At 45.8% G+C, this 132671-nt stretch overlaps 2 protein-coding genes and 1 pseudogene across 2 annotated transcripts in view; 1 reads left to right on the forward strand and 2 right to left on the reverse strand.

The window, feature by feature from the left end:
- The window catches only part of LOC142471451 (uncharacterized), a 39796-nt gene extending 34155 nt beyond the window's left edge, over window positions 1-5641 (reverse strand). Inside the window, exons 1-2 of the mRNA XM_075578253.1 lie at window positions 5299-5641; window positions 4485-4601 (exon numbers count right to left, since the gene is read on the reverse strand). Coding sequence (XP_075434368.1) covers window positions 4485-4601; window positions 5299-5397 — 216 coding nt within the window. The 5' untranslated portion in view covers window positions 5398-5641. The remainder of the gene's footprint in view (window positions 1-4484; window positions 4602-5298) is intronic.
- Window positions 5642-46383: 40742 nt separating this feature from the next.
- Window positions 46384-66044, reverse strand: LOC142471203 (uncharacterized; annotated as a pseudogene).
- Window positions 66045-66230: 186 nt separating this feature from the next.
- Window positions 66231-116676, forward strand: LOC142471207 (uncharacterized). Its single transcript, XM_075578004.1, is given in 9 exon segments — window positions 66231-66345; window positions 75262-75368; window positions 76224-76340; window positions 88205-88264; window positions 88771-88918; window positions 95048-95155; window positions 115090-116074; window positions 116076-116402; window positions 116404-116676. Coding segments are annotated over 9 exon segments (2109 nt in total). The 5' UTR covers window positions 66231-66326; the 3' UTR covers window positions 116642-116676.
- Window positions 116677-132671: the final 15995 nt, after the last annotated feature.

Below are 132671 nucleotides of genomic sequence, written 5' to 3' on the forward strand. Positions count from 1 at the left end.
GGCAGACCGACGGACCAAGCAAATGGTCTCTAGACACTCACAAACAAGATTTTCGATTATATAGATATAGATTACCATATATTATTTAGTCACATCTCACATTTTACCCACCATCAGAGCCATCACCACCACACAAAATTTGCACAATTTAGTGGTTATTATAGGTCATCTGTGCTGTCTAGGATATTTGGTGTTTTGTTGCGATTCTGGGGGACTACGATTCAGGTAATCACCTTAACAGGCGCTGTTTATTCATTTATATCTATATATTTATAGATGCATACCCCACATTAACGTACGCAATGGGACCGGAGCATTTATGTAAAGCGAAAATGTACTTAAAGTGAAGCACTACCTTTTCCCTACTTATCGATGCATGTACTGTACTGCAATCATCATATATGTGAATAACTGATGTAAATAACGCATTTGTAACAGGCTTTATAGTCTCCCCACTTGCGCACAGGTTCGGTACAGGTAAGGAGCTGGTATTGCTGTTCAGGACGTGCTGACAGGCGCATGCGCGAGCTGCTGTTTTCCTATTGGGCGATATGTCCTTACACGTGAGTGTACTTAAAGTGAGTGTCCTTAAAGCGGGGTATGCCTGAATATATCTATATTTCTGTCTCAGGATTACTGAGGCTTAATAAATTGAGACAGGCAGATGATTCCTTATTTCATACAAAATGGAGTCTTTGAACTTTTGATGTTTTTATTGTAGGAACATGAACAGAAATGAGACAATGGAGTATCTCAGTTCTGGATTTCCACAGACGGCTCAAATCACAAGGCTTGACAAAGCACCTAATCCATACGAAACATGTTAGAGAACTTGCAAGCACCACGTTTTTGGATTTTAATCAATAAACATTGTTCTTGGTCATCACGGCCAGCGTTACCTTTTTTTGTCTGTGCACCGTCTTTTTCCAGTTTGGATCCTTCCCCCTCCTTCCTAAAGCAGATTAACATTCCTAGAAGACTATTCGTTAAGTCTGGTCCAGTAATGAGAACATAGTTTAAAGAGACTCCTTGGAATTGAACAGTTGAATCAAATACAACCCGGATTTGACCAGGTTTATGGGGGTGGTAAACGCCAAATAATGGTGGTACCAGCATTCTTCACCTTCCTTCAGTGGAGGCGTGGGTTCTGCTAACCACTGTCGAATATCTTCTGCCTGAAGTCCATAAAGTGACGCTTGTCTCTGGCTTCCTTTCCAAGTTGTAACGCAGTGAAGCAAGTCTAGAGAGGGCCTTTTCCCTGTTGTTCGGGAGAAATCCTCTGTGTGAACGATATGTAAGCAGGTCACCAAATTGTTTGATTCGTCTATAAAGAGGTCTTTATCCATCATCCTCAGTAAATCTGTCTTCCATTGATGGAGCTGGTTTATCATTGTCTTTTGTTGTCTGCAATGCTGTACATCCTAGATCATTTCCACACTTCTCTCATGTAAAGATATCTCTGTAACTTTCAGTGAAATGCCTTTGTTTCTCCTTGTTGCCAAGCCCTACTTTTATGTCGAAGTGGTAAGGCCTTGGTTTGAAGAGAGATGCACGTCCATTATCCAATGTTTGTTTATAGGGCATCGACGTTGTCAGGTCTGTGCACTTTGGCAATGCATACATCACACACAATCACCCATCCCAGGTCAAGACTTTGGGAATACGGGGTGTTATGGGATCCATTGCACTATTTGCGGACTTTGTATACCCTCTAGATGTACCTGACAAGCAGTAGTAAGACCTGGGTCTCTTGGTCTAACTGTGGGACGCGATCAGCTATTCTTCTGAGGTGAGGGTGATGACGTGCCATGTCTGGTGTGGGAATTTCGCTATTATCTGGCATCTGACTACACTCGTATAGAGTAGGGAGTGGTATCTTTATTCTACCATCTATGGCACACGTGATGTAGCCATTTGCTCTACTACCTGTTGTCTCCATCAGTCTTGCGCATGTTCTGATTGTGTAGGGGGGAAGCATTGTCTCATATATTGTACAAGTCAAAGAACTCTGACCTAACTAAAGATAAGTTGCTTTGATCATCAATGATTATGAACACTCTTACAGCCCTTTCAGGTTGTCACTCGGGGGGTACTACAAGACATATTTTAGAGCAGGATCTCGCATCACCTCCTTCTCCACAAACCTTGGTGCACTTGGATGTGACTGATGGTGGTGTTATTTTCTCTTCTCCCTCTCCGCCATACTTTGAAACAGGGTTGGGGGCCTTGAGTCAGTTAGGTTTAATTGTCTCTGGATATAAAGCTGCTACATGTCACTGTCACACTCTGTATATTTGATAGCGTCTTTACAGTCTCTGAAGAGGTGACTTGTGGAAGCGCAGCATTTGAAGCAAACTCCAAGTTCCTTGAATAGGCTCCTGGGTTCCTCTATGGCGGTGATGTACCGGGTACCCAGAAATTACCCAGGGGGCTGTGACCCGGTGTCCGGTAATTTCCGTTCTACTCTGCTCCCTCGGTCCTCATTTTGGAGAACGGCAGGAGCAGACCAGCAGAAGAGACTTACCTGTAGCCAGAGGTGGAGGGTGATGAGGACCGCTGCGAAGGATAAGGAACTGGCTGACCAATATTAATGCTCCTGCTCCGGTAATGTTCCCCGGCTCCCATCGGCACTGGCTGTGATAGAATGTGTTCCGCTGCTCCCACTAGTTCAACAATGATGTTCTCTGCTGCCACCGCCACCAGGATGTCTGCCGTTGCTCCCACAATGTTACCGTGGTTCTCCTCAAACTCTTCTGCCGGCTGCAGGTAATTCAAAGCTGTCTGGCCCGGGTACTTGGTACCCGGCCTTGCAAATTTTCTATTTCTCCACCGGATACCCGGCAATTTTCAGGAAAAACTACTCTGATGGCGTCACGTGTGTCATATGGACTGAGATAGGTGCTCTAGTATTTTTGTATCTTGTGACTGGTCTTTCATTTCTTTAAATAGCTTGTACTAGATACGGTGGGTGTACCTAGGGCTGAAGATGTGGGCTGTTGTAGTTGGGTATGTTGCTCTGTCCATCATATTGGTTCACAACATTGAACCGTAAGGTGGAGAAGGGTTTATTGGATGCCTTTGGTGTGTGTGTTGGGTATGCGTTATGTGCAATAGTCCTTGCTGAGGGGAACCCTGCAGTCGTCTCTTACGTGCAGTGGATGTAATGTGACGGTGTGTAAGTATGAGAAAGGGTGTTCTCTGTGTTAACGTACCTGGATTGCATCCGTAAACATGTGTGTGGTTCACTGAGATAGATGTAGCTTATGCTTGAAGATGCTGCTCCTCTAATTCACGTGAGTCTCCATAGCTTTGGCATCTGAAATACCCTCCTCATCGGGTAGAGATGGTGGACTGGCATTCAAACTGGCATGACTTATTAAATAGTCTCTGGCGTGCTGGATCTTCTGAAGCTATTGGATTTCTCCAGTGCTCCCCGCCATCTTGTCTTCCGGCTTCTTCAAAGATCTCACCTTGGGCTTCAGCAGCGACTGCTTCCTTTTCTACATGTAAAACTCTAAGTTTGCTTCCAAATTGGTTTTCCAACGTGCAGAGGCAGCGGTGGATGCAGCCATGTCCCTTTGCTCCTCGTCTTCAATATGGGCTCTCTCAAATTTCATGGCTCTTTTCGACAGTAATTGGCCCTTGCCCGTGTTGTCTTGTTTAAAGACCTCTTTGAATGTCTGGATGCGCCGGAGCTCTGTGAGGTCCTTTCTCTGACTTTTAGCTTCCGTGATTGCACTCTACATGCGGCCGGCGCATTCCAGATCGATTGTTTTTTGTAGGTCTCGCCTCTTGCAGGCTTTCCACAATTATTGGTTCTCGTCAAGTAGGTGATATATGTTTCTGACAGTATTTGGTAACGTGGCTGGTCAGTCCTTAATTTCATCTCCGACAAAAGCCAATCAATGGGACTATACGCACACTAGCAAAATCCTCTATTGTGTCCAAACTCATGGTTGATCAACTTTATCTGTTCTCTCCTTCTACATAGTCATGTCCCTTTATTATCTTGTGCTCTCCCTATGCGCTAAGTTGTCTTGTCTGTACCAGGCTCTGTCATTGAATAACTGCATCTGTCCCTGGACATCGGTTCTCAAAGTAACACACATACACGCTATGACACTATGACATTATACAGATGCAGCGGCCGTTATTCGAACAAATTAAGGAGCCGTTTTCGTGTGCGCTGCTGTACTCCACGCGGCATTAACGTGGCCATTCGCCCCCCAGGCACACACGCTTATCGCAGTTGCTTTGTTTGTGCATGGATTCTGTTTCTTTTTGTGCAATGAAATGTAATATGTACAGTACTGGGCTACTGTGTCAATTTCAGTGTTTAACACTGTTTAACACTAAAATGCAATTTTCTGCACTCGCGTCCTAAGGCAGTTAAAGAAATCCCGCGCCATGACATGGGTATTCCGAGGTATACAACGCCTGATGTGTTCGAATAACGGCCGCTGCATCTGTACAGCAGCTCTCACCTCTCCAGACAGCAGGTAGATGATCTCCTGGGTGTGATTCAAGATCCTCTCAGTCATCTTCTCATTATTAATTGTATTATTCATCAGAGAGTCAGTCAGATGCTCCAATAATGGGCTCTGGGACAAAAGATAACATGGGAGTTGTCAGAAGTACAGATATACGGAATAAAGGCATTTTCTGTCTGTGTCACTGTGCATTTTGAAGTACAGAGAAGAAAGACTGTGGGGCATATCTATCTGTGTCTCTTTGCAGTGGGAGGGACAGATATTTATTTATTATTTATTTATAAAATATTTTACCAGGAAGTAATACATTGAGAGTTACCTCTCGTTTTCAAGTATGTCCTGGGCACAGAGATATGAGGGAGTCATCAGCTCCTTGTACTTGTTCATCAGTGAGTTACTTAGGAACTCCAAGAATGAGCTCTGGTCCTTGTGGGAGTGTTTCTTCACTTGGTGACCTCTGCAGTTAGGAATAGTGACTGTACTTGTCCTATCACATCAATAATAGGAGAGAGACCAACCTGAAATACTATGAGGAAAGTGACCATATTTCAGGAATCCTCAAACAAGACACCATCCTGCACTAAAATGTAATCTGTGCTACTTTATTTAAAAGATAATACTGTTGTGGTGATTTTAACAAGATGCTGTTCACAGTTATTGCGGATATGTTTGTGCTTTTCAACAAACATGGGGATTCTGTGTGAGGTACAGATGTAATCTCAAAGAAACACACAGATGCACTGCAGGGCCCTTATATACAGAAGGAGATACGAGGGGTGCCATTATGACCTTCTGTAGACGCCCTCACCTCTCCAGTCAGCAGGTAGATGATGTCCATGGTGTGATTCAAGATTCCCTGAGCTATCTGCTTCTTGTCCATCATCATCGAGTTAGTCAGATGCTCCATGGAGGGCTCTGGAAGCAAACAGAATGGGTAAGATCTACAGATCTCAAGCAATAAGGGCTTTTTCTGTCTGTGTCACTGTGAGGTACAGAAGAGAAAGACTATGGGTCCTCTCGATCTGTGACACTTTACAGTTGGAGATACAGATGTGAGGAATGTGATCTGCTTCTTGTCATTGTTCATCACCAACAAGTTATTCAGATACTCTAACAATGCTTCTGGATCCTGTGGAAGCGTTTCAGCACATGGTGGTGACCTCTGCAGTTAGTGATATGACTTTACTTGTCCTTACAGCAATATCAAGAAGTGAGAGGTAGGCAGAGACAGAGACCAGCTTGGGAGACTATGGAGAAAGCTAGAAGCCTCAAACAGGACAGGATCATGCACTAGCACAGGGAAGCGCAAACTTTTCTCCCTGCACCCCCCTCTCCATTCACCTCTAGCACCAAATGACGCCACGGGACATGTGATGTCACGTTGCCATGTTAACGCGACCCCGCGGCTTCATTTGATGCCGGGTTGTCATGGCGACGTGTCGCTGGAAGGTAGTATAAGTGAAGTTACAGCGGCCTCACGCAATCCCAGGCATTTCATTTAAATGCCTTCGGGGAAGAGCTGGGCCTCTGTAACCCCCCACACCCCAGAAATGATTGTGCACCCCTGCACCAACTTGTAATATGTGCTACATTATATAGGAATAATGAGAGATGGGAGAGATGTGATAAAAACCAGTAGAGCCGACAAAGCGTGTCTGCGAGTGTGTGCGTCAGAGCCCAGCACATCAAGGCGGGGGGGGGAGTGGGGACATGGTGTGATGGGAGGAAAAGGGGGTGAGGAAAGGGTGGGTGTGGGTAAAGGGGGGGTTAGGAGAGAGGGGGGCAGTCTGTGAGGGGGGGGCAGCGTGTGTGAGGGGAGGCAGCGTGTGTGAGGGGGGCAGCGTGTGTGAGGGGGGGCAGCGTGTGAGGGGGGGGGGCAGCGTGTGAGGGGGGGCAGCGTGTGAGGGGGGGCAGCGTGTGGGGGGGCAGCGTGTTAGGGTGGGCAGCGTGTGGGGGGGGCAGCGTGTGAGGAGGGCAGCGTGTGAGGAGGGCAGCGTGTGAGGGGAGGGCAGTCTGTGTGGGGGGAGGGCAGTCTGTGTGGGGGGAGGGCAGTCTGTGTGGGGGGAGGGCAGTCTGTGTGAGGGGGCAGTCTGCGTGAGGGGGGGCAGTCTGCATGAGGGGGGGCAGTCTGCGTGAGGGGGGGCAGTCTGCGTGAGGGGAGGGCAGTCTGCGTGAGGGGGGGGCAGTCTGTGTGAGGGGGGGGCAGTCTGTATGAGGGGGGGCAGTCTGCGTGAGGGGGGGCAGTCTGTGTGAGGGGGGCAGTCTGTGTGAGGGCCAACATCCATTACAATCAGATATCACAACTCTGTATATAATATTTTCTGTTTCTGTATTTGTTATAAACCTTTAAAATCTTGTAACATGTCCCCTGTGTATTGGTGCAATAACAGGTCTCATACCCCCTTCCATGTATGTTACACACACAGCTTCCCCCCTTCTCTGCCCCTCACCCAGTAAGAATATTTAGCAGCAGCCTTTCCCATGTGAGGTGGGTGCATGAAGCCCCCATGTAATAGTCAGGTCTCTGCACACAGTGTAACAGGAGATTAATGTAATCAGAGCCTCTGTGTAACTATATTACATACACATAAGAAACACATCACCTCCTACCTGGGGGCAGCTGCAGCATGTGGGGGAGGGACTCTGTGCTCTGATTGGCTAAAGTCTGGGTGATGTCATTCGCCCCCAAGGGATCATGGGATTTGTGGTCCTGCTGCTTTCAGAATTACAAAATAGGATCAGAAGCAGGACTACAATTCCCAGAAGCCCCTGCTGAGAAGGAAAGGAATCAAAAGCCAGATAGCAGGCAATTCACACAGAGGCTCAGGGTGTCAGCATTCATTGGCTGCTGTGTGCCATGTGATCTCTTTCCTTGTCCCATTGGCTTCTGTGAGGTATATTCCTGAAGCAAACTGCTTCCTATTCAGTGCTCTAACTGCTAAAACAGATTTGGGGAGCGCAGATATCACCGTATGTGGAAAGAATAAACAATATATAGTCTAGTAGTTTCTTAAATAGGAGACATCTTGGGTATAAACAGAAATGGGGACTCACACTTTCCCAGTGAATATACAGCAGTGGACGACCAAATGGTTTGTCAGCTCAAGTGGGCTCAGCGCGTTTTCCCTCAATGCAAACCAGAAAAATCTCACTCTTAGTGCAACATTGTATGTTCAATACATGTTGTATTATAACGAATAATAGCGCACTTACATTTCAATAATGTGGCGTGTACACATACTGTAGAAAGTAAAGGTGGTCCGATTCCTCTAGGCTTCCTGACTGCGTCGCGTCACTTCCGGCGGTCATCCGCGTCTCTTCCGGTCACGGACGATCACGATTTTGGTGCCGCGGGTGCAGGACGGTCACAGGAGCTTGCGTGGCCTACTCAGTCTTGACGTTATGCGTTTCGCTTCAAAAAAGCCGCAGGAGTCGTATTCTTTCCACATACGGTGATATCTGCGCTCCCCAAATCTGTCTTTGGAGATCTACCTAAGGAGAATTGGACCGTCTCTTTAAAGGGTTGAGCTGCGATTTTATATCACCTATATCATTATAAAAAAACACATTTGCATGGTTATTAATTTAAATGAGCACATTCATTTTATTATTTAATACAATTTATTTAATTCACATTATAATTGCCTCATTAAGGAGCGCCAAAGTACCACTTTCTTGCACTAGCTCTAACTGCTGAGGCAGGAGGACCACATCTCCCAGAATCCTTTGAGTGATCAGCCAATCAGAGCAGAGGTTTATCCTCCCCCCTCCCCATGGCAGGAGGGGATATTTAGTTACTGTGTAACAGGGTTGCCGCCTTCTACTGAAGGCCAACCTGGAGGAAAAATAAATAAATCCCTTTGTGTGGCGTGGAGGTGCGGCAGCGTCTCCCCGCATCCTGTTGCAATTCCTCCTCCAAATGCAGCCGCATTGCCATGGTAATATGACGCCGCGCAGCGTCATGACGTCACGTAGCGTCTGGTTACCATGGCTACGCAGCATCATTTGACGTCGCGCAGCCATATTCACTGCTGTTTGAGGGGGAAATTGCAGGAGAATGCCGGAGACGCCGCCGCTCCCCGTCGCCACTCGGAGATTAACGACGGCAACCCATAGCCCGGAGGTAAGTGCCCGGAGTCTCCGGGTCAAAACCGGAGAGGTGGTAACCCTGTGTGTAACACTAACATAACAATAATAGATCAAATCTGTGATGCAGGGGTGCGCAAACTTGGGGGGGCCATGGCGCTTACAGAGACCCCGTGCTCTGCCACACAACATTTAAAGTAAATGACAAATAAATAAGTCCCTTACATTGTCAGTGGGAGAGTTAAACAATTTTTACCATCATGCACCACGCAAGCGCTAAGTTCTGCTCTATTTAGGGAGGTTATGAGAAGGAGGAGTATAATCATGGGACTATTGGCATATTTGGCAGTCCACCAATTGAAGGAAGAGTCCGGAATGACGCAACCTGCAGAGGAGGATATATGACTCTCCGCAGAGATCAACGAAGTACGGAGAGCCTGAGGGTTACTCCAACCAAATATGAGGTTGCGAGAGTTTTTATGAAACCTAAATCCCATTATCACTAAAGTAAGGAGATACAGCTCTGAGAATGAACCTACGCATTTTTTTTAGTTCTAACCGAGTTTGGTTTTTCTTAAGGGAATGAGCTACAGCTCTGGGAATGAACCAAAGCGTCTTTTCATTCAACTTTGGGACTTAGAAGAAATATGGTGAAAAATATTTTGTTTCATAAATGTGTAATAGCCCAGACGGTTTTGAAGTCTAAGTCAGATTTGCATTGTGTGAGCGATTTGGCTAATGGGAATAAAAGTATAGAGTCCCATTCTACCCCTCATAGCCAAAAGACTTTGACAGGATAAAACTGTAAAGTATATGTGACGGTGAAGTAACCAGGCCATCAATAAAGGTATTATGCCCGGCTGGTTATCTCTGAGTCCTATCTCAGGTTTTAGAGTGCCAGCTCTTCAACCTGTGTATTGTACCTGCAATGAATGTAACTGTATGGCAATAAAGAATTGATGTGCCTTTTGCCTTTCCAGGAGTTAACCAGTGGAGATTTTCAGGCTACGAGTTTCAGGGTGGACTTTGCAGGTGAAAGTGTTGTTAGATTGTATCTAGCTAGTCAGGGTCCAGAGTTGCTGGCCACCCCAAAAATGTATCCAGGAGTCGAGTCAGATTCCTGGGTACTTATAGACACAGACCTCCGGACAAAGTCCTCCCTGGAAAGCAGTTACGCGGCACACCGCCATGATGCCCTGCTTCAGCACAGACCAGAAAGGTAAAAGGGGGCATAGGGATACGCGTATCCCGGGTATAGTATAGGGTCCTTGGTTTAGGGGGAGTCCCCCCCAGTATATTCCCAAACACCTGAACCCGGTATAGGGTTCTGTACAAAAGAAGCAACTCTGAAACTTAACCTAAACGTTATTTGAAGCAACTTTTTAGTAAACTTCTTATAGGAAGGTTTAGGAGGTCTGAAAATGAATGTGCGCATCTTTTCAGTAGATCCTAGAGGATGAGGGACTTTGAAGAATTTTATTAACATGGTATATAAAGGTATATATGTTTTATGCACTGTATATTGTGACGGGGAGGAAAGGGTTAATACCTGATTTGCCATGCATTATTGTTGTTGCCCTGTCCCCGCCATTTTTATTCCCCATTTGCAGGCCATTCCCTGTCTGCGAGGGTAAAAGACAAGATGCATTGCTTGCCATACCCTCTAACCAACACATGATAGCAGATCTTAAATGTAAGGCAGGATGTATTTTTTTGTAAGTCCACGCAGGAATTACTTGGACCTCCAGCTGTGATATGGGTGAATGAGCTTCGGTATTTTTATGACCAAGCCTGAAAGGGTTGTAATTATTTTTATGATGGAGCCTCAAAAGGCTCCCACAGATTTAGAGTCCCCCTGTCTAAAAAAGTGTCAAATATGACAAGACCCAGAGGCCCATAATGTATACAATACTGGCATACTGATGCACAGCAGATGTCAGGCTATTGACACCTTTAAGACAGAGACCAGACACAGTGGCCCCAAGAAATGGGTATAGCCTAGGTATGCTAAGTGGCATGGGCGTCAACCTGACCCATGCGCCATGCCCACCGGACAGCCCTTTTGACCGGTCTTATGAATTGTAGGTCACTTGGCTATTCGTGGGTTTTTTTGTTCCCACGAGGGGATTTGATCCACATGTTAAAGATAGCTTTGGCCAGTCTATAACTGTGGCTCCCCAGGTATTTCCCAGTGTGATTCCTAAATTTTAATCCATGATGTAAAGATGCAAGACTTTGTTCCAGTACAGCAACAACCAGTCCAGGAGTGAAGGGGTTAACAACCATATAACCACAGGACTTTTAAAACCAACGCTGCATTTCTTGCACTGGCAAGCAAAGGACCATTTATTTCATTCCAAGGACAATTTATTTAGTTCCTGATCCCAGTGAGTGTGGTTTTAAGTGTATTCTGCAGATGTCGTGTGTTTGTCTATTAAGGAAATAAATCACAATTTATTTTGCAACTTGTTCTGTTCAGTCAAGTACCCAGAAATATAAATGTGTTGATAAAAGTTGATGTCATCGTGACAAGCTTTTAAAAAACTGGTGGCAGCGGTGGGATATGACATATATGAGCTAGGGAATTTCCATGTCCCTGGTTCCGAGAGACCAGGTGGCCACATGGCTTGGTGCCACTGAGCCTGCTTAGGTCCCGAACTTGAAAGTCTCAGAGATGCCAAGGTGTTAGGGCGGGCGGAGTACCGGAGTTACACTTGAGTACCCACATCCTGGCATGAATAAGGGCTATATGGCGACCATTTTCCCGGCCCCAGACTCTGAGGAGGCTGGCCCAGCGGGTGGGTTCAATATGCTCAGTGGAAGAGGTGCCAAGTTGGCGCATGCCCCTTTGCAGAATAGAAATCTGTGCCCGCCAACTTTCAGATGGGATGGTAGAAATATTTCCATGCTCTGATTGGTTGAGGTATTCTGTGAATGGGACTGAAATCCTATATGAAACCTAGCAGCCAATCAGGTCAGGAGATTCTAAGAGCCAAGACAGCAGCGGTAAATTCAAAGATGCTCTGTGTAAAATGTCAGTGAGACGGCTTCAGAAATTTCAAGGCAAGAATTTTTCTAAGTCCCACTTTTCGGGGCCAAGTTCTCAGAATACTTCGTAGCGGTTGCGACTGGAACTGCATGCCGTAAAAAGTACCAGGACGTTTGGTACTCGCTCCCGGTCAAGGGATTTCAGCAACTCCAGAGTGGAAACAGCGGTGGTGTCAGGAACTACATGCCGATTTTGGTTCCGGGACTTTTCGGGCTTAGTCCCGGTCATCTGAAAGACTTTGTAAAGACTTTGTTTTCTGTGCTATTGCAACTAGGAGAGGTTAGTTTTGTAGCCCAGACCCCCAGTAAGTGTGTTATTGTAATTCACTCTGTGTACGTCTGTTTCAATGGAATAAATGACAATTTGTTTTACTTCTTGTTTTTTCTCAGTGATATGATCCCGGTATAAAGGTGTAAATACCTGGTCTCCCGTGACAGTATATTTTAATAAACGGGCATGTTTAAAATGTATTATACTTATGCACTGTAAAATAAGATAGGACTTTCAAAGCTGGTATTCTGAGTGATCCAGACGACTACCAAACTGTGGTGCCACTGTGTCTAATCGGGGGCCGGACTTGAAAGCCACAGATGCTGCCAGAGTTGTGAAGAACATTTGGGCAGGATGGCTAGGTGAAGTTCCCACGTTCTGGGATCAATACAAGCAGTTACTGCTAGTATTCTACTTCCCAGACCTGGAGGCACCTAACCTAGCGGGTCGCTTCTGCATGACAAGTGGCTAAGGTGGCAAACTCACGCATGCCTTGTTTCATTAAGAAGATCTGCTTGCCCGGCTTCAGAAGGCTGACAGGCATCTGATTGTCTGGTTGTAAAGTTCCCACGCTGGGATTGGACTCCAAATAGTATTAGAAACCCTGCAGCCAATCTGGTGTTGAGATTCTCTAAGGTTTGAGTGCCAAGACAGCAGCGGCAAATTTGAAATCACCAAAAGATGTTCTTGGAGAAATAGACACGAGCCGGCTTCAGAAATTTCAAGGCAAGAAATTTTTAAAGTCCCACTTTTCGGGGGCCAAGTTCTGAGAAGAGAACGTAGTGGTCAGGGCTGTAACTTCAAGTCACAAATAGTATCAGGACGTTTGGTGCTGCTGTATCTCCTGGTCAAGAGATTTCAGTTTCTCCGGAGCGGATACAGCAGGAACTTCATGCTGATTTGAGTTCCAGGACTTTTCTGGTTAAGTCCCGGTCAACTTCAAACTGTGTTTTATGGACTGTAGAAGTTAGGAAAGTCTAGTTTTCCCCCCCAGACCTCCAGTAAGTGTGCCTTTCTCTTGTATTTTGTAATCCACTGTGTGTACGTCTGTTTCAATGTAATAAATCACAATTTGTTTTACCATTTGGTTTTGCTCAGTGATATGATCCCGGTATAAAGTTGTAAATACCTGGTCTCCCGTTACAGGCTTATTTGCTGGTGTTAGTGGTGGGATCATTGAGCCCTATGTTTTAAAATCCGGCAGGGTCTTCTAACATAGAGAGAAACTTGTAGATTACAAGCTCTCAAAATCAGTGGTAACGTACACATGTTTTAGAAAGCAAAGAAAGCACAGGTTCTCATTTGTCACTTAGTTTAGTGCCACCAGGCGAACATCGTCAAGCGGTCAGGTCAGTACTGGTCATGGGACAAAGCCAGGATTATTGCCCGGGTTGAGAGCTATGGCTTATCTACAGCTGGTCGGTCAAAGACATTGCTTGAGGAGGACTTGGAGAATCATGAAGCCAGTATTGCTTCACCGGAGGGGGACATACCCTCAGCTGCAATTTCAGTGGCCACTAGTCCACCCGGGTGCAGGAGGTCATTCCAGCACTGGTGGAGGTGGAAGGACATGGGGAGGGAGTGGGCATCAACATGGATATTGTTGGGGGGCCATGTGGTGGTGAAAGGGTTAACCAGGCCAATAATAAAGGTATTATGCCTGACTGGTTAACCCTAAACCTTGTTGGGACTGAAGGGGTTAAATTGTATGGTCACCATAATGCCATGTTTTCCCCTACACTATCTTTATTGTCCCTTTTTTGCAGCCCAGAAGTTAGCTGCCGTATTATGAATGAATGGAGAATGTGCAAACTGTATTTGCACCAAATTGGGAGCTTCTAGCGCTGTGCCAAGCGCTAATTGCATAAGTGTGCCTGCGAGTAAGTGGCTGCATTGAAGATGGGTATCATTTTCTAGACCACAGACGTTGAAACCGCAAAGTCAATTGAATAAGTGGTCCGTGGTCTAGCTGAAGTACCTGAGAGCTACAGTACAATGTATCCAGCTGTCTTGTTATCCACTTAATGTGAATTGGTGAAGTGCGTCTGCGGTTACCGATCAAAGCCAGCACGGATACATTGTATGCCGGATTGTAACCCGGAACGATTACAGGTCAAACCACAACCCACATCACATAGCCCATTCAATTAAGTGGATAACTTGCGCTAGGAAAGTGCTTGCACTCTAATTTTTGGAGTGCAGCTAGTGAATAACGTACCATGAACATACATATAAGTTTTATATTTGTTGCACCTGCAGAACTTTTGTATATAAATAAACTGTATGCCAATGGTGTTTTAAATGCAAAGGCAGGAACCCTTTTTTGCCGGTCCGGCAATGAATCCATTAACATGCCCATATGTTATGGATGAATGATCTGAGGGATTTTTCATCTCCGTACTTCAAAGGGCACCCTGCTAAATTGGTGCCCCAGTGTCTAGAGAAGTTCGGGGTTGAAAAGCCTCAGAGACCCGAGGTGTTAAGGTGGCCGGGATATTTGTTAGTACCAGATACCGGTGTGAAGTATGGGCACTTCACATTTGGTAGCCAAACCCCAGACTTACTGTCGCCAGGTAAGAAGTTGGGCCCGGTATGCTAAGTAGCTCAGGTGTGAGGTTAATGCATGCTCTTAGCAGACCGGGAAGCAACGTTTGCCCGTTATATGAACTCCGGGCAAATCTGGGATAAGTGGGAAAAGTTTTCCCACGGGAGGATTGGCTGGGTATGTTAGAGATAGGACCCTTAACTCTATAAAAATGTCTGCAGCTCAGTCCTAGTTAGATTCATCTGAGATTCACCAAGATCTGTCCAAGTTACAGCATCAGCGGTTCCGGAGTGTGAGGTATTAACTGCATCGTAACCAAGGATCGCACCTTCTTCCAGAATTAATTTGAGCTCAGGATTCCCGAACGAATCCTGTAAGGACTTAAAGAAAAGATTTCCTCCGGCGGAGATAAAGGGATGGCAACATGCACCCCTAGCAAGGATTGTCGCACAGCTCAAATAGTGCACCCACTTGCATGCATGCAGGAGTGCCCAGAGACTTTGTTTTCAAGTCATTCGTTCGGTGGACATTTTATTTCGTTTCCCCATCCCAGTAAGTGTTTATTAAGTGTAATTGTGAAGAATTGTGTGTTTGTCTTAAAAGGAAATAAATTACAATTATTTAGGAAAGGGTTAATACCTGATTTGCCATGCATTATTGTTGTTGCCCTGTCCCCGCCATTTTTATTCCCCATTTGCAGGCCATTCCCTGTCTGCGAGGGTAAAAGACAAGATGCATTGCTTGCCATACCCTCTAACCAACACATGATAGCAGATCTTAAATGTAAGGCAGGATGTATTTTTTTGTAAGTCCACGCAGGAATTACTTGGACCTCCAGCTGTGATATGGGTGAATGAGCTTCGGTATTTTTATGACCAAGCCTGAAAGGGTTGTAATTATTTTTATGATGGAGCCTCAAAAGGCTCCCACAGATTTAGAGTCCCCCTGTCTAAAAAAGTGTCAAATATGACAAGACCCAGAGGCCCATAATGTATACAATACTGGCATACTGATGCACAGCAGATGTCAGGCTATTGACACCTTTAAGACAGAGACCAGACACAGTGGCCCCAAGAAATGGGTATAGCCTAGGTATGCTAAGTGGCATGGGCGTCAACCTGACCCATGCGCCATGCCCACCGGACAGCCCTTTTGACCGGTCTTATGAATTGTGGGTCACTTGGCTATTCGTGGGTTTTTTTGTTCCCACGAGGGGATTTGATCCACATGTTAAAGATAGCTTTGGCCAGTCTATAACTGTGGCTCCCCAGGTATTTCCCAGTGTGATTCCTAAATTTTAATCCATGATGTAAAGATGCAAGACTTTGTTCCAGTACAGCAACAACCAGTCCAGGAGTGAAGGGGTTAACAACCATATAACCACAGGACTTTTAAAACCAACGCTGCATTTCTTGCACTGGCAAGCAAAGGACCATTTATTTCATTCCAAGGACAATTTATTTAGTTCCTGATCCCAGTGAGTGTGGTTTTAAGTGTATTCTGCAGATGTCGTGTGTTTGTCTATTAAGGAAATAAATCACAATTTATTTTGCAACTTGTTCTGTTCAGTCAAGTACCCAGAAATATAAATGTGTTGATAAAAGTTGATGTCATCGTGACAAGCTTTTAAAAAACTGGTGGCAGCGGTGGGATATGACATATATGAGCTAGGGAATTTCCATGTCCCTGGTTCCGAGAGACCAGGTGGCCACATGGCTTGGTGCCACTGAGCCTGCTTAGGTCCCGAACTTGAAAGTCTCAGAGATGCCAAGGTGTTAGGGCGGGCGGAGTACCGGAGTTACACTTGAGTACCCACATCCTGGCATGAATAAGGGCTATCTGGCGACCATTTGCCCGGCCCCAGACTCTGAGGAGGCTGGCCCAGCGGGTGGGTTCAATATGCTCAGTGGAAGAGGTGCCAAGTTGGCGCATGCCCCTTTGCAGAATAGAAATCTGTGCCCGCCAACTTTCAGATGGGATGGTAGAAATATTTCCATGCTCTGATTGGTTGAGGTATTCTGTGAATGGGACTGAAATCCTATATGAAACCTAGCAGCCAATCAGGTCAGGAGATTCTAAGAGCCAAGACAGCAGCGGTAAATTCAAAGATGCTCTGTGTAAAATGTCAGTGAGACGGCTTCAGAAATTTCAAGGCAAGAATTTTTCTAAGTCCCACTTTTCGGGGCCAAGTTCTCAGAATACTTCGTAGCGGTTGCGACTGGAACTGCATGCCGTAAAAAGTACCAGGACGTTTGGTACTCGCTCCCGGTCAAGGGATTTCAGCAACTCCAGAGTGGAAACAGCGGTGGTGTCAGGAACTACATGCCGATTTTGGTTCCGGGACTTTTCGGGCTTAGTCCCGGTCATCTGAAAGACTTTGTAAAGACTTTGTTTTCTGTGCTATTGCAACTAGGAGAGGTTAGTTTTGTAGCCCAGACCCCCAGTAAGTGTGTTATTGTAATTCACTCTGTGTACGTCTGTTTCAATGGAATAAATGACAATTTGTTTTACTTCTTGTTTTTTCTCAGTGATATGATCCCGGTATAAAGGTGTAAATACCTGGTCTCCCGTGACAGTATATTTTAATAAACGGGCATGTTTAAAATGTATTATACTTATGCACTGTAAAATAAGATAGGACTTTCAAAGCTGGTATTCTGAGTGATCCAGACGACTACCAAACTGTGGTGCCACTGTGTCTAATCGGGGGCCGGACTTGAAAGCCACAGATGCTGCCAGAGTTGTGAAGAACATTTGGGCAGGATGGCTAGGTGAAGTTCCCACGTTCTGGGATCAATACAAGCAGTTACTGCTAGTATTCTACTTCCCAGACCTGGAGGCACCTAACCTAGCGGGTCGCTTCTGCATGACAAGTGGCTAAGGTGGCAAACTCACGCATGCCTTGTTTCATTAAGAAGATCCGCTTGCCCGGCTTCAGAAGGCTGACAGGCATCTGATTGTCTGGTTGTAAAGTTCCCACGCTGGGATTGGACTCCAAAATAGTATTAGAAACCCTGCAGCCAATCTGGTGTTGAGATTCTCTAAGGTTTGAGTGCCAAGACAGCAGCGGCAAATTTGAAATCACCAAAAGATGTTCTTGGAGAAATAGACACGAGCCGGCTTCAGAAATTTCAAGGCAAGAAATTTTTAAAGTCCCACTTTTCGGGGGCCAAGTTCTGAGAAGAGAACGTAGTGGTCAGGGCTGTAACTTCAAGTCACAAATAGTATCAGGACGTTTGGTGCTGCTGTATCTCCTGGTCAAGAGATTTCAGTTTCTCCGGAGCGGATACAGCAGGAACTTCATGCTGATTTGAGTTCCAGGACTTTTCTGGTTAAGTCCCGGTCAACTTCAAACTGTGTTTTATGGACTGTAGAAGTTAGGAAAGTCTAGTTTTCCCCCCCAGACCTCCAGTAAGTGTGCCTTTCTCTTGTATTTTGTAATCCACTGTGTGTACGTCTGTTTCAATGTAATAAATCACAATTTGTTTTACCATTTGGTTTTGCTCAGTGATATGATCCCGGTATAAAGTTGTAAATACCTGGTCTCCCGTTACAGGCTTATTTGCTGGTGTTAGTGGTGGGATCATTGAGCCCTATGTTTTAAAATCCGGCAGGGTCTTCTAACATAGAGAGAAACTTGTAGATTACAAGCTCTCAAAATCAGTGGTAACGTACACATGTTTTAGAAAGCAAAGAAAGCACAGGTTCTCATTTGTCACTTAGTTTAGTGCCACCAGGCGAACATCGTCAAGCGGTCAGGTCAGTACTGGTCATGGGACAAAGCCAGGATTATTGCCCGGGTTGAGAGCTATGGCTTATCTACAGCTGGTCGGTCAAAGACATTGCTTGAGGAGGACTTGGAGAATCATGAAGCCAGTATTGCTTCACCGGAGGGGGACATACCCTCAGCTGCAATTTCAGTGGCCACTAGTCCACCCGGGTGCAGGAGGTCATTCCAGCACTGGTGGAGGTGGAAGGACATGGGGAGGGAGTGGGCATCAACATGGATATTGTTGGGGGGCCATGTGGTGGTGAAAGGGTTAACCAGGCCAATAATAAAGGTATTATGCCTGACTGGTTAACCCTAAACCTTGTTGGGACTGAAGGGGTTAAATTGTATGGTCACCATAATGCCATGTTTTCCCCTACACTATCTTTATTGTCCCTTTTTTGCAGCCCAGAAGTTAGCTGCCGTATTATGAATGAATGGAGAATGTGCAAACTGTATTTGCACCAAATTGGGAGCTTCTAGCGCTGTGCCAAGCGCTAATTGCATAAGTGTGCCTGCGAGTAAGTGGCTGCATTGAAGATGGGTATCATTTTCTAGACCACAGACGTTGAAACCGCAAAGTCAATTGAATAAGTGGTCCGTGGTCTAGCTGAAGTACCTGAGAGCTACAATGTATCCAGCTGTCTTGTTATCCACTTAATGTGAATTGGTGAAGTGCGTCTGCGGTTACCGATCAAAGCCAGCACGGATACATTGTATGCCGGATTGTAACCCGGAACGATTACAGGTCAAACCACAACCCACATCACATAGCCCATTCAATTAAGTGGATAACTTGCGCTAGGAAAGTGCTTGCACTCTAATTTTTGGAGTGCAGCTAGTGAATAACGTACCATGAACATACATATAAGTTTTATATTTGTTGCACCTGCAGAACTTTTGTATATAAATAAACTGTATGCCAATGGTGTTTTAAATGCAAAGGCAGGAACCCTTTTTTGCCGGTCCGGCAATGAATCCATTAACATGCCCATATGTTATGGATGAATGATCTGAGGGATTTTTCATCTCCGTACTTCAAAGGGCACCCTGCTAAATTGGTGCCCCAGTGTCTAGAGAAGTTCGGGGTTGAAAAGCCTCAGAGACCCGAGGTGTTAAGGTGGCCGGGATATTTGTTAGTACCAGATACCGGTGTGAAGTATGGGCACTTCACATTTGGTAGCCAAACCCCAGACTTACTGTCGCCAGGTAAGAAGTTGGGCCCGGTATGCTAAGTAGCTCAGGTGTGAGGTTAATGCATGCTCTTAGCAGACCGGGAAGCAACGTTTGCCCGTTATATGAACTCCGGGCAAATCTGGGATAAGTGGGAAAAGTTTTCCCACGGGAGGATTGGCTGGGTATGTTAGAGATAGGACCCTTAACTCTATAAAAATGTCTGCAGCTCAGTCCTAGTTAGATTCATCTGAGATTCACCAAGATCTGTCCAAGTTACAGCATCAGCGGTTCCGGAGTGTGAGGTATTAACTGCATCGTAACCAAGGATCGCACCTTCTTCCAGAATTAATTTGAGCTCAGGATTCCCGAACGAATCCTGTAAGGACTTAAAGAAAAGATTTCCTCCGGCGGAGATAAAGGGATGGCAACATGCACCCCTAGCAAGGATTGTCGCACAGCTCAAATAGTGCACCCACTTGCATGCATGCAGGAGTGCCCAGAGACTTTGTTTTCAAGTCATTCGTTCGGTGGACATTTTATTTCGTTTCCCCATCCCAGTAAGTGTTTATTAAGTGTAATTGTGAAGAATTGTGTGTTTGTCTTAAAAGGAAATAAATTACAATTATTTAGGAAAGGGTTAATACCTGATTTGCCATGCATTATTGTTGTTGCCCTGTCCCCGCCATTTTTATTCCCCATTTGCAGGCCATTCCCTGTCTGCGAGGGTAAAAGACAAGATGCATTGCTTGCCATACCCTCTAACCAACACATGATAGCAGATCTTAAATGTAAGGCAGGATGTATTTTTTTGTAAGTCCACGCAGGAATTACTTGGACCTCCAGCTGTGATATGGGTGAATGAGCTTCGGTATTTTTATGACCAAGCCTGAAAGGGTTGTAATTATTTTTATGATGGAGCCTCAAAAGGCTCCCACAGATTTAGAGTCCCCCTGTCTAAAAAAGTGTCAAATATGACAAGACCCAGAGGCCCATAATGTATACAATACTGGCATACTGATGCACAGCAGATGTCAGGCTATTGACACCTTTAAGACAGAGACCAGACACAGTGGCCCCAAGAAATGGGTATAGCCTAGGTATGCTAAGTGGCATGGGCGTCAACCTGACCCATGCGCCATGCCCACCGGACAGCCCTTTTGACCGGTCTTATGAATTGTGGGTCACTTGGCTATTCGTGGGTTTTTTTGTTCCCACGAGGGGATTTGATCCACATGTTAAAGATAGCTTTGGCCAGTCTATAACTGTGGCTCCCCAGGTATTTCCCAGTGTGATTCCTAAATTTTAATCCATGATGTAAAGATGCAAGACTTTGTTCCAGTACAGCAACAACCAGTCCAGGAGTGAAGGGGTTAACAACCATATAACCACAGGACTTTTAAAACCAACGCTGCATTTCTTGCACTGGCAAGCAAAGGACCATTTATTTCATTCCAAGGACAATTTATTTAGTTCCTGATCCCAGTGAGTGTGGTTTTAAGTGTATTCTGCAGATGTCGTGTGTTTGTCTATTAAGGAAATAAATCACAATTTATTTTGCAACTTGTTCTGTTCAGTCAAGTACCCAGAAATATAAATGTGTTGATAAAAGTTGATGTCATCGTGACAAGCTTTTAAAAAACTGGTGGCAGCGGTGGGATATGACATATATGAGCTAGGGAATTTCCATGTCCCTGGTTCCGAGAGACCAGGTGGCCACATGGCTTGGTGCCACTGAGCCTGCTTAGGTCCCGAACTTGAAAGTCTCAGAGATGCCAAGGTGTTAGGGCGGGCGGAGTACCGGAGTTACACTTGAGTACCCACATCCTGGCATGAATAAGGGCTATCTGGCGACCATTTGCCCGGCCCCAGACTCTGAGGAGGCTGGCCCAGCGGGTGGGTTCAATATGCTCAGTGGAAGAGGTGCCAAGTTGGCGCATGCCCCTTTGCAGAATAGAAATCTGTGCCCGCCAACTTTCAGATGGGATGGTAGAAATATTTCCATGCTCTGATTGGTTGAGGTATTCTGTGAATGGGACTGAAATCCTATATGAAACCTAGCAGCCAATCAGGTCAGGAGATTCTAAGAGCCAAGACAGCAGCGGTAAATTCAAAGATGCTCTGTGTAAAATGTCAGTGAGACGGCTTCAGAAATTTCAAGGCAAGAATTTTTCTAAGTCCCACTTTTCGGGGCCAAGTTCTCAGAATACTTCGTAGCGGTTGCGACTGGAACTGCATGCCGTAAAAAGTACCAGGACGTTTGGTACTCGCTCCCGGTCAAGGGATTTCAGCAACTCCAGAGTGGAAACAGCGGTGGTGTCAGGAACTACATGCCGATTTTGGTTCCGGGACTTTTCGGGCTTAGTCCCGGTCATCTGAAAGACTTTGTAAAGACTTTGTTTTCTGTGCTATTGCAACTAGGAGAGGTTAGTTTTGTAGCCCAGACCCCCAGTAAGTGTGTTATTGTAATTCACTCTGTGTACGTCTGTTTCAATGGAATAAATGACAATTTGTTTTACTTCTTGTTTTTTCTCAGTGATATGATCCCGGTATAAAGGTGTAAATACCTGGTCTCCCGTGACAGTATATTTTAATAAACGGGCATGTTTAAAATGTATTATACTTATGCACTGTAAAATAAGATAGGACTTTCAAAGCTGGTATTCTGAGTGATCCAGACGACTACCAAACTGTGGTGCCACTGTGTCTAATCGGGGGCCGGACTTGAAAGCCACAGATGCTGCCAGAGTTGTGAAGAACATTTGGGCAGGATGGCTAGGTGAAGTTCCCACGTTCTGGGATCAATACAAGCAGTTACTGCTAGTATTCTACTTCCCAGACCTGGAGGCACCTAACCTAGCGGGTCGCTTCTGCATGACAAGTGGCTAAGGTGGCAAACTCACGCATGCCTTGTTTCATTAAGAAGATCCGCTTGCCCGGCTTCAGAAGGCTGACAGGCATCTGATTGTCTGGTTGTAAAGTTCCCACGCTGGGATTGGACTCCAAAATAGTATTAGAAACCCTGCAGCCAATCTGGTGTTGAGATTCTCTAAGGTTTGAGTGCCAAGACAGCAGCGGCAAATTTGAAATCACCAAAAGATGTTCTTGGAGAAATAGACACGAGCCGGCTTCAGAAATTTCAAGGCAAGAAATTTTTAAAGTCCCACTTTTCGGGGGCCAAGTTCTGAGAAGAGAACGTAGTGGTCAGGGCTGTAACTTCAAGTCACAAATAGTATCAGGACGTTTGGTGCTGCTGTATCTCCTGGTCAAGAGATTTCAGTTTCTCCGGAGCGGATACAGCAGGAACTTCATGCTGATTTGAGTTCCAGGACTTTTCTGGTTAAGTCCCGGTCAACTTCAAACTGTGTTTTATGGACTGTAGAAGTTAGGAAAGTCTAGTTTTCCCCCCCAGACCTCCAGTAAGTGTGCCTTTCTCTTGTATTTTGTAATCCACTGTGTGTACGTCTGTTTCAATGTAATAAATCACAATTTGTTTTACCATTTGGTTTTGCTCAGTGATATGATCCCGGTATAAAGTTGTAAATACCTGGTCTCCCGTTACAGGCTTATTTGCTGGTGTTAGTGGTGGGATCATTGAGCCCTATGTTTTAAAATCCGGCAGGGTCTTCTAACATAGAGAGAAACTTGTAGATTACAAGCTCTCAAAATCAGTGGTAACGTACACATGTTTTAGAAAGCAAAGAAAGCACAGGTTCTCATTTGTCACTTAGTTTAGTGCCACCAGGCGAACATCGTCAAGCGGTCAGGTCAGTACTGGTCATGGGACAAAGCCAGGATTATTGCCCGGGTTGAGAGCTATGGCTTATCTACAGCTGGTCGGTCAAAGACATTGCTTGAGGAGGACTTGGAGAATCATGAAGCCAGTATTGCTTCACCGGAGGGGGACATACCCTCAGCTGCAATTTCAGTGGCCACTAGTCCACCCGGGTGCAGGAGGTCATTCCAGCACTGGTGGAGGTGGAAGGACATGGGGAGGGAGTGGGCATCAACATAGATATTGTTGGGGGGCCATGTGGTGGTGAAAGGGTTAACCAGGCCAATAATAAAGGTATTATGCCTGACTGGTTAACCCTAAACCTTGTTGGGACTGAAGGGGTTAAATTGTATGGTCACCATAATGCCATGTTTTCCCCTACACTATCTTTATTGTCCCTTTTTTGCAGCCCAGAAGTTAGCTGCCGTATTATGAATGAATGGAGAATGTGCAAACTGTATTTGCACCAAATTGGGAGCTTCTAGCGCTGTGCCAAGCGCTAATTGCATAAGTGTGCCTGCGAGTAAGTGGCTGCATTGAAGATGGGTATCATTTTCTAGACCACAGACGTTGAAACCGCAAAGTCAATTGAATAAGTGGTCCGTGGTCTAGCTGAAGTACCTGAGAGCTACAATGTATCCAGCTGTCTTGTTATCCACTTAATGTGAATTGGTGAAGTGCGTCTGCGGTTACCGATCAAAGCCAGCACGGATACATTGTATGCCGGATTGTAACCCGGAACGATTACAGGTCAAACCACAACCCACATCACATAGCCCATTCAATTAAGTGGATAACTTGCGCTAGGAAAGTGCTTGCACTCTAATTTTTGGAGTGCAGCTAGTGAATAACGTACCATGAACATACATATAAGTTTTATATTTGTTGCACCTGCAGAACTTTTGTATATAAATAAACTGTATGCCAATGGTGTTTTAAATGCAAAGGCAGGAACCCTTTTTTGCCGGTCCGGCAATGAATCCATTAACATGCCCATATGTTATGGATGAATGATCTGAGGGATTTTTCATCTCCGTACTTCAAAGGGCACCCTGCTAAATTGGTGCCCCAGTGTCTAGAGAAGTTCGGGGTTGAAAAGCCTCAGAGACCCGAGGTGTTAAGGTGGCCGGGATATTTGTTAGTACCAGATACCGGTGTGAAGTATGGGCACTTCACATTTGGTAGCCAAACCCCAGACTTACTGTCGCCAGGTAAGAAGTTGGGCCCGGTATGCTAAGTAGCTCAGGTGTGAGGTTAATGCATGCTCTTTGCAGACCGGGAAGCAACGTTTGCCCGTTATATGAACTCCGGGCAAATCTGGGATAGGTGGGAAAAGTTTTCCCACGGGAGGATTGGCTGGGTATGTTAGAGATAGGACCCTTAACTCTATAAAAATGTCTGCAGCTCAGTCCTAGTTAGATTCATCTGAGATTCACCAAGATCTGTCCAAGTTACAGCATCAGCGGTTCCGGAGTGTGAGGTATTAACTGCATCGTAACCAAGGATCGCACCTTCTTCCAGAATTCATTTGAGCTCAGGATTCCCGAACGAATCCTGTAAGGACTTAAAGAAAAGATTTCCTCCGGCGGAGATAAAGGGATGGCAACATGCACCCCTAGCAAGGATTGTCGCACAGCTCAAATAGTGCACCCACTTGCATGCATGCAGGAGTGCCCAGAGACTTTGTTTTCAAGTCATTCGTTCGGTGGACATTTTATTTCGTTTCCCCATCCCAGTAAGTGTTTATTAAGTGTAATTGTGAAGAATTGTGTGTTTGTCTTAAAAGGAAATAAATTACAATTTATTTTGCCCGCCTTGTTGTGCTCAATCCAGAATCCCGGTAGCAGAGATTGCTAAACTATACGTTTCAGGGTGTGTTTTGCGGAGAAAGTCTTATCAGATTGTGCCTAGGTAGTCGGGGTCCATATATGCTGGATACCCCAAAAATGTACCCAGGAATCAGGTCGGAATCCCGGATACATTTTGGCACAATGCTCCAGTCAAAATATTGCCTTGAAAACGCTTGCGCGACTAACCGTTAGGATTCCCTGCTTCAGCACAGACCAGAAAGGTAAATAGGGCATAGGGGTGCAAGGTATGCCCAGAACGGTAAATGGATCCAAAGTAGAAGAAGGGATGCCCAGTTAATGCCCTGGTCACCCAGAGGGTATCTATTGGAGAAAAAGAACCCAGTCTTATAGCACTCATTCACAACAAAGTGTATAGTGATAAATTTAAAATACTTTATTAATAACTATGAATAAAAAATAGGGTGTTAAAACGTAATTAAATACTGTATAGAACAGCACGTGACTGTATCCTTTAGTGACCCACCCTAGTATAGGTGGGTGGATATGGTATGATCTCTGATTGGTACTAGAGATCAGATGCTATGAATTATAGCCTCCTAAAATATAGGAACGGAGCCAAAGAGAGCCCACCGGATTGACTATCTCTAATAGAGTGTATCTAGACGTATAGTGCACTCTAAAAAGATACACTCATAGTGAAATGGCTGCAAGTACTGCAATTCCTCCCTGCACACGCGGGAAGTTTGTTTATTCAAACAGTACAGCCTCTGGATATTGATCCGCGTCAATGCATTTAGGCTTCCCCCGATGTGCATGTTCTTTCATCTAGGGACCGCGCTATACATTACTATTGCGGGACCCTCCATGCTCATAGGAGTCACTGCACAACTCACCTGATAGACAGGCAGATCCTCGAACACATCGGCACTGATATAATCAGGATCAGTGCTGATGTAGGGGACACTGCAATCATCAGCTAGACCGGCTCCCCACTTCACACTCTGTGCACACGATTGCTCTAACTCCTAGTGAGGGGGGGTGGGGTGATTCTGGGGCTCTGACCTCACTTTATTATTAATCCCCTGTGTACCCCACCTCAGTACTAGCCGTTGGTGCAGGCAAGTACCTGTATTTAAATTTTGCTGAGTAGCTTCTCAGCTGTCTATGTGCCTACATTAACCCATACAGTCAGCGCTACTATTACAATACCCACGCTACACTGTGGAGGTTGCTCATACACTAGCCTCCACCTATTGTGCTCTATCTGACCCTGTTATGATAAGGGTGATTACTCCTGAGTGCAAAGTAGTTTTGTGTGGCAGCTTAGCATATATTGTGCTTAGACTGTTAGGGGTACTGCACAAACATTAGAGTACAGCAGATATCACCATCACCCCACTTTCAGTATTAGGGGTGTTTTGGTGATTTTCTATAGCTGCCTTAAGCTCATTAACAACACACTATCGATCTCAGTTCTTGCCTAATAGTCTGCACCTAAGAGAACAAGCAATTTTTATCCCCAATAGAGATTTAGTTCTTATAGTGCTGGTGAATCTACACAGAAACCAGTGCAATCTCCAATTAAGGGGGGGGGGGATATCTATAGGTCTAACCAAGCGCAGTACATGCCATTTCACTATGAGTGTATCTTTTTAGAGTGCACTATACGTCTAGATACACTCTATTAGAGATAGTCAATCCGGTGGGCTCTCTTTGGCTCCGTTCCTATATTTTAGGAGGCTATAATTCATAGCATCTGATCTCTAGTACCAATCAGGGATCATACCATATCCACCCACCTATACTAGGGTGGGTCACTAAAGGATACAGTCACGTGCTGTTCTATACAGTATTTAATTACGTTTTAACACCCTATTTTTTATTCATAGTTATTAATAAAGTATTTTAAATTTATCACTATACACTTTGTTGTGAATGAGTGCTATAAGACTGGGTTCTTTTTCTCCAATAGATACTATCACGTCTCCATCCAGTCAGCACCTCACAGGTTAATTTACAGCAGTGCGGGTTTTCTTTACGTGTAGCGCCTGGTCACCCAGAACCTGATGTAGAGGTTCTGGGGGTGCTCCAGCTATATATAAGGCTGTGAGGACTTTAAAAGTCTAAGTCAGGTTTGCAGTGTGTGGGGGATATGGCTAGTGGGAATAAAAGTACATATTCCAATTCTATCCCTCATAACCAAAAGGCGTAGACAGTATAACACTGTAAAGCATATTTTATTAAATATGTATGTTTAAAGTGTATAATGCGTATGCACGGTGGCTATCAATCTGAGAATGTTCAGTCCGCGCTCTTGCCTCCTAAGAATGTGGAAAGTTAATTCCTCTCTGTCCTCTTGCAGCTCCTGGTGTTCGAGGCGTCTTCCCCCACCTTAAAGATGGATCCCAGCGGAGAACTCCGTCGACAGAGCCAGCAACCAAGTAAAGAAAGAACACGGGAGCGCACCAAGGTAAGAGTAGTATATTGTTAGGCAAAGAATAAAAAGTAGTCACTTACATATGATAAAACTTTAATAAATCCCGATTGAAACGATGTGCGCTCCTGTGCTCTTTCTTTTTCCATGTGGCTACCAAGCCTGGTGCCATCAAGTCTGCTCGGTTCCTAGACATGAAAGCCTCAGAGGTTGCCAAGGTGTGAAAGCCATTTGGGTACCGGAGTTAGGCTCAAGTACTCACGTCCTGGGATGAATGGAAGCCATCAGACCAGCATTTGCCCCAGACCAGACTGTGAGGAACCTAAGGCCTCGGACATGGTCAAAAAGACCGTGCTGAGGCGCACTGAGCCGCGCTGAGGGGAAACATTATCCCTATCAGCGCGGCTTTAGACGGCACTTCCGCACGTTCCGCAGGCAGTGTGGAGGCGTGTGGAAATGCAGGAGACAGGCAAGTTTAAATTTTGCCGCTCATGCAAGCGCAGGGCCAGTCACGTGACTGCCAGAAGCCAATGGCAGTCTGTGATGTCGGCACTGTGATGTGGCGCGCTAGCCCCACCTCCCGATCCGCCTCCAGGCCCGCCTCCCGAAAGCATACCACCCGGCACACAAGCACGCTCGCTGACGCTCATGCAGTGACAAGAAAAATCTCCTGCTTGAGCAGGAGAGCATGAGTGTCAGCGCTGCCCAGCGCTGCTCCCTGCACCATGTCCCAGGCCTAACTCAGTGGGTGAATTCTTCCTGACAAGTGGCAGAGGAGCCAGGTTGGCGCATGCCCCTGTCAGAATCTGAATCCACGCTTGCCTGGCTTAGATAGACTGGCAGTGCTCTGATAGGCTGGTAGGATTCTTCCCACGCTCGGATTGGCTGTATTATTTCATGAATGAACTCTGAAATACTATAAGAAACCCTCAGCCAATCCGGACGACAGATTCTAAGTGCAAGAACAGCAGCTGTACATTTGAAACGATGAAGAAAGTCTCGGAGAAATTGCAGCTTTGAGGCTTCAGAAATGTCAAGGCAAAATATTTTCTGTGTCCCACTTTTCAGGGCCATGTTCTAAAATAGAACGTAGCGGTCGCAGCTGGGATTGCAAGCCGAAAACAGTTCCAGGACATTTGGTACTAACTCCCGGTCAAGGGATTTCGTAACCTCCGGATTTAAGACAGCCGTGGCGTCAGGAACTTCATGCCGATTTTAGTTCCAGGACATTTTGGGCCAGGTCCCGGTCAACTTAAAGACTTTGTTTTCTGTTCTATTTTACCTAGGAATGTCTAGTTTTGTAGCCCAGACCCCCAGTAAGTGTGTTTTCTTCTGTATTTTGGAATCCACTGTGTATACGTCTGTTTCAATGGAATAAATGACAATTTGTTTTACTCTCTTGTTTTGCTCAGTGAATGATCCTGGTAAAAAGGTGTAATTCAGGGGGAGGGAAGGGAGCAGGATCGTCAGGAACACCCAGAAAGAAACATATAAATACAGATCATGGTGTGGTATGAAAATACATACGAGTCAGAAATCCGGAAATACTTGGCTCTTATGAATAACCTACTTACAAGATGTAAGATTTAAACCAGCGTTTGTATAGATAAAGATGAATATACTGGCTCTTCTATTTGGGATCGCAGACTGCAGCAGACTGGTAGTTTAAATGTGGAAAATAGCTGAAGCGCTCAAATGCAGGTATATCTCAAAATGATAATAAGCCAGACCACTGTACCAGGGTACTAACAATTGATATAGTACCTATTGTGTCATATAATGGGTACTATCCTCCTGAAGACAGGTGGTGTGTGGTGCAACCCACTCACCACCAGTCTCATTGGCAGGTTCCCCTGAAAAATATGCAAATACTCACATCCTGGTAGGGCAGGCAGGCAGGCTGTGCAGCTACTCAATGCAATACAGGGAAAAGGGAGACCAAAAAGCGCACCAGCACAAACGGAGCAGGAAGAAACCAGGACAAAAAAATGATTAAAAGGGCACTTTAATGTGGCAAAAGACCCATCCAATGCATTTCGAACGTCGCAGCGTTCTTTTTCAAGGAGATTTAAACCAGCGTTTGTATAGATAAAGATGAATATACTGGCTCTTCTATTTGGGATCGCAGACTGCAGCAGACTGGTAGTTTAAATGATATGCCTGCTGGGACCTTCACTTTCACAGTACAGCAATCGCATTCGTTCAGAGAAGAGAGGAAAACATAGGGTTTCACCAGGTAACACCAATTTTATCGTAGTAGCATAAAGGTATGTACTCACAATATATAATGTGAACACAGTCACATAAAGGTATCTTTTAGGGCAGCGGCGGCTTGGCAGATGGAAAAAACGAAAAGGTCCTCCACTCCGCTCAAACTTCCCTCCGCGAGGGTGCCCCCTCGTCCGGTGCCGATGGATGGCGTCTGTCGTCACTTCCTGGCCTGGTGGTGACGACTTCCGGTACGGGCGGGAAGATCGGAGGGTTGGAGGGCTCGCCTAACCGTAGCTGCACCTCTGGGGTAGGAGCAGGTTGACAGACTGCTTCCTTCCTTGATTCGGCTCAACGCGTTTCACTGCATCCGCAGCTTCCTCAGGAGCAATGATTGTGTCCCATAATGGGTGTTACTTAAATAGCATCTTCAATTAGGACACTAATTGAAAAAACACTTAATTACATTACGCACAGATTCTCCCACATGGGTACACAATACTGTGGTCCAAAAATTACGGCGCATATAAATACATATATTAATTTTATTCACTCTCATATGAGAGGTTCTAAAAGATAAAATATAAATTAAAACATATTATAAAAGCTAAAAATCATCATTAAAACTCGGATAGTTGATAATTATTAGAGAAGGTCCATACATAGAGGGAGAGAGAGAGAACATAGATTAGCAAAGTAAATGCAGTGTATATAAAATCAGATAACAGCATATATATATATATATAAAATTAATAAAATTTCTATTAAATTAGATTATTTACATATATCAAGATAATTAAAGTGCAAGTGCAATATTTAGAGGAAAGGTGCAATCTCAAAATCCACATTAAGACCGTTAGGTGTCAGTGTATTGAGTTTATGTACCCAGTACATCTCCCTTCTACTTAAGTCTAGATTTCTATCCCTTCCTCTCCAATGTTGTACTACATGCTCAATTGCAGTGAATTTTAATCCTGCTGTATTGGAGTTGTGGAATATAGAAAAGTGCTTAGAGACATTGTGGGACTGGATACTTCTTCTGATATTGCTCAGGTGTTCTAAGATGCGTATCTTAATTGCTCTTGTGGTTTTACCCACATATTGTAGCCCACATGGGCATTCGAGGAGGTAAATTATGTAATTTGAAGTACAATTCATATATTGTTTTATTTTATATTCTTCATTTTTATTGTTACTCATGAATTTCTTTTTTTCTTGGTTTTTGTGTCCGCAGGCTTTGCAAGAACTACAACCATAGAAACCCTCCAATTTTTGGAGCCATCCATCTTTCTTTGTTTCCAATTTCTTTAAAGCACTTGGAGCTATCATTCCCTTCAGGTTTTTTGCTTTTTTGAAGAAACCTTGGGGTGCTGTGGCATATTGTCTTTCAGGATAGGGTCATTTAATAAAACATGCCAGTGTTTATTAATTATTTTCTTGATATTGTTTGACTCTTTATTAAAAGAAGTTAAAAATGCTGTGTCGAAATTTATATTGGGAGTTTTGTCTTTATTTTTAGGTACTATTAAGTCCTGTCTATTTAGAGAGTTAGCCTTGTCAAATGCTGCGTCCAGGAGGTCTGTCTTATAGTGTTTCTCAACAAAGCGTTCTTTTAGTATGTTACACTGATCATTAAATACTACTGTATCAGTGCAATTACGACGCATCCTTCTGAACTGATTATATGGGACATTGTCCATCCATAAATTCTGGTGACAGCTTGTACGTAAGATGTAATTATTACTGTCCACTTCCTTAAAATAGGACCTAGTTTTTAACGTACCATTCTCTATATAGATAGTAAGATCTAAATAGTTAAGGGTGGTTTTACTTGTAACAGAGGTGAATTGTAGATTGTACAGTAATTATTTATGTTTATACTTGACAAAAAGGAGTCCAAATTCTCCTGGGTGCCTCCCCAAATTAAAATGACATCATCGATGTAGCGCCGCCATAGGACAAGGTCCGCCCCCAGGACGCCACCGGGCCATATGTGATGTTCCTCCCAGAGTCCCATGAAGAGATTGGCGTAACTGGGAGCAAACCTCGTTCCCATGGCGGTACCACATCTCTGAATGTAAAAATTGTTATCAAACCAAAAATAATTTTTATCAAGTATAAAACATATACTGTCAAGAATGAATTGGACTTGTTGATCACTCATATCTTGGTCTTGTTTGAGAAAGAAGTTTACTGCTTCACATCCTAGGTTTTTCTCTATAGACGTGTACAGAGATGCGACATCTATAGTAGCCATAATGAACTTTTCATTCCAAATGATACTTTCTAATAAATGTAACACATCTGTGGTATCTTTCAGATATGATTTAAGATTTTTAACCTTTTCGTTTTTTCCATCTGCCAAGCCGCCGCTGCCCTAAAAGATACCTTTATGTGACTGTGTTCACATTATATATTGTGAGTACATACCTTTATGCTACTACGATAAAATTGGTGTTACCTGGTGAAACCCTATGTTTTCCTCTCTTCTCTGAACGAATGCGATTGCTGTACTGTGAAAGTGAAGGTCCCAGCAGGCATACCATTTAAACTACCAGTCTGCTGCAGTCTGCGATCCCAAATAGAAGAGCCAGTATATTCATCTTTATCTATACAAACGCTGGTTTAAATCTTACATCTTGTAAGTAGGTTATTCATAAGAGCCAAGTATTTCCGGATTTCTGACTCATATGTATTTTCATACCACACCATGATCTGTATTTATATGTTTCTTTCTGGGTGTTCCTGACGATCCTGCTCCCTTCCCTCCCCCTGGATCCATACGTTTTGTGAGGGAATCAGTGTATATTCCCTGGAAGGTTGAGAGTTTTTTTAGTTTCACCACTTGTATTTATAATTTTTTTAGACCACCTGCACTGTGTTAAAGCGCCACTCTAAATCACTGGGTTTCAAAAAGGTGTAATTACCTGGTCTTCCATGACACAGCGCCACAGTGGATACCATGGGGGGCGCAACACCAGTCACCTTCTTGGGGACCATGAGGCATGGCACAGGGGTGGCACCATCTTCAGCCTGCACGGAGGCTATCAGGGAGGTAGGATCCCCAGCATCAGCTTGGCTGATCTTTCCCTCTGCCACCTTGGTGCTCAGCTTTCTCTCCAGGAGGAGAGTGTCAGCTCTTGGGAGTGCCTGAGTCACCAGCACTCCAGCAGGAATTTGGGACATGCGTCTGACTGTGCCCATGTGGGCACACAGTCTGTCACCAGATCCATGGAGCTAGGGACCTGCACCTCACTCCAGGGCATCAGGAACCCCTCACTCGGGGAGAGGAGGGGCAGTGCGTACCGTAACATCCAGTGCTATTTGGGCAAACAGTATTCTCTGCTCTAACATAGTGGTTGGAAGAAGCTTGACAAAGTGGGCTAACATATCACCCACCGTGGTAAGAACGGTTCCAGAGGCAACCACGGGAGGGTTGAGGTCCCCCTCCGAGGATCTCTCGAGGGGCTCGCTCTCACCGGTACTGGTCATAACCACATGCTGGCTTAGTGCCACTCCAAATCCTCACACATGTCCCTCTGGGACCTGCTGCGTGTCGGCAGCCCATAATCCGCACACCGGACAACCACAGATGTCCTATCCCAGCAACAGTACCAATTCAAACAGTTCAAGCAATATCCTACATGTGTGTCTGTACCATGAGAACAAACTTCTGATAGGCTCTGGCTCTTGAGCCACGCCCTCTCCCTAGCTATCCACCAATTGTACTGTATCTTATGTAGTAACTGCTCAATCACATTGCAGGAATACATTTTCAATAACTGTGCAAGAATTGAATGAAATAACCCTGAGCAAAGCGATTGATTACAGGAGAACGGACCGATTTGCAGCTTACTGTAGCTAATCACTTTTCTGTGTGCATATTGTATTGATGCACATATTGTTTTATAATACTTTTTTTTAAAGACGGCAGCTTGAACTGCAGCTTTAAACTTAATACTGTACTGTACAGTGTATAGTATACTGTAGTACATTATATTTATCTTCATTATAACCTTTGCCAAACGGGTGGAGATGAGCCACTGTCACCCCCGTAGTCTGCATTATAGTTGACAGGTGACAGCTGGCATGCTACACCTGTAGTTGACAGCTGATGAACTGGAAATCTTTTTGGTACACGTAAGCTTGCTGGTATCTGTATGTGAAATCAGACTCAGGCTGGAAATTTTGCAGGTATTTCGGCAAGGTTTGCCGTTCACCAGGTTTTCACTGACGGTCGGCCCGTTATTGTAAGCCGGTGCTGGTGCCGGTGCTGTTGCCGGCACATTGCTGGATTGGGATTGCCAAATTTTATATGGATTAAACCCGACCTTTCTCCTTTTGCACTTGCCATGATCAAACATACTGTAAAAATCTGGGACCTCACCCCAATAACCTCCTCTTTCTCCGGGTGCAAAAATCAGAGTTCGAAATGAAATATTTATATATTTCTGCTACAGTCGCCATGTTATCTGCTGCAGCATTAATTGCAGAACATATTAAAAATGCATAACTACAGTCAGTTTTTTTTATACGTTACGGTGTACACATGGTGTCCAGTCCAGTCAGCAATTGTGCAAGTATACTGTAGGAATGTAGAAAAAAGCACAGAGCATTGAGTTTTCTAAGTTTTTATTATGAAACGCCTAAATTTGATAACGTCTTCAGCGTCTTCAAGGACCAACGTCGATTCATAATGGACCACTGTGGTAGACTTGGTTTTTATCTGGTTTTTAAACACCTGCAAATTGACACAGTAGCACAGTACTGTACACATTACAATTCATTATTTTCTGCCACCTGGCGGATACGCGAAGAATTGCACCCAAAGAAATCCGAAACCATTAAATTAAAACAGATCAAGCGCGGTAAACTCAGGGGTGCCTGGCGGTGTGAATGCTGAGTGAATACTGCGTGCAGTACAGCAGCGCACACGAAAACAGCTCTGTGATTTGTTCAAATAACGGCCGCTGCATCTGTACATTCGAGAGGTTAGTCCCCTAGTATCTGTTTCTAAAATACAGATTTTCTCAAAATTTGTTAACCCCGGACAAGGAGAAATTGTATTATAAAAAGCCCTGATCTGGAGGTACCTAAAGAATTCCGAATTGGGGATGTCTTTGTCTGATTTAATTTGCTTAAACGATTTGATTCCCTTTTTGTGCCCAAGTTTTGAAATCCCAGCTATTCAGGCCAGAAGGAAATTCAGCGTTATTAAATAAAGGGGACATCAATTAATTTTTCGAGGTTAGTTATCATCTAACTTTTGAGGCCTCCCAGACAGCCAACGAATTGGTCATTGAGGAAAGCGGCTCACCTATGGATTTAACCATCCATTTAGGGTACAAGATCAAATTCTGTATTTCTAGCAGGGCACACATTTCCCCCTCTAGAGCCACCCATCTTTTAGCCATAGGGTCTGTGTGCCACTGTGAAATTTGGCATAATTGGGCCGCCCTAAGTATGATGACAAGCAAGGTACAGCGAACCCTCTGTTCAGAATCGGCCTCGTAAGGAACCTATTTCGAATTCTCAGAGTTTTGCCTCTCCATAGGAATTTAGATATTAGCTTCTGCATGGCGTGAACATCCCCATGGGCCAACGGCACCGGCAAGGTTTGAAATAGGTAAAGGAGGCGGGGAAGGAGAATAATTTTAACACAGTATATTCTACCCAGCCAAGATATACTGTAAGATGACCACCACCCCAAATCTCCTTCTAGAGTTTGTAGTAATTTAGGATAATTCACTCGATACAGCATCCTGTAGTTCCTTGCAATGTGAATCCCCAGAAATTTGATCGCGTTGGGTTGCCAATTAAAGTTAAAATTTAAGGATATTAATTTCTCCGTTTCTTTAGGCAGATTCACATTTAGGGCCTCAGACTTGGACTGGTTGATTTTAAAACCTGAGATTCTATTAAACTTTCCTAGTAAGCTAAAAAGGTTGGTGAAAATATTAGTGCCCTTTTGTATTCTCCAACGTCTTAGCGTGAAAATACACCGTCTGCCAGCTCTGGACGACTCCAACCTCCGGAGGGTTTACCACACTCTTATAGCGCTGATGACCTGGGAAAACAAAATGGCGGACGAGCTCGGGAGAAGACAGTAATTGAGTCAGACAACCACCAAGGAAGCTTTGTCAGAAAACTGTTCTCTCATTTATTGAAGGTCTACAGCCGGTTTATATAGCAAACTTGAGCATAGAAAATAGCACAGATATGAGAACATACTTCCCCTTTTACTTCCCAGTCTGTCTATATCAGCAAAATGACAGTTAGACAATTTATGGTCTGAGAAAGGGGCTCAATACCGAGTTAGGAGGCCGCTAAGGAAATGGCAGTATATTGTGAAATGCATTGTTGTGTAACTTATGCCCGGTACGGCTGAAGACAAGTTCCTGTTTTCTACAGGGCAAAAATAAGTCTGAATAAGTCTGAACAAACATAGTTCATCTAAAGATAATTAGGTGACAGGTCAAGTCACATTTGGGGCTTTATTTTGTCTCGCCTCATCATTGTGAGGTGCAACTTTTACCCAAATGCGGCCACATAGTGCCATATAATGCATGTCCCACTCGGGATCAGGCTGAAACCATAGCCATTCAGGATCTCCACCCAAACATAATCCTTTTATCATTGTCATATGATATGCGGCAAAACTTCCTTCCCTCGGGAAAGGGTTGGACGATTGCATTCTCTCAGACCACCCAGCCATATTATCCACAAAAGGAACAGTGTCGCAGTGAGGTAAGAGGCCCTTGACAGCGTGAGCATGATGTCATCCGCATACAGGGCAATTTTATGTGTCTGATTGTTAATTTGGAGGCCCGTTATATCCGCATTCCCCCTAATCTGAGCTATTAGCGGTTCCATGCAAAGTGCAAATAACAAAGGCGAGAGCGGGCACCCCTGCCTTGTACTGCTCTTAACAGGAAAAAGCTCTGATGGGAAGCCTTGATGTACAACCTTTGCTGATGGATTAGTATACAGCGCTGAATTCACTTTTAAAATTCTATCCCCAAACCCGAATGCCCCCAGCGTGGCCTTAAGTAAGACCAGTCTATCCTATCGAAGGCTTTTTCGGCGTCTAAACTCAACACCATTGTAGGTATCTTTTTGGTTGTTGGCAAATTCGATCCGATTAATTAAGTGCCTGGTGTTGTCAGCCGCCTGCCTGTTAGTTATAAAGCCCACCTGGTCTGGATGGACCAATCTGGGTAGGATATGGCCCAATCTGTTAGCTAATAATTTAGAGTAAATTTTAATGTCTATATTTATTAACGAGATTGGTCTGTAGCTTGTACAGTTTGTCGGGTCCTTACCCTTCTTGTGAATCAAGGATATAGAAGCCTGAAGCATTCGGTCCGGGAATGAAGCTCCCACCAGCACTGCATTATACATCCTCAGCAAATGTGGGGCTAATAATTTGTCGATTTTTTTATAGTACAGATTGGAAAAAACATCAGGGCCTGGGGCTTTAGAGGGCTTCAGATGTTTAATCACCTCTAGCACCTCCTCAATAGAGAACTTTCTCTGCAAGTGCTCTCTCTCCTCCCTGCACAGCCTCGGGAGATCCAAATCTCTTAAGAACTCCTTTAAGGCCTCCTCTGTTTTAGCTCCATAGGAGACTTTCATCTTATACAAATTCTCATAATTTTTTAATTCATCTATGATTAGCTTCGGGATGGAAGTCAAGACTCCATCCCTCCAGCGAATCATATGAATATTGTAATTCGGCATTCTGTTTCAGATTTTCTGGCCCAGCATAGTGTAGTATCTGGCTTATTAGCTTTTTCAATGAATTTCCTCTTTGACCAACTCAGGGATCGCTCTGCCTGGGAGGTAAGTAGTAGATTTAGCTCTATCTTTACATCTTTTAATTCTTTTAGGACATCTGCTTTCTGTGTTCGACTATGCAAATCAGAGAGTTCTTGCAGTTTGACCCTTAACTTGGTCAACTTAGCCTCTCCTTTGTTTGCATCTTGCAGCTTTATTGATGAGGGTACCCCGAAGTGTTGCCTTATGGACTTCCCAAAGTGTCAGGTGCGACTCTACACTTTCCGAATTGATTCTAAAAAATTGTTCTATTTCCACCTTAAGGTTCTGGAACACCTCTGGGACTTTAATAATGTATTCATTCAGCTTCCAGTTTGCTCCTGGTCTGTCTAGACTAATTTGCGAACACTGCATTTCTACCGGCGTCTGATCTGACCATGAAATATCATGGATCTGAGATTCGGAGATCCGCGGGACCAGTCTGTTTGAGACAAAGAAGTAGTCTATTCTGCAATAGCTATCATGGGGGTGTGAATAGAAATTGAAAACTTTATCTCTCGGGTGGTGTTCCCTCCAGATATTAGCTGACTATCTCTAAGGCCTACGAGAAAATGTATCCATGTTTTTATTTTTAAAGACTGAGCCGAACTGTCCAGAACCAGGTCTAGTACCAGATGAAAATCTCCCCCTATTATTTTATATCCTTTTGCTACCTTCTCTAATATTTTGAAAAAAGACCCCAAAAAACTGGGATCGTGCTCACAGGAGGCATATACGGTGGCAAAAGTCAAATACTGTCCTTGTAGTTTACCTATTAATATGAGGAACCTCCCCTCCCTATCTCTCTTGACCAGTTCTGTAACAAAGAGAAATTTATTATTAAGCAGTATCACTACTACAGTAGTATCACTACTACCCTTTTCTTTACACTAGCCGAAGAAAGGTAATACAGTACTGCCTATACTGCATGTCAAAGAATTTTGGGAAGCTTGTCAGACTGAAGTGGGTTTCTTGTAAAAGGATCACGTCTGCCTTTTTCCTCTTATACTCTAGTAACGCCAAACGCCTTTTTCCTGGGTTGTTCAGACCCTTGACATTATGAGAAATAATTACTAACGCCCATGGTGAGTGTGTGTGGGTGGGACCGCTCATCCTACCTTTCTCCAAATCAGGATAGCACAGGAGTCCCCTCCTCCCTTGAAGATTTCTAACCTCTTGCTTGACCCATCCAACAGACCTGGAAGGGGGAGGGAGGGGAAGTGAAGAGGGGGAAGGGTAACAGGAGTGGGACACCAAACCAACTGAAAGAACAAAACAACAAAAAACAAATGCACTCTAACAACTCTAACCAGGTATTTAACGGTCAATATAGACCTAGACCCGAATGTCCTTGGGAAAAGATACTTCTCCAGACGCTTACTTACCAAGGTCCCCAAATCCAGACACAGAGAGTGTCCAGTATCCCATGGGACTTTGTTGGTGCTGAGGAGACATCAGGATGGGGCATGAAGACAACCCGAGCAGAGGCCGCACCCACCTCTGACACAGCATTATAACACTTAACATATCTTACAACATAACTAACATTATAACCTAACTATGAATACCCTGATCAAACCATTTTAGAACTACAACTCCTAATTATAAAAATTGAGTGATCCCAACGTGCCTCTGATTCATGCTGGAACCCAGCTAGACCCTGACCGTGAACTCCCAGCCTGAACTAACTAGGCCCTGGATGACCTTAATGACCTCACAATTTAAACTACTTCCTAACTTTGTCTTCCTTTACAACTGTTAACCAGAGTAACTCAAGCGGCCACTTGTCCTCCTTTCTGTGTACAAAGTGCATATGCCCATGGGTGACCTATTCCTATTACTGGTGTCTAATATAGCCCCTTTGTATAGCCGTCCTGAGAATTATAATCCCCTATTCCCTCCATATTGCTCTTTTGAGATGGCCTTTGTGGTCATACTACTTACCCTTAGTATGCAAGCTCGCTCCTTAGGATCCTCAGTGATCATCCCTTCTGTACCTCCTATTTGACCCCTAAAACATAGCATTATCCCCTCTAACCCCTCACCCTCCTTCTCCACCTAACTCCACCTTTCTTTCTTTTTTTTCACCCCCCCCCCCCCCTTTCTATAACCGCTCTCCCTCTTTCAGATGCAGGCCCTCTCTTGATAAGCTTACAAATGACTGTGACCGTATATATTACTGTGGCCCCACAAACCTTTCCAGCCGTCCGCCATCTTTTCTGGGGGCGGACTGACTTGCTGCTGTAACATCTTGCTGCAGCCCGCCATCTTACAATTGTGGCCTTCCCTCCCCCTTCCCCAAACCATACCTCTGTCCCAATTGTCCATCAACCCCATACCAGGACAGCTCTGTGTTCATTGTCATGCAGAGACACTTCATCAAGGGTGGAATGCGTGCACCCCCAACCCGGTTCCGGACCCCCGCACAATCTGGCAGGCCATCCTCCAGGACAACCTTGCTCATCGCCGCCATTGCTGATCGCCGCGTGTCCCCGGGTATAGGGGCATAGTTGTCTATCAGGCTGCTTCTCCGGCTCATTTTCCTCGCTGTCTCTTCCGGCCCTCCTAACATAAGTGAGGATCCACGTTCCCGGGTAGGTCCTCCACTGCTGCCCCTGACCCAACATAGATAATAATTTTCCCCTCTCTTCTGCAGGGCAGCATAGAAGACCTGGCTCCGACTCCAGGACAGCTTTGTACACCTAGGACACACAATAGTTCCTTTAAAAGTGAATTGGCTGGAAATAGAAGCAATCTCGGCTCTTTATGACCTCAGCTGGCCGCCCTATCCTCCCGGCCTCGTGTTGCTCTCCTCACTTCATGCCACGACGCCTCCGGGGATGGATCTTCATGAGATGTGAGAAATTCGATTTTATTTTAAGTTTTTTAAGGAATTCAGCACCTTTTTCTATAGAACGCATAGCCCAGCCACCTCTGATGACCACTAATCCAAACGGGAAATTGCAGTGATAACGGACGCCATTTTCCCTTAGGATTCTGGTCACTGGCTGTAATCTGAGTCTACGGTCTTGCATGCTTGGGGACAGGTCTTGAAATACTTGTATCTGTATATCGTCAAATATTTTAATGGGGACATTTCTTGTAGCTTTGGCAAGATCTTCTTTGGTCTTGATAAAGTGAAAGCGGACAATCACGTCTCTAGGGGCTTCCTCCCCTTGCGGCTTGGCCCTCAGTGCCCTATGGCATCAATCAAGCTGAATCTCTGCCTCTTGTTTTTTCAGGGAGCACCGAGTTTAGCCATCGGGAGACAAGGTCCTCTACATTCTCCACGGATTCAGGTATCCACCTTATATTATTTCTCTTGTCACGGTTTTCTGCATCCTCTTGCCCCTCCATGATGCCTGAGATCTGCGCCTTCAGAAAGTTGGTAGTCTTTTCCTGCTTCTGCTTTGCCATGGCTGTGGTCTCCATTCTCTTTTTCAATTCACCAGTTCTATCCCCTATTTGCCTATGTCCTTCTTCAGGTCCGCTATTTCCGATTGGAAAAATTACTAGAGGTCATTAAACAGGGACCTCAGATCACTTTTTAAGTCTGTTCTGGTGACCAACTTTTTATCCTCCCCCTCGTCTTGATTCAATCTCTGAATCAGACTCTCCTGACTCTCTTAATTACGGTTCTCTTTCCGCTCTTGTGCTGTTGTAGCGAAATATGACTTAAGATCCTTAGATCGCTGCCAGTTTTTTGATTGCGCCGTCATCTCTGTGTTCCGACACCTGCTTCCGACCCTTGATGTGGTTTGCGAGTACTTATTATTGTCAATTATGCTGTTATTGCGCGGTGTATCGGCGAAGCTAAAAAGCTAGGCTGCCATCTACCCTGCAGCCGCGCATGCGCCTCGAAATACTGTAGGTTTAAGGCGAGAGAGAGCAGAAGAGGAGAAAGTAAGAAGCAACACATTTTAACCATGGCTTAGATGGAGACGAAATGGGACAAACTGTCACACCTAGGCAAGGTGCTCTGGCGACAGGATATATGATACCAAGGTATGGTACTGTGAAGGAAAGGCGGGTATTAGACCAGATTTAGGAGGAAATATGTGGAGCTTAGTTTTAGACATGAAGTTTTAGGTGTCTGACCGGCATCCATGAGAATATAGCCAGGAGGATTGGGGTTGTGAGGAGTGGGGAGGGGTGGTGAGGAGTAGGGGGGTGGTGAGGAGTAGGGAATGGTGAAGAGAAGGGGGTGGTGAGGGGAAGGAGATAGGAGAAAGGGGAGGAGTGAGGAGAAAGGGGAGGGGTTAGAGGAAGGAGTGAGGAGAAGGGGGGTTGGTGTGGATAAGAGGGTGTCCATTTCACCTTCCACACTCATGGGAACTTGCATGCAGTTTGATTGCGACAAATCTAATACAGAGTGCTTTTCCTGGTATTGTACAGGTTAATAAGAGCTTCAATCAGACTTAGAACTATGCAACTAATTTTGACAGATTTATTATAAATCATTCTTCCTGGTAATGTACAGGTTATTAAGAATTTATATGAGTGTTAGGACCCATGAGACGTGGTCTGCCGTGTAGGGGCTCAAGGGCTTATGACACTTTGGCCAAAGAGTTAAACTAAAAGACCATTTTATTCAAAAGATATCTATATATATATATAGGCACTGTACTGTGTATTTGTGTCAATGGATGTAGCACTGGGCTTTGTCTGTGTTTCATGTTTTGTCTCCGATTTTAAATATATATTGTCATGCTCAGTAGAACTCCTCTTTGACACTTATACGTATATATATATATATATATATATATATATATATATATATATATATATATATATATATATATATATATATATATATATACTAGCTGAGAGACCCCGGCGTTGCCCGGGATGTAAATGCGTAATAGGTAGTATTATTTATAAATCGTGGAACAATAGGTGACTGTTTGTTGTAAAGGTTGGATAATAATATTGAAAAGAAAGATGGAAGAAAATGTAATACGATGTTGTATAAAAATGGTTTATTGTAACCACACCACAGTACAATGTATATTTTGGTGGCATAAGTGATGTAAAAATCTGAGTCGTGTGTCCTGCTAGGGTGAGGCGGCGGGGTGGCGCGTGGGTTGTGAGTGCTGTGTGCGAGTGGGGGTCCTGCTAGGGTGTGAGGCGGCGGGTGGTGCGTGGGTTGTGAGTGCTGTCTGTGAGTGGGGGTCCTGCAAGGGTGTGAGGCGGCGGCTGGCGCGTGGGTTGTGAGTGCTGTCTGTGAGTGGGGGGTCCTGCTAGGGTGTGAGGCGGTGGGTCAGTGATGTCGGTGCGTAGGGGCGGGAGGCAGCAGGTGTGTGTGGCGGCAGGTATGTGTCGAGTGTGGCGGGTGTCTGTTGAGTGCGTGCAGCGGCTGTGAGGCGGTGGGTGAAAGGCAGAGGCGGCCGGAGTAAGGGCGGGTGAAAGGCAGAGGCGGGGGTGGGGAGGCGGTAAGGCGGGCATGAAGGCGAAGGGCGGCGGGAAGGGGAGGAGGGGGTGGAGGAGGGGAGGAGGGGGTGGAGGAGGGGGGCAAGGGGGTGGAGGAGGGGGGGCAAGGGGTGGAGGAGGGGGGGGGGCAAGGGGTGGAGGAGGGGGGAAGGGTTAGAGGAGGGGGGAAGGGTTAGAGGAGGGGGGAAGGGTTAGAGGAGGGGGGGGGAAGGGTTAGAGGAGGGGGGGGGGAAGGGTTAGAGGAGGGGGGGGGGAAGGGTTAGAGGAGGGGGGGGGAAGGGTTAGAGGAGGGGGGGGGAAGGGTTAGAGGAGGGGGGGGGAAGGGTTAGAGGGGGGGAGGGTTAGAAGAGGGGGGGGGAGGGTTAGAGGAGGGGGGGGAAGGGTTAGAGGAGGGGGGGGAAAGGGTTAGAGGAGGGGGGGGGAAGGGTTAGAGGAGGGGGGGGGAAGGGTTAGAAGAGGGGGGGAAGGGTTAGAGGAGGGGGGGGAAGGGTTAGAGGAGGGGGGGGAAGGGGTTAGAGGAGGGGGGGAAGGGTTAGAGGAGGGGGTGGAAGTGTGGGAGGGGGTGGGAGGGGAAAGGGGAAAAAGAGGTGGAGGGGGGGGGGGAAGAGGAGCGGAGGGGGGGGTGGAAAGGGGAGCGGAGGGGGGGTGAAGGGAGCGGAGGGGGGGTGAAGGGGAGCGGAGGGGGGGTGAAGGGGAGCGGAGGGGGGTGAAGGGGAGCGGAGGGGGGTGAAGTGGAGCGGAGGGGGGGGAAGGGGAGCGGGGGGGGGGAAGGGGAGCGGAGGGGGGGAAGGGGAGCGGGGGGGGGGGAAGGGGAGCGGGGGGGGGGGAAGGGGAGAAGTGGTGGGAAGGGGGAGGAGGGGGGAGGTGGTGGAAAGGGGGAGAAGGGGGGGAGGTGGTGGAAAGGGGGAGAAGGGGGGAGGTGGTGGGAAGGGGGAGAAGGGGGGAGGTGGTGGAAGGGGGGAGGTGGTGGGAAGGAGGAGGAGGGGGAAGGTGGTGGAAAGGGAGAGAAGGGGGGATGTGGTGGGAAGGGGGAGGAGGGGGAAGGTGGTGGGAAGGGGGAGGAGGGGGAAGGTGGTGGGAAGGGGAGGAGGGGGGAGGTGGTGGGAAGGGGGGGAGGGGGGAGGTGGTGGGAAGGGGGGGAGGTGGTGGGAAGGGGGGGGAGGTGGTGGGAAGGGGGGGGAGGTGGTGGGAAGGGGGGGGAGGTGGTGGGAAGGGGGGGAGGTGGTGGGAAGGGGGGGGAGGTGGTGGGAAGGGGGGGAGGTGGTGGAATGGGGGGGGAGGTGGTGGGAAGGGGGGGTGAGGGGTGAGGTGGTGGGAAGGGGGAGGAGGTGGGAAGGGGGAGGCGGAGGGAAGGCGTGGATCTGAGGCGGGAGGCAGCGTGTTGTGGCCGCTCCCCCGCTGAGTCCCGGGCGCCGCCATCTTGGGTACTCGGTGCCGCGAGGCAGCCTGCCTGGCCACTGGCTGTTCCCCCGCCGGGGAGGGGTGAGTTGTAGCGCCGGGGAGGGGGGGGTATGTATATGTGTGGGGGGGGAGAGGTGGGAGATATAGAGGGGGGGGTCTCGCACGGCCGCTGACACTGGGTGGGGGGTGGGGGGGGGGGGGGGCGCTGAAGGGGGTAATAATAGTGTGTCCGTCCCGCTGACTGTAGCGGCGCCGGGGGAGGGGGGGGTCGGGGTGAAAGCGCGGGAGACACGGGGAGAGGAGGAGGTGCGCGCGGGGTGCTGCTAACACTGTGAGCCCCGCTAATGTATGTAACAGTGTGTGTGTGTGTGTGTGTCACTGTGTGTGTGTGTCTGTCACTGTGTGTGTGTCCCTGTGTGTGTGTGTGTCCTGTGTGTGTGTGTGTGTGTGTCCCTGTGTGTGTGTGTCCCTGTGTTCCCTGTGTGTGTGTGTGTCCCTGTGTTCCCTGTGTGTGTGTGTGTGTCCCTGTGTGTCCTTTGGCCCGTCACTCCGCCTCAGGCCAATGAGAGGTGTGCGGGGGCGGGCGGGGCCAAGGGACCAATGAGATTTCCCCTAGGGACACCGGACATCCAGGCAGGCAAACATACAGTGCTTTCACTAATATAGTATAAGATATATATCAAGGAAAAGAAAAGCATCCCAACTCATCCTGATGTGATAGAATATCTATCACAGGAGGATGTCAGGGTTTGTTTTAATATTTTTTGTATTTTATGTGTGATTATTTGTGCTATTAAATAAATCATAATTTTCTTTGATATTTGTTCTGAGTATACTTGAGTGCTGAGTTGGGACGCTTTTCTTTTCGTTGTTATATTACTTCTAGTCCCCTAGCACCGTTAGTGGTTATTATATTACTAATTTAAGTACTCATTATTTGCTTAGTCTGTTGCAGGCAGTTTGTCTTGTTGTAAAAAATTATATATATATGTTGTGGTTATTTTGGGGGTTCATATGAGCTTATTGGGGTTCTGTATGTTTTGAAGTACATACAGTATTAAACATCTGTGTGATATCAGATCGTGCACACGTGAATGGGAATAAGTGACAGGTTGCATTGCAATTAGATTTTTAAGATACAATAACTGACTTTTGCCAACAATTGCCAACTTGAGTTTCTGGCCAGTATTGCAGACAGTTTACATTGCTTTCACAATCTAATTTCTACATTTCTCTAGGACTAATCCAGTGCCTACAACTTTGAGTTCAAAACATAAAGGAACAATTCCCCATCATTTTCTTTATTTCTTGTTAATCAGGACATTTTTGCAGAAAATAAGTGCAAATTGAACATTCTAGAAAACAAAATTAAATACAGGGTTTCCCATCATGAACAGGTTTTCCATGATTCATGTGTGGGTTTACTGGCAAGTCTTTCATTTTGTGTGGCTTTTTTGATGCATAGAAATATTTTATTTATCAAAAAAGTTTTTCCCGCGTGGGACAATCACACAGCTTCTACTCCATGTGTTTACTGGTGTGTGACAAGACTTTCAAGGTGAGTATATATATATATATATATATATAGATGTCATGACAAGTTCCATTTCCCAGATTCATGGCTTCGCTCTTGTTGTATAAATTTGTCTGGTGTGTAAGAAGACTTGATTATTCAGAAAAGCATTTTCCAGATTTAGGGAAAACATACACTGTGGATTGTCTCGTGAATTTTGAGGCAATAAAAAGCGGCTTTCCTAAAAATATTGAACGTAAGTCTCTCTCCTTTGTGTATTCTCTGATTACATTTGGAAGCAAAGTATTTCCCACATTCAATGCAAACATTATTTCTCATCTTTATGAGTTTTCTGGTATTGAAGAAGATTTGACCTGTGAGTAAAGCAATTCCCACACTAAGTTTAAGTATAAGGCTTTTCTCTTGTATGAAGTATCTGATGTTGATTAAGAGCGGACTCACTAGAAGTGTTTCCGACGGTCAGTGAACGTATTTTAGTTCTACCCTGTGTGGTTTCTTTAATGTATATCATGATTTGATAGGAAAATATTTTCCATATTCATTATTTATTAGGGCTTCTTCTTCATATCTGTTCACGTATATAATTTTTGTCAGTTTTTATTAAGCATCTGCTTGATCTACTAACGACTGGGTCCGGGTGTTCCCGTCAGCTCACCGGTGTGTGGTATTACCCAAAGTGAGCTTTTTGCTGAGTTCCACATGCACGGCGGGGGTGGCGTCACTTTCGGCTCAGTCTGTTACTTAATGCGGTGTCTACCGAGTATTCCTCACTCTTTGACAAAGCCCATTGTGGGTGAAACGCGTCAGAGTATACTGGGGGTCCCTCCTCTTTTATCCTTGTTTGCTAATGGTTTAATAAAGCATTTCTATTTTTGCGCAGTCCAGCCTTTGCAGTCTTTTTGCCCTGCAGTGTCCGCTGTTTCCTCTCTCTTCAGTGAGAGGCTCTTCCCCTTCGTATGACGTTTCTACCCTGTGTGGTTTCTTTGATGTATAACAATATCTGGTAGCAAAATGTTTTCCACATTCACTTCATTAATTAGGGCTTCTTCTCTCCTGTGTGTAATCTCTGATGTATAATATGACTATATATGTGAGTAAACTATTTCCCACACTCATTGCACTTATGTGGCTTCTCTCCCGTGTGTGTTTTCTGATGCACAATAAGACTACATTTGAAAGCGAAGTCTTTCCCACATTCATTGCATTTATAAGGCTTCTCTCCTGTGGGCTCTGAGATGTTCAGCAAGATTATATTTGCGGGTGAAGTGTTTCCCACATTCATTGCATTTGTGAGCATTCTCTCCTGTGTGTGTTTTCTGGTGTACAATAAGACTAGATTTGAAAGTAAACTCTTTCCCACATTCTTTGCATTTATGAGGCTTCTCTCCTGTGTGTGTTATCTGATGAACAATAAGATTAGATTTGTAAGTAAACTGTTTCTCACATTCATTGCATTTATGAGGCTTCTCTCCTGTGTGTGTTCTCTGATGTTCAACAAGATTAGATTTGCGGTTGAAGTGTTTCCCACATTCATTGCATTTATGTGGCTTCTCTCCTGTGTGCGTTTTCTGATGTACATTAAGATAAGATTTGAGAGTGAAGTATTTCCCACATTCATTGCATTTATAAGGCTTCTCTCCCGTGTGTGTTTTCTGATGTACAATAAGATCAGATTTGAAAGTAAACTGTTTCCTACATTCATTACATTTATGAGGCTTTTCCCCTGTGTGTGTTTTCTGATGCGCAACAAGAGTATATTTGGAAGCAAACTGTTTCCCACATTCATTGCATTTGTGAGGCTTCTCCCCTGTGTGTGTTTTCTGATGCGTAACAAGAGTATATTTGGAAGAAAACAGTTTCCCACATTCACTGCATTTATGAGGCTTCTCCCCTGTGTGTGTTTTCTGATGCGTAACAAGAGTATATTTGGAAGAAAACGGTTTCCCACATTCATTACATTTATGAAGCGTCTCTCCTGTGTGCTTTCTCTGATGTTCAACAAGTTTAGATTTGCGAGTGAAGTGTTTTCCGCATTCCTTGCATTTATGAAGCTTCTCTCCTGTGTGCTTTCTCTGATGTTCAAGAAGACTGGATTTGTAAGCAAATGGTTTCCCACATTCATTGCATTTATGAGGCTTCTCTCCTGTGTGCAAACTCTGATGTTCAAGAAGATTAGATTTGTAAGTAAACTGTTTCTCACATTCCTGGCATTTATGAGGCTTCTCTCCTGTGTGTGTTTTCTGATGTACAATAAGGTAAGATTTGAAAGTAAACTGTTTCTCACATTCATTGCATTTATGAGGCTTCTCTCCTGTGTGTGTTTTCTGATGATCAACAAGATTAGATTTGCGAGTGAAGTGTTTCCCACATTCATTGCATTTATGAGGCTTCACTCCTGTGTGTGTTTTCTGATGTACAATAAGTTTAGATTTGTAAGCAAAGTGTCTCCCACATTCATTGCATTTATGACACTTCCCCTCTGAGGGGAAATTAATATTTTCCATTGTCCTATCTGTTGAACAGGCTGCAGTGTTGATCCGGCTCATGGATACATCTGTTGGAAGGAAATGCACAGTGAGTGTATAATAAAAGAATAATCTAACATTTCATTCACTATGAGCATCATTTGACAATGAGGGGTATTGGCTTTTTCGTGGAAACACTTTTGAGTTTGGTTATATGTTCTATGCCACATTATGTGTTGCCTGTCATCTCTCTATATGTAATCATTACAAAGACAATTCAGAACTTGAATATGAAAACAAAACAAGTAGAAAAACAAGGCTCATCTCCATGCTTCTATATAATATCATCACCCTGTAAGGTAAAGGTGATGCTCCTAAAGATGGGCCACGGGACTTCACGGGGTCGCGATCCCCATTGGTAGCAATCACATGTTCGGGGATCTCCCCCAGGGTGACAAACAGAATTCTGATCTTGGTATTCTGATCAACCCAAAGAAAACTAGCATTTTAATGATGATTTACCTGGAATGACACAAGGACCTACAGTATGGCATGCCAGGCCCTGGGCCATAGCAGGTACATTATTTGAGTAATCTGAAGGTTAAAATAAGGAATGATAAGGAATTTTTCTAATTACTTTTAATACTGGTGCACAGCATACTTTCCTTGAGAACATACCTACACATAAATTTGAATTTTAATCATTTTTGTCTGCACATTGGGGAAATATGGGCTCTGAACTGCTTTCTTCACACATGTTCTACTCACCTGTGCTGGTACCTTCAAGGCTTTCCATCTCTTGAGCTTCCAGGTGACTCTTCACACTCGTCCCCTCTATTTGCTCAGCCCTTGGTACAATTTCATCTTTAACTTCACCTGCTCAAATAATTCAATACCAATTACATTTTCTTATTTCATTGACTCTCATATTTAATACATATTCTACTTAATGTGTTTTACTGTTTTACACATGACAGTGGGTACCAAATTGGATAGCTCCTCACCTGTAACCGCTGTTGGACAGAAAACTCTTCTGTAGGTACTAGTACTATATATAAGGCCCACACCTTACATGCAAGAACAGTATTTTCACTTTCCTACCGCGTAGCAGTAGGATTTGTTATTTTGCTTATCTCAGCGTCCAGGCATCGCAATCGGAATGCGATCAAACAGCATCTAGCAGAAGCGTCTAATGTTGAAATAAAAGTCCAGAAAAAGCTCAACTGACCTTAATAAACATATTGGATCAAAATGAAAACTCCAACGAGTTTCATGACGCAAGGTCACTTCTTCATAGATGCTGTGATTGGTTGGAGTTTGTGACGCGGTACACGTCACTCTGTGGTTATGCCTCTCGACGCGTGGGGTTCCTCCTTTATGTTGTGCTGATTGAAGGCTGAGACGCGCTGTACCCAAGAGCTGTAACTGCTGGAGAAAGTGGATTACGGTTGCTATTCTTCTACTCACTCCACCAACTCTGGCTATCCCATTTCTTGGAGGAGCAGAGATGTGAGGATGAACAACTTCGGCATCCGTGGTCATATCGTAGCCGGTGAAGGAAGACGTGGTGGCTTCTGTGGATCCTGTGCAGCAGTCGTGGGAGCGCCTTATCCATTACTATGTTTTATACCTACAGTACATGCCTATATATAGTATTTCTATTCTGTACGTGCATATTTTACCTTCCATATATAAATTCTATTTTTACATACTACAGTATGAGGGTCTTGTGCTTTCTTCCTTTTCCCCTGAGACATTGGGTGGCAGGCTCCACCACAAAGAACAATCTATGTTATCTGCCTTTGAAAGGAGAATATATCCATCAGCCAAAAACGGGATGCAATATCCAATGTTAGTGGGAACTGTGTTCCTGCCGCAGGAGAGAACAGCGAAGTGTTTTTATAACCTCAGAATGTGTTACATGCATGTGCCAAGGTCTCTCGTTCTGGGAAACCTCTCTCATGGCAAATCAGCATGAAGAGGATCCGTTGGAAGGGAACATTTTACATTAAATAAGGAGGGCCCTGCAATTCACTGTGGGAGGAAGGCACGTGCAGTTCACAGCTGTATGGGCTCAATCTGTAAGAGACAGATGGGTTCTTTAAGTCATCCAATAAGGTTACCATCTGGAGTTCACTCAGAAACAAGAGGAAGATAATTTTTGATTTCCAGCAGTACATGGCGCATAGAAATCGAAGAATTAGAATGTATCCTAATGAACCTAACACTGAATCGAGTGATAAGGGAAGTCCCTCGTTCTCAAAAAAGAACAGGACTACTGCAGAATATTTCTGGTCAGAAAAGTACATGGAGAATTCAGAGCAGTACTGGATCTCAGGAGGTTCAATACTTTCCTCCAACTAAGAAAATTCAAGATGGTATCATTAAACACAATTATTCACGAAGTCAAGCCAAAGAACTGGTTGGTTTCAATAGACCTGAAGGATGCATATCTGAACATACCCATCACACAGAGCCATCAGAGATTGTTCATAATTACAGTAAGGGGAAAGCATTACATATACACTGCCATCCCTTTTGGATTAGCACATTTACCAAGGTACAGTAGTAGTTCCATTGGTGGTTGAGTTGAGATAGAGGGCTATCCAGATATATCAATGACTGGATGAACAGGAAGAATTATTGTTAACATCTCAAGACAAAAGGTGTTACTGTCGAACACACACACAGTAATCACAATCTTGGAAAATCATGGGTGATGGGAAAGATTCCATATTAAACCACTGCGGAAAACATTCTTAGATCAATGGAACACAGCTCCAAAATATCTAGAGCAAAATATTTACATTTATACCAGAACAGGACTGGATCTAAGATGGTGGGAAATCCCACAAAATCTACATAATACACTATCCCTCCAGGAAGGTGACTGAATAACAATAACCAACAATCAGTTCTGGATGGGGAGTGCAGATGGGAAGACGGTTGGCACAAGGAAGTTGGCCAAGGTCCTACAAAGAGCTTCCAGCAAACATGCTAAAAATGCGTGCAGTGAAGAACATGATCAAAAAATGTCACGCTTGTATTAAAGACAATAATATAAGAGTAGAATCTGACAATATTGCCATGGTAAAATACATTGCAAAAGAAGAAGGAACCAGAAGCGGGAGACTCACATCATGTCTTAGGAAGACCACACGCACAACATTACAGCGATTCATATTCCCAGATGCAAAAGAAAATGCTGCAGCTGACTTTTTGAGCCAAACAAGAATTCGTCCAGATGAATGGGAATTAGATGTTGGGATATTTTACCAGCTGATTTATCCCCAGGGTCAGCCCCAGAGAAGGCTCCATGAGGTCTATCCCAAAAACAAAAAAAGTTGACTGCTTCTGCTCAAGGCTTTCATATGATCACTCGAATAAGACAAGAAGAACATGGTTTGCCCATCTGGTGAATATGGCAATAGATCCCACATGGCATCTCCCAGTCTTTCAGGGGACATGGAGATTAGGTGGCACATACTGAAAAAGAAGGGATGTTCAGATAAGGCAATTGCATCACTAATGCCAGCCAGGAACACCTCAATCTCATTAATATACCGTTGACTTCAAGACTGGTGTCAGAAGAAAAATCAAGATTTTTCTGACCTCTCTTTTTAGTCATTGATAGAATTTTTGCAAGATGGTTTTGACAAGGGTTTCAGTCTACGTTACTTAAAGGGTCTGATTTCGGCATTATCTGCACTACTAGAGAGGAATTTAGCATCAGACACCTTCCTGACTCTTGCTTTTTTCCCCCATTTGCCAAGATACACCCTTTCCTCTGTTGCTCTACTGCTAAAACTCGAATGCAGGCCCTTATCCTCTCCCATCTCGTCTATTGCAACCTTCTACTGTCCAGCTTTCCCGGCTCTCACCTGTCTCCCCTACAATCTACCTTAAATGCTGCTAGAATCATTTTACTCTCTCCTAAATTAGTTTCAGTGACTCTCCTGCCAAAATCCCTCTCCAAGCTTCCTATTCAATCCTGTATTACTTACAATATATTCCTTCTTTCTTTTAAGGCAATTCACTCCTCTGACCCTCCTTACATCTCAGTACTAATATCTCATTATGCACATGCCCAACTCTTGCGTTCTGCTCAAGGACGTTTTTTGTCTGTCCCTTTTACATCTAAAGTCATCTCCCATCTAAAACCTCTCTCTCACTCACTGACCCATGCCTCTGGAATGCCCTTCCCCTCAATGTCCGACTGGCACCCTAGCTCTCCAACATTAAGACCAATCTTAAAACAAACCTCTTTAACAAACCACATGGGTTGCTTCATGGCTGATACTATACTTCTTATTCATTGACCTCAACCCCTTGCTGATGCACTTAACAGAACACCCTCTTACTGTCTCTGTAAATTCCCCTTACTTACCTTTTAGATTGTAAGCTTTTCAGAGCAGGGACTCCTTTTCCTAATCTTACTTTTATGTCTCAAGAGCTTATTTTTATTATGTATTATATTATGCCACATGTATTACCGCTGTGAAGCACTATGTGCATGGATGGTCCTATATAAATAAAGATATACATACAGGCTTATTACAAGATTTCTACAAGCAGTCCAACAGCTAAGACCCAAAATAAGAAGCACAGTACTAACATGGGATCTTTCATTAGTCTTACAATTCCTGGTGGGTCACCATTTTCAACAATTGCAGCAAATTCTGTTGACCAGGAAGACAATCACATAAGCGAGAAGAGTGGGGGATCTCCAGGCTTTGACGTTTCACCAGGATAAAGCAGTTTTAAGACCAGTTTTCTATTTGCTTCCAAAAATAATTTCCCATTTCATTTAAATTAAGTAACCGCCTTCCTTCATGTTCCTATCCTCTCTATATTATATATATTTTTACATCCATGGGAGAAACCGAAGTCTGTCCTGCAGGTAAGGTGAGGGACTTGTATAATAGGACCTGCAGAAGAGTTTCCTGTCCTACTACGGCTGAAGGAGAGGAACTATCACATTTAGTACCCACTGCAGAGAGTGGAGACCCGGAAAACAAAATAACGGTAAACTGAATACATTTTCTCTTTTTTTTACCTAAAACATTTTTTATTAAAATGGCCTTACTAGAAATTAACATTGGAATATAAATACTAACAATTTTAAAGGGTTTTAAACAGTCAAACATAGTCACATGAACTAAACATTTAAGATCTCGGGGAGACTATTTACTAATTCTGATCCATGTTCCATGGAGATTATTATCCTGTATGTTACTCACCTGCACTGGTGTCTGGGTGAATTTGCCCCCGTTGAATGTCCTTTTCTCCTCTCTCTTCCTCTCTCTGCACTTTAATTGATACAATATCTAAATTTTCATTGTGGAGGCCTGTTCGTTCCAATAGAGAATTAAACAGATGTGTATACATTTACATCAGTACGTTATAGCAGTTTAAAGACATTGTTCATCATCACAAACTGAATGGGACTGCAGGGACCCCCCCACTGTGTTAATCCTATGGCCCATTAAGAATCGCACAGAAATGTTGAGGCATTTACTGTGAGACTGCCCCAGAATTCCCCAGGTACAAGTGTTCTAATACTCGTGGCTACATCTGTATTAACAAGTGCATTAATATTGAAAAAAAGTATATATGATATAAATATACTATGCTGGTGAATGTATGTAAAACATCTATAAAAACTCTAAGACAACACAGCTAAATAAAACAACAATTGATAGTTTTTAAGCAATAAATCAACTGGTGTAGCAACTCAATATCCATCCTCCACTGGGGGGTAAGCAAATAAGTCGAAAAAAGTTCATAAGAGCTCATAGCTTCCAGCTGGATTTAGTAGTAGTGCAACCCTGTGGCTTCCCTGATGAAGCCGAGTACCCCGGCGAAACGCGTAGGATGGAGATAGCCGAGTAAACAGAGGACATTACCCAAAACCCATTGACGTTTCTGCATGATCCCCAAGAATGACTGAGTGTGCATGTGAAACCACACACTGACGGAGCATCTCGGAGACTAGGTTTGAGGATGGAATCCGAACTACACTATAGGGAAGCTGTGTCTGCAGCCCGAGCGACCCTAGAGGATTTGTGCAGGAAAGTGATCGAGGTGACAGCAAAAATGAGAGACTCCTCAAATGCTAAATGCTTAAAAGATCTTCCCAAATGTGAGTGCAACCATTGGATGTTAGTTAATACACCAATTAACTTTTGGAAACAAATTGCACTATTGTTTCTTTTTTGTTCTCGTCCCTTTTTTTTTTCATCTCTACCATTTTTGTTACACGTGAGTTTGTCTGTATGTCACTTCTATTGAATCTAGCAGGAAGCTATGAACTTTTTTAAAACATAGTTCTACCTGAACTCCTGTTTAATGGGATTCCCAAAGATTTGAGGGACTTGTAATTCTCCATCATTACGTCCTTGTAAAGCCCCTTGTGTCCTTCTATATAGTCCCACTCCTCCATAGAGAAATAGACTGCAACATCCTCACACCTTATAGGTACCTGAGACAGAGAGAATCCCATTCAGCGTTCAACTTATTATGTAATTACTTATAAAGAGACAGTAAAACAAGAACATGCAGAGAATCACAGAGAGAAGATAGAATAATACACACAGGTCCAGACAGAGCTTGGTCAGTAAAGGGTCATTATTCTGTCCCGTTTGTATTTTCTCCCTGTAATGTGATTGCTGTCTCTCCCCAGTGTTTATTGTTACTAATGTAACTACTTTCTCTCCCTGTCTGCCTGTTGCCTAGCAACTACTGTACTGGCTCTAATTTGGTATGTTCCAAGACCCTTGGCTGTTGGTTTCTCCTTGACATATTTCCTTATTGAACAGGCAAGCATACTGTCTCTTTCAGCCAGCAGCCACCTTGAGCAGTCACCTCACCTATCTCCTCTGGTAAAGTTAATATAATTTACCCCTCCCTTATATTTGTTACCTGTCCAGTCTCCACTCCTTTTTGTTACTGTTGTTCTACAATAGAGATTACAGAAGAAAAGAAGGACTCTGTGTGCATCAACAGGGAGTGAGTTAAGCTGCCTGCCTCTACTCACTTGCCACAGTGAGCTTGGGACAGAACAGTCATGCATCTGGTATAATGTAACATTCACCAGCAGTACTCACCTCCCCAGTTAGCAGGTGGATGCTGCTGTGGGGGGTATTCTTCCTCACAATTATGTATTTCTACAGAATGAAAGAGAGTTATGTATGAGATGAGAGGTGAGGAGAGTGGATACAAGACAAGGAGGGGGGATATAGGACGAGAGGAATGAAGGCATGATTTATTTTAATAACCCATATAAAATTTTAAATGTTTAATTATGCAAGATTTTTTACGTATTTGTATTCACATTTATATTGTATATCGATACCGATTTAATAAAGTTTTTTCTCATGTGGATTTGGATTAAATCAGGCAGGGTGGGCCAGACTAATATCATAGATGAAAAGGGGGCTCGTGCTTAAAAGGTGTGCTCACCTGTCACGGGAGACCAGGTTTATCAACACCTTTTTATACCGGGATCGTTGATTGAGCAAAGCAAGGAGGTAAAATAAATTGACATTTATTTCAGGAAAAGACATACACACAATGTAACACAATTTACAGGGTAAAAACATTTACTGGGAACGGGGCTAACGAATAAAATAGTGCTTTAAACAAAATTCACCAAAATGACCTCTGTATGAGCCATTTCCAATGCCCGGGAGGTACTCACATACTCCTGGAACTGATTTCGGCATGCAATGTCAGCCGCGACTGCTACGTTCTCAAAAAGCGGGACATAGAAACTTTTCTCACTCAAAATCTTTGAAGCCGGCTCCCGTCTATTCAGCACAGAGCACCTTTGAATTTGCCGCTGTTGGTTTGGCGCTTGGAATCTGCCCCTCTGATTGGCTGCAAGGATCCTTATGGGTTTCAGTGTCCCATTCACAAACCTCTACAGCCTATCAGAGCGTGGGAATTTCCCTGCCAGCCAATCACCGATTTGCCGGTATTGTAAAGCCGGGTGGGCACCTTTTTTCATTCTGCAAAGGGGCATGCGCCAACCTGGCACCTCTGCCCCTTTGCATACTGAGCCCACCCGCTGTTCAGGCTCCACAGAGTCAGGGCTCTGGCAAATGGTGGCTGGATAACCATGTGTTAACCCAGGATGTCGGTACTCAAGCAGAACTGCAGTACCCCTCCTGTTCTAACACCTTGGCATCCCTGAGGCTTTCAAGTCCAGACTCCGAACAGACCCATAGGCACCAAGCTTGGTAGCCATCTGGTCTCTCGGAATCCATGACTTGGAAATCCCACAGTTAATTCACAGGTTGTCAGTACATATACCTATTAAATATAACTCTTCAATAAAATAAACTGTGTCCTGTAATTTTGTGTGATAAAGATGTGAAAGTCCCAGTTCTGGTGTCAGGGATGCAGTGAGGGGATATATTGCCTATACTCACTAGCCTCATTCTTGGCACACTCATACAAATAACTTTTAAACCTTTTACACACAAGAAATCATTCTCAGCTTTATCCTATAACTGGAGCATCCCCTGAACCCCTATACCAGGTTCAGGGTACCTGAGCATGTATCTGGGCACCCTTCTTTAGTCTTTGAATTTTTGATGTTTTATTGTAGGAACATGAACAGAAATAAGGAAATGGAGCATCTCAGTCCCAGATTTCCACAGACGGCTCAAATCACAAGGCTTGACAAAGCACATACGCCGTACGAAACATGTTAGAGAACTTGCAAGCACCACGTTTTTGGATTTTTTTTTTCAAACTTAAATTTTATTAATAACATACATGGCATACAGTTGTAACACGAGAACAACCTCCAATTGGTCAAAATTAACCACATATAGGTACTTACCAAAACAGACATACGGGGCAAACAAACAACCCCCGGGGAAAAAAAGGGGGTGAAGGGGGAGGGTTAATATAGGGGGGGGGGAGGTCTTCCTTCCATGGTTCCGCTTATTGCTTTATGCTGGCTCTCTGCGTCTGAGAAAACCAAGTGCTCTACATTTTTGGATTTTAATCAATAAACATTGTTCTTGGTCACCACGTCCAGCGCCACCTTTTTTGTCTGTGCACCATCTTTTTCCTGTTTGAATCCTCCCCTCCTTACTAAAGCAGATTAACACTCCTATAAGACTATTCGTTAAGTCTGGTCCAGTAATGAGAACATAGTTTAAGGAGACTCCTTGGAATTGAACACTTGAATCAAATACCACCCAGATTTGACGAGGTTTATGGGGGTGGTAAAACCCCAAATAATGGTGGTACCAGCATTCTTCACCTTCCTTCAGTGGAGGAGTGGGTTGTGCTAACCACTGTCGAATATATTCTGCCATAAATCCATAAAGTGACTGTAACAGGGGACTTATCCGTTCACAAATGTGCCTCTAATCCAGCAGTGTGGTGGTTAACTGCTGGTAGCAAATTAACTAACACCACCTGCCTGATTACAGGTGGTAGAAAAAGCCTGCCTTTGAGACAGGAAGACTCCTTAGCTCACGCGTGAGCTGAACTTTGGAGACAGAGCAGAGGTTCTTGAGTCTCCCAGGAGAGACTGACCAAGAGAACACAGATCCCTGGAGCTGACAAATAAGACTTCTAAACCTGGATGCTGACATTTTCTGTGCACACACGGGTGCGGTTCCAGGAGAGCAGAGAAGCTTACTCTACAGCAGCTAACAGATAAGACTTTTATTACAAGACTTTTTATATCTGTTCATTTCATGCTATGTGTTTGGGGCTGGGAGACATGCTTATCTAAGGGAGTTGTGAATTGCATAGTATTTCACTAGAAATACTCCCAAGTGAATAGAAGCTTTGTTTCCCCCGTGTTTGGATGGTTTCCTGATGTTAAGGAAAAGGCACAATAAAGCCTTGTTATAATTTCACCTTACAAAAATCTCCAATTGTGTACCTCTGTGAGCGTCCATCTACAGTGACGCTTTGTCTCTGGCTTCCTTTCCAAGTTGTAACGCAGCAAAGCAAGTCTAGAGAGGGCCTGTTCTCTGTTGTTCGGGAGACATCCTCTGTGTGAAGGATATGGATGCAGGTCATCAAACTGTTTGATTCGTCTGTAAAGAGGTCTTTATCCATCATCCTCAGTAAATCTGTCTTCCATTTATGGAGCTGGTTTATCATTGTCTTTTGTTGTCTGCAATGCTGTACATCCTAGACCATTTCCACACTTTTCTCATGTAAAGATATCTCTAAGTTTCAGTGATATACCTTTGTTTCTCTTTTTTGCCAAGCCCTACTTTTATGTTGAAGTGGTTAGGACATGGTTTGAAGAGAGATGCACGTCCATTATCCAATGTTTGTTTATAGGGCATCGACGATGTCGGTCTGTACACTTTTTCAATGCATACGTCACCCACAATTACCCATCCCAGATTAAGTCTTTGGGCATACGGGTGTTATGGGATCCATTGCGCTGCTTGTGGACTTTGTATACCCTCAAGATATACCTGCCAAGCAGTAGTAAGACCTGGGTATCTTGGTCTAACAGTGGGACACGATCAGCTAGTCTTCTGAGGTGAGGGTGATGACGTGCCATGTCTGGTGTGGGAATTTCGCTATTTTCTGGTATCTGACTACAATCTTATAAAGTAGGGAGTGATATCTTTATTCTACCATCTATGGAACACGTGATGTAGCCATTTGCTCTACTACCTGTTGTCTCCATCAGTCCTGTGCATCTTCTGAGTGTGTAGGGGGAAGCATTGTCTCATATGTTGTACAAGTCAAAGAACTCTGACCTAACTAAAGATCAGATGCTTTGATCATCAGTGAAGGTGTACACTCTTAAAGCTCTTTCAGGTTGTTACTCGGGGTGTACTACAAGACATATTTTAGAGCAGGATCTCGCATCACGTCCTTCTCCACAAACCTTGGTGCACTTGGATGTGACTGATGGTGGTGTTATTTTCTCTTCTCTCTCTCCGCCATACTTTGAAACAAGGTTGGGGGCCTTGAGTCAGTTAGGTTTAAATGTCCCTGGATATAAAGCTGCTACATGCTTGTCACTGTCATACTCTGTATATTTGATAGCTTCTTTACAGTCTCTGAAGAGGTGACTTGTGGAAGTGCAGCATTTGAAGCAAACTCCAAGTTCCTTGAATAGGCTCCTTGATTCCTCTAGGGTAGTGATGTACCGGGTACCCAGAAATTACCCAGGGGGCTGTGACCCGGTGTCCGGTAATTTCCATTCTGCTCTGCTCCATCGATCCTCTTCTTGGAGAACGGCAGGAGCAGACCAGCAGAAAACTTACCTGTAGCCAGCGGTGGAGGGTGATGAGGACCGCTGCAAAGGATAAGGAGTTGTCTGTCCAATATTAATGCTCCTGCTCCGGTAACATTTCCCAGCTCCCACCGGCACCGGCTGTGATAGGATGTGTTCTGCTGCTCCCACTGGCTCAACAATGACGTTCTCTGCTTCCACCGCCACCAACATGTCGCCATTGCTCCCACAAGTTTCAGTGGTCCTTCTCACCCTCTGCTGTCGGTTGCAGGTAATTCAAAGCTGCCTGGCCCAGGTCCTTGGTACCCGGCCTTGCAAAGTTTCTATTTTTCCACCGGTTACCCGGCAATTCTCAGGACCTGGTAAAACACTCCTCTATGGGCTTCATGTCTGTCGTATGGATAGGTGTTCTAGTATTATTGTATCTTGTGACTGGTCTTTCGTTTCTTTAAATAGCTAGTACTAGATATGGTTGGTGTACCTAGGGCTGAAGATGTGGGCTGTTGTAGTTGGGTATGTTGCTCTGCCCATCATATTGGTTCACAACATAGAACGTAAGGTGGAGAAGGGTTTATTGGATGCCTTTTGTGTATGTGTTGGGTATGCGTTATGTGCAATATTCCTTGCTGAGGGGAACCCTGCAGTCGTGTCTTACGTGCAGTGGATGTAAGGTGACTGTGTGTAAGTATGAGAAAGGGTGTCCTCTGTGTTAACGTACCTGGATTACAAGCTTAGTGTAGTGCATCCGTACACGTGAGTGTGTGGTTCACTGAGGTAGATGTAGCTATCCCATGTAGCTTATGCTTGAAGATGCTGTTCCTCTAATTCACGTGGAGTCTCCATAGCTTTAGCATCTGTAATACCCTCCTCATCGAGTAGAGATGGGGAACTGGCGTTCATACTGGCATGACTTATTAAATAGTCTCTGGTGTGCTGGATCTTCTGAAGCTATTGGATTTCTCCAGTGTTCCCCGCCATCTTGTCTTCCGGCTGTTTCAAAGATCTCGGCTTGGGCTTCAGCAGCGACGGCTTCCTTTTCTACATGTAAATCTCACATTTTGCTTCCAAATTGGTGTTCCAACATGCAGAGGCAGCGGTGGATGCAGCAGTGTCCCTTTGCTCCTCCTCTTCAATATAGGCTCTCTCAAATTTCATGGCTCTTTTCGACAGTAATTGGCCCTTGCACGTGTAGTCTTGTTTAAAGACCTTGTTGAATGTCTGGATGCGCCAGAGCTCTGTGAGGTCCTTTCTCCGACTTTTAGCTTCCGTGATTGCAGTCTACATGCGGCCGTCGCATTCCAGATCGATTGTTTTTTGTAGGTCTCGCCTCTTGCAGGCTTTCCACAATTAGTGGTTCTCGTCAAGTAGGTGATATAGTTTCTGACAGTATTTGGTAACGTGGCTGGTCGGTCCTTAATTTCATCTCTGACAAAAGCCAATCAATGGGACTATCCGCTCACTAGCAAAATCCTCTATTGTGTCCAAACTCATGGTTGATCAACTTTCTGTTCTCTCCTTTTACCTAGTCATGTCCCTTTATTATCTTGTGCTCTTCCTATGCTAAGTTGTCTTGTCTGTCCCAGGCTCTGTCATTGAATAACTGTATCTGTCCGTGGACATCGGTTCTCAAAGGAACACACATACTCACTATGACACTATGACATTATACAGATGCAGCGGGCGTTATTTGAACAAATCATGGAGCCGTTTTCGTGTGCGCTGCTGTACTCCACGCGGCATTAAGGCAGCCAATCGCCACAAGGCACACACGCTTATCGCGGTTGCTTTATTTGTGCTACTGTGTCAATTTCAGTGTTTAACACTGTTTAACACTAAAATGCCATTTTCAGCACTCGCGTCTTAAGGCGGGAAGGGGCGGTACAGTTGGAAGAAATCCTGCGCCATGACATTGGTATTCCGATGTTTACAATGCGTGAAGTGTTCGAATAACGGCCGCTGCATCTGTACAGCATCTCTCACCTCTCCAGTCAGCAGGTAGATGATCTCCTGGGTGTGATTCAAGATCCTCTCAGTCACCTTCTCATTATTAATTTTGTTCATCATCAGAGAGTCAGTCAGATGCTCCAAGAATGGGCTCTGGGACAAAAGATAACATGGGAGATGTCAGAAGTACAGATATAGGGAATAAGGGCATTTTCTGTCTGTGTCACTGTGCATTTTGAAGAACAGAGAAGAACGACTATGGGGCATATCTATCTGTGTCTCTTTGCAGTGGGAGGGACAGATATGAGGGAGTCATCAGCTCCTTGTACTTTTTCATCATCACTGAGTTACTTAGAAAGTCCAAGAATGAGCTCTGGTCCCGGTGGGAGTGTTTCTCCACTTGGTGACCTCTGCTGTTAGGAATAGTGACTGTACTTGTCCTATCACATCAGTAATAGGAGAGAGACCAACCTGAAATACTAGAGGAAAGTTACCACATTTCAGGAAGCCTCAAACAGAACAGTATCCTGCACTAAAATGTAATCTGTGCTACTTTATTTAGAAGATAATAATGTTGTGGTTCACAGTAATTGCGGATATGTTTGTGCTTTTCAGCAAACATGGGGATTCAGTGGGAGGTACAGATGTAATCTCAAAAAAACACACAGATACACGGCAGGGCCCTTATATACAGGAGATACGAGGGGTGCCATTATGACCTACTGTAGAAGCCCTCACCTCTCCAGTCAGCAGGTAGATTATGTCTAGGGTGTGATTCAAGATTCCCTCAGCTATCTGCTTCTTGTCCATCATCATCGAGTTAGTCAGATGCTCCATGGTGGGCACTGGAACCAAACAGAATGGGTAAGATCTACAGATCTCAAGCATTAAGGGCTTTTTCTGTCTGTGTCACAGTGAGGTACAGAAGAGAAAGACTATGGGTCCTCTCTATCTGTGACACTTTACAGTGGGAGAGACAGATGTGAGGAAGTGATCTGCTTCTTGTCATTGTTCATCACCAACGATTTTTTCAGATACTCTAACAATGCTTCTGGTTCCTGTGGAAGCGTTTCAGCACATGGTGGTGACCTCTGCAGTTAGGGATATTGACTTTACTTGTCCTTCACAGCAATATCAAGAAATGAGAGAGAGGCAGAGAGAGTCCAACTTAGGAGACAATGGAAAAAGCTAGAAATCTTAAACAGGACAGGATCATGCACTAGCACAGGGGAGCGTAAACTTTAATCCCTGCACCCCCTGCCTGCTTACCCTCCCCTCTCCCTCCCCCTCCATTCAGCTCCGGCATCAAATGACACTACAGGTCATTTGATGCCTGGTTGCCGTAGCGATATGTCGCTGGAATGCAAGATAAGGGAAGTTACAGCGGCCTCACGCGATCCCCGGCATTTAATTTAAATGTCTTCGGGGAAGCGCGTGGCCTCTAACTGCAACCCCCCCCCCCCCTCACCCCAGAAATGATTGTGCACCCCTGCACCAACATGTAATACAGTTGTGTGAAAAAAAAAGTACACCCTCTTTGAATTCTATGGTTTTACATATCAGGACATAATAACAATCGCAGAGAAGGGGATAATATCAATCGTCTGTTCCTTAGCAGGTTTTAAAATTAGGTAAATACAACCTCAGATGAACAACAACACATGACATATTACACCGTGTCATGATTTATTTAACAAAAATAAAGCCAAAATGGAGAAGCCATGTGTGACAAACTAAGTACACCCTTACTGCTTCCATAGGAATTAAGATGCTAAGTAGCAGACAGGTTCTGCTAATCAAATGTCCTTGATTAATTGATCATCAGCAAGTGTGACCACCTGTATAAAAGCCGACATTTTAGCAGTTTGCTGGTCTGGAGCATTCAGGTGTGTATTAACACAATGCCAAGGAGGAAAGACATAAGAAATGATCTTAGAGAAGAAATTGTTGCTGCCCATCAATCTGGGAAGGGTTTAAAGGCCATTTCCAAACAATTTAAAGTCAATCATTCTACAGTGAGAAATATTATTCAAAAGTGGGAAACATTCAAGACATTTGCCAAGTGGAGATGTTTGGCCATAATGCACAGCGCCACGTTTGGCGAAAACTAAACACAGCATATCAGCACAAACACCTCATACCAACTGTCAAGCACGGTGGTGGAGGGGTGATGATTTGGCCTTGTTTTGCAGCCACAGGACCTGGGAACCTTCCAGTCATTGAGTCGACCATGAACTCCTCTGTATACCAAAGTATTCTAGAGTCAAATGTGAGGCCATCTGTCGACAGCTAAAGCTTGACCGAAATTGGGTCATGCAACAGGACATTGACCCCAAGCACACCAGCAAATCTACAACAGAATGGCTGAAAAAGAAAAGAATCAAGGTGTTGCAATGGCCCAGTCAAAGTCCAGACCTCAACCCGATTGAAATGCTGTGGCTGGACCTTAAGAGAGCTGTGAATAAACAAATGCCCACAAACCTCAATGAACTGAAGCAACGCTGTAAAGAAGAGTGGGCCAAAAATCCTCCACAACGATGTGAGAGACTGATAAAGTCATACAGAAAACGATTACATCAAGTTATTGCTGCTAAAAGTAGTTCTACAAGCTATGGAAGCAGTAAGGTATACTTAGTTTTTCACACATGGCTTCTCCATTTTGGCTTTATTTTTATGAAATAAATTATGACACGGTGTAATATGTCATGTGTTGTTCATCTGAGGTTGTATTTACCTAATTTTAAGACCTGCTAAGGAACAGATGATTGTTATTATGTCCTGATATGTAAAACCATAGAATTCAAAGAGGGTGAACTTTCTTTTTCACACAACTGTAAGTGCTACATTATATAAGAATAATGAGTGATGGGAGAGGTGTGAAAAAACCAGTAGAGCTGACCTAGCGTGTCTGTGAGTGCGTGCGTCAGAGCCGAGCGCGTCTAGGGGGGGAGGGGGGAGGGGGGGGGGTGGTGGTGTGTTGGGGGAGAGGGGGTTAAAGAAATGGTGAGTGCGGGGAAAGGTGTGGCTAGGAGTTAGGGGGAGTGTGTGGGGGTGCAGTCCGCGTGATGGGGGGGCAGTTTGTGTGAGGGGGGGGCAGTCTGCGTGAGGGGGGGCAGTCTGCGTGAGGGGGGGGGGCAGTCTGCGTGAGGGGGTGCAGTCTGCGTGAGGGGGGGGCAGTCTGTGTGAGGGAGGGAAGTCTGTGTGAGGGGGGCAGTCTGTGTGAGGGGGGGCAGTCTGTGTGAGGGCCAACATCCATTGCAATCAGATATAACAACTCTGTATATAATATTCTCTGTTTCTGTATCTACTATATATTTCTGAAAGCACTGTATGTTTGTCTGCATGGCCTGTGTCCCTAGGGCCAATCGCATTGCACCTTTGGCCTTTCACTCCGCCTCAGGCCATGCCCGCCCCCACACACCTCTCATTGGGCTGCGGCCAACACCACTGCCACACTGTCCCACCCCTCACTGACTCTCATTGGCCTGCGGCCAACACCACTGCCACACTGTCCCACCCCTCAGTGAGCTTTGGGAACGCTTCAAAGCACCTAACCCTCACTGCGCTGGGAGATTTGGGAACGCTACACAGCACCTAATCCTCACTGCTCTGGGCACGCTTCAAAGCAACGAACCCTCACTGCTCTGGGGCCACGCTTCACAGCTCTCAACCCACAAAACCCTCACCGCCTCCTACCACTGAACTGCGTAATCAGGTACAGAATCTGAACTATATAAACATTGCTTTCAGCACTCCAACATTACACACGCTCACACAACACCGCACGATCACCTCCACACACCGCATGAACACGGAGCGCATACCGACGGACACTGCCTCTTCAAAACACCCCCCTCGACAACCACCCCCTCCAACACTAATCCAGACTACGACCGCACGCCACAGCTCTCCCGCTACCGCAGCCCCCCCCCCCCCCCACCCGAACAGCCAACGCACGCAGCTCCTCCGGAGCCCGCAAAAACACACCATTAACCTCTCCCCCTCCCACCCCCCTCCCGAGACCACTATCATACTTAAAAAACCACCGGACAACGCACACAGCTACTCCGGAGCCCAAAACACATTTTTCAATAATATTACATAACATTCACATGACATTACAAGTTTCAAATACAACATTTACACATACTTATTCACAGTTCACAGTTCACGTCCCGGGCAACGCCGGGTCTCTCAGCTAGTTTCTTATAAACCTTTAAAAGCTTGTAACATGCCCCCTGTGTATTGGTGCAATAACAGGTCTCATACCCCCTTCCATGTATGTTACACACACAGCTTCCCCCCTTCTCTGCCCCTCACCCAGTAAGAATATTTAGCAGCAGCCATTCCCATGTGAGGTGGGTGCATGAAGCCCCCATGTAATAGTCAGGTCTCTGCACACAGTGTAACAGGAGATTAATGTAATCAGAGCCTCTGTGTAACTATATTACATACACATAAGAAACAATACATCACCTCCTACCTGGGGGCAGCTGCAGCATGTGGGGGAGGGACTCTGTGCTCTGATTGGCTGAGCTCTGAGTGATGTCATGAGCTCCCAAGGGATTCTGGGATTTGTGGTCCTGCTGCCTTCAGAATTACAAAATAGGATCAGAAGCAGGACTACAACTCCCAGAAGCCAATGGTGACAAGGAAAGAGATCACATGGCACACAGCAGCCAATGAATGCTGACACCCTGAACATCTGCACGAATTGGCTGCTATCTGGCTTGTGATTCCTTTCCTTCTCAGCAGGGGCTTCTGGGAATTGTAGTCCTGCTTCTGATCGTATGTTGTAATTCTTAAGGCAGCAGGACCACAAATCCCAGATTACTTGGCAGCCTATGACATCACTCAGAGCGCAGCCAATCAGAGCACAGAGCCCCTCCCCCACATGCTGCAGCTGCCCCCAGGTAGGAGGTGATGTGTTTCTTATGTGTATGTAATATAGTTACACAGAGGCTCTGATTACATTAATCTCCTGTTACACTGTGTGCAGAGACCTGACTATTACACGGGGGCTTCATGCACCCACCTCACATGGGAATGGCTGCTGCTAAATATTCTTACTGGGTGAGGGGGCAGAGAAGGGGGGAAGCTGTGTGTGTAACATACATGGAAGGGGGTATGAGACCTGTTATTGCACCAATACACAGGGGACATGTTACAAGCTTATAAAGGTTTATAAGTGTAACGGGTATTTCCCCCCCCCAATCGCAGATACAGTGTGGGGGTGCAGGGAACATATAGTGTCACTCGGTGTTTGGTGCATTACCTGTTGGCTCACAGGAGGGCTGAGCTTCCGCCATAGGGAAACCTGGGGCAATATACTAGTGTACTCAATTACAACGATGCAGCGCCTCCACCTGCGATGGCTCCCACCAGAGGGGGAGTGATTCCTCGCAGGACAATACACAATAACCACATACAACTGATTGGATAAGAACTAATATCTTTACTAACGTGCCTAGAACATACAATATCAACCTATAGCAACAGGTGTCCCTCTCTAAGGGCAACCTGACTCGACTTCTCCCCGGACGCTAACTTCCACCAAGGATGCCGTCCACGCTTTGGGCCTCATGCAGAGAGCATAGAATTTTAAAATTGGCGAATTTCATAAAAAGTAGCTTTTTTGGAGAGTTTTATTCTCCATATGCAGAAAAGTGCGAATTCTGCTATGTTTAACATGGATGCGTGTGGCGAGTTTAAATTGGCGAGATGCGCGCTTCAGAAACGTGTAAAAACAAATTCGCGCCCTTTTTTTCCCCTTTACTATAGGCGGCGAGCGCCATCTTTTCCTGGCGCGGCAAAAATGCGAGAATCGCGCCATTTTCTTGGCGCGAACAGCCGCTACATGCCGTTCGCGCCTCTCTGCATTCGGAGAGTTTTAAAAATGGCGAGATGGAGGTTCTCGCCAGCCGCGAGGCGAGTTTTAGCAATAGAAAAAACAAAATGGCGCGTTTTTCGAAACTCGCCATTTTCTGCCGGTTTCTGCGCGAAATTGTACAAAAAATGGCGAATTTCGAAATAACGATGCTCTCTGCATGAGGCCCTTTATGCGTTACGGCGGACGCTACCACTTATGCGTCACAGCGGACGCTACCATCCCAACACAATGATCCCACCCCCAAGTCCGGTGAACCCCACCCAAAGTCTCGCACTCCCAAGTCATATACCAGCGTGTGTGTGTGTGTGTGACTGCGCAGCCACTATGTCTGGTGATAGGCCTTGTTGGTGCACGTGATGTGATGAATTACCTGCCCGGGCTCCAGCCACGGGTGCAGCTTTACCACTGGGTTTGGATCGTCTGGGTGTCCTCTGATGCTGGGTGAATTCCGGCGTGGATAATATCACCGCTTCTCCCCGCCGTCTGTACTTTGGCGAGAACCGGGCTGAACTCCGCAGGCCGCAGTAAATCCTTGCTGGGCCTCCGTAACGATAGTCTAGCTCTCTCTCTCAGCAAACAATCGGTATGCTCGTTCGCTACTAACACTAGATAAGGGGCAGCGTCCCTAACCTAGGGCCTGTCCCTACCACACTCAGCTAGGATGACTCAGGGCTGTCTGGGGCCTAGGGGAGTACTGGCCTAGTGCCGGGAGTCACTGACTCCTGCACCCTACCTCCTTCCCCTAGCTGCTCCTGTCGCCAACTCTTTGTGCTGTCCCTTTGCCAGGTACGCCCTCCCGTATTGAAGTGGGATTCCCTCTTCTCTTTGAGAGATCACCCCTGTGCCAGGTCCCTGGACACAGAGTGGCTTATGACAGACTTAATTGGTCAACCTGGACCGCTAGTTACGGCACTAGGGTCACAAAAGTGTTCCTACAATCCCTTATGCAGGAGCATACACTCTACCAACTACTTCTAGACAACCAACTAACTGACAGTGTTGTGCCTTATATACTTCAGGAGGCAGGCGCATCTCTGATGTCACTGTCCAGAGACTCAGAGCATACAGCCACTCCCCTCCATACATAGGGCACCTCACCAGGGTGTGAGGGAAAACCTCAATAACTACTGCTGGCATACCTGTACTTATCAGGACTTACAGCCAGCAGAGAGGAAAGTAGTATACCATTATTATGCATGGCTATATAAGAAATACAGAAACAGAATATTATATACAGAGTTGTGATATCTGATTGCAATGGATGTTGGCCCTCACACAGACTGCCCGCCCCTCACGCAGACTGCCCCCCCCTCACGCAGACTGCCCCCACCTCAATCAGACTGCCCCCCCCTCAACCTGACTGCCCCCCTCACACACTCCCCCTCTCTAAGCACCCCATTCCCCGCACCCACACTTTCTTTACCCCCCTCTCTGCATCACAACCCCCCCTTCTAGAAGCGCTCGGCTCTGACGCACGCACTCGCAGACACGCTCGGTCGGCTCTACTGGTTTTTATCACACCTCTCCCATCTCTCATTATTCCTATATAATGTAGCACTTACATTTGTGTGAAAAAGAAAGTTCACCCTCTTTGAATTCTATGGTTTACTGTGAGGGACAGACGAGAAAGACTCTGGGTCGTCTCGATCTGTGACACTTTACAGTGGGAGGGACAGATGTGAGGAAGTGATCTGCTTCTTGTCATTGTTCATCACCAACGAGTTATTCAGATACTCTAACAATGCTTCTGGTTCCTGTGGAAGCGTTTCAACACATGGTGGTAACCTCTGCAGTTAGGGACATGACTGTACTTGTCCTTCACAGCCATATCAAGAAGTGAGAGATAGGCAGAGACAGAGACCAACTTGGGAGACCATGGAGAAAGCTAGAAGCCTCAAACAGGACAGGGTCATGCACTAGCACAGGGGAGTGCAAACTTTTCTCCCTGCACCACCCTGCCTGCTTTCCCCCCACTCTCCGTTCAGCTCCAACGTCAAATGACGCCACTGGTTATTTGATGCCTTGTTGCCGTAGCGATGTGTCACTGGAATGCAAGATAAGTGAAGTTACAGCGGCCTCACGCGATCCCCGGCATTTAATTTAAATGCCTTCGGGGAAGCGTGAGGCCATTGAAACTGTCATCCCCTTCCCCACCCCAGAAATGATTGTGCACCCCTGCACCAACATGTACACTGGCGACACACTTTATTCGAGCTCGGCTAGTCCCACGAATTCGGGTATACCCGGGTGTATTGAGGTTTGTGACTGTTTTCTGCCCGAGTGCATTGCGTTATTTTCCAGGCAGGGATTGAAGCATTTTATTCCCGCTGGCTGCAATACTGCACAGTATATATATATATATACTGCATTACAATTCATGAATTTATGCCATCTGGTAGACACGCGAAGCATTGCAGCCTATTAAATCCTAATCATTATCATTTAACAGATCAGCCGCCCGTCAGCCAGGCATGAACCCAGGCTGGGAAGGCAAACGCAACGGGGCTTGTCAGAGGTGAGGAGCGGCGCATTCCAGGTATCTGCCAGGTACATACTGGGTATTTGCTCGAATAAAGTGTGTCGGTGCAGTAATACAGTTGTGTGAAAAAGAAAGTACACCCTCTTTGAATTCTATGGTTTTAGATATCAGGACATAACAATCGTCTGTTCCTTAGCGGGTCTTAAAATTAGGTTAATACAACCTCAGATGAACATCAATACATGACATATTACACCGTGTCATGATTTATTTAACAAAAGTAATGGCAAAATGGAGAAGCCATGTGTGAAAAACGAAGTATACCTTATGATTCAATAACTTGTAGAACCATCTTTAGCAGCAGTAACTTGAAGTAATCGTTAACTGTATGATTTTATCAGTCTCTCACATCGTTGTGGAGGAATTCTTCTTTACAATGTTGCTTCAGTTCATTGAGGTTTGTGGGCATTTGTTTATGCACAGCTCTCTTAAGGTCCAGCCGCAGCATTTCAATCGGGTTAAGGTCTGGACTTTGACTGGGCCATTGCAACACCTTGATTCTTTTCTTTTGTAGATTTGTAGATTGTAGGTTCTGTTGTTGATTTGCTGGTGTGCTTGGGGTCATTGTTCTGTTGCATGACCCAATTTCGGCCAAGTTTTAGCTGTCGGACAGATGGCCTCACATTTGACTCTAGAATACTTTGGTATACAGAGGAGTTCATGGTCGACTCAATGACTGCATGCTTTCCAGGTCCTGTGGCTGCAAAACAATGTCAAATCTTCACCCCTCCACCACCGTACTTGACAGTTGATATGAGGTGTTTGTGCTGATATGCTGTGTTTTGTTTTCACCAAACGTGGCGCTGTACATTATGGCCAAACAGCTCCACTTTGGTCTCGTCTGTCCAAAGGACATTGTTCCAGAAGTCTTGTAGTTTGTTCAGATGCAACTTTGCAAACCTAAGCCGTGCTGCCATGTTCCTTTTAGAGAGAAGAGGCTTTCTCCTGGCAACCCTTCCAAACAGACCATACTTGTTCAGTCTTTTTCTAATTGTACTGTGATGAACTTTAACATGCTAACTGAGGCCTGTAGAGTCTGAGATGTAACTCTTAGGTTTTTTGAAATTTCTTTGAGCATTGCATGGTCTGACTTTTGGGTGAATTTGCTGGGACGTCTATTCCTGGGAAGATTGGCAACTGTCTTGAATGTTTCCCACTTTTGAATAATCTTTCTCACTGTAGAATGATGGACTTTAAATTGTTTGGAAATGGCCTTATAACCCTTCCCAGATTGATGGGCAGCAATAATTTCTTCTCTAAGATCATTGCTGATGTCTTTCCTCCTTGGCATTGTGTTAACACACACCTGAATGCTCCAGACCAGCAAACTGCTAAAATGTCGGCTTTTATACAGGTGGTCATACTTGCTGATGATCAATTAATCAAGGACATTTGATTAGCAGCACCTGTCTGCTACTTAGCATCTTAATTCCTATGGAAGCAGTAAGGGTGTACTTAGTTTTTGTAAGGATCCGCGCTGCGGTATACCTGCGTCCAGCGCTTCCTTACCCCTTTTACAGGCCGTTCAGGCTCCCCGGTGGCGTTCCCCTCTGCTACCCGCTGTCCCTGCGCCTCCAGGCCGCGCGGGTCACCCCTACGGGCGCGCGCTTACCCAGGCTGCTATTGGTTGGCGCCGGGCGCCTGACTCCGCTTACGTGGCGCACGCTCCTTGCGTGTCTCTGCCCATTTCAGCTCCCAGGTTCCTCTTCCCCGTCTGGTCCTTCCCCTGTCCGTCCCTCTGCTCCTCCCCTTCTTCTGTCTACTCCCAAACCCTCCGGTACGTCTCTCCTATCCTCCGCCTCCTCTGATGCGACGCACTTATTTGGCACGCCCCTTCCCCATCAGCTACGCCTCCCAGGTCCTTCTTCACTTTCTGTTCCTTCCCTTGTCCGTTCCTCCGCTCCTCCCCTCACTCAAGTCACTCCCAAAGCCTCTGGTAATTTTCCCCTATCTGGGTCTTACTTAGGCCACTCCTCTGTTCCTCCCCTCACTCCGATTGGTCCCAAACTTCTGCACTCTGCTCTCCTATCAGGTCCTCCTTCGGGCCGCTCCTCTGTCACTCCCCTTCCCCTGATTGGTCCCAGACCCCTATTTAATCCCCCTTCACCACTTCCTCTTTGCTCTGCATAGCTTCTGTACCTTGGTGCTGTCTGCTGTGGCCTGGCCTCTCTTGTTTTTCAGTGCCCGTTCCCGTCCCTGGGTATTCTGCTGACCTCCCTGGATTTGACCTTTTGCTTTGGACTTTACTACGCTGCTCTCTGGAACCCCTTGGACTTCAACGCTGCAGACTTCTACAACCCTTGGACACGGCACACGGACAATCTACTATGCTGCTCTCTCCACTCCTTAACCCAGGCTTACGGGCAATCGTTTACGCTGCCCTCTCCAAACCCAGGACCCTTGGCTTACGAACATTACCCTTCTCTGCCGGAGCTGTTAAGTACGGTACCATTTACACTCTAGTTACCAGGACCATCTACACTACTTCCACACTCCGGCCGTGCCCCCGTTTGCTGCTAGGTGTGTGGTATTACTCCCTTCCACCTCAGTCCCGGGGTCTCGTCTGGCTTGTGGGCAGGCCGAGCGTTACATTATGCAGAGCCCAACAGACCCAGACCCCCCTGAAGTGGAAGATACCTTAACCACCATTTCCAAACACTTTAATTTTTTGAATAACCAAGTCTCCTCCCTTAACCAGCAAGTTAATACCCTTTCTCTTCAAATTCCCCAGGGCAATGTCCCCACTACCTCTTCCATAGTATCCCGTGAAGGAACAGGGCCCTCAGACTTGAGGATTCCCACGCCCAGTAAATACGCAGGGGATCCACTTGCATGCTGCGGTTTCCTAAACCAGTGTGAGATACAATTTGAACTGTCATCTTCTCGCTTCCCCACGGATCGTACCAAGGTAGCTTATGTGTATTCCCTCCTCACTGGGGACGCCTTGGCCTGGGCTTCACCAATCTGGGAACTAAAACCTGAACTCACTTATAACTTTGCCAATTTCAAAAGAGAATTTCGTTTAGTGTTTGACACCTCAGGACGCAGTGATATGGCGGCATCCTCCTTGTTCCATATTTCGCAGAGTCGAAGATCAGTGGCACGTTACGCTCTGGAATTCCGGACTATCGCAGCAGAGACTGATTGGAACGATGGGGCCCTCTCCGCCGCCTTCTGGCAGGGGCTTTCTGAGACCTTAATTGACGAGTTGGCGGTTCGTGAGAGACCATTTTCACTGGAGGCCTTAATCCCCTTGTGCGTTCGGGTGGACCAAAGACTTCTGGAGAGGCGGGCTGAACGTCAATGTCCTCGTACTGCTATTTCTTTGATTTCTAATTCCAGATCTCCTCATCCTGTTCTGCCTGTATTGGAAGCTCCGGAACCCATGCAACTGGGCACACATCACCTCCTTTCTACGGAGCGACTACGTCGGAGAAGTGAGGGCCTGTGCTTCCATTGTGGTTCTCCTGGGCACATCCTGCCACGTTGTCCTTTGAAGCAGGGAAATGCCAACGCCCAGTGAGGTATGGGGGAATCTCACTGGGTACCATCTCTGCTACTCCCTCTCCTTCACAGCGTCTCCCTAAACGTCTTCTGTTGTCGGTCTTCCTAAAGCACGCAAACATCCAGACCCCAGCTCAGGCCTTCCATGATTCCGGTTCCTGAGGGAATTTCATAAACCAGGCGTTTGCTACTCAGCAGAACATTCCACTCCGGGAGAAGGCCTTTCCGGTCGGTTTAGAAGCTATTGATGGCCGACCCCTGCAGCCAGCTTTTATTACCTTGGAGACACTTCCTCTAGAACTTTCCATGAATGATGGACATTTTGAAATGATCTCTTTTGATGTAATTCACTCTCCTTCGGTTCATATCATCATGGGCTTACCATGGCTGCAATTGCACAATCCCATCATCAATTGGACGGCCGAGGTTCCTGTTCTGTGGAGATTCCCTCAAGTAGAAGTGTCTGCTCCACCCGCTGCCGTACTGGCTGTCCTGGAGACCTCGTCCCCACAAGACGCCATCCTTCCGGACGTCTATTCAGAGTTCCTGGATGTCTTCAGTAAGGCCAAATCCAAGGAGCTTCCCCCTCATCGCCCTTTCGACTGCCCGATAGTGCTCCAATTCCCAAAGCTAGGTCGTATCCGTTTTCATTGCCTTAGGCTGAGGCCATGTCCGAGTATATCTCCGAAAACCTTTCAAGGGGCTTCATTCGGAAATCTAGTTCTCCCGCTGGAGCAGGATTCTTTTTTGTAAAGAAGAAGGATGGGGCGCTTTGCTCGTGCATCGATTTCCGTGGCCTAAACAAAATTACCATCAAAAGTCGCTACCCCTTGCCTCCTATTCTTGAGCTCTTCGATAGGCTGCAAGGCGCGACCATTTTCTCCAAACTTGACCTACGAGGAGCATACAACCTGATTCGCATCCGCAGTGGAGACGAATGGAAGACCGCGTTCAACACATGTATCGGTCATTATGAGTACCTGGTGATGCTGTTCGGGTTGTGCAATGCCCCTGCAGTCTTCCAAGACTTTATGAATTGAGCGTTACAGTTTTTCACACATGGCTTCTCCATTTTGGCTTTATTTTGGTTAAATAAATCATGACACTGTGTAATATGTCATGTGTTGTTTTCATCTGAGGTTGTATTTACCTAATTTTAAGACCTGCTAAGGAACAGACGATTGTTATTATGTCCTGATATGTAAAACCATAGAATTCAAAGAGGGTGTACTTTCTTTTTCACACAACTGTTTTACATGTTGGTGTAGGGGTGCACAATCATTTCTGGGGTGGGGGGGGGGGATTGGCAGTTAGAGGCCACGCGCTTCCCCGAAGGCATTTAAATTAAATGCCGGGCATTGTGGGAGGACGCTGTAACGTCACTTATTTTGCATTCCAGTGACACATCGCCATGACAACCAGGCATCAAATGACCTGTCATTTGATGCTGGAGCTGAACGGAGAGGGGAGGGGGAGCAGGTAGGGAGGTTCGGGGAGAAAAGTTTGCACTCCCCTGTGCTAGTGCATGATCCTGTTCTGTTTGAGATTTATAGCTTTCTCCATTGTCTCCCAAGTTGGTCTCTGTCTCTGCGTACCTCTCACTTCTTGATATTGCTGTAAGGACAAGTAAAGTCATATCCCTAACTGCAGAGGTCACCACCATGTGTTGAAACGCTTCCACAGGAACCAGAAGCATTGTTAGAGTATCTGAATAACTCGTTGGTGATGAACAATGACAAGAAGCAGATCACTTCCTCACATCTGTCCCTCCCATTATAATGTGTCACAGATAGAGAGGACCCATAGTCTTTCTCTTCTGTACCTCACAGTGACACAGACAGAAAAAGCCCTTATTGCTTGAGATCTGTAGATCTTACCCATTCTGTTTGCTTCCAGAGCCCACCATGGAGCATCTGACTAACTCGATTATGATGGACAAGAAGCAGCTAGCTGAAGGAATCTTGAATCACATCTTAGACATCATCTACCTTCTAACTGGAGAGGTGAGGGCTTCTACAGAAGGTCATAATGGCACCCCTCGTATTATCTTTTAAATAAAGTAGCACAGATTATATTTTAGTGCAGGATAGTGTCTTGTTTAAGGATTCCTGAAATATCGTCACTTTCCTCATAGTATTTCAGTTTGGTCTCTCTCCTATTATTGATGTGATAGGACAAGTACAGTCACTATTCCTAACTGCAGAGGTTCCCAAGTGGAGAAACACTCCCACAAGGACCAGAGCTCATTCTTGAAGTTCCTAAGTAACTCACTGATGATGAAAATGTACAAGGAGCTGATGACTCCCTCATATCTGTCCCTCCCACTGCAAAGAGACACAGATAGATATGCCCCATAGTCGTTCTTCTCTGTACTTCAAAATGCACAGTGACATACACTGGCGACACACTTTATTCGAGCTCGGCTAGTCCCACGAATTCGGGTATACCCGGGTGTATTGAGGTTTGTGACTGTTTTCTGCCCGAGTGCATTGAGTTATTTTCCGGCAGGGATTGAAGCATTTTATTCCCGCTGGCTGCAATACTGCACAGTACATATATATATACTGCATTACAATTCATGAATTTATGCCATCTGGTAGACACGCGAAGCATTGCAGCCTATTAAATCCTAATCATTATCATTTAACAGATCAGCCGCCCGTCAGCCAGGCATGAACCCAGGCTGGGAAGGCAAATGCAACGGGGCTTGTCAGAGGTGAGGAGCGGCGCATTCCAGGTATCTGCCAGGTACATACCGGGTATTTGCTCGAATAAAGTGTGTCGGTGCAGTAGACAGAAAATGCCCTTATTCCCTATATCTCTACTTCTGACATCTCCCATGTTATCTTTTGTCCCAGAGACCTATCTTGGAGCATCTGACTGACTCTCTGATGAAGATCAAAATTAATAATGAGAAGATGACTGAGAGGATCTTGAATCACACCCAGGAGATCATCTACCTGCTGACTGGAGAGGTGAGAGCTGCTGTACAGATGCAGCGGCCGTTATTCGAACACATCAGGCGTTGTATACCTCGGAATACCAATGTCATGGCGCGGGATTTCTTCCAACTGTACTGCCCTTTCCCGCCTTAAGACACGAGTGCAGAAAATAGTATTTTAGTGTTAAACACTTCAATTGACACAGTAGCACAATACTGTACAAATGACTTTTTATTGCACAAAAAGAAACAAAATCCATGCACAAACAAAGCAACCGCGATAAGCGTGTGTGCCTTGTGGCGATTGGCTGCGTTAATGCCGCATATGGAGTACAATAGCGCACACGAAAACGGTTCCGTGATTTGTTCGAATAACGGCTGCTGCATCTGTATAATGTCATAGTGCGTATGTGTGTTACTTTGAGAACCGATGTCCAGAGACAGATATGGTTATTCAATGACAGAGCCTGGGACAGACAAGACAGCTTAGCATAGGGAGAGCACAATATAATAAAGGGACATGACTAGGTAGAAGGAGAGAACAGATAAAGTTAATCAACCATGATTTTGGACTCAATACAGTAGTGGATTTTGCTAGTGAGCAGATAGTCCCATTGATTGGCTTTTGTCAGAGATGAAATGAAGGACCGACCAGCCACGTTACCAAATACTGTCAGAAACATATATCACCTACTTGACGAGAACCAATAATTGTGGAAAGCCTGCAAGAGGCGAGACCTACAAAAAACAATCGTTCTGGAATGCGCCGGCCACATGTAGAGTGCAATCACGGAAGCTAAAAGTCGGAGAAAGGACCTCGCAGAGTTCCGGCGCATCCAGACATTTAACGAGGTCTTTAAACAAGACTACACGTGCAAGGGCCAATTACTGCAAGAGCCATGAAATTTGAGAGAGCCCATATTGAAGTGGAGTAGCAAAGGGACACTGCTGCATCCACCGTTTCCCCTCAGCAAAGACTATTGTACATAACGCATATCCAACACACACACACCAAAGGCATCCAATAAACCCTTCTCCACCTTACGGTTCAATGTTGTGAACCAATATGATGGACAGGTCAACATACCCAACTACAACAGCCCACATCTTCAGCCCTAGGTACACCAACCGTATCTAGTACAAGTTATTTAAAGAAACGAAAGACCAGTCACAAGATACAATAATACTAGAACACCTATCCCAGTCCATAGGCCACGTGATGCCCATAGAGACCTGAAAATTGACCTGAAAATTGCCGGGTAACGGGTACCCGGTGGAAAAATAGAAAATTTTCAAGGCCGGGTACCAAGTACCCGGGCCAGGCAGCTTTGAAATACCTGCAGCCGGCAGCAGAGGGTGAGGATGACCACAGTAACATTGTGGGAGCAATGGTAGACATCCTGGTGGTGGTGGCAGCAGAGAACATCATTGTTGAAACAGTGGGAGCAGCGGAACACATCCTATCACAGCCAGTGCCGGTGGGAGCCGGGGAATGTTACCGGAGCAGGAGCATTAATATTGGACAGCCAGCTCCTTATCCTTCGCAGCGTTTCTCATCACCCTCCACCGCTGGCTACAGGTAAGTCTCTTCTGCTGCTCTGCTCCTGCCGTTCTCCAAAGGAGGACCGAGGGAGCAGAACGGAAATTACCGGACACTGGGTCGCAGCCCCCTGGGTAATTTCTGGATACCCAGTACATCACTACCATAGAGGAACCCAGGAGCCTATTCAAGGAACTTGGAGTTTGCTTCAAATGCTGCACTTCCAGAAGTCACCTCTTCAGAGACTGTAAAGAAGCTATTAAATGTACAGAGTGTTACAGTGACAAGCATGTAGCAGCTTTATATCCAGAGACATATAAACCTAACTGACTCAAGGCCCCCAACCCTGTTTCAAAGTATGGTGGAGAGGGAGAAGAGAAAATAACACCACCATCAGTCACATCCAAGTGCACCAAAGTTTGTGGAGAAGGACGTGATGTGAGATCCTGCTCTAAAATATGTCTTGTAGTACACCCCGAGTGACAACCTGAAAGGGCTATAAGAGGGTTCACAATCATTGATGATCAAAGCAACTGATCTTTAGTTAGGTCAGAGTTCTTTGACTTGTACAACATATGAGACAATGCTTCCCCCTACACACTCAGAACATGCGCAGGACTGATGGAGACAACAGGGAGTAGAGCAAATGGCTACATCACATGTTCCATAGATGATAGAATAAAGATACCACTCCCCACTCTATACGAGTTTAGTCAGATACCAGAAAATAGCTAAATTCCCACACCAGACATGGCACGTCATCACCCTCACCTCAGAAGAATAGCTGATCGCGTCCCACTGTTAGACCAAGAGACCCAGGTCTTACTACTGCTTGGCAGGTATATCTTGAGGGTATACAAAGTCCGCAAATAGCGCAATGGCTCCCATAACACCCCATATTCCCGAAGACTTGACCTGGTATGGGTAATTGTGTGTGACGTATGCATTGACAAAGTGCACAAACCTGACAACATCGATGCCCTATAAACAAACATTGGATAATGGACGTACATCTCTCTTCAAACCATGTCCTAACCACTTCAACATAAAAGTAGGACTTGGCAACAAGGAGAAACAAAGGCATATCACTGAAACTTACAGAGATATCTTTACATGAGAGAAGTGTGGAAATGGTCTAGGATGTACAGCATTGCAGACAACAAAAGACAATGATAAACCAGCTCCATCAATGGAAGACAAATTTACTGAGGATGATGGATAAAGACCTCTTTACAGATGAATCAAACAGTTTGGTGACCTGCTTCCATTTAATTCACTTTTATATCTCTCCTCTCTCCCAACCTAGATAGTTTTCATGACTTATTGTGTATAATAATTATTGTTAGATAATAGGATAGTATTATATGTCTTCTTAAATTTATTCCAATTATAGTGAATTGGACAGAATGAGTTATCATATTTACTGTTTTGTTCCAGTACTCAATAAATTTATATAACTAATTAATTACATTTTTTATAGTTTTAAAGTATGTATGAATAAAGATTGTCTTAATAATTTTTTTTTATGTATTTTAACTATTAGTTAAGCAATGAGTGTAGGTTTTTTGAAGTGAAACTTCCTTAGTGGCACCTCATTCGAACTGGGGCAAAAATGGATGGTGGAGACAGAAATGAAACGGATGTGACGTCAGTGCTGGCAGTTGAGGCCGGGCTGTGTTCTGGCTCAGCCCGACCCCAACACTGACATCACACCCGCTCCACAAATCAGATGCGGCGGCGGCGATAGCCGCCGGCGCCGCTCCTAACGGCTGCTGCTCCCCCCACATGGCCGATGACATATGCGGCGGCGGCGGCGATAGCCGCCGGCGCCGCTCCTAACGGCCGCAATTTCCCCCAGGTGGAGATGGGCACGGGCGGCATCCGGGGCAGCGGGGACCGGCTCTCCTGCTACAACCTGCTGACCGCTCTCTGTCCCAGCCGCGCGCTCTGCCGGGCTGGGAGACTCAGACAGAGCCCCCCTGCGCATGCCATTCCTCCCACACGTCCGCCGCCACCATTCCTAACTGCCGCTGCTGCCCGCTGACATGCGCGGTAGCCATGGCGACGCTCACGGGCGGCTCGGAGACCTTGCGCTGCTGGATGAATGAGGAGGATGGCTTTCCCCCCTCCTGCTCTCCCCCCCCCCCCGCTCAACATACTCACCGCCGTCACATACGAGTGCCGAGATCCTGCACTGGTGCGGCTGCGCCGAACTGCTGCTGCTCTCCGCGGGGGCCCTCCAAGTTAAGGAGTTCTCCAGCTTCGAGGCCGGCGCTGCCAACCAGTAGAAGGCTCTGTTCGTGGTGAGCTGCGGGGGGTGAGTGGATGGGGTGAACTTCATGGCTGAGGTGATGTGGGCGCTGCTGCTGCTGGTCCCGATCTCCACGCACCTATTCCTGGCCCCGGCCTTCTCCTCTCTCTTCCCGCTGCTACCTGGCGGAGACCTGCAGGCTCTCAACTGCAGCTGGCCGGACAAGAAGAGGATCCCGGGGCTGGGGGACATGGAGCTGCCCTCCTTGCCCCCCCGAGCTACAGCTTCACATCCGGAGCCTGGTTTCAGGACTTAACCACCTGATGGAGGGTATCGGGGTGAGAGAGGAGTGCTTCTCGGTGGGGCACCTGAGAAGGATCATTGCGGGGGAGCTGGCCAGCTATCCTCAGGCGAAAAACCGCAGGAAGCATACACTGACACTGACACTGACACACACACACACACACACACACATACACATACACATACACATACACATACACTAACACACATACACACACATACACACTCACTGACTGACACACAAACTGACTGACTCACACACACACAATCACTGACTGACACATATACACACTCACTGACTGACACACACACACTCACTGACTGACACACACACACACACACACACACACTGACTAACACACACACACTGACTAACACACACACACACACACTCACTGACTGACACACTCACTCACTGACTGACACACACACACACACTCACACTCACTGACTGACACACATACACTGACACACACACACACTCACTGACTGACACACATACACACTCACTCACTGACTGACATACATACACACTCACTCACGGACTGACACACATACACACTCACTCACACACCTACACACTCACTCACTGACTGACACACATACACACTCACTCACTGACTGACACACATACACACTCACTGACTGACACACACACACACACACACACACACTCACACTCACTGACTGACACACATACACTGACTCACACACACACACTCACTGACTCACACACATACTCACTCACTCACTGACTGACACACATACACACTCACTGACTGACACACATACACACTCACTCACGGACTGACACACATACACACTCACTCACGGACTGACACACATACACACTCACTCATGGACTGACACACATACACACTCACTGACACACACCTACACTGACTGACACACACCTACACTGACTGACATACACTGACTGATACATACAGACTGACACACACACACCCCAGTGATGCGCCGAACAGCGCCCACAAGTGATGTGCCTACTCCCCCGCACCCCCCCCCCCCACCCTGTGAGCTGCCGAGCACCTCCCATGTTCCGTACCTCCGCTGGGGGGCTGGCTGCAGCAGGAAACACAGCCCACAGCTCCGCCGGGGGAGGAGACTCAGACAGAGTTCTCCTTGTCCGCAGCTACGTCGTGGTGGGTGTAGGTCGCAGAGAGAGACATACACACCACAGACACACACACTGACTGACACACGCAGACACACACACACACACACTGACTGACACACGCAGACACAAATAATTCAGTTACTATAAATATAGATGTGCAAATAGCTAAAACATGTGGTCAAACTTTTGTGTTTTGGAAGTCAAATTGTTTTGTGATTTTTAATTAAAAACATCACCATCACAAATAAAATTTATGTGACAAAAAACAAAGAAGTTTCACTTACTATGCGCGTGCTCAGCACACACAGCTTTTTTTTGACCACAGAGTAATGTGCCTATGTAAAGGCAAACCTGTGGGTTAAATTATGTTTTGAACCATTTGAAAGAGATTAGGATCAATTAACCAATTAGGCTTTAATCACATAAATACACTAAGCCCACGCAACTCTGCATGACGCTCCTGACGAAGCTGTATGACGCAGCGAAACGCGTAGAGCCTGATCCAGAGCTTATTCAGTCAAGCTGCAGCTGACTGGAAGCGAAGACCAAAAGACTCCAGACGTTTGTGCTCTCCAGTGATCCCCCTCTCGGCGCCTCGCAGTCTATTACCATCTGATGCGACCAGATACCACCCGGAAGTGACGTCAGACGCCATTTGGCGACGGCAGCACTAGGAACAGAGGAGGACGGGGAGACAGCGCAGCGGCCGCACAGAGCGCAAAAGATACCTTTATGTGTCTGATATTTGTGTACTGAATGTGAGTACATGTCCTACAATTTCATTGATCATAAAACTCTGTTCTTTGCAAGCTATACTATTGGCCGTTTCTTCTGCTCTTCTTTTATATATATTCTATGGGAAACCGAGCTATACCATCCATGGAGTAACCCTCAGAAGGGAAGATCAAGAGGGGATTAAAGTCCTACCCAAAGAAAACCTCAATACCTTATCACTATCTGACAAAGTCAGAGAAAAGCTAATTTACCCTACATTTTGCTGTAAGTAGGTTCTCCCCCAGAGCTAAGATTCACGTATATTAACTTATCATTGAATCACAATACTGCACAATAATTGTTTGTATATGCTTTTTATTCACATGTTGTTTTCCTGACTGGGTCGCTCACTTTCCACAACCAATCACGACCGTACTTGTGGGAAATCCGAGCATATTTCCCTGGAAGGTTTGAGAAGTACCCTGTCGGGTAACATCATTTAATTGCACTGTATTACACTCTATAATTTATTAGAAAGCTGTGGCGCCTAGGCAAGTCATTTAGTATATAGGTATATCTTGAGGGTATACAAAGTCCGCAAATAGCGCAATGGCTCCCATAACACCCCATATTCCCGAAGACTTGACCTGGTATGGGTAATTGTGTGTGACGTATGCATTGACAAAGTGCACAAACCTGACAACATCGATGCCCTATAAACAAACATTAGATAATAGACGTACGTCTCTCTTCAAACCATGTCCTAACCACTTCAACATAAAAGTAGGACTTGGCAACAAGGAGAAACAAAGGCATATCACTGAAACTTACAGAGATATCTTTACATGAGAGAAGTGTGGAAATGGTCTAGGATGTACAGCATTGCAGACAACAAAAGACAATGATAAACCAGCTCCATCAATGGAAGACAAATTTACTGAGGATGATGGATAAAGACCTCTTTACAGATGAATCAAACAGTTTGGTGACCTGCTTCCATTTAATTCACCCAGAGGATGTCTCTCAAACAACAGAGAACAGGCCCTCTCTAGATTTGCTTTGCTACGTTACAACTTAGAAAGGAAGCCAGAGACAAAGCGTCACTTTATGGACTTCAGGCAGAAGATATTCGACAGTGGTTAGCAGAACCCACTCCTCCACTGAAGGAAGGCGAAGAATGCTGGTACCAGCATTATTTGGCGTTTACCACCCCCATAAATCTGGTCAAATCAAGGTGGTATTTGATTCAAGTGTTCAATTCCAATGAGTCTCCTTAAACTATGTTCTCATTACTGGACCAGACTTAACGAATAGTCTTCTAGGAATGTTAATCTGCTTTAGGAAGGAGGGGGAAGGATTCAAACAGGAAAAAGACGGTACACCGACAAAAAATGTAACGCTGGACGTGGTGACCAAGAACAATGTTTATTGATTAAAATCCAAAAACGTGGTGCTTGCAAGTTTTCTAACATGTTTCGTACGGCGTAGGTGCTTTGTCAAGCCTTGTGATTTGAGCCGTCTGTGGAAATCCGGGACTGAGATACTCCATTTCCTCATTTCTGTTCATGTTCCTACAATAAAACATCAAAAATTCAAAGACTCCATTTTGTATGAAAGAAGGAATCATCTGCCTGTCTCAATTTATTAAGCCTCAGTAAGCCGGAGACAGAACAAATATATAATGTGCTTTCTTTTTGTGAAAAAAGGTGGGGATTCTGGGGTCCTCAATCAATCTTTTTGTGAGAAGCTATTAGCACAGTAGCCGTCTACGCACTCGAGAGCTCACGCATGCGCAGACTACTGTGTTAATAGCTTTCAGGGCTGATGTGATGGTGAAGGGGTTAACCAGGCTCATTAATAAAGTTTAAGCCCACTTGGTTATCCCTGATCCATGTATTGAGGTCCTAGAATGTCAGCTCTTGGACCCAGATATCAGAAATGCATGTGGCAAATTACTGTGACTGTGTGCAAATTATGCGACATTAAAGATTTATTTGTGTTTTGCCTTTTCTGGGTGCTGGGGCCAGGAGATTTCTAGGCTGTAAGTTTTAGCGTGGGTTTGCCGGAGAAAGTCGTTACAGAATGTGTCTATGTATTGGGGTTCCAGAGTTCTGGGATACCCCAAAAGTTGGATCTGGGAATCGAGTGAGATTCTCGGATGCAGCAAAGTACATTGCTCCAGGCAAACTCTGACTCTGAAAACGTTCTTACGACTCACCGCCAGGATTCCTGCTGCAGCATCATCCAGACAAGGTAAACGGGCATGAAGGGGTTAATGTATAACTGCAACCATACAGGGGGTCCCTAGTATAAAGAGAGGTCCCTAGTATAAGGAAGGGTGCCCAGATACATTAACAAAACACGCAAAACCCCAGCAAGCTCTTTTTGGGAACCCCTGAGCCCCCACAAAATATAATAATATATGCCCAGATACATGCCCAGATACATGCCCAGGTACCCTGAACCTGGTATAGGGGTTCAGGGGATGCTCCAGCTATAGGATAAAGCTGAGAATGATTTCTTGTGTGTTAAAGGTTTAAAAGTTATTTGTAGAGTGTGCCAAGAATGAGGCTAGTGAGTGTAGACAATATATACCCTCACTCCATCCCTGACACTAGAACTGGGACTTACACATCTTTATCACACAAAAATATAGGACACAGTATATTTTATTAAAGCGTTATATTTAATAGGTATATGTACTGATAATGAACTGTGGGATTTCCAAGTCATGGATTCCGAGGGACCAGATGTCTACCAAGCTTGGTGCCTATGGGTCTGTTCGGTGTCCGGACTTGAAATCCTTAGGGATGCCAAGGTGTTAGAACAAGAGGGGTAGTGCAGTTCTGCTTGAGTACCCACATCCTGGGCTAACACAGGGCTATCCGGCCACCATTTGCCAGAGCCCAGACTCTGTGGAGCTTGTACAGCAGGTGGGTGTGGTGGTGAAGGGGTTAACCAGGCCAATAATAAAGGTCTTATGCCCGGCTGGTTACCCCTAAACCTTGGACTGGCCATGGACTTTTATACCTGATCCCTCTCTCCAGACTATTTTTAATAACTCAATAAAAGGGTTTTAACTAGCATGTTATTTAACTTCTTCATTATGAGTGCATTCAGTAGGTTACTTTCTTCTTTTCAGTGCTTCCAATTATTAGCCCTACATTGCACCTTCTGATTATTACTCTTTTCTGTTAAATTATTCAGGAAGATGCGGACAAACCTCCACTTTCTTCCCCATCCCCCTATTACATTTACCCCTATACCTTGTTTGGGATGAGGAGGTTAATTGCTGGTCACCACAATGCCTTGTTTCCCCTATACATTTATTTATTTATAAAATATTTTACCAGGAAGTAATACATTGAGAGTTACCTCTCGTTTTCAAGTATGTCCTGGGCACAGAGTTAAGACAAATAATACATGTTTACAAATACAGTTACATAATGAGCAGGGTATATACAAGACATTGCATGCACAGTTAAAGATAATTTGTAATATGGGCGTATGAAACAGTTACTATCTGTAATGTCCCTGTTTTGTAATGTCCCTGTTTTGCAGCTCAGAAACTAGCTGCAGTCCTATGAATGTATGTTGAATGTGCAAACGGTATTCGCGACACAAGGGGAAGCTCTTAGTGCTGTGCCAAGCATTAATTGAATAAGCGCGTCTGTGGTAAGGGGCTACATTGAAGCTCTGTATCACTTCCTAAACCGCAAAACACTCCGGAGAAGTCTTAACCATAAACTCAAGTGAATAAGTGGTTTGCGGTCTAGTTGAAGTGGTGGAATGCAACAATGTATCCTGCGGTCTTGTTAACCAATTAAGGTCACGTGGTGGAGTGCTTCTGCGGTTACCGATCCCGGCAAGCAGTGATACATTGTATGCCTTGACTCAAACCGCAAACCACATCACAGAGCCTATTCAATTAAGTAGCTAACTTTTGTTAGGAAGGAGCTAGCACTCTAGTTTTTGGTATACAGATAGTTGAGGATGTAACATTCACATACCTATCGTTTTTATCTCACCCACACATATAGACACCATATATAAAAATAAAATGTGTTTCAGCTATGTTTTAAAATGTAGAGACAGTAACCCTTGCCTGTCCGCCCGGCAATGAATCCATTAGCATGTCAATATGGTAAGGGTGGATGAGCTGAGGGATTTTTCATCTCCGTACTTCACAGGCAGCCTGCGGAGTTGGTGCCACAGTGTCTAGAGAAGTCCGAAGTTGAAAAGCCTCAGAGACCCTAGGTGTTAGGTCGGCCGGAATATTGCAAAGTACCAGATACTGGTACGAGGGTATAGGCTATCAACACTTGGTAGCCAAACCCCAGACTTACTGTTGCCAGGTAAGGAGTTGGGCCCGGTATGCTAAGCAGCTTAAGTGCCAAGTTGGCGCATGCTCTTAGCAAACCGGGAAGCAACTTCTGCCCATTTTGTAAGCTACTGGCAAGTTTGGGATAGGTGGGAAAAGTTGTTCCCATGGGGAGATTGGCTGGGTATGTTAGAGATAGGACCCATAACCCTATAAAAATGCCTACAGCCCAGTCCTAGATAGATCCATCTTAGATTCACCAAGATCCGTCCAAGTTACAGCAGCAGCGGTTCTGGAGTGTAAGGGGTTAACTACATCGTAACCAAAGATCGCGCCCCTCTTCCAGAATTCATTTGAGCTAAGGATTCCTGAACGAATCCTGTAAGGACTAAACGAAAAGATTTCCTCCGGCGGAGATACAGGGGTGCCAACTTGCGCCCCTAGCCAAGGATTGTCGCACGGCTCAAATCGCACACCCACTCGCATGCGTGCAGGGGTGCCAAGAGACTGTTGTCAATTCATTCGTTCCGTGGACATTTTATTTTATTTTCCCATCCCAGTAAGTGTTTATTAAGAGTAATTGTGAAGAATTGTGTGTTTGTCTTAAAAGGAAATTAATTACAATTTATTTTGCCTGCCTTGTTGTGCTCAATCCAAAATCCCGGTATTAATGTGATGATAAGCCTTGGTCTCCAGTGACAGTAGGCTCCGTATGCAAAGAGGCAGAGGTGCCATCTTGGCGCATGCCCCTTTGCAGAATGAAAAAAGTTGCCCACCCAGCTTTACAATACCGGCAAATCGGTGATTGGCTGGCAGGGAAATTCCCACGCTCTGATATGCTGTAGAGGTTTGTGAATGGGACGCTGAAACCCATAAGGAGCCTTCCAGCCAATCGGGCAGATTCTAAGCGCCAAACCAACAGCGGCAAATTCAAAGGTGCTCTGTGCTGAATAGACGCGAGCCGGCATCAAAGATTTTGAATGAGAAAAGTTTCTAAGTCCCACTTTTTGAGAACGTAGCGGTCGCCGCTGGCATTGCATTCCGAAATCCGTTCCAGGAGTTTGTGCGTACCTCCCGGTCATTGGAAAGGGCTCCTACAGAGGTCATTTTTGTGAATTTTGTTTAAAGGACTATTTTATTCGTTAGCCCCATTCCCAGTAAGTGTGTTAACCCTGTAAATTGTGTTACATTGTGTGTATGTCTTTTCCTGAAATACATGACAATTTATTTTACCTCCTTGCTTTGCTCAATCAATGATCCCGGTATAAAAAGGTTTTGATTAACCTGGTCTCCCGTGATAGGTGAGCAAACTTTTTACGCGCGAGCCCCCTTTTCATCTATGATATTAGTGTGGCCCACCCGGCCTGATTTAATTCAAATCCACTTGAGAAAAAAGTTTATTAAATCGGTATCGATATGCAATATAAATGTGAATACAAATACGTAAAAATACTTGCATAATACAACATTTAAAAAAAAAATGTGCCAAATTTTATATAGGTTTTTAAAATAAATCATGCCTTAATTTCCTTTCATCTCATATCCCCCTCCTCGTCTCATATCCCCTCTCCCCGTCTCATATACCGTCTCCACATCTCTCATCTCATACACAACTCTCTTTCATTCTGTAGGAATACATAATTGTGAGGAAGAATTCCCCCCACAGCAGCATCCACCTGCTAACTGGAGAGGTGAGCACTGCTGGTGAATGTTACATTATACCAGATTCATGACTCTTCTGTCCCAAGCTCACTGTGGCAAGTGAGTAGAGGCAGGCAGCTTAACTCTTTTGATGCACACAGGGTCCTTTTCTTCTGTAATCTCTATTGTAGAACAACAGTAACAAAAAAGGGGGTGGTCTGGGCAGGTAACAAATATAAGGGAGAAGTTAATTATATTAACTTTACCAGAGGAGATAGGTGAGGTGACTTCTCAAGACGGCTGCTGGCTGAAAGAGACAGCTCAAGAAGGAAATATGTAAAGGAGAAACCAACAGCCAGGGGTCTTGGAACATACCAAATTAGAGCCAGTACAGTAGTTACCCTTTATTGACTACGCTCTGTCTGGACCTGTGTGTATTATTCTATCTTCTCTCTGATTCTCTGCATGTTGTTGTTTTACTGTCTCTTTATAAGTAATTGGTATTACAGAATAAATTGCTCTACATGAACGCTGAATGGGATTCTCTCTCTCTCAGGTACCTATAAGGTGTGAGGATGTTGCTGTCTATTTCTCTATGGAGGAGTGGGACTATATAGAAGGACACAAGGGGCTTTACAAGGACGTCATGGTGGAGAATTACAAGTCCCTCAAATCTTTGGGAATCCCATTAAACAGGAGTTCAGGTAGAACTATGTTTTAAAAAAAGTTCATAGCTTCCTGCTAGATTCAATAGAAGTGACATACAGACAAACTCACGTGTAACAAAAATTGTAGAGATGAAAATTAAAAAGGGACGAGAACAAAAAAGAAACAATAGTGCAATTTGTTTCCAAAAGTTAATCAGTGTATTAACTAACATCCAATGGTTGCACTCACATTTGGGAAGTTCTTTTAAGCATTTAGCATTTGAGGAGTCTCTCCTTTAGGTCTCTCCTTTAGCTCTCCCCTCGATCACTCTCCTGCTCAAATCCTCTAGGGTTGCTTGGGCTGCAGACACAGCTTCCCTATAGTGTCGTTCGGATTCCATCCTCAAACCTACCTGCCGAGATGCTCCGTCGGCGTGTGGTTGCACATGCGCACTCAGTCCTTCTCGTGCAGGAAAGTCAATGGGGGCTGGGAAATGTCTTCTGTTTATGCGGCTATCTCCATCCTACGCATTTTGCCGGGTACTCGGCTTCATCAGGGAAGCCACAGGGTTGCACTACTACTAAATCTAGCTGGAAGCTATGAGCTCTTTTGAATTTTTTTGAACTTATTTGTTTACCCCCCCCAGTGGAGGATGGATATTGAGTTGCTATACCACGTGATTTATTGCTAAAAATCCATCAATTGTGGTTTTATTTAGCTGTGTTTTCTTAGAGTTTTTATAGATGTTTTTCACAATACATACATTCTCCAGCATAATATATTTATATCATATATACTTTTTTCAATATTAATGCACTTGTTAATAATTTAGTATTTAGTTGAGTAGCGCTTTTTGAATAGTTATATATAGAACTGTGTTTGTTTGTTATGGACTTGAACCAAAATATCCCACTCAAGGTTGATGCCAATTACGTAAAAGATATTATCAGCAGAGACACAAGTTTGCAGTCCCTCTCTCTGCTGTGTTAGCAGAACACCGTCCCAAGTGTATTAAAATGGCGATGTAACCCTTGTGTGTTAAAAACTCTCAATTAAAAGGTTTTTATATCTTAATTTATATGTGAATCCTATGTAGATAGGGTCAGTTAATTTTGAGATGGGACAAATCCATAAAAGATTCTTAAGAAAGAATATACATTTTTACAATATCTTTAAACTGCTATAATTTATGGTGTAAATGTATACACATCTGTTTAATCCTCTATTGGAACGAACAATCCACCACTATGAAAATCTAGATATTGTATCAATTAAAGAGCAGGGAGAGGAAGAGAGAGGGGAACAGGACATTCAACAGGGGCAAATCCACCCAGACACCAGTGCAGGTGAGTAACATACAGGATAATAATCTCCATGGAACATGGGTCAGAATTAATAAATAGTCTCCCCGAGTTCTTAAATGTTTAGTTCATGTGAATATGTTTGACTGTTTAAAACCCATTAATATTGTTAGTATTTATATTCCAATGTTAATTTCTAGTAAGGCCATTTTAATAAAAAATGTTTTAGGGAAAAGAAGAGAAAATGTATTCAGTTTACCGTTATTTTCTTTTCCGGGTCTCCTCTCTCTGCAGTGGGTACTAAATGGGATAGTTCCTCCCCTTCAGCCGTAGTAGGACAGGAAAGTCTTCTGCAGGTCCTATTATATAAGTCCCTCACCTTACCTGTAGGACAGACTTCGGTTTCTCCCATGGATCTAAAAAGATCTACTATATATTTCTGAAAGCACTGTATGTCTGCGTCCCTAGCGGCAATCTCATTGGTCCCTTGGCCTGCCCGCCCCCGCACACCTCTCATTGGGCTCACACACTCACACCACCCCCTTGGCCCGCCCCCCACACCTCTCATTGGCCTGAGGCGGAGTGACGGGCCAAAGGTCCAAAAAAAAACCCACACACACACACACCACCCCCCCCCTCACACACACACACACCCCCCCTCACACACACACACACACACCCTCACTCTCCCCCGTCAGTTGGACCGCAGCTCACCTTCCACACACACCCCCCCCCTCCTCTCCCGTTGCCCCTCACTCTCTCCCCCTACCTCACCCAAATCCCCACGCTCTGCAACATCCCCAGCCGCACCATCACCCTCACCGTGCGCCGCGGCCCTCCTGCTCAGCAGCAAACTCCAGGCTCCTCCCCCCTCGCGGCGCGGCCCGGGCCTCCTGCTCTCCCCCTCATGTGCGCCGCTACCGGAGAGGGGAAGCGCGGTGCGGGACTCCCCCTCACGTGCGCCGCTCCCGGACGGAGGGGAACCGCGCGGCGCGGGACTCCCCCTCATTTGCCCCGCTACCGGAGAGGGGAAGCGCGGCGCGGGTCTCCTGCCACTCTTGCCCCCCCCCAGCTTCCCGAACTCACCTCCTGCCCCAGCCAGATGCCACGGGGTCAAGGTAAGTCACCCACCTTCTCCCACCCACGCACTGTCACCCAGTCACCCACCCAGTCACCCACACACCCACCCAGTCACTTTCACCCAGTCACCCACCCAGTCACCCACCCACTCACTCAGTCACCCACTCAGTCACCCACCCACTCAGTCACCCACCCACCCACTCAGTCACCCACCCAGTCACTTTCACCCAGTCACCCACCCACTCAGTCACCCACCCACCCACTCAGTCACCCACCCACTCAGTCACCCACCCACTCACCCACCCACTCAGTAACCCACCCACTCAGTAACCCACCCACCCACTCACTTAGTCACCCACCCACTCACTCAGTCACCCACCCACTCACTCAGTCAAGTCACCCACCCAAGGTCACCCACCCACCCACCCACCCAGTCACCCACCCACCCAGTCAAGTCACCCACCCAGTCACCCACCCACCCAGTCACCCACCCAGTCACCCACCCACCCAGTCACCCACCCAGTCACCCACCCACCCACCCAGTCACCCACCCACCCAGTCACCCACCCAGTCACCCACCCAGTCACCCACACACCCACCCAGTCACTTTCACCCAGTCACCCACCCACTCAGTCACCCACCCACCCAGTCACCCACCCACCCACTCACTCAGTCAACTCAGTCAACTCAGTCACCCACCCACTCAGTCACCCACCCACTCAGTCACCCACCCAGTCACTCAGTCACCCACCCAGTCACTCAGTCACCCACCCAGTCACTCAGTCACCCATTCAGTCAGTCACCCAGTCACCCACCCATTCAGTCAGTCAGTCAGTCACCCACTCACCCACCCAGTCAGTCACCCACTCACCCACCCAGTCAGTCACACACTCACCCACCCAGTCACTCACCCACCCAGTCAGTCACCCACTCACCCACCCAGTCAGTCACCCACTCACCCACCCAGTCAGTCACCCACTCACCCACCCAGTCAGTCTCCCACTCATCCACCCAGTCAGTCTCCCACTCACCCACCCAGTCAGTCTCCCACTCACCCACCCAGTCAGTCTCCCACTCACCCACCCAGTCAGTCTCCCACTCACCCACCCAGTCAGTCTCCCACCCAGTCAGTCTCCCACCCAGTCAGTCTCCCACCCAGTCAGTCTCCCACCCAGTCAGTCTCCCACCCAGTCATTCTCCCACCCAGTCAGTCTCCCACCCAGTCTCCCAATCACCCACCCATTCAGTTTCCCACTCACCCACCCATTCAGTTTCCCACTCACCCACCCATTCAGTTTCCCACTCACCCACCCATTCAGTTTCCCACTCACCCACCCATTCAGTTTCCCACTCACCCACCCATTCAGTTTCCCACTCACCCACCCATTCAGTTTCCCACTCATCCACCCATTCAGTTTCCCACTCACCCACCCATTCAGTCTCCCACTCACCCACCCATTCAGTCTCCCACTCACCCACCCATTCAGTCTCCCACTCACCCACCCATTCAGTCTCCCACTCACCCACCCATTCAGTCTCCCACTCACCCACCCATTCAGTCTCACACTCACCCACCCATTCAGTCTCACACTCACCCACCCATTCAGTCTCACACTCACCCACCCATTCAGTCTCACTCACCCACCCAGTCTCACCCAAAACCACCCACCCAGTCACTGACCCCACCCACCCACTCACCGACCCCACCCACCCACTCACCGACCCCACCTACCCACTCACTGACCCACCCAGTCACCGACCCCAGTCACTGACCCACCCAGTCACCGACCCTGAAAAAGTCACCCAGTCACCGACCCACCCACGACCCAAAGTCACCCACCCACCCAAAGTCACCTACCCACCCAAAGTCACCCACCCACCCACCAACCCAGAGTCATCGACCCACCCACCCACCGACCCAAAGTCACCCACCCACCGACCCAAAGTCACCCACCGACCCAAAGTCATCCACCCCCCGACCCAACTCACCCACCCACCGACCCAACTCACCCACCCAACCACCGACCCAAAGTCACCCACCGACCCAAAGTCACCCACCCACCCAAAGTCAAACCGACCCAAAGTCACCCACCCACCGACCCAAAGTCACCCACCCACCCACCGACCCAAAGTCACCCACCCACCGACCCAAAGTCACCCACCCACCGACCCAAAGTCACCCACCCACCGACCCAAAGTCACCCACCCACCGACCCAAAGTCAAACCGACCCAAAGTCACCCACCCAGTCACCGACCCAAAGTCACCCACTCAGTCACCCACTCAGTCAAGTGTCACCCACCCACACAGTCTCCCACACACTCAGTCAACTCAGTCACCCACCTGGCTGTCAAGGGGGGGGGGAGCCTAACCCTGTCGTACGCCCCCCCCAAAATTACATCCCGGGCAACGCCGGGTCTCTCAGCTAGTATATAATATAGAGAGGATAGGAACATGAAGGAAGGCGGTTACTTAATTTAAATGAAATGGGAAATTATTTTTGGAAGCAAATAGAAAACTGGTCTTAAAACTGCTTTATCCTGGTGAAACGTCAAAGCCTGGAGATCCCCCACTCTTCTCGCTGATGTGATTGTCTTCCTGGTCAACAGAATTTGCTGCAATTGTTGAAATTGGTGACCCACCAGGAATTGTAAGACTAATGAAAGATCCCATGTTAGTACTGTGCTTCTTATTTTTGGTCTTAACTGTTGGACTGCTTGTAGAAATCTTGTAATAAGCCTGTACAGTATGTATATCTTTATTTATATAGGGCCATCCATGCACATAGTGCTTCACAGCAGTAATACACAAGGCATAATAAAATACTTAATAAAAATAAGCTCTTGAGACATAAAAGTAAGATTAGGAAAAGGAGTCCCTGCTCTGAAAAGCTTACAATCTAAGTGGTAAGTAGGGGGAATTTACGGAGACAGTAAGAGGGTGTTCTGTTAAGTGCATCAGCAAGGGGTTGAGGTCAATGAATAAGAAGTATAGTATCAGCCATTGAGCAACCCATATGGTTTGTTAAAGAGGTTTGTTTTAAGATTGGTCTTAATGGTGCCAGTCGGACATTGAGGGGAAGGGCATTCCAGAGGCGTGGGTCAGTGAGGGAGAGAGAGGTTTTATATGGGAGATGACTTTAGATGCAAAAGGGACAGACAGAAAACGTCCTTGAGCAGAACGCAATTCTGGGGCAGTCTCACAGTAAATTCCTCAACATTTCTGTGCGATTCTTGATGGGCCATAGGATTAACACAGCGGGGGGGGGTCCCTGCAGTCCCATTCAGTTTGAATGGGACTGCATGGACCCCCCGCTATGTTAATCCTATGGGCCATTAAGAATCGCACAGAAATGTTGAGGCATTTACTGTGTGACTGCCCAAGAATTTCCAAGGCAAGAGTTCTAATACTCGTGGCTGCATCTGTAATGTAATATTTAGTTGAATAGTTATATATAGAACTATGTTTTGTTTGTTATGAACAAGGTTGATGCCAATTACGTAAAAGATATTATCAGCAGAGATACAAGATTGCAGTCTGTCTCTCTGCTGTGTTAGCAGAACACCGTCCCAAGTGTATTAAAATGGCGATGTAACCCTTGTGGGTAAAAAACTCTCAATTAAAAGGTTTTTCTATCTTAATTTATATGTGAATCCTATGTAGATAGGGTCAATTAATTTTGGGATGGGACAAATCCATAAAAGATTCTTAAGAAAGAATATACATTTTTACAATATCTTTAAACTGCTATAATTTATGGTGTAAATGTATACACATCTGTTTAATCCTCTATTGGAACTAACAGGCCTCCACTATGAAAACCTAGATATTGTATCAATTAAAGAGCAGGGAGCAGATGAGAGAGGGGAAAAGGACATTCAACCGGGGAAACTCCACCCAGACACCAGTGCAGGTGAGTAACATACAGGATTATAATCTCCATGGAACATGGGTCAGAATTAGTAAATAGTCTCCCCGAGTTCATAAATGTTTAGTTCATGTGAATATGTTTGACTGTTTAAAACCCTTTAAAATTGTTAGTATTTATATTCCAATGTTAATTTCTAGCAAGGCCATTTTAATAAAAAATGTTTTAGGGAAAAAAAGAGAAAATGTATTCAGTTTACCGTTATTTTCTTTTCTGGGTCTCCATTCTCTGCAGTGGGTACTAAATGGGATAGTTCCTCCCCTTCAGCCGTAGTAGGACAGGAAACTCTTCTGCAGGTCCTATTATATAAGTCCCTCACCTTACCTGTAGGACAGACTTCGGTTTCTCCCATGGATGTAAAAATACAACTGTGATACATTAATATAGAGAGGATAGGAATATGAAGGAAGGATTATTACTTAATTTAAATGAAATGGGAAATTATTTTTGGAAGCAAATAGAAAACTGGTCTTAAAACTGCTTTATCCTCGTGGAATGTCAAAGCTTGGAGATCCGCCAGTCTTCTCGCTGATGTGATTGTCTTCCAGGTCTACAGAATTTGCCGCAATTGTTCAAATTGGTGACCCAACAGGAATTGTAATACCAATGAAAGATCCCATGTTAGTACTGTGCTTCTTATTTTGGGTCTTAGCTGTTGGACTGCTTGTAGAAATCTTGTAATAAGCCTGTATGTATATCTTTATTTATATAGGGCCATCCATGCACATAGTGCTTCACAGCAGTAATACATGTGGCATAATATAATACATAATAAAAATAAGCTCTTGAGACATAAAAGTAAGATTAGGAAAAGGAGTCCCTGCTCTGAAAAGCTTACAATATAAGTGGTAAATACGGGGAATTTACAGAGACAGTAAGAGGGTGTTCTGTTAAGTGCATCAGCAAGGGGTTGAGGTCAATGAATAAATGTATAGTATCAGCCATGGAGTAACCCATATGGTTTGTTAAAGAGGTTTGTTTTAAGATTGGTCTTAATGGTGGAGGGGCTAGGGTGCCAGTCGGACATTGAGGGGAAGGGCATTCCAGAGGCGTGGGTCAGTGAGGGAGAGAGAGGTTTTATATGGGAGATGACTTTAGATGCAAAAGGGACAGACAAAAAACGTCCTTGAGCAGAACGCAAGAGTTGGGCATGTGCATAATGAAATATTAGTACTGAGATGTAAGGAGAGTCAGAGGAGGGATTTGCCTTAAAAGAGAGAAGGAACATTTTGTAAGTAATACAGTATAGAATAGGAAGCTTGGAGAGGGATTTTGGCAGGAGAGTCACTGAAACTAATTTAGGAGAAAGTAAAATGATTCTAGCAGCATTTAAGGTAGATTGTAGGGGAGACAGGTGAGAGCCGGGAAGGCTGGACAGTAGAAGGTTACAATAGATCAGATGGGTGAGGATAAGGACCTCCATTCGAGTTTTAGCAGTAGAGCAACAGAGGAAAGGGTGTATCTTGGCAAATGGAGGAAAATAGCAAGAGTCGGGAAAGTGTCTGATGCTAAGTTCCTCTCTAGTAGTGCAGATAATGCCGAAACCTGGTCCTTTAAGTAACTCAGACTGAAACCCTTGTCAAAACCATCTTGCAAAAATTCTATCAATGTCTAAAAAGAGTGATCAGAAAAATCTTGATTTTTCTTCTGACACCAGTCTTGAAGTCAACGGTATATTAATGAGATTGAGATGTTCCTGGCTGGCATTAGTGTTGCAATTGCCTTATCTGAACCTACGTTCTTTTTCAGTATGTGCCACTTAATCTCCATGTCCCCTGAAAGACTGGGAGATGCCATGTGGGATCTATTGCCATATTCACCAGATGGGCAAACCATGTTCTTCTTCTCTTATTCGAGTGATCATATGAAAACCTTGAGCAGAAGCAGTCAACTTTTTTTGTTTTTGAGATAGACCTCATGGAGCCTTCTCTGGGGCTGACCCTGGGGATACATCAGCTGGTAAAATATCCCAACATCTAATTTCCAGTCATCTGGACGGATTCTTGTTCGGCTCAAAAAGTCAGCTGCAGCATTTTCTTTTGCATCTGGGAATATGAACCGCTGTGATGTTGTTCGTGTGGTCTTCCTAAGACATGATGTGAGTCTCCCGCTTTTGGTTCCTTCTTCTTTTGCAATGTATTTTACCATGGCAATATTGTCAGATTCTACTCTTATTTTATTGTCTTTAATACAAGCGTGACATTTTTTGATCATGTTCTTCACTGCGCTTATTTTTAGCATGTTTGCTGGAAGCTCTTTGTAGGACCTTGACCAACTTCCTTGTGCCAACCATCTGCCCATCTGCACTCCCCACACAGAACTGATTGTTGGTTATTGTTATTCAATCACCTTCCTGGAGAGATCATGCATTATTTAGATTTTGTGGGATTTCCCACCATCTTAGATCCAGTCCTGTTCTGGGATATATGTAAATATTTAGTGTTACGCCGGTGCTGCCCGCAGACCAGACCCGTCCCCTGAGCTGAAGGGGGAAGTGGTAATACACGCACCCGCAGCAAAGGGAGCGTGTCCGGAGTGTGGTATAAAATGTTGCCAGGCCAGGTGTAGTAAGGTAGACAATACTTGCCGGTACCGGTTGTAGAGATAGAGTGATGAATGCCTTGCCGAGGACAGGGAGTGGAGAGTGAAGATAGGTCAAGGGGTGTTCAAGGGGTTACCAGAGTGAGCGTTGTCCAAGGAGTGCCGAGATCGAGAGCCAGAGGGGGTAGTCGTACAAGCCGCGTCATAACCTGTGAAAACACTGAGAGAATCCAGAAGTACTTCCATACAGAGACTATGTCGAGCAAAGACTGAGAGCAGAGAGGAGCTAGATAAAGCAGGACGGTCCAATTAGGAACGGAGGCGGGACAGGAAGAGCTACAAGGAGACACTGCAGATTGGTGCAGGCATAACAGGCCAGGTGAGTCTTGTTGGTAACCTGAGTATGCTCGTGCACTGTGCGGGGGCGGAGCCTGAGGTCCGGGGGACGGGAAGAAGAGTGGGCAGACTGAGCGTGCTCCGTAACTCGTGTACGCGCGTGAACCGAGCCAGTGGATGGTGCAGGTGTGCGTGCAAGAGGGCGTGGCCACGCGTGGCGCTGTACAGAGGAATCGCCGAGGGGAGTGATCCCGCGACGGCGGCAGGGGCGGGGAGCCGTGGAGGCCGGTAAGGCAGGATTGTTTTGTGTGTCCAGGGGCTGCCTGCGGGGAGGGAGTGCTCTGTGTGAGGAGCGTGGAGAACGCCGATTCCTGACAGTACCCCCCTCTTCAGGATCGGCCTCAGGACGGTCCAAGAACGGTTTCTCTGGAAACTTTTTCCTGAAGGACTTAAGAAGAGCCGGGGCATGAATGTCCTTTGAAGGAACCCAGGGTCTCTCTTCAGGGCCAAAGCCCTTCCACTGCACCAAGAACTGGAGCTGACCCCTGGATAGGCGAGAATCCAAAAGAGAGTGAACCTCGTATTCCTTGTTATTTTGTACAGTAATGGGATCCGGTTTACGAGTCTGATCTGGAAAGAAGTGACTGGAGATAAATGGTTTTAAGAGGGACACATGAAAGACATTAGGAATCTTCATACTGGGTGATAGTTGGAGCCGGAATGCCACGGGATTGATTTGTTCACAAATAGGGAAGGGACCCAGGAACTTGGGTGCCAGTTTAGGAGATGGTACCTTGAGGTGGATATTCTTAGAGGAGAGCCATACCAAATCCCCTGGTTTGTAACTGGGCGCCGAACGACGACGACGATCGGCCTGTAGTTTCGACCTGCGGGAGGAGTTGAGAAGGGTAGACTGAATCCTGGACCATGCGGTTTGGAGGGAAGAAATGCATTCATCTACTTCTGGTACTCCAGAAGGAATGTTGGGGATGGGAAGACAGGGAGGGTGGAACCCATAATTTATAAAGAAGGGCGACTCCCGGGTGGACTCGTTTTTGGCATAATTGACGGCATACTCTGCCCAAGAGAGGAGTTGAGCCCAATCATCCTGGAAATCAGATATGAAACATCTCAGGTACCTCTCCAGGGATTGATTGATTCTCTCCGTTTGTCCATTGGACTGAGGATGATAGGCGGAAGAGAAAGAAGAAGAGATGCCCAATCTCTTCGTGAAAGCTCTCCAAAATTTGGATACGAACTGAGAACCTCTGTCAGAAACAATGGACGAAGGGATCCCATGAATCCGGAAAATCTGCTCCGTAAAGATATCAGCAAGGGCGGGGGAGGTGGGTAATCCTTTAAGTGGAATGAAATTGGACATCTTGGAGAACCTGTCCACGACCACCAAGATAGTGTTCATTCCTCTGGACTTGGGCAACTCCACGATGAAGTCCATCGAAATGTGGGACCAGTGGCGGTCGGGAACTGGAAGGGGTAACAGAAAACCCTGAGGCTTTTGACGGAGAGTCTTGCTTTGAGCGCACGTGGGACAGGCGCGGGTAAACTCCAGAATATCTTGAGACATCCTTGGCCACCAGAAATTCCGACGAATGAGATCAGTAGTCTTCTTAAAACCTGGATGACCTGCATATTTAGAGGAGTGACCCCAAGACAGGACCTCTGGAACAAATTTGGAAGGTACAAAGAGTTTGTTGTTGGGAACGACCAAGTCCTTGGGAATGCGTCTCTGGGAGTGCAAAATCTTGTCAAGATTCTTAAAAGAAGACGTGGCAAGAATTCTCTCATGCGGAAGGATAGTCTCCAAAGATTCCTCTGGCCTCTCTTCAGAATAATGTATTCGGGAGAGTGCGTCTGCATTAACGTTCTTGGTCCCGGGGATATAGGAAAGGTGAAAATCGAATCGAGAAAAAAAAAGGGCCCAACGAGCCTGTCGTGGACCAAGGCGTCGAGCGTTCTCTATGTAAAGAAGGTTCTTGTGGTCCGTGAGAATAGTAAACGGCTCTTTCGACCCCTCCAGCAGGTGTCTCCACTCTTGAAGAGCCATCTTCACGGCCAGAAGTTCCCTGTTACCCACGTCATAGTTCCTCTCGGCAGACGAGAATTTCTTGGAAAAAAATACACAGGGATGTAACTTATCTTGGGGTGTGGGTCTCTGAGAAAGAACGGCTCCAGCGCCGCAATCAGAAGCATCGACCTCCAGGACGAAGGGAAGTTCAATGTCGGGATGACGGAGAATAGGTGCGGATATAAAGGCTTCCTTGAGTGTCTCGAAGGCGGAGATGGCCTCGGATGACCAAGCAGAAGGATCAGCTCCTTTTTTGGTGAGCGCAGTAAGGGGTGCCACAATGGTGGAAAAACTCCGTATAAACTTACGATAATAATTAGCGAACCCTAAAAAACGTTGTACGGCCTTGAGAGAGTTGGGTCTTGGCCATTCAGTAACTGCTTGAAGTTTACCGGAGTCCATCATAAACCCCTCATCGGAAATGATGTACCCCAGGAACGGAGTAGAGGTCTGATGAAAGGTGCACTTCTCCAGTTTGGCGTACAAATGGTGTTCCCGGAGACGGGAAAGGACGTAGGAGGTGTGGCGTATGTGGTCCTGGAGATCTTTGGAAAAAATCAGGATATCATCCAAGTATACAATAACAAAAATATTGAGTACCTTACGAAAGACGTCGTTGATGAAATCCTGGAAGACAGCGGGAGCATTACATAAGCCGAAAGGCATTACCAGATATTCGTAGTGTCCACTACGCGTGTTGAAGGCCGTCTTCCATTCATCCCCCTTCCTGATGCGCACCAGGTTATAGGCACCACGCAGATCCAACACTGAAAAAATCTTGGCACCCTGTAATTTATCGAACAGTTCGGTAATAAGGGGAAGGGGGTAACGATTTTTAATAGTTATCTGGTTTAAACCCCTGTAGTCGATGCAAGGCCTCAACGACCCGTCCTTTTTCTTGACGAAGAAAAACCCAGCCCCTGCTTGGGAATTGGAGTGACGAATAAAGCCTTTCTTGAGATTCTCCTGGATATATTCATCCATAGCGTGAGATTCTGGTAACGACAAGGGGTAGGTCTTGGACTTGGGTAGGGAGTAACCAGGAACTAGATCGATTGGACAATCGTAAGTCCTGTGTGGCGGCAAGAGGTCTGACTGTACCTTATTGAATACGTCCCGGAATTGATGGTAAACGGAAGGTAGAATAACTTCGGGAACAGAGGTATTGGCCAGCAGTTGATGAGTCTCGCCTGACCTCGGCCTCCAGGAAATGGGAGCGGAGGAAGTCCAGTCAATGAGAGGATTGCTAAGCTATAGCCAAGGAAGACCAAGGGTGATGGGTATCCCAGGAGCGTGAATGGCATCGAGAACTAAGGTCTCCTTGTGCAGATGTGAAGACAGAAGCAAGGGAGCCATCTCTAAGGAGATGTGGGCCGGGGTAAGAGGACGTCCATCGATACCGACGAGTGCGATGGGAACCTTCTTTCTCACTAGTGGTATGCGGTTTACCCTGGCGAATTCAAGATCCACGAAGTTTCCTCCAGCTCCTGAGTCAATGAAAGCGGCGGTAGAAGTCTTGAACTTATCGCCTGAAAGGAAGACTGGAAATGTAAGTTTCTTAGGGAGTTCATTTTTATGAAGGGGACGTGGAGACATTACACCCAGAGAGAGCCCCTCTGTACTCACTGTGTGTTCCCGTTTCCCGGACACAGTGGACACTCCCGAACCAGATGTTCCATGGATCCGCAGTAGAAACACAATCCCCCGGCGTGGCAGAACTGCCGTATCGGTGTGTGGATGCGTTGTACCCCCAATTGCATTGGTTCTGGCAACTTCAGTGCAGGACGAAGAGGTGTGGTAGTGTTACGCCGATGCTCGCCACAAACCGGGACCGGACCGCGGGGCTGAGGTGGGGTTATATAATCACCGACCTGAGTCCACGCAGACTGATCCGGAGTGCGCAGTTCGTAGTCGTACATCGCAGGGTCAGGATTGGAGAAGGCAGCATCGTCGTTATGGAAGCAGGAGTTCGGCAACAGGTAGTCAGGATTTCCCCGCTTCAGCTTAGGAGCGTGAGCGCGGGGGTGGCTTCTGCGCGAGGAGCGGCCTCGGCCCATGACGCCGATCTCAGCAGGAGGAGACAGCAGGCTGGCCGAAGTTCACCGCAGGGCAGCGTCGGGTAGAACCAACGCTTCAGCGCAGAAGTCCAAGGCAGGTCACTGCAAGAGGATCGCAGCAAGCCGCAGGAAAGGAAGGGTAGCCACTGCTAGGAGGGAATGCAGCAGGTACCGGTGCTGGCAACACGCTTCAGCACAGACGTCCCGGGTAGGCCACTGCAGGAGAATAGCAGCAGGCCAGTGCTGGCATCAACGCTTCAGCACAGACGTCCAGGGCAGGCCACTGCAAGGAGATAGCAGCAGGCCGCAGGAAAGGAAGGGTAGCCACTGCTAGGAGGGAATGCAGCTGTACCAGTGCTGGCATCAACGCTTCAGCACAGACGTCCAGGATAGGCCACTACAGGAGAATAGCGGCAGGCCACAGGACAGGAAGGGTAGCTACTGCTAGGAGGGAATGCAGCAGTACCAGTGCTGGCATCAACGCTTCAGCACAGACGTCCAGGGTAGGCCACTGCAAGGAGATAGCAGCAGGCCAGTGCTGGCAACAACGCTTCAGCACAGACGTCCAGGACCAGGCCTCTGGATACTCAGGAACTTGGAAGGTAAGAACGCTAGGAGAGAGGCCTGGGGTGGTTTGTGGCAGAGACAGTAACATAGAGGTAGGAATAGTTATGCTCGGCGCTGGTTCAGAGCCAACGCCTAGAATATAAAGGGCGGAGATCCAATCACAGGAGGAGGGTGTGTGAGAATTCCTCCAATGAAGTAGCACAGGGCAGAAGCTGCAATGAGAGGCAGCACCTGTGCCATAGATTGCCAGAGGAAGCCTGCAACTGCACAGGTCTGCAAGGCAAAAGTCAAAGCCAGTAGTGGATTCCTTACAGTACCCCCCCCCTTCAGGTGAGACCTCCGGACGAACAAGATCCATCACAGATTTGGGGAACATGGAATTGTTCCTAAACCTCCTTAGGCGAGAGGTGGCGTTGAAAGCCCATAGTTTGTTGGGATTCCTTACAGTACCCCCACCACTGGGTGAGAAGCCTGGGTGAACAGGACCATTCATAGGTCTGGGAGACATTGAGTTGTTCCTGAAGTGTCTCCGGCGAGAATTAGGTCCACAATCCAGATGTACATTGGCGAGTGCCATGAAAGACAGCGGTGGTACTGCAGTTCTTGGTACATGGACAATGGGACCTGAGGGCTCCGGAATGGGAACATCGGAAGGACAGTAGCCAGGTGTCCGGTGCATAGTAATAGTCCAAGAGTACGGGACACAGGACACAGATTGTCGGACAAAAATGGCAGAGGGACCTTCAGAGAAGGCAATGTCTTTGGTGAAATCAGCACGGAGGAAGTTGCGAGAGTCTTTAGCTTCCAAGGAATTCCGGGTGGTGGTTAGCAAGGTAATGGGGCGGGAGGGTTCACTACACACTATTGCAGCGGTACTTTTGATACCAAGCAGGGTTGCTATCCCAAGCAATTTGCGAGAGTCTGTAGCAGTGTGTATGCAACTCTTGGTCATGGTACTGGCAGTTGAAGAAGGATCCGCTTCCTTTGGTTTGTGATCTTTAGAGAGAATGAAATCCGAATTTGTGGCTTTGGCGAAGGACATAATAAGCATGTCTATACCCATAGTGGAACCATAGAGAACAGGAACGGACGCTTCAGGTAAAGCGACGAGGTCCAGTAAGGGTGTCTTCGTCTTAGGGAGAGGCCAATTGCCATACAGAACGGGCACTTTGGGCACCGCACAGAGACCTGCGAGTAAGGAGTCTGTTTGAAAGGTGAGAAAACAGATTTTATCCAAAAAACAAGGCAGGCGGTTACGCGGTGCATCAACCTTAGGGAAAAAAGTCTTGGGGTTAAAGCTGGGTGCCTCCAACACAGAGAAAGAAGACAGAGAACTAGAGCTTGGCTTCGGAGTGGAGGTCCCAGGTACCCAGGTCTCACATGATACTGTGGGAGAAGCAATGCAAATTGTTACTGTTTTAAACATAGGGTCTTTAACATCGGTAGCTCCAGGCACCTTTTTGAGAGGTAACCCTAGTTTTGGGACAGGACAGTCAATAGCAAGTACCCCAAGTATTGTGGAAGACACAGAGAAAAATAAGTCCATTTTAAAGACGGGATCTTCTGAAAAAAGGGAACGTTCCAAATGCGATACCCCTGAGTTCGTGGTAGTAGACATACAGTCAGTAGTGGATACCCCGAATACTGTGGGCGAATCAGCGTGAAACAGTATTATTACAGGAATGGGCATCCCAGACTTTAAGTCATTTTTAATCATCCCGGAGGCTGTGGCATGATCCGTGAGAGAAACTGGGGTAAACTCTCCAACAGACACAAGGGATATCTTGCTTGTTACAGAATTGGGTCCCTGAGAATCCCTAGTGAGGGCATCAGACTCCATGGGAGACTTAGTGACAGGGGTTTTGGAACTGATTAAAGGAATTGCAGGTATCACAGATTTAATAGGAGAAATACCTTGCAAAACAGAAATTTTAGTAAAGGTGATAGGCATCACAGATAGGACAGACAGAAGTAAGCTAGGCAAGGTTGCTTCTATAACAGAAGATTTGGCAGCGGCAAAGCTTAACTCAGCGGCTGCTGGAGAACTTTTAACTACAGTGAGAAGGGACTGCAGATTTACAAAGTCAGGGATAAAGGGAGTCTCAAACTTGAAAGCCTGATCCTTCAAAAAGAAGGGCCCTAACTTTAATGGTACTGAGGGAGCAACAGCAGATACGCTGATCTCAGTAGGGGTCACTTGGAAAGGAGCATAATATGTACTGTTCGCTTTAAACCCTAGGATTTGAGAAGAGGAGAACTCAGACAGTGCAAGTGGGGTAACCACGCCTGTGCTGGTCTCTGAAGTGGGTATTTGGGAAGGAGTGTCTGGGACATCAGAAACGACAACAGATTCCACGAAAAGGGGTCTATGCTCAGAAGCAGGGGTCTCAGCTCTCTGAGTGACAGACGGGGTGAGTGAAATACCTAGGAGTAGGGATTCTGCGAACAGGTTTAGAGAAACAAACGGCTCCAGAGTACTTTTTACTGGAGCCAGTATTATTGCCGAAAGTTCAGGGGGCATAACCCCGAGAATTTTAGCCGAGTCAGAGGACAAAAGGGGTTGATCCTCTGAGGCTAAGGAGGTATCCCTGACTGACGAACTAAAGGGATCTACCAAGGAAGATTCACAGGGCTGACCTGCAGGGGTTAACATAGGAAAAACCCCAAGGGTTAAATTACTCTGTACCTGAGAATCAGAGAAATAGAAGCTAGTCTCCGAGAGTGGGGTCATAGGGGGTTCTGCCTCTTGCCCTAGGGACCTATCATTAGACTGCGGAATACTAGGGTTAACAGTAGGAACCTCACAGAGCAGACTAGCAGGGGTTAATACAGAAAAAACCTCGGAAACAGAGCTTAGAATTTTTGGTTTAGGAAAAGAGGGCAAACAGGACTCATTCTCTGGTGCTAGGGAAGACACACTGACCTGGGGACTGCAGGGATTTACAGTGGGGAACGCATAAGCCTGACTAGCAGGGGTTAAGACCGAAATAACCTCAGGGACAGAACTTAGGGAGGTTAACTCAGGATTAGGGAGCGTGGCAGCTTCTTCCTTAGCGGGCAGCGACAGAGAAATGGTTTGACCATTCTTAGGAGAGAGAGGTAACCCCACAGGTTTAGTAACAGGACTGGTAGCACAGAGAATCTGCCAAGCAGCAGCATAGCTGGCAAGGAGGGGATCCTGTTCTATTATGTGAGTGTCTAGTGTTGAGGAAAATACATGGAGTGTATCTTGAGACTGAGCCAACATGAGGAGGGCGCTCTGTTCTACTAGATGAATGTCCAGTGATGAGGCCAGGGCATAGATTGCCTCTTGGGCGTCGGCCAGTTCCATAGGGTTCACATTATCCCAGGTTAAAGGGGAATCAGGAGAGCGAATACAAGCGGCTAGAGACTGTTTTAAGTTCAGGATGCAGTAAGCCTTAATAAAGAGATCACAACGGCATTGTCTTTGCAAAGGGGTTAAACCTTCATACGTCCACAGTTCATCAACCAGGGGTAGTACTTCACACAAATACTGGCCTTCATAGTGGGACTGATACGCAGGACGGGACATAACTTCAGTTGGAAAATTGCCATCCCCCGCCACGGCGCGGTCCGGTTTTAACGGGCCGAGCATACTGTTACGCCGATGCTCGCCACAAACCGGGACCGGACCGCGGGGCTGAGGTGGGGTTATATAATCACCGACCTGAGTCCACGCAGACTGATCCGGAGTGCGCAGTTCGTAGTCGTACATCGCAGGGTCAGGATTGGAGAAGGCAGCATCGTCGTTATGGAAGCAGGAGTTCGGCAACAGGTAGTCAGGATTTCCCCGCTTCAGCTTAGGAGCGTGAGCGCGGGGGTGGCTTCTGCGCGAGGAGCGGCCTCGGCCCATGACGCCGATCTCAGCAGGAGGAGACAGCAGGCTGGCCGAAGTTCACCGCAGGGCAGCGTCGGGTAGAACCAACGCTTCAGCGCAGAAGTCCAAGGCAGGTCACTGCAAGAGGATCGCAGCAAGCCGCAGGAAAGGAAGGGTAGCCACTGCTAGGAGGGAATGCAGCAGGTACCGGTGCTGGCAACACGCTTCAGCACAGACGTCCCGGGTAGGCCACTGCAGGAGAATAGCAGCAGGCCAGTGCTGGCATCAACGCTTCAGCACAGACGTCCAGGGCAGGCCACTGCAAGGAGATAGCAGCAGGCCGCAGGAAAGGAAGGGTAGCCACTGCTAGGAGGGAATGCAGCTGTACCAGTGCTGGCATCAACGCTTCAGCACAGACGTCCAGGATAGGCCACTACAGGAGAATAGCGGCAGGCCACAGGACAGGAAGGGTAGCTACTGCTAGGAGGGAATGCAGCAGTACCAGTGCTGGCATCAACGCTTCAGCACAGACGTCCAGGGTAGGCCACTGCAAGGAGATAGCAGCAGGCCAGTGCTGGCAACAACGCTTCAGCACAGACGTCCAGGACCAGGCCTCTGGATACTCAGGAACTTGGAAGGTAAGAACGCTAGGAGAGAGGCCTGGGGTGGTTTGTGGCAGAGACAGTAACATAGAGGTAGGAATAGTTATGCTCGGCGCTGGTTCAGAGCCAACGCCTAGAATATAAAGGGCGGAGATCCAATCACAGGAGGAGGGTGTGTGAGAATTCCTCCAATGAAGTAGCACAGGGCAGAAGCTGCAATGAGAGGCAGCACCTGTGCCATAGATTGCCAGAGGAAGCCTGCAACTGCACAGGTCTGCAAGGCAAAAGTCAAAGCCAGTAGTGGATTCCTTACAGGTAGCACTTGGGGGAGCAGGAGTGCTGCTGAGAGTACTGGAGAACGGAACTTGAAAGTTATGGAAGCGAGTGCGCTGACGCTCTGAGCGGCGTACCTGGATGCGTTGATCCACTCGGACGGCCAAATCAATCAGGACCTCCCGTTGATCCGGCCTGGATTGGCGAGAGAGTTCATCCTTGATGGGATCTGCCAGGTCTTGCCAGAATACGGAGACGAGAGCCTCTTGTCCCCAGTTAGTCTCGGCTGCTAGAGTCCGGAATTCCACAGCATACTGTGTCACCATCCACCGTCCCTGAGTGATCTGGAGGAGAGAAACAGATGACATCTCCCGACGAGCGGGGGAATCGGATACTCGTTGGAACTCGGCTTTAAATGCCGGGTAATTTTGGGTAAGGTCAGAACGTCGCTCCCAAACCGGGGAAGCCCAAGCCAGGGCGCTGCCAGTGAGGAGGTTATAAATGTAGGCTACCTTCTTGCGATCAGTATTGTAGAGATGGGGAGCCATTTCAAACTGCACCTCACACTGGTTTAGAAAACCCCTACAATCTTGCGGTTCACCTGCATAAGGCTTGGGGGGAGGAATCCTTACATCTGAGCTGCTAACTGCGCTTGCGGAGTGGGGGCTTACATCTGGCGAGGTCGCGGTCGGTACTCGGTCTGAGAGTACTGCGACCTGGCGTGTAAGGGCCACAATTTGATCCGCCATGGGCTGGTTTTGTTGAAGCAGATTGGAGAGAAACTGTTGAAGTTCGGTCTGGTCTGCGTCATGTTGGCTCGACATAATGTTACGCCGGTGCTGCCCGCAGACCAGACCCGTCCCGTGAGCTGAAGGGGGAAGTGGTAATACACGCACCCGCAGCAAAGGGAGCATTTCCGGAGTGTGGTATAAAGTGTTGCCAGGCCAGGTGTAGTAAGGTAGACAATACTTGCCGGTACCGGTTGTAGAGACAGAGTGAAGGATGCCTTGCCGAAGTCAGGGAGTGGAGAGTGGAGATAGGTCATAGTCCAAGCCGTGTTCAAGGGGTTACCAGAGTGAGCGTTGTCCAAGGAGTGCCGAGATCGAGAGCCAGAGGGGGTAGTCGTACAAGCCGCGTCAGAACCTGCGAAAACACTGAGAGAATCCAGAAGTACTTCCATACAGAGACTATGTCGTCAAAGACTGAGAGCAGAGAGGAGCTAGATAAAGCAGGACGGTCAAATTAGGAACGGAGACGGGACAGGAAGAGCTACAGGGAGACACTGCAGATTGGTGCAGGCATAACAGGCCAGGTGAGTCTTGTTGGTAACCTGAGTATGCTCATGCAGTGTGCGGGTGCGGAGCCTGAGGTCCGGGGGATGGGAAGAAGAGTGGGCAGACTGAGCGTGCTCCGTAACTCGTGTACGCGCGTGAACCGAGCCAGTGGATGGTGCAGGTGTGCGTGCAAGAGGGCGTGGGCGCGCGTGGCGCTGTACAGAGGAATCGCCGAGGGGAGTGATCCCGCGACGGCGGCAGGGGCGGGGAGCCGTGGAGGCCGGTAAGGCAGGATTGTTTTGTGTGTCCAGGGGCTCCCTGCGGGGAGGGAGTGCTCTGTGTGAGGAGCGTGGAGAACGCCGATTCCTGACATTTAGCTCTAGATATTTTAGAGCTGTGTTCCATTGATCTAAGAAGATTTTCTGCAATGGTTTCATATAGAATCATGCCCATCACCCATGATATTCCAGGATTGTGATTACTATGTGTGTGTTTCACAGTAACACCTTTTGTCTTGAGATATTAACAATAATTCTTCCTGTTCATCCAGTCATTGATATATCTGGATAGCCCTCTATCTCAACTCAACCACAAATGGAACTACTACTTTGGTAAAGGTGCTAATCCAAAAGGGATGGCAGTGTATATATAATGCCTCCCCCTTCACTGGAATTATGAAGAATCTCTGATGGCTCTGTGTGATGGGTATGTTCAGATATGCATCCTTCAGGTCTATTGAAACAAACCAGTTCTTTGGCTTGACTTCGTGAATAATTGTGTTTAATGATACCATCTTGAATTTTCTTAGTTGGAGGAAAGTATTGAACCTCCCGAGATCCAGTACTGCTCTGAATTCTCCATGTACTTTTCTGACCAGAAATATTCTGCAGTAGTCCTGTTCTTTTTTGAGAACGAGGGACTTCCCTTATCACTCGATTCAGTGTTAGGTTCATTAGGATACGTTCTAATTCTTCGATTTCTATGCGCCATGTACTGCTGGAAATCAAAAATTATCTTCCTCTTGTTTCTGAGTGAACTCCAGATGGTAACCTTTTTGGGTGACTTAAAGAACCCATCTGTCTCTTACAGATTGAGCCCATACAGCTGTGGGCCTTCCTCCCAGAGTGACCTGCATGGCCCTCCTTATTTAATGTAAAATGTTCCCTTCCGACGGATCGTCTCCATGCTGATTTGCCATGAGAGAGGTTTCCCAGAACGAGGGACCTTTGCGTGCATGTAATACATTCTGAGGATTATAAAAACACTTCGCTGTTCTCTCCTGCGGCAGGAACACAGTTCCCACTAACACTGGATATTGCATCCCGTTTTCGGCTGATAGATATATTCTCCTTTCAACGGCAGAGAACATAGATTGTTCTTTGTGGTGGAGCCTGCCACTCAATGTCTCAGGGGAAAAGGAAGAAAGCGCAATACCCTCATAGTGTAGTATGTAAAAATAGAATTTATGTATGAAAGGTAAAATATGCACGTACAGAGTAGAAATACTATATATAGGCATGTACTGTAGGTATAAAACCTAGTAATGGATAAGGCGCTCCCACGACTGCTGCACAGGATCCACAGAAGGCACCACATCTTCCCTCACCGGCTACGATATGACCACGGATGCCAAAGTTGTTCACCCTCACATCTCTGCTCCTCCAAGGAACGGGATAGCCAGAGTTGGTGAGGGAGTAGAAGAATATCAATCGAGATCCGCTTTCTCCAGCAGTTACAGCTCTTGGGTACTGCGCGTCTCAACCTCCAATCCGCACAGGTTGTGAAGGAAGACGTGGTGCCTTCTGTGGATCCTGTGCAACCGTCATGGGAGCGCCTTATCCATTACTGGTTTTTCTACTGTGACAAAAGTACCCTTTTGCTATGTACCTTTCATCCAGGGATCACCACTTTCAGGTAGCGGAGACAGTCTTCTGACACAGAGGTGAAAATAAAGCTTTGGCCTGTTTATTTTACCATTAAGATGTTACAGCAGATAACATGAATAAATCAAAATAAACAAAAGTCCTTGCTCCACTGAGCACAAAACACAGCTCTCTTAATACAAGCTTCTTTGAAAACAAATTGGTTTGCTCACAGGCAGGCTTTAACAGCTGCTCCTCTTCATTAGTAGTTGCTGCTTTGGGAGACCAGGGAGAGCTAGAAGTCCCGGTCTGGATTCTACCTGGTAAATCTCCAAAACGTGGAGTGCAGCACTGGTCCACCCTCCTCTCCAAGTGCTCCGCCCCAGGGACCCAATAGGAGGCGAAAAAAATCCAAAATTTACACACTGCATCTCCCTGGTGCTTAATTTTGGCAGAAACCCTGCAATAATTGAGGGGCAACATATACACTTTCCACTACCATCCCCTTATATCTGTCACAATACCTACATGCCTATATAGTATTTCTATTCTGCACGTGCATATTTTACCTTCCATATACAAGTTCTATTTTTACATACTACACTATGAGGGTCTTGCGCTTTCTTCTTTTTCTCTTTATCTAGCTGGTTTTTTCTTGACCTCAGCCTTTCCAGTAAAGCTGCAGACCCTCTACTTGTAAAGAGATGTTTATTATTATATATATATTTGCACTGTGGTGTTATTTGTCTAGATCACATACACAGTATTTTACTCACTAATATATGTTAAACTTCAGCTGCTTATCTGTGGTTTCATATAGTTTTCACATTTTTGCAGTATAGGTTTAGTATAGGCATACCCTGCATTAACGTACGCAATGGGACCGGAGCATGTATGTAAAGCGAAAATGTACTTAAAGTGAAGGACTGCCTTTTCCCCACTTATCGATGCATGTACTGTACTGTAATCATCATATATGTGCATAACTGATATAAATAACGCATTTGTAATGGGCTCTATAGTCTCCCCGCTTGCGCACAGCTTCAGTACAGGTAGGGAGTCGGTATTGCTGTTCAGGATGTGCTGACAGGCGCATGCGTGAGCTGCCGTTTGCCTATTGAGCGAGATGTACTTACTCGCGAGTGTACTTAAAGTGAGTGTCCTTAAACCGGGGTATGCCTGTATGACCATTTAATTATAATTAATTTTTACACATTTTTTATGTGCTTGGACATATTTTCTATATACCCAATGTCTCAGCCACAATAGTGCCCTTCTCACTGCCATTGAAAGGGCCATGGATCTTGCTGATCTGTTGTCAACTTAATTTCTGTGAGAGCACTCAGGATCAATTCTCTCATTGCATCCTTCTAGAGCAGGGGTGAGCAAACTTTTTATGCCGAGCCCCCCTTTTCATCCATTTAATTTCTCGGGCCCCTCCTGCCTGACGTAATCAAAATCACATGAAACCCCCCGCCCCCCTTTATTAAGCGATATACAATGTAAATACAAATATGTCTAAATACTTATTTCAACAGCTCGCGCTTGCAAAATTAGGCTGCGTCCACGCTGCCGCCGAGAGTGGTGACATCACCAACTCTCCAAGCATGAGCACAGGGTGTCCTGCATAATTTTGCAAGCACGAGTGGGGGGCATGGATCAGGGCTATTTCTGTGTTTGTGTGTGGCTGTGTGTGGGGGTGTGCGCATTGACTGCTGCTGAGCATGCTTCAATATCAATTTTGTTTGTCTCCCCAAGCGCCAAGCTTGGGAGAGCGTACTCCCTCCAGTTTGTGCACCGCTGCATTCAATTACAACACCCATACAAAGACACAATCACAACACAGACACACCACACACACAATCACAACACACACAAAAAAAACCACACATTAATATCACAGCACACACTAATATCACACCACACAACACACACAATCACAACACAAACAACACCCCCCACACCACACACAATCACAACACACACTCATCACACCACACATTCAATCACAAAACACACACATCACTATACATATATATACACACACACACACACACATCACTATATATATACACACACACACACACACACACACACACACACACACACACACACACACACACACACACACACACACACACATCACTATACATATATACACACACACAAACACACACACATCACTATACATATATATATACACACACACACACACATCACTATACACACATATACACACACACACACACACACATCACTATACATATACACACACACACACACACATCACATACATATACACACACACATCACTATACACACATCACTATACATATACTCACACACACACCACTATACATACACACACACACACACACACACACACATCACATAAAGACAGGAATAGGAGGGCTTGTGTCTGTGTGCAGAGACACCCCGCCCCTTCTGCAAGCATAGGGAAACAGCAGCAGCCCGGAGCTTCTGCCAGCCCGTGCACTGCTCTGCTCTGCCCCCAGGTTTCGCCGCACAGGCTGCGCCCTCCCTAAATAATTTGGCGCCCCCCCCAGTTTGCGCACCGCTGTTCTACAGTGTTTCTTCCATGTAAGCTGCTCCGATGTGCATGGCTCTGGATAGGGATGTTATTGCTACTGTTGGTTTGCATACTGAAAAATACTTTTCTATGACAAACTCCATTTTTCAGTCCATAGCATCTTTGAAGGATACAGCTCCTCGACATGCAACTTCATTTTTCCAGCAATCCTTGTGATTGCAGCGTAAACTTTAGGAGGCCTTCCCAAAAACCTGACCAATTTTTCTCAATAGAAATCATCCCGGCAACACTTTTAAGAGCAAGCAATTTCTTGTCTGGCTGTGTCCACTCAGCCTCCATCACCCCCTTTATAACCTTGTGCAGGGGGAAATATCTCATCTTCCTTTGTGAGCCCATGAATAATTTCTTACTTCATGCGTTATTCTTCTGTGTCTTGTAACTCCAGTATTTACCTCATTGCCTTAATTAAGGGGTCTACAAGGTCTAAATTAAAATCCAAAACTTCATCTAATCCCACCTGTTTGAATGAATCCCAATATTTGCCCCCGCATGTTGCTGAAATACATCTGACCCCTCTGAAAAAGAGTCTTCTTGTCTAGACTTGTTTGTGACTGTGACCTTTTGAGAGACTGCTTGCTTGCATGCTCAATCGGCACTCTTTTCCTGACTTTCTAAGTGCATCCGCATACCACAAGCATAATAGAGGAATTCCGTCACTGTTGCGCCTATGACGTCATCGCACATGCCGCTTGTAGACATGGTGACCACTTCCGATCCTCAGCACTCACGTGGGATGCCATTACCAGCCCTATAAGGCCTACCCTGGCCTTGTGTTTCACTGATTTTGTTCCAGAACACAGACACCAGCAGGTGCTTCAGGGGGGAGAGGCTGACGACTCCTGAATTGAACTGCATGGTGAGTCCTATTTCAAAATAACAAAACCTACTGCTACGCTGTAGGAAAAAGAAAATACTGTTCTTGCATGTAAGGTGAGGGCCTTATATACAGTACTAGTACCTACAGGAGAGTTTTCTGTCCAACAGCGGTTACAGGTAAGGAGCTATCAAATTTGGTACCCACTGCCATGTGTAAAACAGTAAAACACTTTAAGTAGAATATCCATTAAATATGAGAAAGTCAATGAAATAAGAAAATGTCATTGGTATTGAATGATTTGAGCAGGTGAAGTTAAAGATGAGATTGTACCAAGGGCTGAGCAAATAGCTCAGGAGATGGAAAGCCTTGAAGGTACCAGCAAAGGTGAGTAGAACACGTGTGAAGAAAGCAGTTCAGGGCCCATATTTCCCCTATGTGCAGAGAAAAATGATTACAATTCAAATTTTGTGTTGGTATGTTCTCAAGGCAATTATGTCGTGCATCAGTATTAAAAGTAATTAGGAAAAATTCCTTAGGATTCCTTATTTTAACCTTTAGAATACTCTAATAATATATCTGCTATGGCATACCTGTTATGCCATACTTTAGGTCCTCGTGTCATTCCAAGTAAATCATCCTTAATATGCTAGTTTTGTCTGGGTTGATCAGAGCCCACTCTGCTTCTGTTTGTCACTCTGGTTGAGATCCCCGGACATGTGATTGCTACCAATGGGGAATGTGACACCGGGACGTCCTGTGGCCCATCTTTAGGAGCATCACCTTTACCTTACCGGGTGGTGATATTATTTAGAAGCATGGAGAGGAGTCTTTTTTTCTATTTCTTTTGTTTCCATATTCAAGTTCTGAATTGTCTTTGTAATGATTACATATAGAGAGAGGACAGCCAATACATAGAGTGGCATAGAAAATATAACCAAACTCGAAACTGTTGCAACCAAAAAGCCAACACCCCTCATTGTCAAATGATGCTCATAGTGAATGAAATGTTAGATTATACTGTTATGATACACTCACTGTGTATTTCCTTCCAACAGATGGATCCACGAGCAGGATCCACACTGCAGCGTGTTCAACAGATAGGACAATGGAAAATATCAATTTCCCCTCAGAGGGGAAGTGTCATAAATGCAATGAATGTGGGAGACACTTTGCTAACAAATCTCATCTTATTGTACATCAGAAAACACACACAGGAGAGAAGCCTCATAAATACAAGGAATGTGGGAAACACTTCACTCGCAAATCTCATCTTGTTAAACATCAGAGAATACACACAGGAGTGAAGCTTCATAAATGCAATGAATGTGGGAAACAGTTTACGTCCAACTCTAATCTTCTTGATCATCAGAGTGTGCACACAGGAGAGAAGCTTCATAAATGCAATGAATGTGGGAAACCGTTTGCTTACAAATCCAGTCTTCTTGAACATCAGAGAAAGCACACAGGAGAGAAGTCTCACAAATGCAAGGAATGTGGGAAACGCTTCACTCGCAAATCTAAACTTGTTGCACATCAGAAAACACACACAGGAGAGAAGCCTCATAAATGCAATGAATGTGGGAAACAGTTCACTTTAAAATCTAGTCTTTCTACACATCAGATAACACACACAGGAGAGAAGCTTCATAAATGCAATGAATGTGGGAAACCATTTGCTTACAAATCCGGTCTTTTTGAACATCAGAAAATGCACACAGGAGAGAAGCCTCATCAATGCAAGGAATGTGGGAAGCACTTCAAACGCACATCTCATCTTGTTAGACATCAGAAAACACACACAAGAGCGAAGCCTCATAAATGCAATGAATGTGGGAAACGGTTTACTTTCAAATCTAATCTTATTCATCATCAGAAAACACACACAGGAGAGAAGCCTCATAAATGTGAGAAACAGTTCAAGCGCAAATCTAATCTTGTTAAACATCAGACAACACACACTGGAGAGAATGCTCACAATTGCAATGAATGTGGGAAACAGTTTACTTTCAAATCTGATCTTATTGTACATCAGAAAACACACAGGAGAGAAGCCTCATAATTGCAATGAATGTGGGAAACCGTTTGCTTACAAATCCAGTCTTCTTGAACATCAGAAAATGCACACAGGAGAGAAGCCTCATAAATGCATGGAATGTGGGAAACACTTCAATCGCAAATCTAAACTTGTTGCGCATCAGAGAATACACACAGGAGAGAAGCCGCATAAATTCAATGAATGTGGGAAACACTTCAATCTCAAATATAATCTTGTTGCGCATCAGAGAATACACACAGGAGAGAAGCCTCATAAATGCAATGAATGTGGGAAACACTTCACCCGCAAATATCATCTTGTTGAACATCTTAGAGCACACAGGAGAGAAGCCTTATAAATGCAATGAATGTGGGAAACACTTCGCTTTCAAATGTAGTCTTATTGTACATCAGAAAACACACACGAGAGAGTGTGTAATGACTGTGGCAAACGATTTACTCACAAATATACAATTGTGTGAAAAAGAAAGTACACACTTTGAATTCTATGGTTTTACATATCAGGACATAATAACAATCATCTGTTCCTTAGCAGGTCTAAAAATTGGGTAAATACAACCTCAGATGAACAACAACACATGACAAATTACACTGGGTCATGATTTATTTAACAAAAATAAAGCCAAAATGGAGAAGCCATGTGTGAAAAACTAAGTACACCGTTACTGCTTCCATAGGAATTAAGATGCTAAGTATTGACAAAAACAAACAAAAATGCCCAAAGCTACTTCCAATGTGAGAAAAATACACAGTGCAATACCTATATATTCCCTTGAAAAGGGGTAATTTAGTTTAAGCCTTTGGCCAAAGCATTGTAAGCCTGCGAGCCACATCAAGGCAGACCCTGTTCGCAGGTCCTAACACTCCCTGGGTTAAAATTCTTGTAAATCTGTATAATTACAGTAAGAATGATCTACATTGGATCTGTCGTAACCTGGCAAAATGAAACTGACCTGCCAACTTGGAAAGTGGGGAGGGGCAAGCTTAAACATTGGGGGGGGAGGGGCCAACACCCTCCCAAAAGCAGCTGAGACCAGCTGCACATAGTTAATATACACACAAATACCCAACAAGCTCGGAGAAACCCCAGTCATTACCACATAATATATATATATATGTATACAGGTGTCAAAAGGAGTGCTAGTGGGCATGGCTAAATGTATACAAAAACAACAAACAAAAATGCCCGAAGCTACTTCCAATGTGACAACAAAACACAGTGCAATACCTATATATTCTCTTGTATACATTTAGCCACACCCACTAGCACGCCTTTTGACACACACACACATATATATATATATATATATATATATATATATATATATATATATATATATAAAACTATAACACAACACGAGAAAAAAAGAAACCCGTTGAGAGCACTCAGGTGTACCAACAATGAAAATAACAATTTATTAGCTGACACATGAACATAAAAAAAAACAGTGCTGAATAATTAAAATATGGCATGACCGCTGACACGGGCACTGCAGAAAACACTCATGTAGTGGGAGGGTAAACTAACACAGTAGTCACCAATCCTATATAGTAACATGCACAAAGTCACCTGGATCCACAGGGTAAGAAATAACTGGCCAGTAGGTCATAATAAGCACAGGTAAATGCAATGCAAAACCAATATCCGGAATGCTCTCAACCGGTTTCTTTTTTCTCGTGTTCTATTATCATTGGCCCGTGAGCACCGCCGGTGCATAGTATTCATACTGTTATATACTGGCTTATGGTGACCGCTTAAATTATTAGAGTGGATGCGAGGTTATTCTTTTCTTTTTGCGCACACACACACACACACACACACACACAATTATGTAGTAATGGTTGGGGTTTCTGAGAGCTTGTTGTGTATTTGTGTGTATATTAACTTTGATTAATTGATCATCAGCAAGTGTGACCACCTCTATAAAAGCCAAAGTTTTAGCAGTTTGCTTGTCTGGAGCATTCAGATGTGTGTTAACACAATGCCAAGGAGGAAAGACATCAGCAATGATCTTAGAGAAGAAATTGTTGCTGCCCATCAATCTGGGAAGGGTTATAAGGCCATTTCCAAACAATTTAAAGTCCATCATTCTACAGTGAGACAGATTATTGAAAAGTGGAAAACACTCAAGACAGTTGCCAATCTTCCCAGGAGTGGAGGTCCTAGCAAATTCCCCCCAAGGTCAGACCGTGCAATGCTCAGAGAAATTGCAAAAAACCTAAGAGTTACATCTCGGACTCTACAGGCCTCCAGTTAGCATGTTAAATGTTAAAGTTCATGACAGTACAATTAGAAAAAGACTGAACAAGTGTGGTTTGTTTCGAAGGGTTGCCAGGAGAAAGCCTCTTCTCTCAAAAAAGAACGTGGCAGCGCGGCTTAGGTTTGCAAAGTTGCATCTGAACAAACCACAAGACTTCTGGAACAATGTCCTTTGGACAGATGAGACCAAAGTGGGGATGTTTGGCCATAATGCACAGCGCCACGTTTGGCGAAAACCAAACACAGCATATCAGCACAAACACCTCATACCAGCTGTCAAGCACGGTGGTGGAGGGGTGATGATTTAAGCTTGTTTTAGAAACCTTGCAGACATTGAGTCGACCATGAACTCCTCTGTATACCAAAGTATTCTAGAGTCAAATGTGAGGCCATCTGTCTGACAGCTAAAGCTTGGCTGAAATTAGGTCATGCAACAGGACAATGATCCCAAGCACAACCGAGCAAATCTACAACAGAATGGCTTAAAAAGAAAAGAATTAAGGTATTGCAATGGCCCAGTCAAAGTCCAGACCTCAACCCGATTGAAATGCTGTGGCTGGACCTTAAGAGAGCTGTGCATAAACAAATGCCCGCAAACCTCAATGAACTGAAGCAACGTTGTTAAGAAGTGGGCCAAAATTCCTCCACAATAATGTGAGAGACTGATAAAGTCATACAGAAAACGATTACTTCAAGTTATTGCTGCTAAAGGTGGTTCTACAAGCTACTGAATCATAAGGTGTAGTTAGTTTTTCACACATGGCTTCTCCATTTTGGCTTTATTTTGGTTAAATAAATAAATAAATAAATAAATAAATCATGACACGGTGTAATATGTCATCTGCTGTTGTTCATCTGAGGTTTTATTTACCTAATTTTAAGACCTGCTAAGTAACAGATGATTGTTATTATGTCCTGATATGTAAAACCATAGAATTCAAAGAGGCTGTACTTTCTTTTTCACACAACTGTAGTCATATAATACATCAGAGATTACACACAGGAGAGAAGAAGCCCTCATTAATGAAGTGAATGTGGAAAACATTTTGCTACCAAATCTTGTTATACTGTACATCAAAGAAACCACACAGGGTAGAAACGTCATTCGTTCACTGACTGTGGGAAACACTTCTAGTAAGTCAGCTCTTAGGCTGCGCTTATAGTGCGAGCGACGGGTGATATCTATGGATTGGTTGGTTCAGAGAATATCACATGTGGCGACAGCCTCTGAAAAATCATTTTTAGCGGCTTCTAAATTTTTGGTCACTGCCGTCGCACCGTCCTTACTATAAGCACTTGCGATGGCGACAATGCTTTTGTTTTCAGGCGATGTCGCGTCGCCGTCACTGTAAGCGCAGCCTTAATCGACATCAGATAATTCATACAAGAGAAAAGCCTTATGCTTGAACTTAGTGTGGGAATTGCTTTACTCACAGGTCAAATCTTCAACACCAGACAACTCGTACAGAACAGAAATAATGTTTGCCATAAATGTGGGAAATACTTTGTTTCCAAAATCTAATTTTACAGTATATCAGAGAATACACAAAGGAGAGAGACTTACGTTCAATATTTTTAGGAAAGACGCTTTTTATTGCATCAAAATTCACAATGTATTTTGTGCCTAAATGTGGGAAATGCTTTTCTGAAAACTCAAGTCTTACACACCAGACAAACTCATACAAGAGAGAAATGTAACTTCCCATGGCATATTATTTTTTCCCTCACCTTGAAAGTCTTGTCACACACCAGCGAACACATGGAGTAGAATCTGTGTGATTGTCCCACGTGGGAAAAACGTTATTGATAAAATATTTCTATGCATCAAAAAAGCCACACAAAATGAAAGACTTGCTAGTAAACCCACACATGAATCCTAGAAAACCAGTTCATGATAGGAAACCCTGGATTTAGGTGTTTTTTTCTAGAATATTCAATTTGCACTTATTTTCTGTAAAAATGTCCTGATTAACAAGAAACAAAGAAAATGTGTGGGAATTGTTCCCTTTTTTTATCTCAAAGTTGTAGATGCTGGGTTAGTCCTAGAGAAATGTAGATATTAGATTGGGGAAGCAATGTAAACTAAAATGTTATAATCTATGTAGAACTGTCATTATAGTTAATTATAGGCTAAAGCAGTAAAATTCAGGGCATTATTGAAAACCCTGCTCTCTGATTGGTTAAAATTCCAGGCATTATCCACAGTAATGCCCTGAATTTCAGCAGCTTACAAAATGCAGTTTTCAATCTGTTTATTTCCAGCCAATCAGCTTTCACAACAGCTGAGACAGGGCATGGGATTGGTTTGAATTAAGTAAAAGCTCTGAGACATGGCAGGGGATTGGTCAAAAAGTATCAGCCACGGTTTGACTCCTCCCCCTCCCGAGCTGACTGAGATGGTTTCATGTATTTACCATTTTATTTGAATAAAAAAATCTATTTAACTATACAAAGTGTCTATTATTTATGAAATAAGCCTACATTTAGCCTATCATAGAAGGAGAAGGAGTGGCTCAGTGAGTAAAGACACTGACTGAAACTGAGGTTGCTGCAGGGAAGCCTGGTTCAATTCCCGCTGTTGGCTCCTTGTGACCTTGGGCAAGTCACTTTATCTCCCTGTGCCTCAGGCACAAAAAACATAGATTGTAAGTTCTACGGGACAGGGACCTGTGCCTGCAAAATGTCTCTGTAAAGCGCTGCGTACAATTAGCAGCGCTATACAAGAACATGCTTTTATTATTATAATAGTACTAATCCCCTCAGAACAAGGGCGTTCGCCTCGGGCCTTCAACTCTTCCAGCCAGGGCATTATTGGCCAGTAATGCCCTGTTCTTCAGGGATTATTACTTAATTATCATTCGTTTGCTTTTTTACACGGTAACAATTAGGGACACTTCTACTCGGGACCAAAACCCTTCCAATGAACCAAGAAATGGACTTTCCCTCTGGAGAGACGGGAATCTAGTATGGACTGGACCTCGTACTCTTCGTTGCCCTGTATAGTCACGGGATCTGGTTTGAGTGTGGTCCGGGAATAGAGGGCTAGAGATGAAGGGTTTGAGAAGTGATGTATGGAAAACATTAGGAATTCGCAGGCTTGGGGGTAGTTGAAGGCAGAAGGCCACCAAGTTAACCTGCTCCATGATAGGAAATGGCCCCAGAAACCTAGGAGCCAATTTGGGGGAAGGGGTTTTGAGGCGGATATTTCTAGTAGACAACCAAACCTTGTCCCCTGGTTTGTAGTTGGGTGCAGGTTGGTGACGGCGGTCAGCCTGGATTTTAGAAGACAGAGAGGCCCTTGGAAGTGCAGATTGAATTCTAGCCCAAGAGTCCCGTAGGAGGGAGATGTGTTCATCCACAGCTGGAACTCCGGAGGAGATTTTGGAAATAGGTAGGCAAGCCGGGTGAAAGTCGTAATTAATGAAAAAAGGTGTCTCACCAGTGGATTCATTCCTGGAGGAAGTAAAGGCATACTCGGCCCAAGAAAGCAATTGTGCCCAGTCATCCTGGGAGTCAGAGACAAAGCACCTTAAATACTTCTCGAGAGATTGATTGACCCTCTCGGTCTGTCCATTAGACTGAGGGTGATAACCCGAAGAGAAGGAGGAAACAATGCACAGTCTTCTGGTGAAGGACCTCCAGAATCTGGAAACAAATTGAGAGCCACGATCCGATACGATGGACGTGGGTATGCCATGGATCCGGAAGATTTCTTTGGAGAAAATATCGGCTTTAATCCTTTGAGAGAAATAAAATGTGCCATCTTGGAAAAACGATCCACCACTACTAGAATTGTGTTCATGCCATTAGACCTAGGCAATTCAACAATAAAGTCCATGGATATGTGGGACCAGGGGCTTTCCGGGATGGATAAGGGCAAAAGAAGACCATGGCGAGGAATCTTGTTGCGTGCACATACCGGACAGGCCCGGGTAAATTCAGAAATAGATTTGGCCATATTGGGCCACCAAAAGGTACGACGGATGAGATCCAAAGTCTTTTTGTAGCATGGATGTCCTGTGAACGAGAAGCATGTCCCCATTCTAGAATCTCTGGAATAAACTTGGCCTCCACGGAGAAGGTGTTCTTCGGGATCTCAAGATCGCTAGGAAGGTGATTTTGAGACTTGTTGATCTTCTCAAGATTCTTGAAAGTAGCGACCGCGAGGATCTTTTGTTTAGGAAGGATAGCCTCTGTAGTTTTCTCTGGTCTCTCATCAGAAGAATATTGTCTAGAGAGGGCATCCGCCTTGACGTTCTTAGTGCCAGGAATGTACTGCTGCGACACACTTTATTCGAGCAAATACCCAGTATGTACCTGGCAGATACCTGGAATGTGCCGCTCCTCACCTCTGACAAGCCCCGTTGCGTTTGCCTTCCCAGCCATGGTTCATGCCTGGCTGACGGGCGGCTGATCTGTTAAATGATAATGATTAGGATTTAATAGGCTGCAATGCTTCGCGTGTCTACCAGATGGCATAAATTCATGAATTTAGCAAACAAACAGTAGATGGCGCTCTAATACTATAAATTATTAAAGTGAAGGTGTATAATATGTGATATACAAAAAATGCAACGTGATATTATATAAAAATAAAACAAGTGCAAGTATGGGTACAATAAAATCACTCAAACCCTTAGATGGACTGTTTCAGGGTCCAGGAAACAGTATGCACAGGAAAAACCAGGGGAGCGGTTGTACCTTAAAATAAAAACAAGATCTACATAGTGTAAAACTGTTAAGCACAATGAAGTGGTTTCTAAGAAAATTAGAAATCTGGATAGGAAGGCTATAACACATATAACCAACCAAGGTGGTTTAAACCACAAGAGGAGTTGAGATTTTAAGCAGAGACAAACACAGGGATAAAACAAAACACTTTTATCCACACACGAATGAATTGGAGGCTTACAGGATCCAAAAGGATTAACAGCATAGGGAGTAGGTAATCATCCGATCACTGCTACTGCTGCACGCCACCCGACTGTGTCTCGAACAGCCGTCACGTCACTTCCGGAATTCCGGCCGGTTGGAGATGACGTCACAGGCTCAATGTTCTCTCTCTCTCAGTCTCAGGGTCACACTCAACGCATTTCGACGCACTAAAATGACGTCCTCATCAGGATCGGTGTCCGGGAACGCTGGACTCCAAGTTGCATCAGCTCCGGAGCCTCCAAAGCGGGTAACGGGGAGATGGCAGGTCCTGTGGTTGGAGAGAATCTGGGAAAAGGAGCACGGAAGGGTGTAAATCGGGGAAGCTGGCGTTGGACGTGGCGTACCTGTAGGCGCTGATCCACTCGATTTGGCTTGGGTGATGAATTCCTCCAGTAGCCCTGGCCTGGGTTGTGAGGCGAGCTCATCCTTGATGGAATCCGTTAAACCTTGCCAGAAGACTGCGACTAAAGCCTCCTGGTCCCATCGTGTCTCAGCTGCTATGGTCCTGAACTCCAAGTCGTACTGGGCCACGGAACGACGTCCCTGAGAAAGTTCAAGCAAAGAGTCAGAGGCAGTTTCTTGGCGTGAGGGGGTATGGAAGACCTGTCGAAAGTCTCGTCTAACGGCTGTGTAGTCGCGGGTGATATCGGGACGTAGTTCCCAAATCGGGGAGGCCCATGCCAGTGCTTTCCCTGTAAGCAGGCTGTACACATATGCCACTTTCTTGCGACCAGTGGAGTATTGCTGAGGAGCCATCTCAAACTGAATCTCGCACTGATTGAGAAAACCGTGACAGGCTTGCGGATCCCCCGCATACGGATTAGGTGCCGGGATCTTCGGGCCGGAGGACAGTGGCGGTGCGGACCCAGGTGGTACCTGAAAAGAAACGTCCTGTACCTTTTGAGTGAGGAGAGTCACTTGGTCAGTTAGGGCCTGGACTTGTTGATACATGGCCGACATCATGGAGGCCATGTCAGTCTGGTCTGCATCTTGTGCTCTCGACATAATGTTACGCCGGTTCTGCCCGCAGACCAGACTCGTCCCTTATACTGAGGTGGGGACGTATATGTGCACGCACCCGCAGCAGAAGGAGCATGTCCGGAGTGTAGTGTTTTGGCGTTGCCAGGCCAGGTGTGAACAGGTGTAGCAATACTTGCCGGTACCGGTACTGAAGAGGCGAAGTCGTTGCCGTTAGCCAAGGTCGAGGAGAGAGAAATCCGGAAGGTCGAGGTCCAAGTTGCGGTCGAGGGATGAAAGAAGCTGCAGGGTCAGGAGGGAGCCGGGATCCAGAGCCAGAGAAGCACGTCCGCCAAGCCGGGTCGCAACCTGAATGCACGAAGACAAAGGGAGAGCCAGAATAGATGTCTGTAGCAGAGACTATGTCGAGCGGTGTGAGAGAGGCAAAACAGGCATTAAGTACTGTTGCTGACCAATGGGTAAAGGAGGCAGGCCTGGAGGAGCCCTAGGACCAGTCCAGGATTGGTTTCCATAATAGGCTGCCAGGTGGTAAGGTTTAGGGTTAACTAGTAACCAGCATGTGGGAGGGGTGCGTGGCTTCACTGCAAGTGAATAAATTAGCTGGTGCAGGAATGCGCTCCGTAACAGCAGGGGATGCGCGCGCAGGAGCAACGGCAGGCACCTGAGCACCAGCCCTGTGCAGGGCAGCGGCAAGCTGACGGGGAGGACGGGGAAGCACCTCCACCACGGAGGCCAGGCGGGAGCGGCGAGGACAGAGCCGCAGAGCCGCGGGAGCGGACAGAGGTGAGGGAAGGTCACGCTGCGACCGACGTGACCCCCAATTCCTCCCATAACCCTCACACTCCAGAACCGCAGACGCTGGAACTTGGTCAAATCGTTGTTACATCAGGGGAATCTGACTGGGACTGGGCTGCAGGCATTTTTATAGGGTTCAGCATCCTCTACTTAACATATGCACCCAATCCCACCCGTGGGAATATTTTCCCCACCTATCCCGACTTGCCAGAACTTCGCAGAGCCCCCCACCAACGCGTTTCGAGTTGAAAAAGAGCTTACGCTCGAAATGCGTTGGTGGGGGCTCTGTACCCCATAATTTTGTTGTTAGCTTTGCTGGAATCCATTAAATAATTCCTTTAGTGGGCACACGCTCTTTGGATGTTCCTTCATTTTTTCGTTCCTGTACTGCTGGTGCCTGCTTTTTCCTATTTGTCTTTCCTGTCAGCATACTGAAAAATCGGAAGCACCCCCCCTGCTGTGGATAAAGTCTGGACAATCTGGATTATACATTCCATTAAGAGTGAGCTATGTTTTTCACTCCGATACAGTATGTTGGGTCACTTAATTGTGAGGTCCCTTACTACAGTGCTTGTGGGGACCCTAGTCCACTAGTCCGTTTACTATGGAGCATTGATTGTTCTGAATATCTGGGATATAATTCATGTTTATCCACTGGGGAGTACACATTTGCAGGATTCTTCAATCAAGTGTATTTTCAAATCAATAGGCTGTTTTTTGGAGCACCACACACCTACTAATTTTCCCCAACTATCCCCGGCTTGCCAGTACTTTGCAGAAAGGGCAGAACTTTCATCCCGGTTTTCACGGAGCAGGCGCTAACATCACACCTCAGCTCCTTAGTATACTGAGACCACCCCCTTACCTGGCGACACTGAGTCTGTGGTTTGGCCACCAAGTGTGAAGTACCCATACTTTACACTGGTATCTGGCACTTACAATATCCCGGCCCTCTTAACATCTAGGATTGCTGAGGCTTTTCAACTCCGGACTTCTCATAGACATTGAGTCCCCAACTCGGAAGGGTGCCTCTGAAGTACGGAGATTAAAAATCCCTCAGATCATTCATCCTTAACATATTTGCATGTTAAAGGATTTATTCCTAACAGAAAAAACTTCCCGCCTTTACATTTAAAACCATCAGTACAATACAGTTTATTAATAAAAGTATGTTCTGCTTATACCACTACTATAAACTTTGTGTGTGTGTGTGTGTGTATGGTTTCTTTATTCCTAGCTACACTCCAAAAATTAGAGTGCTAGCTCACTCCTAGTGCGAGTTAGCTTACTTAATTGAACGGGCTGTGATGGGATTTGCGGTTTCACCTACTTCCCACGCCAATATACTTTCCCCCTTTCAAGTTAAGAAGGTAACTGATACATTTTGACAGAAAAAGCACTTCAGCAAGAAAGCAAACCACATATTCAATTAACCTTGCTGTTACGAGGTCTACGGCTTAGAAAGTGATCCCTTTACTTCAAAGCGGCCACCCATACATAGCCACGCTTCTTCAATCAGCGCTTGATTTAGCGCTCGCAGCTCCCCCTTGTGTCGCAAAACCAATTGGCACAGTTTACACACAGTTCTATGACTGCAGTTATGGATTGAGCTGCAAAATGGGGACAATAAAGATGGTGTAAGGGAAAACATGTCAGTGTGGTGCACATACAGTTAACCCCTTCAGTCCCAATGGGATTTAGGGTTAATCAGCCGGGTATAATGCCTTTATTAGTGGCCTGATTAACCCCCTATCGCCACAATGACTGGACATTGTATGGGCTCTGAGGAAACTGCAGCCCTATTTGTATGATCATGGTCCACAACCCACTATGTTGGCTACAAAGGGTGTCGGGGGAGAATGGCAAGTTGTTGTGCTTGAGTTTTGCATTGCAGGAATTTGACTTTACTATTCAACACAAGAAAGGCAGCGAGCATGGAAATGCTGATGGACCTTCCCGACAGGACATTCCTTGTGAGCCAAAGTGACATGCTGGAGCCACCAGACTGTGTGACTGCCACTGAGCCTTCATCTTGAGGGGGGAGGTGTGATGGTGAGGGGTTAACCAGGCTCACAATAAAGGTCAAACCCACTTGGTTACCCCTGATAAACAGAAAGAGCAAAGGAGCACTGCTGGCAAGAAGATCCTAAGGAAAAAATCCTATAGGAAAAAATAAAGGGCACAACTCCAGACTAAAAACTGAGGGTATTTATTCCTTGGACTCACAAGGACATAGACACAGCCCACGCACCAACGCGTTTCGTCCCGTGGGACTTTATCAAGGTGTAGCATGTAGACATACCTCCTCACATTTATAAGCTTCATTTCGCGCCAAAAAGTCTGTGGGAACGCACTGCGCATGCACGCCAGTGATGCGTCGCAACACTGTGACACCACCTCATATACAACCTATCACCTTGATCCCTGAGGTGACGTCACTCGTGTGCACCCGCTTCCAGCCTCAAACGCATAACACTAATGCTCCCACCGGGCTAGAGGTGGAGGGGAATAGCAAAATAACAACAACTTTATTAATACTCTAAAAACGAACAAACTGACATAACTAACAAAAAATCAATATAATACACAGAAAACGTTAAGCTAAGAAATACCAATATTAAAACACAAAAGATTGAAGAAAAACCTAATGATAAATCAAATACATTTAGATGCAAGAAGATGTTAAAACAATCACAAACCCAAACTGACTCTAATAATTAATTAATTAAATAATAAAGCATTAAATGTATAGAAAAAAATATATATTTAATATACATATATGAAAGATATTAATTAAATAATGAATAAGCTTAAACTAAGTTCATAAGAAAAAGCACAGACTTGGTAATTGTGATTGTTATGGACATAGTTCATTTATATGGAAAGAAAATAAGTGTTAACTATCAGATATAATATTAAATCAATATTAACCTCCATATATACATGAAACAGATAGATACCGTTAACTATAATATAAATCAATTAAAAAGATCATAAACATTATAATTGAATTGATTGATCAGGGTAAGTATAGAATGTTGCAATAATACATGACCCTTAGCCACTAAAGAAAGTGGGAAAGGTCCCAATCAATATTCATACCGTGAGGCACTCTGGTTCTTAAAGTAAAGATCCAGAATGCCTCACGGTGATCAAGTTTTTAATCCTATCAACCCCTCTGGGTAATGGTGAAATAAACTCAATACCTTGAGAACTGAAGTTTTTTAATCCACCTTGGGTACAATTGGTGAAATGTTTGGGGACAGGGTGATCCAAATTCCCTTTGGAAATCAATCGCACATGTTCCATAATGCGAACTTTAAGATTCCTAATGGTTCTTCCAACATATTGGCTACCACATCCGCAAGTGATGAGGTAGACAATATATGAGGATTTGCAGTTAATGAATGACCTTATAGTATGAGTCCTTCCAGTTTGACTGGATACAAAACTATCTGACTTTTTCATATTACTGCAAATCTTGCAATTGCTGCAAGGGAAAGAACCATTAGGAAGTACATTCATCTGGTTAATTTGTGAAGAGAAAGACTTGGGGACAAGGAATTAGCTACCGTCTTTGCTTTCCTATACACTACATTTGGACCTGAGGTTATATATGGTTGCAGAATGGGGTCCAGAGATAGTATTGACCAATGTTTCTTTAAGATATATTTAACCTGTTCAGCATGGGCACTAAATGAAGTGATAAACAATGGTGTATCATTAATCATTGGACCTTTCTTTGAGCGGTAAAACAAATCCGCTCTATTGATAGTGGAAACCTCCTGTATGGATTTACATAAATCATCTGGATTATAGCCGCGCTGTACAAAACGATCAAACAAATCTTTGACACGTAATTCATAATCTTCGTCATTCGAACAATTGCGTCGAAGACGAATAAGTTGACCTTTAGGGATTCCTTTAATAAGGGCCCTTGGGTGACAGCTGTTAGCACGTAGAAAAGTGTTCCGAGAATTGGACTTGCGATAAATGTCCGATTGAATAGATAAATGAATATCAATATAAAGATCTAAATAGTGAATGTGATGGTGATTAAACGGATATGTGAAATTTAAATTATAAACATTGTTATTTAAAGTGTTAATAAAAGATCACAATGGAGATAGAGGATGTTACAGATGATACTGTACAGGAATCTATGAATACAGACTTTGTTTTTAATTACGTTGATAAGGGTGCAAGAACCAAGAAGGCTCAAAGAGTTTTTGATGATGATGCTGAAGTGGAATGTGAGGATGTTTCAGACTTGCATGATTATTTTCTGAAGTTGGAAAAATTATTAATTACCGACAAAAGATTATGGTGGGATATAATATCACTGGAAAACTATGCAAGAATGAAACATATACCTAAGGGCCTGAGGATGAAGAAATCTCCCACCTTTGGTTTCTCCAGTCAGGAGTTTGAAACTGACTGGAAAAACATCTTGAATGAGTGTTCGTTCAAACTTATTGACTTAATTCTAGCACTTAAGAACAAGGAGAAAACAGCAGTACGAAAGGAGGTTAAAAACTTGCAAACCAAATTATTACATTATTCAAAAATGGAAGGTTTTAAAGAATGTGATAAAAAAACGTGCTACGTCCATTAAAGATCTAGAAAAGTGTAAGGTCCGGGGGAACACCTCTCCTTAAGGGGGTTCCCCCCATGATCTTACCTGTCCCCACGCCAGTTCTGCCTTCTCACCGCCGCGGCAGGATCTCCTTGCTCCTTCGCTTCCCGCGGCGGCTACTGAACCCGCGCATGTGCGCGCACAGCCGAGGACGTTTATGTCCTCCCTCAGGGGAAAGTCCCACCCCCAGCTGAGGCCGCGCGCGCCTCTCCCGCGCGGCGCACACGCCTGATGCGCGTGCACCACTCACAAGCTGCACAGCTGTGGTAAGTTCTCCTCTACCAATCCCTATCTTTCCTGGGGTCGCTCCCTCGTTACTCCCCCTCTCCCTATTGGTCCTTCCTCCTACTTACCTTGCTCAGCCATTCATTCTTTGGCTGAGCATAGCTTTGTATGACCTGTGTTACCGACGGTCGTGCCTGCCTCAGTTCCTGTCTCTTTATCTCCTTAGTGATCCCTTGCGTATCGAACCGGCCTGGCTGTGGATCCGCTCTGGTCTTCTACCCCTGGTCTGTATCCTGACCTCCTGGACACCCCTGGTCTGTATCCTGACCTCCTGAACACCCCTGGTCTGTATCCTGACCTTCTGGACACCCTGACCCCTTTACCTCGGTTTGCGGATTCCGACCTACCTCCTGGCTCTGGACCCCAGGCTCTCGGTACCACCTATCTTCTGGAACCTCCCTTCTCGTCTGGCGAGTATCTTACTTTATCTTATACTCCCAGACGGTTCCAGACACCTATTTTCCACTTTCCAGGTGTGTCCCCGTAGCTGTGGGTGCAATTTGTTACCCATCTCACCTCAGTTTCGGGGTCCCTCCTTGTCCGTGGTGAGCACAGCGTAACATTATGCTCAGCCCAACAGACATGGACCCCGAAGAGGTTGAGCGACCAAGCCCCATGCAGTGACTTCTCCAGCTAGAGGCGCAGCTTGTGTCCATGATGCAGCAGCTCTCTAGACTCTCCTCGTTGCAGCCTTTCCCAGGCTCCTCTGCCATGGCAGCTGCGGCGTTTCCCTCCCCGGGTCCTCCTGTGTCTGTGGATCCTCGTCTCCTGGCTCCCAACCGCTATGCAGGGGATCCCCACGAGTGCAGAGGGTTTCTTAATCAGTGCAAGATGCAATTTGAACTATCTCCCTTGCGCTTCCCCACTGCTCGTTCAAAGGTGGCTTATATTATGTCTCTCTTGAACGGAAAGGCCCTAGCCTGGGCATCCCCCATCTGGGAGCGGAATCCTGCCATGACGCATGACTATTCTCGCTTTCTTTGGGAATTCAGGCAAGTATTCGATACCCCTGGTCGTCAAATTACTGCAGATTCTTCTCTCTTCCATATTTCCCTGGGTAATCGTCCTGTCGCCGAGTATGCTTTGGACTTCCGGACCATCGCGGCAAAGACCTCCTGGAATGATGGCTCACTATCAGCAGCCTTGTGGCAGGGTCTGTCGGATGCCATCAAGGACCAGCTGGCCACAATGGAAAGACCCACCAGATTGGAGGATCTCATTGCGGTCTGCATCCGCGTGGACCAGCGGCTACGAGAGAGGAGACTTGAACGCGCTCTTCCTCGCACCAACTCCCCCCGGTCTTCCAGCCGCAGTCTTGTCTATTACGTCCCCCAACCCATGGATGAGCCTGAACCTAAGCAGCTCGGAGGTCATCGGCTATCCACGTCTGAGAGACAGCGCCGACGAGATGGTGGACTGTGCCATTACTGCGATCTTCCCGGTCATCTGCTGGTAAGCTGCCCTCTGCGACCGGGAAAACGCCAGGACCCAATAAGGTATGAGAGGGACTCGTTGGGTGTAATCTCTTCTCCTCTTTCTTCTTCTAAAGTATTTCCCAATCGTATAATGCTGCCTATTTCTCTGGCCTGGAATAACTCCCTGATCCCTGCTTCTGCATTTATAGATTCTGGGTCTCAGGGGAACTTTATTGATCAGAGTTTTGCCTATAGGAATGGGATTCCCTTCCGATCTAAGGCTGTTCCAGTTGGTCTGGAGGCCATAGACGGGCGTCCACTCCAACCAGCCATTATTTCCCTGGAGACTGGTTCTCTATCCCTCTCCACGGAGGATGGTCACCAAGAGAAGATTATCTTGGACGTGATCCACACTCCATCGGTAGATGTAATTCTGGGACTCCCCTGGTTGCAACTTCATAACCCACAATTAGATTGGGTTGGTAAGGAGCCCATACGATGGAGCCCCTAGTGCCTTAAGACCTGTCTTCCCCCCAAACAGATGTTAACCGGAGTGGATGTTCCCGCAGAGTATAAAACTTCCCTTCCAACGGTCTACTGGGACCTGGCGGACGTTTTTGATAAGGTACGTTCTGAGGTGTTACCCCCCCATAGAGACTTTGACTGTCCTATTGACCTTCTTCCCGGTGCTACCTTACCCAAGAGCCGTTCTTACCCACTATCCATACCCGAGTTCAAGGCCATGACCGAGTATATCCAGGATAATTTAAGGAAGGGTTTCATCCGCAATTCTTCATCTCCAGCTGGAGCTGGATTTTTTTTTGTTAAGAAGAAGGATGGTTCCTTGCGCCCCTGTACTGACAACAGAAGTCTTAACAAAATTACGATCAAGAATTGTTACCCCCTGCCACTTATTTCCGATCTCTTCGATCGTCTATAGGGTCAACAATTTTTTCCAAACTTGATCTCCGCGGAGCCTATAACCTTGTCCGCATCCGTCAGGGGGACGAGTGGAAAACCGCCTTTAACACCCGGGATGGGCATTATGAATACCTGCTCATGCCTTTCGGCCTGTGTAATGCCCCGGCGGTCTTCCAGGAGTTTGTCAATGAGATCTTCCATGATCTTCTCGACAGCTTCGTTATCGTGTACCTTGATGATATCCTTTTCTTTGCCAAATCCCTCTCTGACCACATTCAGCACACCAAATTAGTCCTGTCCCGCCTTTGGGAGAACAATCTCTACGCTAAGCTAGAGAAATGTTCTTTTCATCTTTCT

Source organism: Ascaphus truei, chromosome 20, assembly GCF_040206685.1.
Source record: "Ascaphus truei isolate aAscTru1 chromosome 20, aAscTru1.hap1, whole genome shotgun sequence".
Lineage (NCBI taxonomy): Eukaryota > Metazoa > Chordata > Amphibia > Anura > Ascaphidae > Ascaphus > Ascaphus truei.